Source organism: Scomber japonicus, chromosome 8 (genome assembly GCF_027409825.1).
Source record: "Scomber japonicus isolate fScoJap1 chromosome 8, fScoJap1.pri, whole genome shotgun sequence".
Classification (NCBI taxonomy): domain Eukaryota; kingdom Metazoa; phylum Chordata; class Actinopteri; order Scombriformes; family Scombridae; genus Scomber; species Scomber japonicus.
The window spans coordinates 21,505,444-21,649,622 of NC_070585.1; the positions used below are offsets into that span (position 1 = coordinate 21,505,444).

The following is a 144,179-nucleotide window of genomic DNA, read 5'->3' on the forward strand; positions in this document are numbered from 1 at the left end:
CAGTTGTGGACACCAGAATGAAGAAAATGTTAACTTTGACCAGTATCTGTCTATTCATGCAACATGTTACATGTATCTGTAACAGTATGTGCAGGAAAAGCAGGAGCTTTTTTATTTATATTAGTATACTCCATTTATTTTTTATTATTCTAATCTCATGTAATTTTAGGCAAATGAAAGAGTCTGTCTGTCCACCTCCCTCCTAGAAGAAAACGACGCCCATTAAAAAACAAAAAAGGATGAAAAGAGTCATCCATCAATGCTGGTTTGCCACTGGAGCAGCAGCCTTGTTGACATAATTGCTGCTTTGGGTAAAGCCTTGTAAATGTCTCCCTCATAAAACATGCTAACATATAGGGTTGCAACTGGTGATTATTTCCACTATCTTTTGGAGTATATAAAATGGTGGAAAATGCTCATCACAGCTATCTAAAAGCTCAAGGTCACATCCTCAAACAGCTGTGTTTTCTGTCTTTTTTATAACATTTAGTTCACTGTCAACAGGGAATTCTCACATTTAACACAACCTGAACTTTTTGGGGGAAATTACTTGAACTTTGATTCATTTTCTGAGGATCAACTGGCTTCATTTTCATCAGCCACTTAGTTTATAACCTGTGATAGCCATGATGAAAACAGTATTAAAGTTAGGAGCTACAGCACCGAGATATCTGAATATCCAACTCTCAAACATGCATTAAGTTTATGACATTTAGTGTGACAGCATTCCTATAAAAATGCAGCTTGAGTCTCATTTTTAACGCTTAAAAGTGAACATGCCAAGACGAAAGACGGCAGCTTTTTTAATGCTCAGAGTAGATAGTCATCTCCCAGTCACACAACTCTTAAAAAAACAGGTGTTTTCTGGGTAAAATAACCACCTTTTGGAGCAGAAATCTCTAACTAGTCATCATAAAAAACAACGCAGGTTGTCATCTTTGATTTTTACAGTTTTTTTGAGCTGAGATATTTTGTTAGTAGGCAGCATTTTCTCCAGTTGTCTCAGCAGGTGATGCTTTCCTCCCAGACTTAATGGGGAGTTTCCATTTGAAGTCTGCTCTTTATGGCTTTGCTGCTGAAGTCCGGGGGCTTTTTTTATTCCTAATTGGCGCCAAAGGCCCCATATTAAACGGTATTAAGAGGGGGGTTAAGAAACAAGAATGGGTCTCAAAGTTGCAGAGCTCCTATTGGACAGGAGATCATGTTTCGGGGTGACTGACACACACATCTGTATTTAACCCACTTGGCCCTGTCAGTGCAGTGAAGACAGCGTCCAGAGACAGGTGAGTAAAATGTGGTGTGAGGATTTCTGTGATGAGGTGTTCACAACAGATCATCTGAACTGCAGTTTATACAGTTAACTGGTGTAAACTCGTCTCTTGAGTTTTATAGTGATCAAAGTGGATTTAAACTGTAGTAGGTCTCCAGGTGTAAATTCAGAGATAAGTTTACTCTACTACCTTTGACACATTTGTTTGTAAATCTGTTACATGTTAATATCCTTAAGAAAAGTCAAATCAAACATATGACAAGAAAGTTACCTGAATACGTTTAAATATATTGATATGATATATGATTGTATTATTTTATGATAATTGACTTTCTTTCTTTTCTTTCTTCTCAAAACACTACCTCTCTGGTCTGCAGAGGTTCAAGATGACTTCTACATTATGGTTGGCGGGGACGCTGTGCTGTTTGACGTGGCTCCCAGGTCAGCTTTGATTCTTTGATGTACAACTTCTCAAGTGTATGCTAGATTAACATTCAACAAATAATCTGTATCCTCTTTCAGGCTTTCTGGATGCCAAATCATTATTGAACACCATCAAGCAGGAAGGTAAGAGCAGATATTAAATCACTTTTCAGAACAAAATTCAGTTCATCTTTTTTAAGGGACTGATCATCTTCTTCCTCACTGGTTTAACAGAGATGGTCCCTGTCAGTGAGGTGAATATTGACTCTGAGAGGGCAAATGACTTTCTGACTCACTCCAGACCAAAGCGAAATGCTGACCCCAGATGGTACAGAGGCAACCCAGACTTCCAGTCTTATTACCGATACTACAGCAGCATTGGACACACTGAGGGGGTGAGACGCAGACTCTGGTCTCCTGTAATAATCTGTTTCCTGCCAAGACAACATGCTTAGTGCAAGTACAAATATTCTTATTCTGGATGATCCCAGCGAGACTAAACTTCTTACTCTGGTTGCATAACTTCCATAATTAATGTATAAGGATAATTTTATTCAAAAACAGGATTTACACATGAATTCAGTGATATTAGATTGTAAAGCCAACATATAGTACAAACAAACTGTCTTTATTCATATTCATATATACCCTAAAGGGTTTTTGAAATGTCACAGATTATGGGATTATGGGATTTTACTCTGTCTGGTGGAGACCCCACTGTCTAAAACAAGGAGTCATGAGATTACTCCGTGCTGCCACAAAACAATTACCTCTACAGGGGAACTAAAACTAAATGACGTGTAGTTTAATACATTTTAGTTTAATCTCTGTTTCCTCTCCCATTTTGAATAACTGGATAGTTGTATTTTTAAAATGAATTCAAAGAAAAAGATCACTGATTAAATTGGTCTGAAAACATTGCAACCAGATGCAAGTAAACATAGCTTCATTTTAAACAGTCACAAGTCCAAAAGGTTGGGAACACTGATGTCGAGCTAAATGATCAAACTGGGAATACAGTTTGTCTTTAAGCCATGTAGCGTGCTTCTGGTTTTATGGATTCTGATCTGTAAAATATAGAAATAACATATAATTCTTCACTTATTTCTCTTTATTAAAGTTTTTTTTTGATTGATATTCATTGTGTTTTTGTAAGTCGGTGAATTCAGTGTCTCAAGCTGTTCTTCGTATTTTCCTCCTCTCAGCTGTACGAGATCGACAAGCTGCGGATGCTCTACCAGCAGATGAGGTACCTGGAGCAAACCTATGGCCCCGATGCTGGTTATTTCCAGAGCAAACTGGGAGTGCCGATGATCATGTGCGACCCGCTCACCGACAAGAAATGCAAAGTGGCTCCTCCTCCTCCTCCACCTCCTATGAAAGGTGTCCCAAAGCCCAAAGAGCCTGAAGGCACCCCTGCTCCTCTCCCTCTTCTCCCTCTGGGTCCAGGTATCTCCCAGGCTGATGTGCTCTACCTGTGCAACAAGAAGGACCCCCTCTGCAAGCCCCACATCGTCTACCTGCCCAGCGGTGCCGTGCCCGTCCTCTGCGATCCCCGCTACCACCCCCACTGCACCCCCCAGAAGATGCCCCCAGCCCCAGTTGCAGTGCCCCAACCTCCTCCACCGCCACCAAAGAAGTCAGCTCCACCTCCACCTCCAATTATCCTCGTCAAGAAGTCTCCCCCAGCGCCCATCCGCACCTTCAAGGCCATGGAGTACGACTGTGACCCTTACTGGGACCCCGACTGCCTGATTGACCACCCACCCAGGGCCATCAAGGGGAAGGTTGTGGCTGCACCACCTCCTCCTGCTCCTGTGGAGGAAGAGGAAGAACCTGTGGAGGAGCCAGCACCCCCTGCTCCTATCGCGAAGAAAGTCTCCCTCCCCTACCCTTACTTCTACCCTGCCCCTTACAACCCCAGGGATGATCTGTACGACCCCATCCGCTTCCAGTACCCTCAGCCTGATGCTGCTGCTGATGAGCCTGCAGAGGACGGTCAGTAAGACATCGAGGACGTGAGGGAGGAAAAGAGTTTCTCTTTAAACGAAACAGACTTTGATTGAAAACATCTAAGTTGCACAATTGCATATTTTGGGGAGTCATTGATCAATTGTACCGCCTGTACTAAAGCATGAACAAGCTGCAGAGTTTGTTTAAACCTTAATAAATTGAGTGTAAATGTATTTTACTCACTGTGCAGTTTCCTTTCAGCATGTAAAAAAGCAGTTTTCAGTTAACACAAGCATGTAATGCAAATGATTTTGAATAATGAAATAATAAAATGTCACAAAACAATTTTCCACTAGTGAATTGTTGGTTGTAATTTGGCTTTGAATATGCTGTTTAAAAAGGTGCAAGAAGACAGAAAAGAACAGTGCCACATGGCAGGTAAAGGCAGACTAGTAAAGCAGAAGTGCCAGCATGCAGGCTGGGGGTCATTATGTCTGAGTTCTGCTATATATTTAATACTCATATAAATGCTGACTCCTGTTAGACCTCCACCTTGAGACCTGTGAGCCGTCATCCTTCCCTCGTATCTCCTGCTGTGTGCGCCTGTCTGTCCAAACCTCCAGAGGCTCTCAAACAGCAGGAACACAACTTCAAAAGACAAGTTAACCGCAAACACTCACAGCTCCAAACAATAAAGCTGTAACTACACCAGCTCCACATAGCTGACTTTCATGGGCTCATTTAAAAGTACAGGCCTGAGATTTTTATGAGCTGTGTGTTGTGTAAAGTACCATAATGTCTATCCTGTTATAATTTACACTATAATCATTCAGGCTTAGAAAAGAGACTCAAAGTCCCAATATTCATGTGCAGTGGATTTGCTGTTCTGCACACCCAAGAAAGAATGTACATTTATATTAGATTTATTGTTATTACTTTGTGCAGATTTTCATGGGTAATGCATGTGATTGCTTTATGCTGACTTTGCTCCACATATCCCAGGATTGCCCAATCAGTATCCTCAAGTTTAATGTTGGTATCATTTTGATTTGTGCTCTATTGTAGGTTTATATTTTCTTAAAATTCAATCACATGTAATGTGTAAGGCTGGGTTGTTTAGTTGGCGATGTTTTCATCTCAGGCTTTTTCTGATGGACTTGATCAAACATTTGTCAGCGTTTTTGCCTTTTAACATGCTTCCGTTTCTGTTTTATGAGGTCAGCTTTAATAGCTGCCTTTATTTTGAACATACTTAAAATACATGCATGTAAATAAACCACAATTTCACACCTTCATCCAGCTGTTTTAACTGTCTGAACCTACCTGATTTCTGAACATTTTGAGGATGTAACACCTCTTAGATCTCAAATGTGCCTCAAAGCATATTTGACAAAGCGTTTTATTAGTTTATAAACATATTTTCAAGGAAATGGGGTTCCCTGATGGCATACACTTTTGTTAGTAGAAAAATGCTTCTATTATTGTAGAAAATGGCAGAGGTCCTGCTTTGAGCCCTCAATTTGTTCAATTATTGTTCTAAATAGGCAAAACACAAAATCCCAGTTTTGTTCAGTTAAACAGCAATCATACAATATTATTCAGAAACATCAGACAAACAAACTGGTGATAAATCAACTGATATACACCATCATCATAGTGTTTTTCTACCTGGTTGTGGTGTAATTAATCAGGAAGTAGAATATATGGTGAAATGCACAATTTGTGTTTCAACTGCAAACTTTCTAGGTTCAGGAATATGTGTGTGTTGATTTTTTGCCTGGATAGCAGTATTGATGGTGTTAGCATAAAGTAACACGACCAACTTTAGGGCATATTTTCCCTTTCTAGTCTTTTAGGTTAAATGGCAACAACAGCTGTTATCCAACCATAATGTTTGCAGCAACAGCAACACAATCTTAAATATAATCACATTTCATGAAAGACCACTGAACACGAGTACAGCTTGCTTCGCAGGTTAGGGTTGTGAAGTATTGGTCTTGCGAGAGGGACAAACAAAAGGCATGTGGTAGCGTTGCAGTTTAGCAGATTCTTGCAGATACATCTTTATTTTCTTCAGATTTCTTCAAGCTGGTTTGGAACATCCTTTAGTCAACAGAAGAAAGGGGATTTCCCCACAATTTATCATCATTATCTGCATTTTAGCGCCTGTGAATGTGTCAAATAAACTGTGAAGATGCATTACATTGTTGGGACTTTTTATCTTCTCATCCTTCTCTTTGTATAATTCATGTTCAGTCATTTATAGAACTATTACTCCTTACTTTAGATTCAAATACAATGTAGTTATATATAAAAAGTTTAATTTCAAAACGCCATGTCACAAAAAAAAACAGTTACACCACATCCTCCATGACATACTATTAGAAAATTGAAGACTAACTCATGTTTCAATATATTAAACCATGCTAGCGACTCTATGGAAAGCAGTTTGTCAGTCAAAGTGCTCACATATTCAGTGAAATAGCTCGATAACTACTTGTGACATTTGAGGGTCCTCAGTGTGTGTTATGCTAATTGCAAAAATTTGTAGGAGTTTGTTGACCAATTTAAAAGTGATCAAATGCCTGAAAGTAAGAGTCAGACTAATCTGTCTACACGTGTTGCCTATGGTAGTTTTACATATTGTTTCTATGCACTCATAAATGTTCAAGTCAAATCAGTTTCATTTATATAGCACTAAATCACAGTGGACACACACTTTGACATACTTTTTATGACTAGTAAGTTCTTAGACTTAGAAGGATCGCCATGAAACTTGGTCCAGGTGTTCACTGTCCCTATGGGATGAATCCAGCTACCTTTAGTGACCCCACTGCTTTTCATCTATAGCACTCCTCCACTAAATAACCAAAACTAAAACAGTTATTACAGAGTACACTCATTGTGTTTCAGCCTTTATGAACTTCTGTTATCAGAGATAATTTCAGATTCATTATGTTATCATGGTCTGTCAGTCAGGCCTGCTGCAATGCTACAGGTCACTGCGTAAAAGATAAATGTACAACTGAAGGCTGAGATTGTTTCACTGATCCAGTCCCGGTCCCCACCTACAGTCCCCCTAGTTCACTTTACATATCTCCCATATCTCTGCACCATTTGCAGAGATACTAGTGACACATTCATCCTTGTACTGTAAGGAAGTCAGTTATACTTCCCCTCTTCCCTGTGTTTTCTTCTCGTTGTTTCCCCTTCCTAGTGTTTTATGTTTGTCCCGTGCGTGTGGCTTCCTGGTTTTCCTCTCCCACCATTCAACCTGAGCACCTGCAGCTGGTGTACTTATCAACTCTACAAACCACAGCAGTATAAAATCCAGGTTAATCTCTTCACACTCCGCAAGTCACTACCACCAAGTTACTTATAACCCATTAATTTGTTTCTCTGATCTTTGCTAATCCTATTCTCTGTCTGTGTCTTAGGTTCACTACCCCAGCTTCCAATATACCCACCATGTGAGCCTTGTCCTCGTCTGCCAGTTTGGATCGTGGATCTCCTGTTTGCTCTGCCCTGTATGAAGCCCCTAAACCCTGCCTGCTCCCAGCTCCTTTTTGCCATGTCCAAATCCAAGAACTCAGCTAAGCCATCTTTCCACAATTCAAGCTACAATAAACTGCCCTTTTAATCATTCCTTTATCTCCTGGTCTGTGTTTGCATTTGGATCCTAAATTGAACAACTACAACATAAGGCTCCAGTGTAAGAATGTACTATTCATAAAGAGTATGTCAAAGTGTGTGTCTGCTGTGATTTAGTGCTATATAAATAAAACTGACTTGACTCGAACATTGCATAGTGCATAGAAACAATATGTAAAACTACCATAGGCAACACGTGTAGGCAGATTAGTTTGACTCTTACTTTCAGGCATTTGATCACTTTTAAATTGGTCAACAAACTCCTACAAATTTTTTCAATTAGCATAATACACACTGAGGACCCTCATATGTCACTTTTGGAGAATTAGAAAAGAAGTAGAGGGGATTTGACTCAAGCTATACATACAGAGTCTGATCATCAGTACTTACTGGCAGATAACTTGGATATCATGAGTTGCGGTATTGAAATCGAAAAGAATTTAGCTCATGCGTCCCCAGAAATGTCACACTTGTCAGTTCAGCACAAGCACAGAGCATTCACCATTTTAACAGGTGGTTAAATGTACTATGGGTGGTGTTTTCGTGGAGGCTCAACGACCAGAAACCAGATAACCATGACAGCTGATCACCAGGGCTTGAAATTAACACCCACTAACCAGCCAAATGTGGTAAAAAATTAACTGTGGCGGGTAGCTTTGTAAAGTTACTGATGAATTTGGCTGCTGATGAATGAGCTCTAAATATCACTGCATCTTTAAGAAGCAGGCTGCAGTCCTGTATTCACATGAACACTATGTTGTGACGTCTTACCGGGAAGCTGGTGGAAGATGGACACACATAATCAGCTTTTACCTGCATCTCAAATTCTGAGTTAATTTTTACTTTTATCACTTTACAGCTGTTAGTGGTTCAGACTGACTTCATACTGCATGTTCTGTATGCTAGCAACTGCTTTAAATCTGTAGGGAACAAAGTTAGTTGAGCTCCTCCTAGTGGCAAAACTATGAGTGTTCCAAACCCAGCAAAAATAGTTAAGCTTCCTTAAAGGACTCCATGCTGTAGTCTTCTGGGACTGGATAGTAATCCACCATGCACCATTTGAACTGTCTTTGAAATAATAACCTACCCATTTAACACACTAAACCCAATTATTTCATTTTCATCAGTAGTAAAGACAGATCAACAGTGTCAAATGCCTTTTGAGGGTCTAACATCAGCATCCATAATTTCCCTACATTGTTTCTTTTTCCTTTAATGTAATCAGTCAGATAGAGCAAACAGGAATCAGTAAAGATTTCCTAAATCCAGACTGAAACTCATAGTGAAGGAGATGTAGATCAGTTTTCCCAAATATAAAAATTGAAATGGGTTTATAATCATTTATTGTGTTTCTTGACCCCAGCAGTCTTCATTTCATTTGGAAATGTACCAGATAGGTTGATGATGTTTGTGAGATATGGTGTTACAATTTCAGCAGCATCCTACAAAATTATTGATGCAACATTTTCCAAACTTGTTGCTTTGGAATAACCAAGCCCACATATCGTGTATTGGACTTTCCTAAATTAGAAGGGATTTGGTTTGACCCCCTTGTGGAAATAAAACTGCTGCACAAGTGGACAGGAAGTTTATAAACCAGAGTCCTGACAATAATAAAACTAATTATTCAGACTGTCAGCAACCTCTTTTCTGTCTGAGACTTGACAATTAATGTTGAGGCTTAAATTGTCAAATTAGATTTTTAATCTGGTAGTACTTCCCAACCACTTTACTGACTTCCACAGTTTCTGTCATATAGTTCTTGTATTGAGTTAAAGTGTCAAATGTAATATTTAATCTGAATTTGTAAAAAAGAATATTTCTTGTAGATATTGCTTTCAAGATATTGTTTATTGAGTGCTCCATTGTTTCATTCAAACTCTTTTTACTGGGGCTAGTTCATCAACTGTCTACAACTGAAGGTAATCCAAACAACACGTATATACCTATAAGTCACTCTGCGCCCCCTTTTCTTCTGCTGTGTGCGCCTGTCTGTCCAAACCTCCAGAGGCTCTCAAACAGCGGGAACACGACTTCAAAAGACGACACTCTGAGCTCCAAACAATAAACCTGCAGCTACACCAGCGTCACATAGCTGACTTTCATGGGCTCATTTAAAAAGTGCAGGTCTGAGATTTTTATGAGTTTTAAGTTGTGGGAAAAAAAACAAACTGATGATGTCTATCCTGTTATAATTTACGCTTATAATCGTTCAGGCTTAGAAAGAAGACGATTCAAAGTCCCATGAAAAAAATCAGCAGATCATTTATTACATACAGAAACATCAAACAATAAAACAAACTGGTAAAATAATATAATGTTCATGTACAGTGGATTCGTTGCTCTGCATACGCAAGAAAGAGCCTAAATTTGTACACCTCTCTTTTTTTCTGTTTATATAACCAATCGGTGTAAATTAAGTGCTTCTGGACACACTTGTGGTTGAAACTGAAACTGGTTTGAAAAGCTACTGTTGGTTTAAAGGATGTGTCTCAGCTGACCAAAATACAAACAAAACAAAACAAAAAGACAGAAGAGAGAAGAAACTGCAGTGCTCGTTTGTCTCTCTACTTCAGCTAATAATAACAATAATAATAACTACCAGCTCAAAAGAAGAGTCCTCTCATCCTCCGGCCAATGCCCTGTCTGTCGTACAGGACGTTGAACTTGTTGATGAACTGGTTCATACTGTTGCAGGTCTTGGTGATGGTGCCTAAGTAGGCCATGAGGCCCACGTCATTACATTGCTGCAGGGAAACAGACGCAGGTTCAGAAAGCTTGGAAGTGCAACATTGAATCTAAACATCCTGGGGTGAAAAACTGCAGACTAAGTTTATTTACTTCCTATTTAAAGGCCTATTTAACAGACACTTGTACTTCCTTGATTTGATGTATTTCCCATTTGAAACAGGATGTTGGGGCGGGACATAGTTCAGGGAGGGATCATTCACAAGTGTAAACCAATCAATAAGGTATCAGTTTTGGAGAGAAACACAATTTTACTTTAAAGGATAGGTGGACGGGAGAGGACGTTCAAAGATTTATGAAGGTTTCACTGGTTGAATTGGTTTAATTCACTTTAACTAGATTTATTAGGCTAGTCAGTAAACCAACAAAAGGCAGCATAGTGAACAAAGGAAAATGGAAAATCAGACTTAAAAGAGACATCATATATTTTTCTTAATGTCAACAAATCCCATGAAAAGGACCAGGAATGACAATGAATTGATCCGTATAGCTTCTTTATACAAAGCCTGATGCAACTTTTTACTCTGTGAGCTCTTCTGTTAAAATGATTAAAGACACATCAAGGAGCCCCACTGTTTCACTTGGTGACACGTTCCTTTGTTAGGGTGAACGTAGGCAATGGAGTCAGTCCTGCTGCTGTAAAGATTCACAAAAGCACCAAATGTGTATTAATCTGGCACTGAAACTATTTACTCCTGTTAAAGAAATATTACCTAAAAACTACAGTGCCAAACTGTTTTAGTAAATTACACATAAATGATCTTGAGGCTGAGTCCCACATTCAGATTAGGGGACTATTTTGAGAGGCAGATTTCATGTTCTTCATTGGCTTTGTCATGGGATTGTTGATAATAAAGAAAATGTACAACAATGCCAGCCTTGATCCTTTCCATAACTGACATGATAGAGAGAGAACTGCATTGTGTATTAGGGACATGAACCATTTTGGGGGTGAAACTAAATAAAGCTTGCTTACATCATAGAAGTCGGTTTTGAATTTTGTGGTGCTGAGGACAGGCAATCTGTGGCAGAGGGCGTTCGCTTCTCGAAGGATCTCGTGGTTAAACGGCACCTCTCCTGCGGTGCACGAAGTCAGATGAGAAAGAGAAAAACAAAAAAGTAAATCACAGTATATTAAAATGGTGAAGTGAAAGAAAGAATCCTGCCCAGAAACCATAAAACAAGGCTTGTAATCATGGAGGTGTGTCTGAGGGGCCTCTCTTAATGTTGTAGAAGTGAGGAAAGGAAACATCTAATTTATGAACAGCTGTTTTCCAGACATATTTTCACATTCTTTGCACTCACTGCCCTGTTAATGGCCCACTGGTCCACTCACCTGTTTCCACGGCTTTGACGTACTCTAAAATGATCTTCACCCGGCTGTGGAGCATCTTTATCGCACTGTGCTGGGCTATAAGGTGTTCAGCAACTGTCCAAAACACAGAGTATGAGAATTTAAACTTCATTCATTTTTGATGACAGTCTTATATTAGTCCGGTTAAAAGTTTCAAAATCGTGCACTAAAGCATTCAGTAAACATCTAAAGCATGGGACAACCTGCCTGCTGATTTGGGTGTAGGTCTACCAAGTAAATTTACAATGTAAAAAAAAAAAAATCACAGCATGCTGGCAACATTTTCAGATAACCACATATAAAAGACACCAGAATCTCCTGTATGACTGCTACAGACAGAAATGCATTAACATCTGTATCTTGAATACTCTGCAGAGATTAATCCCTTCTGTGTGAGGAAAAACTCTTTGAAAACCAGATCCATTACAGTCCAAAGCTGCTGTTTTAGGACTGATCTGTTGCTGCTCCACCCACTTTGTCTTTTTAAAGGTTTAATTTTGAATGAGGGTGCCTTTTCATATTCATACAAAATACTTTTTTTAGTATTTTAAAACTAGAAACAACAGCAGTAACCTGGGCAGTGCTAGCTGGGAAAGGCATTTTATTTGAGGTTATCATAGTAAAAGATAACTCCTGAGATAAGAGTTTTTATAGGTTGCTGTAGAAAAAAAAAAAAAAAAAATGTTGTTTGTAAAAACAACATTTGAGTAGAAATGGTTAATCTTACCTGTTGAGTTTTCTCCAGTTCCAGTGGCGGTCATTCGAGCTACGTGGTCAACGCCGATTCTCTCCGCTTCCTCTGTGGCCAGAGTGTATGTCAGTTCAGCAAACAACATGGTAGCCTGGAACAGACAAAACATTAATAATTAACAACAAATCTGAAATATTAACTGATTAAAAAGCAGCAGACTCTTTGATTGTAAATGTTATGTGTATGTTTCACATTAAGATTACCTCGCCACTGATGATGTCAATCACAGATTCATATACGCTAACAGGAAGCTGAAGGGGAAGAGGACACATTGTTTAGAACAACTGTCTAATCTACTGCTAATATCTAATTCTGGAAATAGAAGAAATAAAATAATAGAATCAGAAGTACTCACATCAGTATGTTTGGTCATTGGGTTCAACTTGAGGAAGAGAGGACTCTCAATGATCTCACACACCTAGCAGGAAAGAGAAATGACAATTATGAACTGACCACAGTCTGAAATAACTATCGACTATGAGCTAATTTTAATTTTACAGCCTACAACAAATGAAAGTCTGATGCGCCAGATGGTTTCTTACACAGAACCATCTAAATGTCGTCCATGGAAACTGTTTAGAAAAAGCCCGGCACCGTCACGGGCCTAATACTCGGCAGGTGACTGGATTGCTTGTAACACAAGTACATAACTTGAAGCCTGACAAGATGGATTCTCCTATGATACTGTGATCTCTCTGTGATCTTGCAAATCCAGCTGCCTCACACGTCTAAACCATTCCCTTGTAATGTCAAAGTTGCCACTGTATGACATTTTTTAAGATGAGATTTGTTTAAAGTCACAAAAAACAATAACAAAGACTGCTGAGTTTTCAACCAGCTGTGCACTGTTACCACTGACCTAAGTGGGCGAGGGATGAAGAAGCCAATGTTGCATCTTCTGCTTTCAATAAAACTTACTTAACATTATGCACCTTTCACTTTGTACCTACCTGCTTGTGAATGTGGATATCTGATTGATCGGGAGGGCCGCCCGTGGTGTACCAACCCAAGAACTCCATTTCTTTGAAGACCTGTTTGACTGAGAGACGACAGGAAATATTAGAGAAGATCTACAGCAAGGACCTGGCTTTGTCCAGCAACCAGCTTTGACACAGAACCTCTAAAATCTAATGCCATTATTCCTTTGTGATACAATCTAAAACAAATGCCGTAGTAAGGAGCTGATCAACCTGATGTTTTTTCTCTTTAATTTAGTGTAAGATATATGATTAACACAGATTGAATGCAGGATAAATGACTGGCATGAGAACACATATGACACAGGACAGTATAACCGGCAGTAACCCCAAGAAAATAACATGAAAGAAAAAGAAAGAAAATTTTAAACAAATAAAGAAAATGTTGGCTTAATACTAGATGCACATGGTGTGTGTGTGTGTGTGTGTGTGTGTGTGTGTTAGTGTGGGTGGGCATCTGGTGTGTGGAAGAGAAGAAAGAAAAGAGTCAGGAACCCCGAGTCCCCACAGCCACCTGGACCCAGCGTGAGATGAACCCAAAATGCAGAACCATCTTTTGGTTAAGAGAATTTTTTGATGATTGATTAATCACTTTTGTCATTTTTTGAAGAAAAAATATCAAAACTTTCTGATTCCACTTTCTCAAATGTGGATATTTTCAGATTTTGCTATGATAGTTGGTCGGGACAAAACAATAATTTGAGGATGTCATCTGGGCCTTTGGGAAAAAGTAATCAACATTTTTCACAATTTTCTGACATTTTATAGAACAAACAACTAATAGATTAATCAATGACAATAATCAGTAGCTGCAGCCCTAATAATGAGTCCTAAAACAATATGGAATTGAATTAGAGGCGTATTCTCGTCCATACACAACACTTACATTGCTCCTCCTTGGTGTAGTAGTACTCCTTGTCAATATGTACTCTGTCATCGATGGTATGAGACATTAGTTCAAAGGAGTTCATCACCTCGATGTTTCGACCCTCCTGCTTCCCGATCAGAGCTCCAATCACTGAGCAGCAGAACAAACATAATGAATTACATCTACTGTAATTAACATCAAACGGGTTGAACATTACTTTAATGCTTACATGCCATCTTTCTGGTATAGGATTATCATACGTACCCTGCATTGGTCTTCCTTCCTGTGAGCGGATGCGTATCCAGTGGTCAGATATGTTAAGGATAACCAAAGGGTGTAAGGCCACAGAAACGCTCCCGGTGACGCCCGAGGCCATGACACTGGGGCTGGCTGCAGTCACAGGGAGACACAAACAAGTCAGGCTTTAACACAACAGAAACTTCTATAATAATAATTAGTTGATAAACAGAACATTGATCAGCAACATTAACGTCTCAGGTGTGAGGATGCACTTTTTTATGCAGTTGTAAATTCAAGAAATTTGGTTTTTGAGAAAGTTAGTTGGGAAAAAAACCTATTTAAAAATGTGACTTTGGGGAAATTGCAAAATAAATAGTTAGTTGCTGCCTCAGTTTGAAAGGGACCCGTTTTAAATTGTAAAGACTTGATTGAACAACATAATAAAAAAGCAGTAAAAACAGATTTCATTCAGGCATACAAGTAATACTAATACTTGTCCAGCAGATGTCACAGTGTCGACTGTATCAAACGTTTCCAAACAGTGAAACATTTTCAACACTTCAAATTAATTCAGGGCTTCAGAAAGCTGAATTTCCCCATCCGTTTACTCTGGTTTGTAGATAATTTAGACAGCAGATAAAGTTTATCTGTCTTTGTTTAAAAATGATCAGTATGATTATATACTTATGATTATTAGCATGATTACTACAACTACAGCTTCTACATTTATTCTTACTGTTACACTTTCATATGTTTGTATTTCTCATGTGCATTAGTCTCAAATAGTATTAATGTTCACACTTGTTCTGTGATATTATCGGCTTGTCAGTCATCTGTGAGGCACTTTTAATTTGCCCTAAGCCGTATGAAAGCTGCTTTACGAATGCAGTTTGATTGATAGGTAGAAAAACTGAGCACAAAGCTCATTTCCAGCATAAGAAAAGAGCAAACAGACAGCTTTAGGCCGGCATGTCTCACATCTCATGGCCAGTGTGCGCCCAGGACAACCCCAGCCCTTATTTGTTATTATAAGTTAGTCCTGTGCATACATGTGCTGACACAGACACGTTTATGTGAAACCTCAGAGGAGAATATGTGCTCATTTGTTGCCGTGTAATGTTACGTTCACTTAAACCCGCTCATGTCAACAAGCTGGCTCTAAAACCCACATATCCACCACCCTGAAGTCTCTACTAACACCAATATAAAACACTTGCTACCGTCTGCACATAGCCCCAACGCTGATATAACACAAATATTAATATATAAAAGAGAAATACTCGCCTGCCCCGTCCACTTCCATTCCTCCACCATTGCTGGTCGCCATCTTCTCCGGTGAACCGCGCATGCGCACTAGGCGTTCACATAGCGGGCTTTAGGTGGCGATGTGGCTGCATTACAAACGCGTTAAAACGTGCTTTTTACTGCTCATTTAAGCTAAGATATTAGCCTAACATTACGATAAAACAAGGATGGGCTTCCTCTGAGACACGATGTATTGTCTATGAAGGAGTATGTGTGATTATTTTAAAGATATTTCTCTGCTGCTAGGTCCTACAGTCACCGGGCTGCTTTTTCCTGCGGATTCCTGATTAGGGCGCAACCGATGTGCGTCTGAATATCAGTCCGTCTACGAGGTTTTAACAGTTTTGTTTACAAAAATGGACTACTTTCCAGAAGACATTTTAATTGACGTGCTGTCATATCTGAGCGTACGAGAGCTAGTGCGAGCCGGAAGGTAAGATACTTTAAACTTTGCTGTCAGTGTTTTTTTGTGTTGTTGTTTTTTGTCACCCGTGTTTTTTTGTTGTCACATGATTTATCTGTTGTGTTTCACGGTTGTGGTTTCAGAGTCTGTAGGAGGTGGAGACGCCTTGTGAACGACCAAAGATTGTGGAGAGTTGTCGACCTGACAGCATGGAAAGGGGTGAGGACGCGTTTAATAACATGGCTTCACCTGTTTTTTTTCTCTTTAAATCAATGTAGTCTTCATTTCATCAAACGACAGCACATAAAAGACACAGTGGTGCTGACTGGTAGTGTAGCTGTACCACATTTAATTTGCATGCAGATCTGATATAAATGCACCAATAACAGTAACTACCATGGCAGAAACCCTGGATTCAAATCAATGCTTAAAAACATGTCAAGAAACAGACAAAAAAGTATCACTTAAAGCAGGTTAGGGCTTTGGTAACTTTTCTGATTCAAATGCTGCTGACTCCTTATTAAAGATGAAGAAAACTGAACACATCATGCCAGCTCACAGGTCTCCTCACTGGACTGAAGAGAGTCCAAGATAAGATAAGATAAGATGTATCTTTATTGATCCCCCTTGAAAGAAATTCAAATTGACACAGCAGGATAGTGGAAAAAATGTAATGGTGTAAGAGTTGATGAAATGACAAAATAAATAAAATAAAATAATCTGCAATAAATAAATGTGCAGAAGTTCCTGAGATTGTAAACATGTGTGCAATGTTCCTGTTAATCTGAATGAACATCTCGTTCCTCTCACACATGCAGATGCAGTGTATACAGTAGTTACGGTGCCCTGTCGAGCTTGAGCAAACCTACGGAAGAAATATGACATGCTCTGACTTGAACTACTGATAAATCCAGTTTAAAAACCATCACATTTCACTGAACCTTAAGCACTCAATATCATCCCCCTCTCACCTATGCTTTTACATCTCTAGTATTTACTTATCTTCTTTTCTAAATGTTTTGTATTGTTTTAAATGTATTTTTAATGTTTGATGCTGTCCTTCTTTTTAAAGTTTTTCATGCTTTATGTAAAACACCTTTAATTGCCTTTGTGCTCTACAAATAAACTTGCCTTGCCTTAAGCCTCCCGTTGACATAAATGCTATTATACATTGGTTGTGTCTTTGCAAATATTGGCAGTCCATTAAATATGGACTGTCCTTTGTGTGTTAGGTGACATCCCGCATACTTTGGGTTCTGCTGCGTCAGTTCCTGGGTTGTGGACTACGGTGCCTACGGTTGCGTGGTTTGCTGCTTTCTGCCCGAGGGGGCACCTTTCTCTCTGAGTCTTGGCTCAAAGCTTTGTCCAAAAAGTGCCCTCGCCTGAGTAAGCTCTACCTTCTGCATGCAGACCTGAGAAGCCTCCCCAGTTGCCAGCTCCTGCCTACATCTTTGCAGGTGCTAGAGTTGCGTGGCTGTGAGCTGCCTCAGGGCTTTTTTGATCAGAGCCTTCCCAGTTCCCCTGGTCCCCAAGAAAGAGCAAACGCCACATCCAGTGTTGGTGCTCAACAGAAAGGACGAGGTCAGAAAAGAAAAGGGCATAGCTCTCCATCAGGGATTTCTATTGAGAGGTTAGTCCTTAACAACGTTCCCTCTTTCACGGACCAGCACCTGCAAAGTCTGACATCATGGGAGATGCTCAGTCGACTGGAGCTACGTGACACCTTTCGTGTTACAGCTAATGGGCTCAGGAGCTGTGCTGCAAAGGATGGCGTCTGCGGTGTGGAAGGGCTATTCAGGCTAAAGTTTCTGGAAATAGGCATCACTGGGCGGCAGGGCTACCAGTTACAGATGGCCTCCCTGGGGCTAGGGGCAGGATGGCTTGGACTAGAGGAGCTGAGTCTGGGCGGTAAAGAGGTGGGGCCAGGCTTGCTCTGTGCCAACCGTCTGAAGGACCTGAAGTGTCTGTGCCTTTGGTCCTGCACGCTCAGTAAGATGCAGATAGTACGGAGTTGCGGGATGCTCCGTGGGCTCCGCAGACTGGAGTTTCTGGACGTGATCTTCCAGCCTCAGCAGTGTCCACCAGTGGTGGAGGGAGAGGGTGATGGTGAAGAAGAGCAGGACAGTGAGGAAGCTGTAGGTGGAGACAACAGCAATGATGAGAACAAACTAGACACAAACGATCCTATTCCAAGTCTGCGCCGCTCACTGGCTGTCCTGCTGCCACGCTGCTCACTAGTTTTCACCAACTGCTCTGTTCGGATAAATTCAGATTAAATAAAACAAAGTACCCACTGCTGCTGTGAATGAGTGGCCGATATGGATCCTCTATTACAAAGACATGTAATTTTATATAGTGATAGCGTTATAATCAATGAATGAATTATGTTTTTTATCGTGTCATGCTCACAAGACACCATACTTTCATAGAAGCCACAATGCTGCATATACATGTTCAAACTGTACTATGAAAAACCTAAAAGTAAAGAAAACTGATTCTCAATTTCACAATCTTCATAGAAACTTGATTTTTAATGGAGTCATCCAGTATATTGTGATGTGGTGCATTCTCCGGGTAATCAATAAGAAACTTTTTATGGATCAAGTAACCAGACAATAGTCAGTTGTTGGCTAATCCAGCACATGAAATAGCTGACAAATCAAAGTACTTCATTACATTAATGCAAACATCATAAAAATGATTTTAGAAGTTTTTATCATACTCTTTTAACTCTGTTGCAATATAAAATGTATGTCACTGTCACTGACTGTGCGGCAGGAGGTGTCGCCCGCAAAGGCAGAAGAATGAAGCGCACTCTTTGCAATGATGCACCTGTTTCCTGTTTCTTCACCGCTTTTCAACAATGTGTACATTAACAAAATGATCTGTTAGAAGCAGGTGTGTGATTTTTGTTTTTTGTGTTACAGAAGAACAACGCAACACATTTGATTTCATCTTTATCAAGTCCAAATTCTGTGTTCTTTTTCCATATGTGGGTTTTTTTAGAAATTGTGAAATAAGATATGTTACTTGTTATTGTTTGTTTATTGTATACATGAGGGAAAATATAGGAGATACTATCCTTGACATGAAGTGTGTTAAGAAAATTGAGAAGGTGGGATATTAAACAGTTTTGAATACATCCTGATGAATAAATCCTCAAGTATTGTTTTTCTTGTAACTTAATTTGATTGATAGATATTTAAAGACATTAAAGATTTGTGTTTTAACTGAATGAATTGTCATTGAATTCAATGATTGATAATCAAGTGTTCATATAGCATCTCAACAAAAACACTGGAAAACCTTGAAAACAGTAGATGCTGTTTCTGTATGGGGAATACAGATATATGGTATGTTTGATATGATATGTTTTGTTTAATAATCAGGATGTAAGTAATGCTGAAACAATTAATTTACGAATAGATTAGTTGATTAGTAGAAAATCTATTGCTGTCACTTTGGATAATGGATTACATATTTTAGTAATTTTTGCAAGCAGAAACATCAAATATTCTCTTGTTTCAGGCTTTATGATGATTTAAAATGTTTTTTGGTTTACTTTCAGAAATTGAATGTCTAGGAATGTTTGGGTTTTAGACTGTTGGACCAAACAAATTTGAAGATGACACAATAGTTCCTCTACCACTGGAAACATCACACCCCACAAACAAAAACAAAAACACATTAGGCTTGTGGTAACAGCGGGTTTATTCCTCATTTGCATTTATGACAGAGAACAATAGAGAAGCATGGTGGACAACAGTGTATGGACAGAGGGCATCACACACTTAAGAGCTCTTATAATACATTGATGGCTATACTGTACTGATTTTTACTGGCAATAAAACTGGCAATGGTTAACTTAAAACATGGCAATTTTAATCTAAGACAAATAATATCCTACCAGATGAAGCCAGATAAACTTGTATGTGCTTTTCAAGTTAGTTAACATTATTTTGTCCACTGACATTCACACAAGAAGTTACTCAGTGGGAAAACCTCCTTTGCTTTGAGGTTTACCCATAAAAATATTACTAATCAATGTAGATATACAAATTTACAACAGCAGGTGGCATAGTTGTCCTATTTGACTGGACTTTACTTGAACTCTTTCAACTATGTTACACATACCCCCTCAATCCTGCTAAATTGGGCCACAATAAATGAGGAAAGCACAAGAGACACACATTACAAAACTTCAGTTGTGTAGTTATAGGAGCATAAAGTTTAGCTCAGTTAAAGTCGGTTAGAAACGTTCCACTTGGGATTGACCAATGTACAACCCTCATATTATAAACACTGCTCTATAACAAATAATACTGCATGATAACCCTGTTAAGTACTAGAGCAAAAAATATATAAAACATGATACAACAACAGGGTTTAAGAGTGGCATATAGGACATATAGTCAGCAGGAATTGATATTTAAGAAAGATTTGTAAGGGACATTACGGCCATTAATACACTTTCAATTCAATGTGACAAAACTGAGTAATGTAATGAACTAAAACCACAGTTTGAACCATAGGTTTTGAACCGGTTTGGTATGAATACACCTTTTAATGAGAGGGGGAGGAGGGCGGGTCGACGTCTGAGTGGCGTCGTTATCCTCCAATCATGCGCCTCCTCTCGCAACATTTCCAACCAATGAGAGCCCACTATCTGTAGCCTGCGGACCAATCAGGTTCGAGGAGAGGGGCTTTTGAAAACGTTGGCGGCCGAGGAAGTTCAAAATATAGAAAGACTGCTTTACCGACAATACTCGCTACATTACTTCACCACGATGCAGGTAAGGTTTTTATTTTCTTTATGTTTAGATGGCGAGGTAGGACTGGGCAACAGTTGATAACACAGAACAACGTCTGTCTGCTTAAAAAGTGTTGCTAAGGTTGAAATAGACTTGAGCTAGCCGGCTAACGTTGGGTTGGCTATTCTCTTGACATAAATATCATAACGACACCATGTATATATTTACTGTAATAACAATAGGAAATATGTCATGTACCAACACTGCATAGATACACGTTATCATGTTTTACCTAAAGTTAATTATCCCATGAGGCTCTATCGTTAAATGACCCGTAAAATGAGGCCTACTGCTCCTTCATCTTTGTTTAAAATGAGTTATTAGTTCAAACATGCAACAGGCCTTTAGCAGAGTCTGCTTACTGCACGCACAGAAACACATGCAACTTATTGTTTTATTCAAGATATAAATCAACTTTCAGTATCGTATTACAAGGTAATAAAACAAAGTTGTAACGTTAAAGTGTACCCTGTCTGTATAATTAATGCCACACATAGCATATCCTTTTATAGTATGATGTTGAAAATGTACCAGACCAGAAGAAACGCCTTTACTCCCCACAACACAACAGTCAGATAAGGGTTGCAATTAACTCATTATTTTCATTGTTAGGTAATCTGTGTGTTATTTTCTGAATTAATCGATCAGTGGTTTGGTACATATAATTTAGTGCATGTCATATATAGTTTTCTATGCAATGGGTAAAATATATTTAACAAAGTAATATGTGGGGAAAATGCAAAGAAATCCAAAATGGCTTTATTGAAAAACATCATGTCATTACAAGCAGTTACACATTTAGATGAAAGTCACAAGAAGCCAGATGAACCTAAATACCACTGACTATATTTATATCGTCTTAATGGTTTAAAGCGGTTGTGGTTGGAAAAATCCTGACAATATGGATCTGGATCCTTTAACTACCAAGACTATTTTCTCAACATCCTGCTTGCATACTTTAGACAGTTTGTAAAATAAATATGAGTGTGGATGACAAAGAACATGGTAGCTAAAATGTAATATGATCTGTATGTCTGTATTTCTTTACAGAATAAGGAAAACTATGAGCCCAAAAGTTATCAAAGACTGGTAAGATGTAATACTTGTAAAATTATGTGTAACTCTGGCCACTGTGTTCAGTCAGCATTTTATTATCCGCTATTTTACTGTAACTAACAAGCTGCACTAATATAAATGTCCATATGTGAAAATACTGGAAACTAGTGTTGACTAAATAAAACCAATATGTGTATTTCTTGTCTTTTGTAACATTGTATCATGGTGTTATCAATCGATTACCAATAAAGTACTTACTGCTTTTTTGTGTCTGCTTCTGAATTTCAGTTTACAGCCTCCAGCATGGCTGCAGGCCCACAGCGTGTTCAGGTGAAGACAGACAAAAGTGCTGTCACAGGTAATGCCACCCTCCTCACATACAGATGTCATCCAGAGATCACAGGGGATGTGCATTTATTGATTGTTTTATCACTTTTAGGCCCTGGAAGAGAGTGTGTCAGCTCATCCTCCAGCGCAGTTTCAAAGTAAGTATATTCACTACAGTATCACCAGTTGCGTTATAGTTTATAGATTTGTTTTCACAATGCTCATGAGAATGTCCATCCTTCCACTTTTCCTCAGTAAAATCACTATTGATGACTTTGATATTGGTCGACCGCTGGGAAAAGGCAAGTTTGGTAACGTCTACCTTGCGAGGGTGAAGAAGCTGCAGGCCATCGTGGCGCTGAAGGTGCTGTTCAAGTCACAGATGGAGAAGGAGGGTGTGGAGCATCAGCTCAGGAGAGAGATTGAGATTCAGGCCCATCTCAAGTTAGTATACTGCAAAAATGTTTTGTCATCTCTTGTGTATTGATATTGCGCTACAATTGTTACAAATGCTCTACTTTATTTCAGATATGCTCCATGAGCAGTCTTTCCAGTATCCAATGATCAAAGTGACTGACAAAAATTAAACTTATACCCACATTCATTCTGATATGTTGCAGTCTTGGCCATTTCTCGCAATTTTTGTGAAAATCTTTATATTTTAAGAGTGATGGTAAATCTAACCAACCATGATATGGAGTAACTCATTTTCTAACTCAGATCGCCCCTAACCCATCAACAATGTAGAGCTGGCCTGATTGGCTTAATTCAGAGCAAAATGTCCCTCAGTACAAATATTTTCTAGCAGGATGTTTGCTCCCACCCGCTGACTTATACAGGAACATAAATCAACAGTTCTTATGTATCTAACTAATATTAAGGCTGTTAAATAAAAGCTGGTTTAATTTAATTTGTCAGTGGGCAATGCATCGTTATAAAAAATTACTGTTTTCTCCTCAGGCACCCCAACATCTTGCGCTTCTACAATTACTTCCATGACCGAAAGAGAGTGTTCTTGGTGCTTGAGTATGCCCCACGTGGTGAAATGTACAAGGAGCTACAGAGATGTGGGAGATTTGATGACCAACGCACTGCAACAGTACGAGTTCATTATCTTCTCAATTAACTGTTTAGCTAGTAAATTTTTATCACAATTGTCACAGTGACATCTTCAAATACCTTGTTTTATCTGACCAAGAGTCTAAAGCCCAACATTTACTATAATTGAGTGAGAATGAGCAAACTTGAGAAACTTGAATAAATGTTCTGTATTGTTGTCGGAAAAACAACTGAAACAATTGATCAATTATCAAAATAGCTCTGCTTTTACAGTATAGAAACCCTGATGTTGTGATCTAATGCTAACCTATTTAAATTTCCAGTACATGGAGGAGATATCTGACGCACTACTGTATTGCCACGAGAGGAAAGTGATTCATCGTGACATCAAGCCAGAGAATCTGCTTCTCGGCTATCGCGGAGAGCTGAAAATTGCTGATTTCGGTTGGTCTGTCCATGCTCCGTCTCTGAGGTGAGAAGTCCCATTATGGTTCCATAATGTCATTAAGCCATCATGGTCAAAACTGCTCTTCACTGCTATGTCCTGCCACACAAGTCAAACCTCTTGTTTTTAAACCTTTCCAGGCGTCGTACAATGTGCGGGACACTGGATTACCTTCCCCCAGAGATGATTGAGGGTCACACACACAGTGAGAAGGTGGACCTGTGGTGCATCGGGGTCCTCTGCTACGAATGTTTGATCGGCAACCCACCTTTTGAAACTGCCAGCCATTCAGACACATACAAAAGAATTATGAAGGTTGGTTTCTTTTGTCTAGGCCAGTTATTTGGACAAATGTATGTTATCTTAAGTGACTGTACCCACTTTTCAGTCTGCAGTGCGTGAGAGGATCATTTCACGTTGCTTGAATCTTTTACAACAATTGGGATAGTTAAAGATGGGCTTTACCAGCGCTTGAGGTCTGCCTTGAAATATGTACATGCCAATAATCTGTATATAGTGAAATGATTATTAGTCGCTATGATTGTCCCTCCGGTCCATACTGGCAGTAAAGTGATCCAGTGTGAGAGATGTTGGGGAAAATGCCTCCTAAAGTTGAGCTGAAGATGATGTGAGGCTTCTACAGTCTTAGTTAGAATTATGAAGTCAGTTTAATTCTCCAGCATCACACTGAAGAAGTATCAAGGGGGAAATCTGTTTTTGATCTGTTTCCAGATTCCAAATTTAAAGATCTCAAAGTCTAGCAACACTCTAGCAACAGAGATTATTTCTGTTCTGCACCAGTGGTAAAAAACATAACAAATATCTACACTGAGAGCACAAGTACAGACATTTTGCCCCAGTCTGATTAGAAACATCAGGGTTATGTATCAATCGTGAGTTAGGTGTGATAAAACAAGAGTTCTCTCGTACACCTGTTATTCACTGATTTGTGTTGATTCTGAGGATATCTTGGAGCATGCCTACCCTCTGTAGTAACATAACTGTACTTGTGTATGGTTATAACACAGTCAACTAACATGAAATAGGATGTAATAGTTTCTGCTGCAACAAATTCAATTAACTTGCTGTTTTCAGGTGGATTTGAAATTCCCCAAGAACATCTCAGATGGTGCTCGGGACCTGATCTCCAAGCTGCTGCGCCACAACCCCACCGATCGCCTGTCATTACAGAGCGTCATTGATCACCCATGGGTGCGCGCCAACTCCCGTCGAGTCTTACCTCCCATCTGCCCCACCAAGAAATGCTGAGTCCACATGCCCATCTTGCTTATCTCCTTTATAAAGGGTGTTTTATCTGTCCTCCAAGAGACTCCAGGGCCAGCATATTCCGGTTTCACTGCCATTGTTCTGGCACATTTTATGGTGGGTATGATGTGCCCACTTTTTATATTGTACAGTGTGATGTCATTATCCATGTCCAGTATGTTACCTAGATGTCTTTGTGTGTTTTTTTTATTGTAATTTCTTTTCTGAAACCTGTCTTTTTTTAAAAATGTATACAGCTCTTTTTGATTTCTGTACCTGCCGGTGTTGACACCAAAGTACTACTGTTAGAGTGCCTCAGGCTACGTATATTCTGAAATGGCTTAAGATGAGGTTTTTGAGGGTTGGGTTTTATTTTCACTTGAGCTACACTTTAAATTCTAATAAATGCTATAAAAGAATTTTGTTGATTTCAAATTGAATAATAAATTCAACCAAGGATGTTTTTACATAACCGAAAAGTCATCAGGATTTATGATAAAACAAAACCAAGAACATTTTTGAAAATAAGATTAAGCAGCAATGAACAGACCCTCATACCTCATGCAAGTCAGAAGGAGCAGCAGCAGTGGTATCACTACTAGCGGTGGAGTGACACGGGTCTGAATTGTCTGTTGTGTATACATTTTGATGAATTATGTGTCATCTAGGCTTCACTTCCTGTTGCCTGTAGGAAATACTATGGAAGTGAAATATTAATGCAACAACTGACATGGATATACATTTCCATTAATGTTGGATATTTCATGTAGGAGATAACTATGAGATCTACAAGATCATATGAGATATCAAGTTTCGCCACTGCATGTGCAATGTTTCATTGCGTTTCATGCACCTTAGCACCAAAGAAATTTTCAGAATAAGTCAGGGGGCGCTACAGAGCCCATGTGCCATGATCTGAAGCAACATACTTACCAGATCGAACACGGGTGCAAAGTTTTGAGTTTTATGCATCTTGAAGGCCTCAAACGTGTTTGTAAGATGAAAATTGACACAAAAGATCCAAAATGGTCTACTTGACTGATTATGATGTCACTGAATTTCATGAACATGCAAACAACTTTATCCCAACATGGCCCTGTGTTTTAGGAGATCTTTGGAATACAGTCTAAAGATTTAGTTGTTTAATTTGTTGAAATGTACAGCCTATCTGTGTGAGATTTTGCTAATGTGTTATCCACCATGTAATTTATAGATCAATGAGGGTAACTAGACTCAAGGCCGGATTCATAACCCCAGGGGCACTTGATTGATAATCCTTCTCATACACTCAATACAAATGAGTTTATTACAATTGAATAACGCTGTGGAAACCTTGTAACTGAATACAGTATTTTGTTTTGGACATATTAGGTTTCCAAAAGCAACGTTACCTATCAAAACAATCAAAACAAGCCTTGTGTCATATTTCTGTGGAGCACTTATTTTCTCCCACCCTGGAGGGCCCCTTTCTGCACAAGAGCCCTTGGGAATTTGCCCAGATAGCCCGTATGGTAGACCCAACCATGACTGGACTAAATGTGTTGTTTCAACCAGAAGTTTCCATTCCAACATTCATGAAGTACGGATTTATGGCAGAACTGTCACATCAGATTGAAATCTTTTCATGAGGTATGACCAACAATTTACTCAAAGATGAGTTTATATCCAATATAACAGTACAGCCACTAGTATTGTGATAATTGTAGCGTTAACAAGGTAAAGACTAGTCTCATCTTCACAAAGCTATTTGACGATGAAGGGTGAACACGGTAGCGTGGCCGAGCGGTCTAAGGCGCTGGATTAAGGCTCCAGTCTCTTCGGGGGCGTGGGTTCGAATCCCACCGCTGCCATCACTTTTTGTAAAATTCAAAACATTTCCTATTAAAAAGTCAAAGGCGAACTGAAAGTTTCCGTTGCCCGTGAAACTTTCAACATTGAAATATGTCTATGTATTTTTTCCTAGGATTGCGAAGTCATTACCCAGAGTAGGGCGGGTCATGACTTCGCATTCCTAGGAGAAAAAGTGGCATACCACAGTCATTGCAAGGAAATCATAAGTAATGTTGTATTTTAACCATTTACAACTATGTAAATGTATCCAAGCATTCTAGTTAATAAAAAACACGAATGACACCGAATAACATACTGAAAAGTCAATGAAATGTGGATGTTTCTCCTTGCTGCATATGCGCCGCTAGATGTCGCCAAATTAACGCCTAACCTGGTTGCCTGTTCGATATTTTACACCACTACAGCCTGCATGAAAAATACTTATAGCTAGATGTAACCTAGTGTTGAAAGAAGTATTCAGAGCCTTTACATTAATATTAAGTTCCAATACAGCAATGTAAAAATACTCTATTACAAGTAAAAGTCCTACATTAAAATCCTTCTTCATACATAATAATAATAATAATAATGATAATAAGTATGAGCATCAAACTGTAGTTAAAGTATTACAGTAAAAGTAGTGGTTTGGGCCCTCTGACTGATATATTATTATATATGACATCATTAGATTATTAATAGTGAAGCATCAGTGTAAGAGCAGCATGTTACTGTTGTAGCCTAGCTGCTGGAGGTGGAGCTAGCTTACAATATGTTATATAGTACAGTTAGCTAGTTTAGTTCCCAACCTAGGGGTCAGGCTCCTCCAAAGGGTCACCAAATAAATCTGAGGTGCTGTGAGATGATTAACAGGAGAGGAAAGAAGGAAAAACAAAGTTCTGATACATTAATATGTTCACAGTTTTTGGACTTTTTCTCTAATCTTTGATTTTTGCTGAAATATCACATTTGAGAAGTTTAGAGGGAAAAATCACTATTTGGTCGAGCTGTTAACAACTCAAACATCTGAAATGTGATCCTGACTACACACTGCTTTTTGTAGTACGTCAAAAGACAAAGAGGTTGGAAATCACTGGTTTCATTTTTAACAATATGATGCATTTTGAATGCTTATTATATTATGCATTATGTCAAATCTTCATTAACTAACACTGTTAAATAAATGTAGTGGAGCAGAAAGTACACTATTTCCATCTGAAATGTAGTGAGTGGCGGTATAAAGTAGCATCACATGGAAATACGCCATTAAAGTACAAGTGCCCCAAAATTGCACCTAAGTGCCGTACTAAATGTATTTAATTACCTTCCACCACTTCTTACTTACTTGCTTAAAGTAAAATAGCTGTATTCTTGGGCCTGTTAAAGATCTTATTTATATGTGAATATTTCTTGCTCCCATTGTCTTTCTGTGACAGTGTTATGTTGTGTCAGTCAGTGTTTTTTTTTATTTTTATTTCTGTACTCTGCAAAACGTTTATCCCATATGTGATTAAAAGACCACTATTTTACAAAGCACATACATTCTGGTAATACATATACAAAGCATAGAGAAGCATGTGGTGGAAAATAAGAAACAAAACAAAATCCCAAATGAAAAGAAATTTAACATAGCCTACTGTATCTCCTGATAACCTTTTTCCCCCCTCTTCTCTCCAGCTTTCTCCAAATAACTGTCTGATTTACATGTTTCATATATGGAAAGCCAACTCAATCTTTGAGTGTCATTAATATTTACAACCCTTAACAGCACCTTTGATCAAAATCAGTTTATTTGCCAAGTTTGACTGATTTATAAAGCACTAAGTACAAATGATCACCCAGTTCAATAAAAGTAGTGATGATTATAATTGCAAATAATGTAATTTGGAATGAATCCATATGATCCATCTGATATGAAAACATTTTTAAAACGGGTCAAATTTGACCAGAGGACAACAGGAGGGTTGATCCTGCGGTGCACAAACACTGAGACCTTTCAATGAAGGAGGAGATGTCATGTGTCCAGAAACTTTAGAGATTAACTATATTTGCACATCTTCCTGGATTTTTTAATGAGAGAGAAGAAGCAGGTGTAATTTTTAACGGGATAATTTAATTAAAACAGTGGTTCTCAAACTTTTTCATGTCAACTAAGGACCATTAACTGACCACAGACCCCCATCTGATAAAATTTTTGCTTTTAGATGTTTTATTACAGAAAGTATATGAAACTCATGTGCAAAACAGTCATAAAGTCTGTCATTGTGTCAAGACTGCATCAAGTTTTAGTAAAAATGAATATTTCCAGGAGGTCCCCAGCAGAAGGGGAACCACTGTCTTTGAGTTAGAGCGCTTCCGGTTCAGCGGAGGACTTTTTTTGGTGTACTTCCGGCTCAAACCCGCCTCCAACTTCACCAAACACAACAGAAAGGGAGCTACACTGAGTCGGATATATTCTGATGTCTCTTCTTTGTTAACCTCATTGAATCCAGGTGTACTAGGTGCAGACATGGCCGGGTTACCTCCGGGAGACCCTCAGCTGGTGTCCATGATCGTCAACCATTTAAAGACTCAGGGTCTCTTCGACCAGTTCAGGAGGGATTGTCTGGCAGACGTCGACACGAAGGTAACTAAAGGCTGAGGTTTCATGGTTGTTCACACAGCTGCTAATTTAACATTTATAGAATAACTAAGAGTCCACATTAGATGTATATTATATTGTTTAAAGTATTAGGCTGCCAAAGTTAGCGATAACAACTGGAAACACATCCAACAGCCTAAGTTAATGTAGTTATTATCATTATTTTATCATTTGTCTTGAAACTGAGCTCCATTTGTGAGGAGGAAATATGTAATATTTGTATTTTTTTTAATGAAAGAGTCTGTATTATCCTCCCTTACTTATACAACCAGTGGTTCTTATTCCTTTCCATTCATTTGAACCCTCCTGTTGTCTTCCTGTCAACTGTGCAACCTGCAGGTCAGAAATGACCCGGTCTGGTTTGACTATAAAGCATAAGGTATAAATTATCGCCCAGTTCTGTGTTAGACCTTTTTAGCCAACTTCATTACAACTTGTTACCATAGGTTTTACACATATTTTTTGTGTGGAAATTATGGTCAATAAAATAAGATATTCCTTTATTAGTCCCACAATGGGGAAATTTGCATTATTACAGCAGCAGGAAAGAAGAGCAACAATAAGACAAAAATAAAGAACAATAAATAATATGTACGGAAAGAAATAAGAACAATAATAGTGAAAACTATATAATAAAAATAATCGTCACATTATTTACATTATTTACAAGAGTAATATTGATATTGAGGGGTAATATACCATATTGCACAGATTAAAGTGAAATAAATATATATACGTATATGTGTATTGCACACAATTGAAATGAGTAGTATAATGTATAATTTGTAGTATACATGAAATACTAATGTTGCAGAGTGTGGGACATTAAAAGTGCAATGTGTCAAATTGCCCAGGTTGAAGGTTTGAGGTTTACTGGGACGGGAGCAGTGTTACATTGTAAAGTCTAACAGCTGCAGGGAAGAAGGACCTGTGATATCACTCCTTCACACACTATGGATGAATATATAAGCCTAATTTATATTATATTCTGCCTTATTTTTGAGTTCACGCCTGTTAAAAGTGTTAAACAGTGTGGCTAAGGAAGGGCATGTCAGGATAATCCATCACACTGAACATTTATTAACCTTTATTTTACCTCGAAAGACCATTGAGGAGGGATCCTCATTTACAATGGTGATGAGAAACAACAGCAACACAACACAAAATGCAAAACAATATTAGGTAAAATAAATAAAAATAAAATAAAGAAATAAAATAAAATATTACGAAAAATAAAATAAAATAAAACAATGAATAAATAAAGTAAACAGATAAGATGGTTTTAATGGTGTGGCCCATATGTGATCAAATTGGACTGTATGTGGCCCTTGAACTAAAATGAGTTTGACACCCCTGTACTAATATTGGCCTATCACAGATATACAGGTATCGATCTACATGTTATCTGATATGTGCTGATAAAAAAAAATTAAAGTTATATTAACATCATTCTATGTATATTTGATCCTTTTTCTTAAATCGAGTGCAATATATACATACATATGTATTTGTTCTCTTTTTCTTATTTATAGTTATAGTTATAGTATGTTTCCATTACATATCTTTGTAGCAAGTGTAATAACTCTTTAGCAAATAGTTATCTAACCCCAAAAAATGTTGGGTGTTTGTGATTGTTAGTTGATGCCCTTACACAGTCCTTTTAACATGTTGTTTTTAGCACTGAGCGAAGGTTACGTCACATGTGTAGGATTGTTTTGTTGTGTTTGGTTATTCATAATTTACTTTAACTGTTAATCGTTCAACATCTCTTGCAGCCAGCTTACTTGAACCTGAAACAAAGAGTGGACAACTTTGTCTCTAATCACCTTTCTAACCACACATGGAGCCCTCATCTGAACAAAAACCAGCTAAGAAACAACATCAGACAGCTTGTGCTGCAGTAAGTCAAAAGGAGCACCATGTCTATTTTTATACTTAATTTTATGTGCAAGTTCTGCAAAGTTAAAGCAAACTGTCCTTCATAGATCTGGGATGCTGGAGCAGGGAGTGGACAGGATCGTGGCCCAGACGGTGGATCCCAAAATCAACCACATCTTCAGGCCACAGGTGGAGAGGGTGGTCCGTGAATTTCTGTCACCTGGCAGCTGTGCTGAAGAGCCACCGGCCCCGCAGCCTTCAATAGAGACCAAACCAGACAGCAGCATTCCCGAGCAAGGTACACAGCATGATTATGTGTGGTTGTTTGCTTTAGAGGAGAATTCTTTCCCTTTTTGGAATCTTTCATGGGGTGATCAGCACAGAGGTGTCCACTGATGGCTGGTATCGTCCATTTTGGATTTCCTGTTTCTTTTTTGCAAATTAAAGAAAAAAGTTAAAGATGAATTTTGGAAACGCATATTTACGGTCTCTTCTAACTAAAAGAGAGTGTTGAATTACTCCTTTTACGATAGAGAACTGCTTAAAATCAAGTTGACGTGCATCATAGAGCTCACTCCTATTTTCCCTTGTTATGATGTACATAACGTATCACATGGAGTCTGCCTCTCAAAGGGCAATAAGGTTTCATATTCATACACTGCTGAAATCATAACTTAGCAGTAAACATGTAGCAGCTGTATTTAATGAAGTAAGTCTCATTTAGATCAGAATCTCTATCATTCACAGACAAATAACCACAGAACGAGCAATAGAGATAAAACTAAAGTGGCAAGTCAAACATCAAATAATAAAAATGTAAACTCTCCAAGCACAACAAGAGAATCTAGGGCAGCTTGCAGCTCCTGCAGTTTATAAAGTACCTGAAACTTGTTCTGCCTTGCTGAACTAACCATGAGCAAAATGTTGAAAGCTGCTCTGTATCTGTATCCTTCCACCATGGGTTTTTTGTGAAGGAGGTACAAACAGAATGCTACATTTCTCCAAAATGTTAATATTAACAGAATGGCTTTCATATGTTAATTACATATTCATATTTTCACAGCCTCGTCATCTGCTCCAGCGACCACTTCAGCCAACGACGCCATGTCCATCCTTGACACCATAACCTCTCTCAACCAGGAGGCTAGCGTCAGAGCCAGCTCAGGCACAGAGAAAGGACGCAGAGGCCAAGCTTTAGACGAGCCCATGCAGCTAGTTGAGGACAGCGAGCAGGACATGAGTCTTGTTGAGGAAGGAGACAACCACCATGACGGGAGGTCAATGGAAGAGGCAGAGGAAGCAAGGCTGGCATCAGAGGTCCAGGCATTAGATGTGAAGACCGAAGACACTCAGGATCAGATAGAAGTGGGAAAAGAGAGCTTCACAGAGGATGTAAAGATGGAAGAGGAAGAGTCAGGAGCTCAAGAACGCACAGAGGAGGAGAAAGACAAAGCTGCTAACAAAACAACTGGAAAACTGTCAGAGGAGAAACAGGATGATGATTTACTCAAATCCACCACTCAGGCCAAGCAGAAAGCCAGAGAGAGGATAAAGGAAGGTGAGCTGCTGTACTTGTGTCTGTGTTTTCAGGTTTAGAGCAGGTAATATACATGTAAAACAATTTTTTGACAAAAACTGTGCTAGATTAATTGTGCTTGAAATGATGATTGTCATGTGATCACCAGCAAGTTGCTGTAACCTGCAATTTAAGCCATTTATAAAGCAAAAGCGCTAAATTGTAGCTTGTGTTTTGGACTAAACAAGTGATATCAAGATGTACCCTCAGGCTCAGGGAGTTGGGTGGCATTTTTCAGGACATTTTATTGATTGTATAATTAAGTGATTAATAAGAAAATAAATGTAATGCATGTCCAGGTTTTCCTCAGTCCTCCTCTCAGCTAATTATGACATGAACATTTTTCTGAGAATATGTAACCTTTTTGCCGTTTTTCTATATTACAATTTAACTTGGTTAATGCATCCTCAGAAAGAGGATTTTTACAAAAGCCCATAAATGTTTGAAAAGCTGTCTTCAGATGTTTGTTCCTTTTTTTTAATAACAGTGAATTTTGAATAGAGAAAAGTCATTTTCATCATCGAGGTGTCATTTCTCTGCAGAATACTCTTTGGAGGACTCCGACCTGGACGGCCTGAGTGACATTACAGTGAGTTCTGTCCACACCAGTGACCTGTCGTCATTTGAGGAGGAAAGTGAAGATGACGAGCTGCTGTCTGATTCGTCTGAAGAGGGAGAGCTTCCACCAGACGGTCTCACCTTTTAATTCCTGCACAATTTTTAAGCAAATGTTTTGCAATAAAATGTTAAACAAGGTAACTACAACAGAATTGGATTCTGATGGTTTTTTTGTGTCTATGTTTTCTTTCTCTACATCAAGGTGAGGGATCAGAACAGAGAGAAGCCAGCGGAGACCAAGGAGAAGAAGACAAAGAGCGTAAACCCCGCCGCAAGGCCTACGTTCACAAGCCCTTCCTCTACTCACGTTACTATAGTGACTCAGATGATGAAGTCACTGTGGAGGAGCGTCGTAGATCTGCTGTGAGTTTTATACACTGAACAAAAATATAAATGCAACACTTTTGTTTTTGCTCCCATTGTTCATGAGCTGAATTCAAAGATCTAAAACATTTAAACAATATTTGCGAGAAATAGGTCTTTTGTGTATATAGAAAATGTTTTAGATCTTTGAGTTCAGCTCATGAAAAATGGGAGCAAAAACAAAAGTGTTGCGTTTATATTTTTGTTCAGTGTAGATGCATACTTTAAATCTGATTGTGAGTAAAGCAGATTGTGAACACATATGTTGATTCATGATGTCACTCACCTCATTTGTGTTTTTTAGGCAAAGGACAAAGAGGAAAGGCTGCACAAGAGACAGCAGAACAGAGAACGAATGGAAGAGAAGCGCAAGCAGAAAGCAGCACAGGCTGAAGAACAAGGTATTCCTCTCTGTCTTGTGTTTATCTATCAATCTTTATTTATATAGCGCCAAATCACAACAAAAGTAATCTCAAGGCACTTTACACATAGAGCAGGTCTAAACCATACTCTTCAAGTATGAACCAGGCTCAAAGTGGGCGGCCATCTGCCTCGACTGGTTGGGGTAGAGAGGCGAGAGAGGAAGGATAGGAGAGAGAAGCACAACTTTGTGTCCTCTGCTTTTCCTTCTCTTATATTTGAAAATAAACTAGTGGTCATCCTGATGACTCAGCAGACATACACAGGAACCAGGCACCAATACTGTTGCAGGTTTGAATTTGACTTGAGGCCTCTGGTTCTTGTTATTTTGACATGCTGTGTGTGAACAGAAATAACAATTTAAAAAATAGGCTGCAAGTTGTTCCACCCTTTTATGTTTGATTGTATGTAATGTAGTGAGATCTGGAGTTTCCACAACATTTCATTGTTACATTGTAGACATAAAGCATTATGTTATAGCTATTTATGTAATTGTGTCTAAAACTTCTCTGTTCATAAAAAATGTTTGAGTTAGTGTTTGATGTCCAGTTAGTTTTGTCATGCTGCATAAAAATGGATTGTGTCCTGAAAATATCTTTTTGTACACTTCGTTACATAAGTTAAAGGTCATAATTTCCCACACAGATCAGAAAAAACAAAGGAGTGGAGACTCCACTGGGCTGGAAGGTCCCAGGGCCAAAGAGGCTCGCAAGGAAAAGAAAGTTCTGGAGAAGAAAATGGCTCTCAACAGGAAGAGGAAGCTTAACTCAAGGTATGTCAACAAAAGTTAAGATGCATGTAGATGCAGCAGAATAATAATGTGATATTTTGGCACTTTTGCGATGTATGCTGTGTAAATGCATGAATCATTTTCATCCTTCAGGAAAGAGGGAGATTATTCAAGCAAGAAGAAAGGAGATACAGGAGAAGGGTCTAGAAAGGCAGTAAGTACAATTCATTATGAAGGAAACTGATTTTGTAAAAGGTCACTGATTTACAATTGAAGTGGTGAGTTGTAACAGGTGATATTGTTTTGCTTTTTCAACACTAGGAAGTGAAATCTGCAGCATGGAAGAACCCCCAACAGAAGCTGATGAGAAATCTGTCAGAATCAGTATCGTCTGACGAAAGGCATCGAAGGATGAGCGGCGGCGTCTCGGAGGATTCCAGTGACACCAAAAAGCTGTCTGACAAAGGCCGGACACACTCCTTCATCTTGGAGTTGGAGCAAGGTTCCCAAGAAGCTCTCAGGCAACGTTCGGTTGGAAAATTCGACCGGTCGTCCCGCAAAGAACTTCATTCTAAAGAACGCAAAGAGAAAGAGCGCAGTTTGTCAGATGAACGTGCCAAACTCAAACTAAAGCAGGAGAAAAAATCCGAACATCAGGCAGACGAAACTCAGCAGAAGGAAAGTGCTACCGGTAAAGTGTCCTCTGAAGAGAAAGGTGAGAAGAAGCCTAAGGTCAAAAGTGAGAAGAAAATGACAGGAAGTTTAAGGGAAGGAAAACCATCTGTGTCTGAAGGTGTTGTTGAAGAGGGTCCTAAAGATGTTACAGCCAAGAAGATGAAAGCTCCGTCTGTGGAGGCTGCCAAAGCAGAGAAGGACAAGGAGAAGGAAAAAGACAAAATTAGAGAGAAGGACAAAGAGAAAGATAAGGTCAAAGAAAAGGAAAAGGCCAAGGGAGAGAAAACTTCAGCCAAAAGTGATTTCAAGCAGCTGCTCCGCCCTGACTCAGCTGGCTCCTCTGAGGACCGTTCTGACATGGAGCCCGGCTCAGACGGCAGCAAGAAGAAAGATAAACACGCCAAGGAAGTCCTGAAGAGGTCAAAGAGCCACACTGAAGACAGGCAAGGAGACAAACCCAAATCCAAACAAGAAAGTAAAGACATTGAGAAAGAGAAGACTAAAGCTGACCAGGATAGCCAGAAAACAAGTAAATCCAGCTCTGAAACTGACAAAGATCCAAAGAGAGTCAAGCCAACAGAAAAAGGAAAAATCGTGGACAAATCCAAATCGAAATCTAAAGAAGAGACAAAGACTCCACTATTATCAAAGACAGATAAGAAAGTTCAGAGTTTAGAAGTCAAAAGTACAGGAGGAGCACCTGTCAGCAAACCCGAGACAGCGAAGGAGAAGAAAAAAGAGGGAACTGTGAAGGAACAGCAGAAAGTCTCTGAAGAAGCTCTCCAAGAGAAATCTGAGAGTAAGAGTGCAAAGAAAAAACTGGACAAGAAGGATAAAGTCCCAGAAAAGAAAGATGACACCCAAGAGGAGAAGAAAGCACCCAGAGAAGACAAAGTGGAAAAGTCTGATAAGTCTTCCAAGTCTTCGGTTTCCTCTCCGAGTCTCGAAACTGAGGAGCAGCCAAAGAAACCATCTCTAATCCAAGACACCAGCACAGACTCTGAACCTGTCACCACCACTGTCACCACCTCTTTCTCTGACGACACCTGCGACGCACTGAGCGATATCACGCCTGAACCATCTGAAGGCGAGACAGAATCACGAGAGCTGCCAGCTGTGCCGGTCGAAGCTGATGCTCTGCTGACTTTAATGGACGTCTGCACCTCGGCGGACGCTAGACTTCCACCGGACGCACCTCCTGAGATGACGCTTCAGGATGCCGATATGAAGATGAAAGAAGCGGCTCTGACTCTGCTCTCCATGGACCCTGACAGCGCGGTGTCGTCCAGCTTTATCGGGCAAGACGCAAAGGAAGAACCAGAGGAGACTCCGCCTGCTCCACAACCGATGGAAACCTCTACAGCTGAAGAGAAGGAGCGGAATCCTCCCACGAATGTGCTGATGGCCGCTCAGCCATCGCCCACTGTGCCTCAAGAAACTGTTGAGCTTGCTGATGAAAAACAAAACACTGCAGGTAAATGGAAAAACAAATGTGTTTTATTTGCTACATAAAGTGTCATAATGTTTCCATAAATTAAATAATAACTTGGGATTTCTTTATAGACGATTCTGAAACCATGGAGAGAGGAATGGATGAGTCAAAGGTGGAGACTTCTGGTTCGCTTGCTCCACAGGTAAAATTAATAATGCCTTTTGTCCTGTTCTTGTAGAGAAAACATTCAAAATCATCAATCACATTTACAGCAAATACCGTCTTCTAACCTGACATTCTGCAGTGGAAAATCATTGTTCTATGTTCCTCACAGGAGGCTGACACTACCTCAACTGAACAACAATCTCCTTCAAATGAGGAAGAAGCTAAAGAAGCAGAGATCACTCCTGAAACACAGCCAGATGAGGCGTTGGCACCACCTGCTGACAAAGATGGTAAACTGATCTTATTTCGTGTGTTGAGATTTTTTTTGTGTATGTATGTATGTATTTCCAGAGTGTAATTCAGCAATAAACATCAACCTCATAACGCTCATTTTCTGTTTTTCTTGCTACAATGTTTCAGTCGCTGACGTTGTCGGAGGAAACACAGAAGAAAGCACAGAGATTGTTGCTTCTAACACACATGCTGCTGAACATATTCCAGAATCATCCAGTACACAAGGTCAGGATTTGAAAACACTCTTGTTGAATAGCTATTATAATAACTTTTTTTTTCTGGTTCACTATTAACACAACATCTTATTATTTTAGAGCAAACTGAGCCAGATGTTTCAGATGCAAAGGCGCATCCCGAGGTGAGATACCAGTCAAAACGTTGCAAATTTAAATTGTTTTATTAGATTTTCATGTATGACTAAAATGAAAAGTCTCTTCAACAACAGGCAGAGGAGGCATCAGCTGAGGACAACCAGGCCAAGACAGACATAGACAACAGTAAGTATTTTTCTGAGTACTATTTTGAACATTAAAAATAATTATTTTTCTGTGTAACATTTGTAAATGATTGTATGAGTTGGATATTTTAGGTATATTTGAACCCTACTTTCTTTTCACCACCAGGTGAAGTTGAGATTAAAGCTCAGGACGTAGAAAATGTTGCAGAGGAGAAGAGTGATCCACAAACTGTAAGTGTTCACATTTAGGTATATGCTCATACTTTGTTCACATGTAAGCGACATGTGGCATTGACACCTGCTGTCCTTTAACCTGTCTGCTGTGTAAGTTTTTTTTAATCTTCTTTTGTTGATCTGTGTATCCTTTATCAATGATGTTTAGATGGAAACCAGCACTCCAGAGAAGACAGAGGAGGTCAGAGAAAAAGAGCCACAGACTGAGTCCAATGAGTCCAAACTGGTTAAACAAATCAGTGAGTCATTTTATTTGTCCCTCTGCTGCTATGTGGATCATTCCTTTCTGAAAGTCTAAAGAGTGAAAGGTTTGAAAAGTGTGATTGTGCGTTGGGAGGACATAAGTGTGTGCATGTATTGTATTTGTATTCATGTGTCTCCACCTTTAGGAAACGGATACAGGAACTGAACAATTGATATTTATGTCATGTTTTTTCTTATTCTTCCACTATAAGAATGAATCATTTTTCAAATCAATCTCTGCTGTTTGTTTGTATTTTTCAGGTAACGTGTCCAGCGCAGACAGCCAGGAAGAAGAGATGGGATCGGATGTGTCAGAAAAGGTAACTGTTGTTACTTTGTGTCAAATGGCCTGTTTTGAAATTCAATTACATAAGTAGTGTATTAGGTGCTGATGGGTTACCGTCTCTATTAAACCTTTTGCAGGAAGAAAAGACGGAGGGAAGAGGAGGACGTAAACGAAGAATGTCCAGTCAGAAAGTTGCAGCAGTGAAAGAATCTGGTATTACAGCTGAGATTTATTTTCACTACCAGTACAAAGATTCAGGGATCATAAAAATTAGATTTGTCCAGGTTTGACGCCTAGACTTATAAAATTTTAAATTGTGATTGAATTAAAAGTCATTAGTGGTCATTTACCTGTTCAGCAACTTAAGAGTTACTGTATTAATCTGTGTTTTGACAGATGTTTGTAGCAATTCTATTAAATAATACAATCATTTACTTTATCAGGTGAAGATAAAGATGAAAAGGAAAGTCAAGATCAACCATCTACTGAGGTAAATAAGGCATTTTCATGTTGTTTCTGTGTGAACCATGAACCATGTATGTTTTCTTGGTGTTTTTTGAAACCTGTTTAACATATATAGTAGAACCATCCATACTAGAAACATATATTACTGTATGTTTTATTTGACATATCTTGGCTTCACATTGTTTTGATAATTTGTTTTCAGGAAACCGATCAAGAGAATGTTGCAGAAGTCAAAACGCCGCGCAGGGGACGATCATCCAGATGCACAGAAGAGGTGGAGAAGGACCAACCTCAACAACCTGAGAAGCTGGAGGAGACTCTGAGCCGCAGAGGAAGACGTTCAGGAGCAACAGCCAAAGAAAACCCTGCTGGTAAAAGACGGTCACTTTAGATTGGAAACACAGCTCGCAGCCTGTAATAGTAATCATCTAAAGATCTAGCAATCCTAAATGTTTGTGACTTAGCATCTAATGTAGAAATGGTGCATCTTTTCTAATAAACTCAGCTTTATATTACATTATATTGAACACAGAGTTGAACCTGTTGCCAGTGCTGTAGAGTGTAAACTTCCTACAAGAATCTTGAGTGTGTAATTTAATGTGCTAATTTATTTTTACCTCAGATAATCAGAAGAAAGATGAGAATAAAGAGGAGGAGAAAGCCAAAACATTGTCTGGGAAATCATCAGAGAAAGAAGAGGTATGTTAAGAAAGCAGCATTGTGTACACAAATATTAGACATTTAACATTATCAGTTTATTTTTCTAAGCACAGTCCATGTTACTGTTCATGTGACATTGTTGGCTAATTGTCAAGTTTTTAACTTCAGCCACACGTTGATTGAAACATTTCGGCAGACAATAATATTTTGTGTAGCACTTGCATCGAGTTCATTTTACTGTGACTGTATTTTGCTTTTTATCATTTTATTTTTCCAAAATCTGCAGGGAACTGAAGAGGAAGGTGGGCCAAAGAAAAGTGGTCGGCGAGGAAGTCAGACCAGTCTGCCGTCTCCAGCTGCAGAGGACAGAGAAGGTGCTGGAAGCTCCGACTGCAAAGAGAAAGCTCGTGCACATACACAAATTAAACACAAATTTGGTCAGGCAGGGACACGTGTCAGTTAGAGCACCTTTTTAGTGAAAGAAAAAATGAGTGAATCTTAGCAGCTCATTTGTGCATTTCATTGTATAAAATTGTTTTATTTTGCTGTCTTTACTGAATTATAGTATTAAGGACTTATTAAGAAATTATAAGAAGGCTGTCAGCTTTGCTTTGAGTTAAAACTTTACTAAACATTTTCTGGTTGTTCATTATTATATAAAATAAATGATGTTGCATATTTTCCATCAGTTTTGACCTATAATGTTTTACTTTCAGGTGAACCAGTGATGAAGAAGAAGAAGTCAGAGGAAATGGAGGAATCTGTGGAGGTGAGATTTGTCATCTTGTGTTCTCTGTATCTCTCTTGACTGTCTCCATTTTTCTTCATCCCTCTGTGGAAGATTACCACATTTCTTGTATCTAAAGCGTTATTAATATGTCTTGATGTCTGGTCCAAATGTATTCTTTAGGAAACCCAGTCTGAAGAGGAGGTGAAGAAAGACACCAGTGAGCAAGAACAAAGCGAGCAACAACCTGACAAAGACAGCGGTGAGGAAAACCACACACTAGAAACACTTAAATTCAAAATAAATGATTATGTATGAAAAGTTCTTGTATATGTCAAATACTTAACCTTGGATAATCTGTATACTTATTATTGTGGAGACAAGCCTTCTGTAGTCTGACAGGTATCTTTTCCCAGGTTGTTCCCCGTCAGTGAGCCAGTCAGATGGACAAGAGGAGGTAAAAGAGGAGAGTTCCAGTGAGAAGAAACTGAATGATGTATGTTAATAGTAAAATTAACAATTTTCATATTTTTATGTACAAATGTGGTTCTGTAAGGTATAAATTTTGTGCACTCATCCCTTTTCTTTGTCATCTTTACTCTGTGTGAAGAACTTCAAACACTTTTAACCAGTCTCCTTTTTAAATCTTTACTTCCTTCTTTTACTCACTGCTATGTTATTTGCATTCCTCACCTTTTTTTAAATCTCTAGTTTGACTTGAGTGGAATAAACACAGTTATTGTTATTTCTCCAGGATGAGGAGGAGCAACAGCAAGAGGACCAAGAGACAACTCCAAAGAGACCTGCTCGGAGGGGACGGCCCTCAAAGGCAGCAGCACCCGCAGATGATTTAGGTAAGGAAATTTAAAAGTTGTTCTAAATGTTGGCAAAATGATAGATAGATAGATGGATAGATAGATAGATAGATAGATGGATAGATTCTGATACATTCCAATAATTAAATGTATCTTATTGGTTGTTTCGTCTTTCACACAGATAAAAATGACAAAAAGCCAGAAGAAAAAGAAGGCGAGCAGAATGAGGAAGAGGAAGAAGATGACGGTGAGGAAGGAAAAGGACCTTTGCCCCGAGCTACCACGCGGTCAGCTTCTCGTCTGGAGGCTGAAAGGTAATTTAGCAGCTCACGGTGGACAAAAATGAATCAACAACAGTAATAAGCTGCTGGTGTCATGGCTGCAGTTTCAGGCTTGTTCATTTAAAACTTTATTTGAACTTAATTGTTTGATTAAAGGATTTAAATGTAAAAATCTGCCATAAAAGTATGCTCATAACACAAATGAAATTTCAAAAACATGATGGGAAATACAACAAACTGCTGAAACATCTTTAGATAAGCCAGCAGTTTCATATTTTATATTGAGCAGTCAAATCTAACTCATTCACAGCACAATAAACAGTTTTGAGACTCTGCTTCACCCTCATTGAAACGCAGCGATGACCAATAAGCCCCTGATGGTTTTAGTACTGAATGTTTACGCTCTAAAGTACCCAGCAGGCATCATCGCTGTCATATCCTATTAACCTGAGGCAGGGCAGATTCAGCACTAAAGCAACAACTGTTGTTTCATATTTGTTTTTATTGGTCCTCAGAAACAAGCCAAGCAAACCCTCCACCCGGGCAAGTCGACAGAACGGTAAAGAGGAGACCGCAGCTGGCACGCGGTGAGTTCAACAGAACCAACGAGCTTAAAGGGGAATTCAACCAAAACTGACTTCTAGGTCCCTGTTCTGTGAAAGAGAACATTTTACCAAAGTTTTCCCGGAATTTCAAAATGTTTTTGAGTTATTAATTAAAAAAAAAAAAAAAAATCTTAACGGGTCTAAATGGTTTGAAATGAAAGTATATTAAACTTGTGGAATAACACTACAGGTACAGGACTACTATCAGTAAATATTAGTTGAGTCTTATGAATGATTTGATTTTATGATACAATAATTGTTATTTATCTTGGGAGGTCTGGAAAGAATCATTATGTACAAAAATACATATTATTGACAGAAGCTAAACATCGCAATTTCCATGCAAATTCAGGGTAGACATTGGGTCATTTTTAATGGTCTGAAAGAGTCAAATACATCAAATTAAAGTAAATAATCTTGATTTACCACATTAATAAGAGCAGTCTTATTTTTCTGCCTTATTTATCCCATATTTGTGCTTATTAGTAATTTCAGCATGTTTTGGCCACCATGAACTGGTCTCAAATTAAATTATAGTTACTAAAGTCCTAAATCAGTTTCACTTTCTGTTTTTAAGTCGTGATTATCGCACATCATTTTTGTGACTAATTCTCACATTAACAAAGACAAATGCATGCAGCATGTAAACATGACACTCTTACAAATGGACTGACACTTGCTCCCTGTTTGCCTCCTGCAGCGGGACGAGGGGCCAGGCAGCGGCGGCGAAGGGGGGCCGTAAACGGGAGGCCAGCCCTCCTGCGGTGCGAACGCGGGGAGGACAGAAATCAGAGGAGCTCCCTTCCAAGAGAGCCAAACGCTAAATTCTCTGAGAGTTCGCCCCAACAGTGTTTTTTTTATTCACTCCATATTCAAGTGAGAACACCGCCGTTTTGTTGTCGAGGGTCAGAGAGTCTCTGCAGTCAAGTTAGCACATAGATCTGTTTCTGCTTCATAGGCTGGAGATATTGAAAAGCTCTGGATAGTATTATACACTTTCCTCTCGTGGTTGAGTCTAAACCTGAGGATCTGTGCAGGAATCCCTCAGAATACCTTCTACTGCACTACGCCCATATGGTTTGGATCAGACTTCATCATTCCTTCGTTTATTTAGTAATGCCCACTGAACCAGAGTGTTTCAGGCCAATCAAAGGCCTAATGTTGTAGTCGAGTCGTGCTTTGAGATAAAGAGGGTGAATTGAAATGAGCTGTCAGTCAGTCAAGAAGCCTGATTGTGTCTCGGTGTGTGCTGAGACTGTTGCACCTCCGCAGACGTCACTGTAACACATCAAATGTTATCTGACTGGATGTAAATCTACACACTTGTACATAGAAATCCCAGTGAAGTGCCTTTCACTGTGAATTTTTATTATTGAATATTCATTCTGTGAATGACAGGAGGAGTTTTCCTCCCCACTTTTTAAAGGTTTTTTTAACAAAATACTTAAAAGTTAAGGGAAGTTTTGTAATGCCTCTGTTAACACAGCAGAGTAGTATTAGTCACTGACAGGGAAAACATGATAGTTTGTCTCTATAAACTGAATCTTCCTCATGATGTATTTGCAACAATGCCTGCTGCTGTTTACTGTAGTAATGTTTTATTAAAATTGAGGTAATGTAGTTATTTGTATTGCTTTACAGTATATCAGTTTAATGGTGTTAGATATCTTCCATCCTTCTCAATGTAAAGATGTTTGTTTCATAAATGTAAAATTACTGAATATTGCTTCTGTTTTTCATTGTTTTTCATTGTCAGGCAAGTATAAATCATAAGATTTCACTTATTTCTCTCATTTCTACGACTGCTCAATATGTTTGAACTTCAGAACATAAAATCTTTTATGACCAGAAATGACTAGTTTAAAAGATTTTTACCAGCTGTGCAACTGCTGAAGGAAACCCAGCTCATGTTGATTGTTTTTCAAAACTTTGAAAAGCTGAACTGTTTATGATGAAAAATTTTAATTCAGCCTCATTATGTCTCAAACGTTATCTCCACTTTCTGAATGGATGTGCTGTCTGTAATGTGTAAATAGCCAAAGACATTAACCAATCACCTCGGAGCGGAGAAGAGGAGAGGACATTCCTGTCTGCTAATGGAGGATAAAACTGACAAACTCAGAATGAAATATTCCTCCATCATTAACACGTTAGGAGGCCTTAATCGCTGCACCTGAACTTATGGGATCCAAAAAAGCATGGAGAGCTTACAGAGAGCCCGAGTTTTCTAAAAGGGGCTAGTTGAAGTTTTCCAACCATTCCTGTGGATTTCTAAATTTGAATCCTTTAAAGGTGTAACTCTCAGGTATTTCCTGGTGCTGGAATCCAAGTCTTAAAATATTAGCCCAACAACTCTAATTTAAAGGTTTGAAGCGGCCCTCATTTAGGCACCAGGCCTGGCAGACTAACAGCACTCCTTTCAGTCCCTGATGCCATTGGAGGGACTTGAATCGTCATTTTATTATAGTCGTTTGCATTGTAGTCCTAAAATGATTTGAATTTTGCCAAGCAGGTTTCTACTGCTGAGCATCAGCAGTCTGAGGCACATTAGACTGATTTATAGGCAGCAGGTTTTATGTATGAGGTGGAGGAGGGCCCACTTGGTGAACTGCACTCAACTCAGCAGGGACTTCACATCAGGAACAAGACTTTGAAAAGGTAGAGAAAGCAGATGATCTAAAAATGACTTATACTGCAAAAATGTGGGAAAATACTGACCTGCTTTAGGTGCTTTCGGATCTACTTTATTCCTATTGTAAGAAAAGGAATCAAGATTTCATACTGTTCCCTAATTTTTTACTTATTTGACGTAATCTCAAATGTAACAGAGACACTTCATGCCTCGAGAAGACAAACAGCGACATGCAGACCAGACTGAGTCCATCAGAAATCAAATGTACGTAACTCTTCTCCTGTTCACCAGGTTTCACTCCAGATGGTTCCAGCTGTCTCGCCTCAGACTCAGAACTTTACAAAACTATAATATCACCATCTTCTTCAATAGTTTTTACTTGATACAAACGTTTATAAGAGAAATAGCAACTAACTTACAACTTTTCTATTCTCTATTCTATTTTTTTTTTTACCAAATACAATCTTAATCTTAATCATTTTAATCCTTGGTTGAAATATCTCTGCAGCTATTGGATGGACTGCCATTAAATTTTGTGCAGACACTCATGATCTTCAGAGGATGAATCCTAATGTTTGCAGATCCCCGATTTCTCCTCTTGCGCCACCGCAAGGTCGACATCGGTGGTTCTGAGTTAAAACATCTTCACAACTATTGGATGGATTGCTATGAAATCTGATACAGATGTGCAGGAAGCTTAACTTTGCTGATCCAGTAATGTTTCAACTGAATTTGCTACTCTGTATTAAGAGGTGGAGATTTAACCTTTTTACCAAATGATATGTTAAGATTCAACATTTTGGTTAAGAATATTTCTTAAAGTTGATCTTAAAGAAGATCATTTATATTTGTCTTGACTTCATTCTTGATGAAGTACAAAGTTGATACACCAAGTTGATAATCTTGCATTATTGGTCTTGAACTGCAGTTTGGTGCTCTATATTCACTTCAGCTTTGACAGTGATACAAGAGACCAACAATGTAAACTGCCTCAGATCTGCCTCCTGTCCCTTTTAAAGTCTCCCTCCACTCAAAAATATCTTTTTCTTCTTGTTCCCACAGTTGGATGTTTGAGCTTCACTGTGCAGATTGAGGTATGTGCAGAGTTTGACACTTGTGGACACTGAAAATCCAATTTTAAGGGGTCGGTCAACGAGCTGGTTTTGTGACATCACAATTGGTTTGGAAGCCCATCGTGGTCCGATATTGAAATTAAGAGAGTGTGATGTGGAAACTTGAAGCCTCCAGTTCGCAAATACTGATAATTGGCTTTACAGTGAAGTAAGAGACATCTTGTGTCCAGCAGTTAAAAGTATGAGATGAAAAATATTTGTATATTTACAGATTCAGGAGTTTTTAATGAGGGAGGAGGAGTAGATGTCATTTTAGGGATTTAAACAAGATAATTTAACCATTTTTGTGGCAAAGTATTTTACACACATCTTTTAGCACGTCTGCTGGTGAGTAGTTGTGTAAGTTTATCCCACAGAGAGCTGTGGAAAGATGGTGGTTTCACACAGCTGTCAGCTGGAATAGAGTTAACTGTTGTCTTTGAGCGGAGGGGATCCTTGCAGGCTGCAGGGATAAGGGGGCTCACTCCCCCCCCTGCTGCTGCCTCTCTGCACTGGGAGTGGTCTTTCCTCTTCTGGGGATTTGGCAGGGCCGAATGGCACTGAATATAATGCTCTCCCATTCAGCCACTCCTCTCACAAGACATAAAAGTTAACAGGTGTTTAACGTCAGAAGTGTTTCATATAAGAGTCATAGAAATAGCCAGCGACAGGCAGCAGGGAGGGGTGATGGCTTACAGTCTTTAAGCTGTTTTTTTTTTAGACTTTTGCAGTATTGAAATACTTCAGCAGTTCAGTCGAGATCTGGATCAACTTCTGGCATCTGAAGCTGCAACAAATACACCAGAGTGCAGCTATACTATGTGTGCTGACCAACAAAACTGATTGGTTGGTTGTATTTCAACATTCAATGAAATGAAAAAAATAGTGCTTGCGAAATACAAAATTTTAAATAATCTTTTCAACCTTGATTTTCAGCTTCAGAGTATGTAAGGTTCTTTCATTTTGTACTTACTGTATGATTGTAATTCCATACAAAGCTTTCAATCATCTATATAACCAGTGTTGGGGAGCAGTTAATTACATGTAGTTTAGTTTAACTACAATTTACAGTAGGTGAGTGGTAGTTTAATTACATCAAAATCTCAGTAGCTTTTTCAATACACTTGAGTGATGTAGTGTATGTGGTTAATTACAAACTACATATTCATAGTATTCTTGTGATGTTTTTTGCCGTACAGTATGGCACAATGGCACAGCTCATTAACCACAGTTGTCATTTAATAACAATCACCTGCGATTGGATTAAAATCACCTGTGGTTTGTGAGCAAGATGTCTGAGATCGAATACTATGAACTTTCTTAGAAATGTAGGTTCCACCTCCTCTCCTTACAACACATCCTCCCGCTGGCCTGCCCTGATCCCTAAATCAAACACACCTACACTTTCCTCAGTGTCAGCTCTGTGTAACAATATGAGATCCAGACTCAGACTGTGATAATATGTTGTGGTGTAGTTTGGATATAGTTTTGAGAGTAGTTAAGATGTAGTTTAACAATTTTTCATTGTGAAGTAGCTATTAGTTTAGTTTAGTAACCCTAACCCTTTCCTCAACATTGCCTTTTACCATTATTAACTAGTTAGCTTTTAAAATGCCACATTACACCAGCATTACTCAGCATAACAAACAGGCTTATAACAAATACTGCAGCTCTGTCAGCAAATGTTTTGACACTGGACATTATTTTCAGGGGCAGATGCTACTTTGTCACACTGTGTAAGTTAAAGGATAAATCTGCTCATTTTCTATATTCATTTAAAAAAAAACAAGAATGAAGTGACCCAGCTAACAGGTATTGTCTCTGTGTCTAAAACTTTATATAGTTTATTATTCTGTGCTGTAGACGTCCATCGTTGTTCCATCATTACCATGAACACTAACACACACTATTGTGTTGCTATAAACTTTCACAAGTGCATTACATGTGTATTAATCCACAGTTGAAAATAGACCCCAACAAATAGACACGTTTCTCCAATTTCTGTAACATTTAGAGCCGGCAAGGCCCCAATATATCTGTTGATATTAGCTCATTCAAGATAAATCATCATATCGTATCTGTGTTTGTGTCAGCTGATAAACTACATTAAATCAAAGTATAGAAATGCCAACAATTTGTTTGACGCTGTGTCACCATCCTATTCTTTCTGCAGTAGAGAGCAGAAATCTAAATCAAAAATATTTAATTATATTTATTTAATTTCAGTCACTGAATTCAAACATACATGTACAAACAAAGCAAACAATCATATGTCCCTGTTCCTTGTTCTTCATATATTAATTTTATGGGATGTAGGAAGGAAGGAAGGAAGAAGGAAAAATTAATAATAGCTCAAATATCAATATTAGCTTCCAAATTCCTATATCTGTCTGACTATAGTAACTTTTTACTAAAAACTACAGTGCCCAGCAATTTGAGAAAATCACTTTTATAACATGTTTTTAAGGTTTTATGTCTTTACTAGATACAAATAGGCTCAAGTGCTACAGACAAGGCAGAGAACTCAGGTGTTCAGGGACGGACTAACACATTGTTGTTTTTTCATGATTTCATAGCATTCGTTGATAAGACAAATATAGAATAATGCCAGGCTCATCCTTTAAGTCTTCTGCACTCTAAGATGATAGGCTGCACCTGTCGGACAGGTAAATTATGTGCAGCTGCAGACAGTCCAGACGTCCACTTCACTGTCTGAAAAGAATTGGCCCATATGTCAAGAATTTCTAAATGGTCCTTGAAGTTTTTATAACTACATCAACTCCCATGCTCAAAAGTGGTATTTTACATTTGACATGAGACCAGTGAAAGGACGTCTGCTACTTTTGAAGGACGTCTTTATTTAGGCGTGAGCAAAGGAGAAAGAGTCGGTCACAGCCAGGCCCTTCAGACTCGAGAAGCCTTTCATGATGTGCTTGAGCTGAATGCATTATCTGTAGCGTGCCAGAGGCGGATGGAAGCTCGTTTGTCAGCACAGCAGACCTGAAAATAAACTATAAATCACGCCTGCACTATCTACACACATTAATTGGACTGTAACAGTGGGCTATCCCCCCACTGAAAGTGCTCTTGCTCCTGTGTCTCCAGTAATGTAGCCATTGCCGAGATGTTTTGAATAGCTTCCAAGAGAAGGAGGAACTCAGGATGACTGCTCTCTGCTTGTCTCTTGGTTCCATTTACTGTATTAAGTGTTCAGTCCCAAGGGCTCTTACATTTAGTGCTCCATCGCATGCAAGGCTTTGGGAAAGAAAAAAAAAAAAAGATAAAAAAAAGATCTGGAGGGTTCAATTGTAACTTGGGCCACTAAAAGCACACTTAAAGCTGGCAGTACTACCCCCCCCCCCAAACCCCCTCCCAACCCCACCTTCCCCTTCCTTCCACTTTCCAATGTTGAGGTTGATTAAGGGTGCTATCACTGTGGAGCCGATATTTGGTGAGAAATTTGGAGGACGTTTTTAGGAGCATTTATTGCAAATGACTCTTGGCAGTGCCCTCTTACGTATTGCTCCATCTGAACACAATTTGGCAGCTATTCTCACATAAGAAGTGTGTGTGTGTGTGTGTGTGTGTGTGTGTGTGTGTGGTGATGGGGTGGGTGGGTTAAGAGGGGAGGGTATGGCATGCTGTGAGCCTCCTTCTTCATACCAGCACGCAAGAGAAAAAATTCAAGACCTGTCATAAACACACCCTGGAGAGGAGGGGAAACAGAGACGCAGGTTACCATGGCAACCGGCATGTTGCTGCATCAGGCGAGATTTCTGTTTAAAATGCGAGATTAAAGTTACAAGAAGAGGCAAGGGAGGGAAAAAAAGGTGGTGGTGGGGGGGCTGTGCCATTAAAGTTTATTTCTTTACTGGAAAGGTGGTGGTGGGGATTTCACCCTCGTGTTACACTGAGGGGAGTGTGCAAGCAGGAGAGCAGACAAAGAGTCTGGAGATATTAGGGAATCGTGTTGTTGTAGAAGAAGACCAAATACACCTTTTCCCGGCACAGACATTATGTAGTGAACGTCTCATCTTTCAATATCACTCCTTTTTTTTCTGTACCAGCAGGTTTTCTTTCACACCAGCAGATGGAGCCCTCCTGTCCAGAAGAACCAGACTCAGATTCAGAGCACAAAGGTTTTAAATTAACAGCCAAGTTTATTTGTTCATGTTGATTGAAACAATTCATCTGATTTTTGGTATTAATTAAGTCATTTAGCAAACGAAAATGCCAAATATTTTCTCATTCAAGTTTATTAAAATGTGACTTTGTGCCTCTCTTCTCTGTATTGTATCACTAATTGAATATATTAGGGTTTTAAATTGTTGATCAGGCAAAACAAGCCAGAAGAAATAGAAATAGAAATATATATATATTTGTTGGTGTTTTGAAAGACAAATTAGATTTAAAAAAAAGTTTAATCACAAAAATGTTCAACAGATTAATTAATAATGAAAATAATCAGTACTCGCAGCCCTAGACTTTATGTATTTTCCATTGATGTGTTTATATATAGATATAAATCTACAGTATATTGTTTAATTTTAGCTAAATGTGATTTCACAGAGACACCCAGAAATCATAGATCACAGGACTAAAAATAGGAGTTTTGCAGCAATAAAATAATCATTTCCTACTTTTAAAATACTACCACTACTATGACTAACAACAACAATAATACTACTTCTAATTATAATAATAAATGTGCTATATCCAGACTGCTACAGCTATTGTTATATTTCTCCAATTCACCAAAGTCAGCAGTGACTCCTTGAATAGATTTGACTTTTCAGGCTCATGTGTTATGAGCTCATCACATCTGAATTGGCTTTATTACAGAAGTTAAACGTGACGCTAATCTTTAAGTTTTAAAATGTTTCCCATCAGTGAAAATGATGTCTGTGAAACTGCCTGAATGACTGAACAAAATGCCACAAAATATGTAAAATATTAGGTACAAAGATATTCTAGATTTTCTTAATTTAGAGTTGTTTACATATGATCAGAATTTGTTTCCTTGACAAATATTTTTCAGATGACTTTCACAGCCATATTTAATGTTCTGAATGCATCTTCAGCTGCCCAGATGATCATCTTGACTGTAAATATGAATCACAACAAAGCAGCTGTGTATTTATACTTTTTTTCTTAATGCTCCTGCAGTTGTCTGAATGAAAACCAAGCTGCTGTTGCTGCTGCTGTTTACATTTCCTGCCACTTACAGCTACTTACTGCTTATTACTCTTCCTCCCAGTGTGGTTACCAAAACACAGAGTAACCCCTGGAGCTCTGCTTGACATCACATTGATAGGCGCACACTGACTCACTTTGTTGGAGAATTGGCAGACAGTATTTATTTTCCATTTTTCCAGGGTAAAACCCTGCGTAGGGGTCAGTTAGGCTGGTTTTAGGACAAAAGACAACAGTTTAAAGAATGCATGAAGGACGCAGTGAAGAAAAATAGGTCTTCTTACAATAGAAGAGAGTAAAAAAAAGATGTGATGTACCACTCGTGTATTGGCCTTGTGTGAAATGAGCAGTTTCTAAAAGAACAAGGGCAGGGTGTGTGAAAATATCCAGACGGTGTCAGTGGTTTTTTTGCTTTTCCCCTATTCCAGTTGTGTTTTCTTTGCTTGCGGTGATGCAGACTTTCATCCTCAAGGTCACAACCAAGCCTGAGACAATGCCACATAATTTTACTCACCAACACTCACGTGACTTTCCCAGAACAGGACATAAATCGTGCTTTTATGAACACTGTTAGTTGATTGACAGAGCATCAGTCTTGCAGCCTGAAACGTGAAAGTTAGTCTTTGAGATCTGAAAAAGGGAATTTAAAGATATTTAGAAGAAGAAAAATCCCCTCATATGTAATTAACCCCCAAAAGGGACAAGATGCCAAAAAGTCAAGGTGAGGACTTATTTCCAGTGGCCACTAGATGGTATAATATATGCATGCAACTGGTCTGCACAAGGTGACTGCAGCCCTGACCAATCCATGCTGTGAAGTCAGCTCCATTTATGAATATCATAACTCTATTTGCAGCCACATTTTTCTTCATTAATCTCATTATTATGACGGAATCTAATGCAGAGATTAAAGTTTAATGCAGCTGTTTCTGTTGCTTTAATGCGCATCCAAAGACACGCAGGAGAAAAAGTGTCATTTATCCAAAACGCACAATGATAAACTTCGCCTCTCCACACGCTTTTACCAGCAGACGCACTTTTAATGAGACCTCTGGGAACAAAGATTAATGACAAAGCTTCAGAGCTTTGTTTCCAAACGAATTTCAGGTCAGCGGAGATTTTCTCATCAGACTCTGGAAATAATCTGTTTCTGCGCGCATCAGCCTGAAGCTTTGATATCAGAAAATACACAAAAACCAAAACAGCAAATGAACCAAATAACCAAATAAAAACCCGTTTCATTCTTTCCTAACAAAAGCTAGTCGTTCATTTTTTTTTTTTACTTTTTGATGTAGGCTACATAAAAATAAGAACAGATGTTATCCCCACACAACATACTTTAATCTTTTTAAGATTTAAACAAAAAATAATAGCAACAAATTAATTAATTATTAATAATGTTAATTATATATAGTTTTTACAATATTTACAGTGTATTAATGCAGAACTGGAGTCATCAGGCCATTGATTACAGGCTGGTTAATTACAGGTTTAATATGTCAGTTTTTTATTAAGGCTGGCTGAATTAATAAAGTTAAATAAATCAGCTATAACGTCAAATAAATCTAAATTTAAAGAATAAAATATTAAAGTTAATGAGCCTTTATTGAGCTTATTGCTTTAAGGGTACATGTACAGTATCATCCTTGAACTCTGCGTGTTTCAGTTGTGGCTTTGTATCTTTTTTATTTTCTTTGTTTTATATATAAAGGCTTATTATGAGTTCATTGTACCGCTTCATAAGACATATCTTTAAAAAAAATAACTATTCACGCCTTTGAGCAAAATATTATTTTGTGAGACATGATGTGAATTTTTACTGGCTGGTAAATGAAAGCAGCAGCAGGCGACCTGAAGAACGGCAGAGGTCAGAATCCAGATCTGCAGCGACAGATGTTTGTCGACTTACAGTCACAAGACTGCAGCTGAGAGCCACATTCATGTATCTTTATTCTGCTCACACTTAATAATCCTCCAGTCAGTCATTTCTACGAGTTTCGCTGATGTACGGTATTGAAGGAATCCGCCGCAAGTAGAAGAAAATAAACATTTCCTTTTTACGCTGCAAAAACTGGCAGTCTGAGAATCCACAAATAAAAATCTGCTTTTGTAACGAGTGAAATATTCAGGCAATCATTTCAGTTGTTTTGGGTGTCACTTAAGTATTTATAGAAGTATACATCACTGTCACAAAAGACACCACATTTATAAAAAGCTAAAAAAACAAAACAAGAGCACCATCGTATAAAAGCATCATAATTGTCCTGTTATCAAATATGTTGTCTCTTTTTAAGGATACAGTTTTAAAGCCAACAGTGGGTCAACTACTAATTTTTGACTTTTGTTTCTGAATGCAAAATTTTTGGTTCGAGGCCTACCTGGTCATGGCGATTCATGATGCAGGCCTGCCAAGGAAGTGACAAAAACGAGAATCCCTGAGGCTTTAAGGTGTAATAAAAAGAAGACAGTGTGCGTCGGCAACATCCTGACACACAGTGGTCAGTGCCCAAAATATTACCCAAGAAAAAAAGAGTCCCTTTACGCACCGGACTTCCAAAAAGACCTGGATGATGAAGGGTTAAGCTTTAAAAATGATGTCCTATACTACAAATTTATTGTCCTAATGCTGCATTCAGGTCATGTGTAGAAAATGGGACACGGGAGGCTTCAGTTCTATTTTCTAGTGTTATTATTGTTACAGCTTTCTTGTCATATCAGAGTTTTACGCACGGGAACCTCGTGATTTTGACTACTCAAATTCCGATCACCACGAGTTCAGAGACATCTACACTTTAATAATAATAATAATAAATCCCCTCTAAATTAATTAAACAAAATAAACCAGCAATTTTGATTTCACAAAAAAAAGAAAGGCACAAAAATGGATCTGGAGTTGCTGCTGGAGTCAATTTGTGTGGTTGCAACGTGAATGTCAGTTTCACCTCCTGTGAAAAGCTTCCACCAAACTTTTCTTTCACCCTTAAACTTTTTCCCACCCGGTTGAAAGCAGCATGACGTCGTTTACAGTTGCCAATCCGGAGACGGGTTCCCTTCTCTCTCGACCAATAGGAGGCGACTAGGAGTGCCTGTCAGTCACAGGTGAGGGTGGATGGTTAAAAAAAACTTAGTGAAAAGGGCCGGAGACTGGAGCGAGCCCGGGCTGATGGCAGAGCTAAGCAGAGGAGCAGCATCGTGCCTGTGGATGTAGGAGAAACTTTCCACGGCTTCTCCCGCTGGGATGCGACCAGAAACCAACTGCTGGAGGGAAAAGTTAAGCGACAGCATTGCTCCACGGAGGGAGTAGCCTAAAATGTGGATGAACTGACATATGCTCCACTACTTGGGCCGGTTAATTACACAGCTTGAAGACCGAGCAAACTTCGCTTTTCTGAAAATGGCCGTTCGTGGCAACTCGCTGATGCCTTTCTCAATCCAAGCCATCCTGAACAAAAAGGACGACAGCCGACACTTGCCAGATTTGGACATGTGCTTCTCCAAGACTGCGTGCTGGAAAATATTTGGGGAGATGAACGGCGGGTCTGGGAGAGATGATGGGGAGTCTTGTGAGCCGACGGACCAGAAAAGCTACGACTCGGACTCGGGACTCAGCGATGACAACGACAGCAAGACTCCGGCCGTGTGCAAGTCGGAGAAGGACGGAGACCCTGTGTCGGATGTGCCGGAGGAAAGTCTGCAAGAGGAAACGGACCACGAATCTGCAGCTGTGGAAAACGCGAAGAGTGACAGTGAGCCGAATAACGCTACAGGTAAGTGCCACAGAAAGACTACTGCAAGACTACAAAGCAAAAAAACAAGTGTGGCTCTCTGATTTGATTAATAGTCCAGAAACCACAATGCTCCAATGAAACTTTAAAAGTGGCAAGTCTTCAATAAAAAGCCCAGTCCTCTCTTAATACCGTACTGATAAAATGACCAGACTGTGTTACTTTAGGATAATCAGGCCTGTTTGCTTATTTGCAAAACCTCTCCACATCCTGTTGACTATTACGCACGAATTAGCCTGTTTTTACGCACGAATATGAATGGTTGCATTGGCCCATCGTGAAACGTTGTCACTATAACACCAATGTTTATAAGCAGTAATTGCAGTTCTCATGGTTGTAAGCTAAGATATGCTGCATTGGCACAATTTAACTTCGGACTAAAGTCATAAACAACCAGAAACACACGATGTTGTATTTCAAGAAGCGATCTCGTCTTAATAAATAATGGTCTGCACTGTCGTTGTGGCGTCTAGGCCTGTGTGAAAACTTTCAGACATTTTTCACTTTAATTAAAAAAGTTACAGCATCCAGTGAACTTAGATAAATTCATAGAAGTGGATTTCTTACGGCGTGATTAAACAGGGAAATTAAAACCCTCGGTAATGTTCACTCTCCTTTCATTTAGTATCTCTCCCTTTTTTGTTACATCCAAAAACACACCAAGCTCACCTGAAATCAACAAATGCAAACAAATGCAGGAATTCACTTGCATGGCCCATCTGCGTGTCTCCCCTCTCTCAGACTCCAGCACCCTGGACGATAAGAACCTGGACCAGCCCAAACAGAGGAAGAAGCGCTCCAGAGCGGCCTTCTCCCATGCTCAGGTCTTCGAATTGGAGCGCCGCTTCAACCACCAGCGGTACCTGTCCGGACCGGAGCGGGCGGATCTGGCGGCCTCCCTGAAGCTCACAGAGACTCAGGTCAAGATCTGGTTCCAGAACCGCAGGTACAAGACGAAACGTCGCCAGATGGCCGCCGATCTGATGGCGTCGACCCCGGCGGCCAAGAAGGTGGCGGTGAAAGTTTTGGTGCGGGACGACCAGAGACAGTACAGCCCGGGAGAGATCCTGCGGCCCCCGCTGCTCTCCCTGCAGCCATCCTACTATTATCCCTACGCCTACTGCCTCCCTGCGTGGACACTCTCTGCGTGTGCGGGGAATCAGTGAGAACACGGTGACTGTATTTATTCATTTTTGTTTTATCATATTCGCTCCCAGGAAATCAAAGTGAGGAGACCAGAGGAGACTCATGCTCAGCGGCTCTGCCTCATCGGGTTGTCCAGGCCAGACCAGGGGTTCCCACACTTTTTTGTGTTTTTTCAACATCCTCAAAAACTGACTCCCTCGTTTAGTAAAACTCTGTCTCGAGGAAAGAAGTTGTAAAACTCTCTGAACTGTATATGAATGGAGAGACCGGACCTCCTTATAAAAATCAGTATGTTAACCTCTGAGGAGAGACACAGCAGTAACATTAAAGTGTTCCTCGCTCTGCTGGGGAGCCCCTTCAGGACCTCTGAATCCCCCAGGACCCCACTGTGGGAACCAGCGGCCTAAAACAGACTGAAAATGTCACCTTATGTTGGTTTTTATTTTAAATGCGCCTTCCTACCTCTGCAGTGATTGGAAATAGGCATATTCCATTGACTTTCAAATAACTGTCTCTGTTACAGGTTGTGTTTTTTTCTTGCTGTGTTTGTAAAGGTAAGATATTTCAGCACTTTTGAGCATATACATGACATTATTTCAATGTAAAACACATTATAGTGTGGGCATGTACAGTGTCAGACTGAAAACAGGCGTTTTGTTGTGTTATTGGCCTGAAAGTGACCGTGTGGCCAAAACAGGGCAACTCCTATTGAAATGTACATGTGTTCTTTGTGTTAAATGACTGTTTAGACCGAAAAACATTAAAACATATCAGGCATTACTATCATTTGGATGCAATTTTATTTTGAGACTTTTACAAAGTGCAATATAGACATTTCCTATTTGAATAATAATAATAGCAGTCAGAATTTACCAATAATTATAACAATCACTACAAAATAAAAACAGTTTTAGGAAGTGCTGTAATAGAAATTGACTTTTTATTTGACAAATCAGTAACTGACAGTCAGATAAAAGCATAAAAACACATTTATTAAAACACAGTTATAATCTGAGAGGTTATCTCATAGGTCCTACTTTCTTGCACAAACTGCTACAAAAATCTTCCCAAAGTTTGAACAAAGTGAAATTGGCCTTTATAAAATGTTAACCTGGTTTATAAATCACTTAATTGTCATTTCATCATTGGTTTGGGACTATTTGTTTCTGTCTGAGAGCACACAAAAAGTACTGACTAATAAACAGGAGCAATTTTCCACTAAAGCCACATATGCATTAAATAGAAGTGTGTATCATGTCCATTGTTCCAAGTCAAATAAGTTTATTTTAATGAAACTTCCTTATTAATTCTCCTCATCATCATCTCACCATGATGTTAGTGCTGTGATCTGATGCCCTGTAGGTATCATCTGGACCACTATAGATTTTTCCCCTAGACACACCTGTCAAACAATGATGAATAGCTGTGTGATTCCAGGACAGGGTAAACTGACAGCTACCTTTAGGGCTGCATGTCAACACAAGGAGAGGGGTATTGCAGGGTTAAGGAGGCCCATGTCACTGCGCCTAAATTTAAGTCAAGCAGGGTTAAAAACAAAAAAAAAAATAGATCCTCATTCTAGGTTGTTGGAGGATACAAAACATTGTAAATGTTTTCCCACAGGAACATTCTTGGAGGTTGTCTTTCACTGGATCTGAAGTATTGCTGGAGTTGTACTGGCCATTATTCTGTTTCTAGTAAAAGTTTGAGTGTTAAGCTGGGGTCTGTAGGGAGCTGCCGTACATCAGCAATCCTTCTTTGGCCTCATAAAACACCTCCATCCCTCTCAGACCTACACACACTCTGTGGGATGCTGTAAATCAGGATTAAAAAAGGAATTGAGTTTACTTTCTGACAGTTGGAAATGAGGCAGAAATAATAGTAACAGAACATAATATAATAATTCGAAACATGAACAATGACAGCACCAAAGATCCGCATTCATGGTGACACAGCTGGAAACATCTCTATTTTAGCACTGGCAGCACTGGTAGCACTGGCAGCACTGCAATACCACTGCGCTTTTACGCATGCATACGCCCTCACAGCAGGGTGTATACGCTTTTGGTACATCAGTGTCCCATCTTTTTTTTTAACCCTATATGGTAAAAACAGTCCCCCCTGTTCAAACACGGCGCCTATTTGTCCTAAAATCTGATCTCCTTGATGCAGGTATGAGCCACCCGAGGCCCTCTGTAGCGGCAGTGATGCTCCTCATTGGCTGCCCTAGAGCTTAAAGGACTGAGAGGGATACTGAAGAGTGGACCGTCCCACATAACTTCCTTTCATACCTGCATGTGGAGATATCTGATATAGAGGGACATGTCGCTGATTTTTGTTTTATCCTTTCAGCCTGCGATCGTTGAAATGCAAACACCCCCATCAGTGAACATTAGCCCCATTCCAGCGTCTCCCCGTTATTTTTTTTTTTCATAGTTTACGTTTAATGCGTGGGAAAAATATTCAATTTATAGATTAATATGTTGTGACTGTCATTGCTGACAGAATAAGACAGAAATTCATTTGGATTTTATTAAAAACAGGAGCTCCTTTACGCACGCATTTATGGATCATTAAGCACAAGTAACCTATTTTTTCATATTATTTCTCAAAGAATCAATCTATTTTTAATCTTTAAAAACTACTCTCTCTATCTCAGGAGAAAACGCACACCTTGGGAATTTGGAAAATTGTTAGTGAATAAAAAGAAATCAGATTTTACCAAACAGAAATCTGACACATCCGCACTGCCACACTCCATTTTATTCTATGTAATTTATTTGTCAAATGATTTCTCTTCTTATTCCCGTGTAAATTATAGCATAGGAACTTTTTTCTGAAACGAGATCTGGCCTTCGATCTCCATGGTGTTGTGGGTCAAGGAAAAATTAGCCGTCTATTCTTGACTTTTGTTCAGAGCAGTAATTATATTAATTTACAGAGAGACTCCGCAGGTGTTGTTTCATATCAAGTAACAGTACTATCATAGAAAATTGGCATTTAATAGACATTATCTGACACGTAATACACAGCCGGGAGTAAACTACAGGCTATATTATACTCGATTTAAGTGAGATGAAGGCAAATTAGAGTTCTGTGTTCACATCTAAAGGTGATCATGAATCCCGTACTGTCGGGTAATTCTGCGGCAGAGCATGCAAAGAGGAGCAACTGTGGGAAATAAGACAGTTTACCCCAAATTATAAAATATATTTCTCCCAAATTATCCTTCAAAAATGGTCACGTGAGAAATCCAGTGTTAATGAGTCTTTAAATAATTCCTTTTAACATAGGATTTGGTTGGTAGGTTGTCTTAAACTCACAATCTCTTCATTTACTTTAAAATAGAAACTAAGAAAGAAACACAATAAAACGTTTTTTTTTAAAATGAGATTAACTTCCCAATTTCAAGATTCACATTTAAAAGAAAATCTTTGGCAGATTGACAATCTATGAAACAGGTGACACGATCTCGTCAATGCAAACCGGACAGAAATTCAGTATTTTAAGATCTGATGACAGGTGAATGTAATTTATTTTCAGAATTTATAATCGAGAATAAATCATGTTAGAGCTCCCTGAATTTTCAGATCATATACAGATGCCAACTTTTAATGAATGTAACAAAAGAAATTTAACATAACACACGATTTTAGGATTATAAATAGCGTGTTATATAAACGAGCACAAATCCATAAAGACTGGCTGGTTTCATCTATTTAAGCATTTAAACATTTTCATCTCTATTAATTGGCTTAACTAATGTGGGCCTATATTTATTAAGGTATCGTCATGTTGGGCGTCAAAAAGTGTAAAACTCTAACAAATCAATTGAAAACTACTTGATCTTTTTACCAAACACTTTTAATTGTGGACTGTAAAATTAAGAACAAAACAAAAAACCAAAAGAAATTAATTCAATTTTTGTTAGATATATATAATTATTAAGGAGAGGAGGAGTATGCAGATTGCTTCATTAATCGGGAAGTCATCAATTTGCTGCAACAGCTTTCAAATATCTCATTAATAAATGGATGTTATAGCCTAAACTTTACCGTATAAAGGGTTAATTTGCACAAACTGATCACAGCAGCAGAATACACCATTGAAACTAACTAAATTGAATTAATAAATGATTGTAAACTGCTGCTACAGCACATACGACTGACCGTCTCGTCTTTGCTCTGAAGCGTCCTTTAAAAAATAAAATAAAATAAAAAAATAATTAAGTTTCATTTTCCTCCAGACCTTTTTGTGTCCGGTTGGGAAGCTGCCAATCTCACCCTCATAGTGAACTGACCTGACAGTCACTTCCACCTGCTTCAAAGTGCTCCAGGTGCAAATTCCTCCTCATCCCCCATGAGAGCGACATCCTTCCCCCTGCAGAGAAAAGCAAGAGTGAAAGACGAGGCTGGCTTGTAAAACACCACAGTCAATATTCTTCTCTGATATGACAAAACATATAACATAAAGACGCACAATATTCAGTCGTAATAAACACCATCATCAAACATAAGCCTGTGATATGTGCAGTGGAATTTGTGCATTTGAAGTGTTTTGTTTTTTAGGATTAAAAAGATTTGTTTTGAAAATTTCCAACAACAGAGTAAATATAAAGGAAATTTGGTATACTTTATAAAAAGTAAACATAGACATGTTTTGTGTATGATCCCAGGCTGCAGATTGCAGGTCTCAAAACTTCCTCCGAGAAATCCTTTTTGTGTCCTAATACTCCTTTTTGACAGATTAGTGTTTAATAAGACTATAATAGGCTGGAGCACAAGGTCACTGACACAGAATATTATATTCCAATGAATTTTGGTGTGATGTTTTCCTTCAAGGACAAATTTACTGCAAACATATAAAAACATACACAATTTAAACAGCTGGAAAACACACCAGGGCCATTAATTCAACATATAGCATAAAAATTCTACATTTTGCTTGTTTGTATTAAGCAGCGAGTCTTGAACTAATTTGGAATAATTTATAAATACAGCAAAGAGTAATGGCACAAAAGAATTGGATTTAAATGATCTGTTTTGTCAATTTAGTCAAGACTGCAGCTACAATTTGCCAATGATGGTCATATTTCATTTGGTAAATACATCAGTGTGACATCTCGAGCAATCACATTACACAGCTGCTAAGATATTCCTTCGAGCTGTGGCAAACTGGGAGACTGTTCAGCTGTTGAGTAGTGGAAAAATGAATGCGTCTCTCTACGAACAGAAAGCTTCAAGACTAATGTTAACTTTTGAAAAGTCGATTAACACCGCAAAACCTCCCATTTTTTTTCAAGTAAAACCCTTAAAGGTGGCTGCAAGTGTTTATTGACCCCTGTCAGATTTAAAACTGTTTGACAGCTGGGAACTGTAATTTCATTCAGGTGAAGCTAAATCATCATATAGTCCTCATAATCAGCACCTAAAGCTTGTATGTGCACATGTATGGGATGATAGGCAGCTCATAAGATTACTGCACGGAGGCAAGTAAAACACCATGGCCATGAGAAGTATAATATAAATTTGTTTTATTATCAATATCAATGGAAATATCTCGTGCAGTAGTTTTCAGCTGCAGGCACTATTTTATATAGTTAATTGAGGAATATACAATATAATAGTAACATTTTATTGTAAATATGAAATATTACATTGATTGATGCCTATAGTCTATTCATGAACGATTATTAGTCCTATTCTTAAATCAATGGGATTACAGTATATGTACCCTGCGCAAGAGAGTGTGAGTGTGAGTGTGTGTGTGTGTGTGAGAGAGAGAGAGGGAGAGAGGGAGAGAGAGGGAGAGAGAGAGAGAGCAAATGGGAGAGAGAAAGACAGACAGATGAAGAGGCAAGATGACATTAAACTCTGCACACTACATTAGAATGATATTATTAACAAAATGTGCTTAAAGTAGCCTATCAAAACTAAAATGGGTCATTATGCAAAGGGTCACTTTAAGAGTGTTACCGGCTATCTTATATTATTGAATTATTACAATTTATCACTATTACTTATAATTAAAGTGTGAGCAGCATTTTGCTTGAGCATCATGATGAAAAAAGGTACGAGGAGCTTTTAGCCTGACTACTTTTACTTATAATATACAACAATGCACCATATTTTATAAACTGATCATATTGTTTCCATTACAAGAGAACTGCATTATAATGATATTATTGACAAAAATGTGCCTAAAGTATCAAAACTATTAAATTAGTCATATGCAGAATGGACCATTTAAGAATTATTATTATTATTATTATTATGACTGTTACTAAACTTATTATTAATGTATAGGCAGCATTTAAAGTAGGCTAATGGTGCAATAAATTGGTCAAGGAGCTTTTAGCCTTGCTACTTTACATACAGTTGAGAAGTTCAAGGCTAGATTAGTTATCCCCAAGGGGGCCTGGGCACTGAAGCTCTGCCCCCCCCCCCCCCCCCAAAACAACTGAATAAAATCACTGCTTTTTGACAGTGATTATCAACATCAAGAGAGTGGGTAAAGCCTAGTGTCATATTTCTGTGGAGCCCGTCAAAATAAATAAATAAATAAATATAAAGCACACACATTTTTTTCCCCCATAATTGAGGGCCCCTTTCTGCTCAAGGCCCCCTTGGGCACTTGCTCATGTTGTAGATCCGGCCATGGAGAAAGTTTAGTGTGTGGTAGGGCATCATATTTTATGAGCGGATCATGTTTTGTGTGTAGGCATTTTGCAAAGTAACTCGTAACAATAGAATTAGCTGTCAAAAAACGCAAAAGTATTACCCTAAAAAATAATAGAAGAAAACTATGAAACATATGAAACCTCAAAAAGCTGTACTTAGTTACTTTCCACCGCGTAAACAAGATGTTATGCTTTCTTCAGCTAATGTTAGGCCTGTTTTTAATGTTTTTTAATGTGATTTTTAGTGTTTTTATACTCATACTGTAACTCTTGTTACCATGGCAACGGCAACGCGTCACACATGGGACGGAACCATACTGCCGACTGCGGGGTTTCCGGTTATGATATTTTCCTCTGACATAAACACAGCTTCTGCGCGATAACGTTAATATCTGCCTAGCAAAATCGTGTCATGGGGTTTGTTTTTTTGTTTTAGAGTGGATGTTGGATCGTTGAATCAGAAACACCTTGTACACTGAGGCAGCACTGTATGAGTGGATCACTCCGAGCACAGCGTCTGTGTTGTAGAGTCAAAATGGCGTCTGCTTGCCCACTCAACGGTCGTTTAATCCATCTGTGATTAGCACTGGCAGCTACATTCAACAAGCAGTCACCAGCTGCTACTGTTTCGGGTTATCCCCCCCACAAACACACAGATAGCTACTTGTCCGGGCACATTTCAGCATCATGTCGGACTCGGAGGAGGACAGCCAAGACCGACAGCTGAAGATTGTAGTGATTGGAGACGGTGCTTGCGGGAAGGTGAGACCAACGCCGACGCACATAACTTTCACATAAACGTTACTGAAGTCAACCTTTCATGTCTAATATGTTTTCATAATAACTGTCATTGTGTGTTACACGACGGTTTAATCCGTATGCTGCTCTTTACAACGCTCGCCGTGACGCTGCGGTGTCTTCCAGTCACCATGGTGACCGACGCTAATGTTGCTAAGTTGCTAGCAATCATAGCAACGTGATCGAATGTTATAACGTCGAGTGGTGGAAGAAGCATTCAGATCTGTTACATAAGTAAAAGTGCCAACACAGCAATGTAAAAACACTCCATTACAAGTAAAAGTCCTGCGTGAGAAGTCCTACTTAAGTACATAAGTAGCATCAGTTTGATGTACTTAAAGTATTACAGTAAAAGTAGTCATTTAGTCCCTCTGACTGTACACCATTATAAATGACATTAATTATTGATACTGAAGCATCAGTGTGTAAGCAGCATGTTACTGTTGTAGCTGCTGGAGTTGGAGATGGTTTGAACTACTTTATATATGGTTAGCTAGTTTAGTTCTGTGCTTCTCAACTTAGGGGTGGAGACCCTTCAAAGGGTCACCAGATAAATCTGAGGGGTCATGAGATGATAAATGGGAGAGGAAAGAAGAAAAAAACTAAGTTCTGATACACAAATGTGTTTTTGATGCGTTTGGATTGTTAATCTAATCTTTGAACATTTATTGAAATTAAATCACGTGAGAAGTTTAGAGGGAAAAATTAGTATTGATTGATATCATAAAAAATGTGACAAAAAGGTCACATGTCTTATTCACATGCTCACGTGTCCAGTTTAGGAAACTGTCCAAATGGAAGGATTTTTTTAATAGAACATCTGAACTTAATTTTGTCTGCCTCAGTGATCACTTATTGTTTAAAGAGTTACTCATCAGCTGTTAAAGGCAGCAGGGAGATATCGACTGCACCATTTATAACCACCATACTGAAAATAATTGGTGGTGATAGAGACATATTGTTGTCACAGTTACCAACCTGTAATAGGAGATAGTTTTGTCAGATAGTTGTTTGCATTCATACGCAGTTTACAGTTCAGTGTAAAGAACTTTCCTCTTATAATCAGATTTTTACTGTTGTTGTGGACATTTTACAAGGTACAGTGCTGCTGACTGTGCCTAAACTAACAATTTAATTTAATAACTATTGTGTACAGAGATGTTTTTATCTTACTGGGATGAATTTGTGTGTCTTACAAGGAGGAGGAGAAACTGAAACTCCAAAAATCTGTGAGGAAAAAAATAGTCTAAGTGATGACCAGTGGTTGATAATATTTCAGATGCAGCTCTGTTGTCAGTGAGAGATATGTAGAAAGCTGCTACAATCTGCGAAAAGTTGGCAGCAGACGTAGCATTTTATTGCTTCACTGCTTGACTGTAATTTTCCTACATAGAAATGAGCGATTGTTAGAAAATTAGTTGGCTGCTATTTCATTAACATATCTTTGTAAATTAGTGTTGCTACTAACAACATCATACTCAAATCTGACCACAACCTTGAGCCGCCTGTAAGTCTCCCAAAACCGACAATATGTAGGTTTAGAAATGACGCAGTAGTAGTAGTAGTAGTAGTTAGGAGGCCCATTCACACTAACTGAAAGTGAAGGAATTTATGTCAGTTAGAGCTTCAGATGGTTTAAATGAGTGATTGCACAGAGAAAGTACGGCGTTAGAAAAACTATAAAAAATCCTAAACGTGATGGTAGATTATGGACGTGTAGTAGTAATAACATGTTTAAAATTCCCTGAATACGGCACCTTAAGTAACTCAGTATTAATATTATTACTGCATGGTAAAGCTAAAGACAAATGATGATAAATGGATCAGTATGCAAAAAAAGTAATGTCGCTGTGTGAGAACTGCTCATACTCGATATGAAGATCTAAACATTTTTCGTTCTTAAGTAATCAGCGATGTGATCGGTGGGAAAGAGATGCAACCTTGAAAAAAAAGCATTTCCTCACAGTTGAGTCTGATCTTGTAATTCAAGTTTTGAAGCCAGTTTTACGGAGTCAACTTATGTCTGTGGTTATTCTGATAGCATAACGGATTTAAATCTGGCACAAATCTGTCGTTTTAAACCTATTAAGTTTACCCTGCCTTTAATCCATGCTGGGTGTGCTAATGAATTTATCGAGGTGTAAGCTTGTAGTGACACGCCCACACCTCCTCTGAACCCCCGCATGGTCGCACTGCATCCCCACATATGGTCTGAACGCAGCCCAAGACGTACGCCGTGAAGAAATTATATGTTGTTGTTTTTGTCTGCTAATCTAATATTGGTTACTCATCTAAAGGGTCTCATTTAAATTATAGGTAGGTTTATAGACAAAATTGAACACTGTTGTTTGGCCTAATTATCAAAAAAAAAGACATTTATGCCTAAATTAAATAGATAATAAATAAAGCATTTTGAGGAAATCATATAACTTTCCTTTAAAAAAAAAAAAAGGCAGGAGTGGAAAATAATTCTTCTTGTTATTCACTTTTATTAACTTTGATGTTACTAGGCATCTCATTTGCACTTCAGTACACATTTCCACAAATAATTTAAAAAATATTTAGTATATTTTGGTTTTTATTAGGTGTATTTCCACCAGGATACGTTGCTCCTATTAAGGTATAAAAATGTATGTATGTATCTCCTGGTGCACTTTGCCTGTTTAAGAGTTGAGTACAACAAAATTATGAGTACACAGTACGACACAGTCTCACACGACCACACAAGTCTAAACTAAACTAAAAAAACAAATAAATAAATATGAGAGCAAACAGCAGCCAGCTTGTGATGTTATACTTTATTTATTTTATGTAGATAGTACATCAACGTTTGTCACACAGTTCAGGACGGTTTAGGCTGTTCTCTGTTATCCAGCACATCACAGCTGATAAAGGAAGCTACGGTTGGCTCAGCCTGGCTCCTGCATGCAACTGGTGATTGCTTACGTTGGGTGTATCTCTCTTGTTCTGGCCAAGGACCCCCTTCTGCATTTGGCTCCAGAATGGGGCCCCATTTGACAAAAAAAAAAAAAAAAAATCTGGATAGTCGATGTGAGAAATGTTGCTACTGTCTCATTTGATAGATTAAAACAACAACGCGGAGAAACTCACACACATGAAGACTTATTTTCTCAGTGCAGTTGTCTCTCCTTTTCCTAAATCTACTCAACGCCCTAGGGTGCTGTCGGGATCTGCCGGTGCTGCCCCTTCCCTTTTCAAAACCACTGGACTGAAGCATTCAGTATATTCACTAAAATCATGTAAAGGATGTAGATTAAACAGGCCTAACGTAAATCCACAGCGTTGGAATTTTTTCTTAGTCACACCAAACAATCATTAGCAGCAAACCACGGAGGTTGTCATGACAATTCAGCTATGTTTCTTCTTCACTGCATCTCGAATCCCCCGAATGAATGAGTGTGAATGTAAGTCTGGGACGTCAAGTGCTTTTCAGCTACACATCCCCTTTCCTTTCCTAACTAATCTCTCCTTCCTCTGGGAGAAAGAAAATGAATGTAGCAGTAATGGTGAGACCCGATGAGAAAAATGAATGTTCTCATTCTGGAAAGTCGACATTTTCTTTTGGGGAAGGGGGGGAGCGCAGAACACACACAACTCAGTCAGTTCCCAGTAGATACGCTACATTAATAACCCTCCTCACACCGCTGCCAGGTGTCAGCTCGTCACTGTCTGAATGACTTACCTGCTTGTCTGTTTTGGGCAAAAAACAGGAGCCCTGCCCCCCATTTTGAGTAGGCACCACTGACTGACATCTTGAATGCCGTTTCCCCCCTTATTAATGTCAATTTGCTCAGCAAATTGCAATCGGATCAGTTTTTCTTGGACAGCATTTTCGGTGGTATTTTTGCTTGTGGTTGGTTGTCCATTCAGAAATATAGCGAGATGTGGGAAGGCTTGTCCACCTGAGCAAGATGTTTTTAAAATATGGAGTCTCACATTTAGCCAGGCTCTTAAGGCTCTGGGCCTGACTTACACACAAGTCTATTTTTCAACCTGAGTTTTAAGTCACTCAGTATTTCTGAGTATTTGCTGTTTTCTTTCCCCATAGGGTGAAGAGAGCGTTAGATACAGGTCTTACTGTGTCAACGTTGCTCTTCACAGTTAGATTGATTCATTTTAACGCTGCAGAACAGCCACATTTTAATCTGTTTTATTGTTGGAGGAGAATAACGACCCAGTCTTGATGCCATGCTGCAAAAATGCACTGCATCGCTCATATGAGTTGCATCACATGTGAACGTAGACGGCTTGCCATATTTTTTTTCCTCTCTCTCTCAGTTTCTTGTTTCAGTCGAACTTCCCCCATTTCCCGGCATTGGTATCACTTGTGACCCTGTGCTGTTCTCTGTTGGAGTGTCAGGATTACGCCAGCTTTTACATTCGCTGGTTAGTTCCAATTGTATGGTGGAAAAAAAGGACTACGTCGAGGGAGGAGAGCCAAGCTACTGGAATGCCAAGACAAATGGCCGACTAGGCCAACGCGAGCATGTGGAATAAATTTTTGCTGTCCAAGCTTGTTATTCCTGTGTTGTCAGTGATTGTTTGGGCTACTTAAATGGCCGATTTTCTCCTTGTTGCGTCAGTCACCTCTAGTAATTTTTCAGTCACTCTTGCGTCTATGACATGCTCTGCAGGCTGAGATTTAAAAAGTCTGTTAGGTTTAGTGAACTTTTAGGTGGGTGGATAAAACATTTTTCTGCTCCTCTGAGAACACGTTAACCAAGAAAATCATGGTGCAAAAATCAGGATAAAACATTCAGTGTGTTTAATTAAAAGTTTAAAAATTAAAAGCTTGGATACACATAAAGGTTTGATATGAAATTTGGCTTCGACTGTGACAAATCAGTGCCTCAGGAATGCCAAACAGAGACCCATGTTCGCTTGACAAATCTGTGGTTAAATTACATAAAGGTTATCCTAATTATATTTTACCGCGTCTTCCCTGGAGTAACTTAAATAAAATCTAGTCTAATTTGAAACATTATTTGGTTAAACTTAACACCATCATTAATAGGAGGGAGATAACAGCGCCGGTTGGATTGAAAGAAAGAATTTGGTTTTTAAACCCTCTAACTCTCACTGATTGTCAAGAACCATATTAAAATGCATTTGCTGCCACATGAACACTCAGGGAATCCCATTGCTTCACTTCTCTGTTGTGTTTATGTAAGCACACTGCTCTAAAGATAGCTAATAGACGTTCAGCACTTCATTTTTTTCCCTATCCTCATCCATCAAAATGAATTAAACTTGGCATGTCAAGCCTGAGCTATGAATTCCCATGGATTTCAGGAGAGCCCCTAACATGCTATTTTTTTTTCTACCCCCCCCTCCTCCTCACCCCTTTTACTCCTCAAACACAACAGTGACAGTGATGGAGGTTTTATAATTTGTGGCAATTATTAGGTCTGCAGTCTGGAGACATGACACATACTCCCGACACCTGTTTTTGCAATTTCTCGTTGATTTTCACTGTCACAGCCTCGCCGGAGCGGCAAGACGGCAGAGGAGGCAGACAATTACATCAGCGTAACCTTCCAGTCAATCACAAAGTTTTTTGAAGGTGCTTTAAATGGATTTTTGTAATGATGAAGTTAATGTCCTGTCTCGGTTACATCACCTAAGAATTATGGCTGTGCACTATTTGGAGGGGGGAAAAAAAGAGTTGTGTTGTGATATGATAAATTATACCGTTGTATTTTTGTAACTGCTTTGAAGATAAATATTAGAAAATGAAATATTGTAAAAAAGCTTAGTTTGGCATTTGCTTCAGTGTGAATGAAATCAAAGTTTTTCTAGTTCTGCTTACCTCTGAAATATTACTTTTTCAGGAAGTGCATTAATATTCTGTATATTTTCCCTGGATGGAGTTTTGCAGCATGTAGCATTTTGCACCAGGGCTAGTGACCCATGGCCTGAACTGTATGTGTGAATATTGTTTATAAGCTGAGGCTGCTCTGTAAGCTACACTAAAAGCATTTTTCTTTTCTTAAATATTTAAATGCTTAACGTCTTAAAATTATGCCTTTTCTTCATTGGTTCTCCTGATTGCTGGAGAACTGCTTTGGCACTCATTCACTACGTCTCTCCCCTTTTGTCTCTCTGTTTCAGACATCACTCGCCACCAGGTTTGCACAGGAGGCCTTTGGGAAGCAGTACAAACAAACCATCGGCCTGGATTTCTTTCTGAAGAGAATAAGCCTTCCAGGTGAGACACCTTTATAATCTTTTGGGAGCGCTCGCTTGTTCAGAGACTCGGCATGGACACGCGTGGTGCACAAGCACGTAATAGCAGCTTGCAGACTTGTTATTGCAGTAAAATACTTTGGATGTGTGTATTTGAAGGTTGTACACAGACAGTCTGACTTAACCGTTAATTGTTTTTAATGCCATAATATCGACCTTAAGCCCGTGTTTGTGTGTGAACATTATCAGTGCTGAAAAGATCCCGAATATTACTTGAGGGTGTAACAAAGAGGCCGTTTCTTCCACCGTCTCTTCTCTTTCTGTCGTATTTCTATCTCTCATATTTTCTTGTGCGATTTGTATTTTCTCGGTCTGACATTTCCAGGCAGAGCTTAAGTTTATTCTTCAGGTTAAGTTGGGAGCTGAATGTGTCTTTTCTGGTAGCTCCTCATTGTAGAGTGTCTGCCACTTCTCAGGCTTATTCACTCTGAAAGCTCTTCTCTCCAGAGCAAACAGCACACTTTTTTTTTTTCCTTTTTCTTTTTTTTTTGACTCCACAAGGCCAATGGACAGCTTATGTCCAAACGGGCGAGCCTTGCTCATAATTCTGTGGGCACAGTACAGAGTAAATACATTAACATTTTATATTCATATCGCTGATCCCCAAGTTCAACTGATCTTTGTCCTGCACCACATAAAACATTCATGCTCTTATTTGTTTATGTTGAACCCACAGAAATAAAGCCATACTCTGTATCCCCCTTAGATCTGTAAAATAAATGTTTATTGACTAATGCTATATTTAGATGAAAGTACTCCATTTTTACTTCCTAGCATGTGAAATGGGGATTTTCAGCATTTTAAATGGCATTGCTTAAAACTCTGCCAAAGCCTAAGCTCCAGAAATCTGCAAAGTGCCTCCATTCTTTCATTACTAATAAAACAACATTAAGCAAGGGCAAATTAAGTGCTAAAAGTAAAAGTTATGCTGATTTGTGAGTTGGCTGAAGGATTCTATTTTGATTCTGTGTCAGTTTCAGCTTATGAGACTTAGGAGAACTAAACCCCCAAAAATGTTGTGGTGGAGTCAGAATGAAAGGAGCCAACCATAAGCACAGGCTGGGCTCAACTCCTTAATACGAACTCGAACAAATGCTGTTAATCGCGTGACTTCTCTTTCCAGTAAGTTCTTTCCTGAAATAATTACTGTACATTTGAGTGCTAAACTGTAAACCTTTGTTTAAATATAGTGTACATACGTCTGTATCAATGGAGCAGCAACAACACGGGTTCAACACTAGAGTTGTTAAATGGCCCATTTTCTGGGGAATTGGGTGTTGATGAGCTGATGAAGAGGAGGGTGGCTCTGCAAGCTGGGTGGTCCCCCCCCCCCAAACTTTGTTAGGACCCCCACCCTGCCTTGTATTGGAGAGGTTGTGTGGCTCTCCGGGTCTCTGTGGGGCTGTAAGGGTCTTTTGCAGCGGGGGGGAGAGTAGCCTATAGCCAGTGCTGGCCCCTCTCACCATGAAGGCCCAGCTTGTCAAACTTAATGTACATTTTCCAACGCAGGGAGAGGTGAGGCGAGGCCGACTGGCACACAACAGCCTCCTCTGTGTGTGCTTTTTATAACAATACCTCTTCCAGATGTCTCGGCCAAACCAGCGAGGTACAGGCAGCGAAGGGGATCGACCAGAGATGGATTTAACTTGATAAATTCTTTCGAACCCTGACTGTCGGAAGCTGCTGTGCCTGTGTCGGCTTCACATAGAGATCAAGCTGAGAGGAAGATCTCTTAATCAACTTTAACCATCTAATTGTCCGACTTTATCAGTTTTAATGTTTGTCTGCCAGTCTGGGAGGTGCAGTTTCTACTTCTTACAAAAGCACGAGCAGAAAAAACGTCGGCGGTGTCGAGTCAGCGTGAATCTTTGAAACACAAATAAAGCCAGTGTCCGAGCACAGTGGATGGGCGGTGGATGGCTCTTTATAACACCAAGGAACCGTTATTCATTGCACTCCTCAATGTAGCTTTACATTGACACTGTATAGTCTGGATGTAGTGACTGTGAACCTCAGCATTTCCTCCCCTCGTTTTAAAAAGGGGACTTATGAAGGGGTTGAGTCGTCCAGCCGTGTCCACAGTGTACGCTCTGCTCCCCATCGCCGCTCCAGCCCAGCGCAGGGCCTTCATCACACCAACATAAACTCCTCGCTGTCTGGTCCTACCTCCTCCTCTCTTTTTGACTTTTTTTTTTTACCACCCCTTTCATTTTCCAGAGGAAGAAAATATTTATTTGGATTTGGTTTTTGTGCCCTTCTTTCTCTCTCTCATTCAGTCCTTCTTTCTCTTTCCACTGGCATGAGGACAAGAGTCTTCTTTTCCTCTTGTTTTTTGTTTAATTATTGCTATTTTCCTTAACAGTACATAATTCTCCTCACTTTCCTTACTTGGCAGGATATGGCACAATGCAAACAGCTCTTCCCAGGCTAATAAGAAAGTCTTTTTTTTTTTTACTGCCAGGGTATTGAGAATGTTTAAATTAGAGGGTAAGCGTACCTATTCATCCCCCTTAATCTCTGAGCTGGATATTCTTGGATGTGAGGTGTGGGTGACCTGCCAGGCAAGAGTGCTTAGCTTGAAAGATTAATCCCTGATTTATTGTTTCCATTATGTACATCAACAACGTTGACTTTTATTATAGAGATCACTCACCCAAAATGCAGGCTCCAGTTACAGCTGACTTGTTATTTCCCCATGATTATAAACTTTGTTAAAACAAACAATGATCAAAAAGGGCAAAAAACATCCAAGGCGGAAACCTGAAAATTACAGCGTCATTATGTTACTGCTCATTTTGTCAAACATTTGATTTAATTGAATAACAGACAAAAGCCTTTCTAAGAAAGAAAGGCGAACATGGACTCAAGCTGATTTTTTAAAACATATTTTTTTGTCATTCAAATGTCAATCGTTATTTTATATCACAGGTTATCCTTTTTCCTTTTTCCCCTTTAGGCAATTTGAACGTGACCCTGCAGGTGTGGGATATTGGAGGACAAACGTTAGGAGGGAAAATGCTGGATAAATATGTGTACGGAGCTCATGTAAGGTCACACACACACACACACACACACACACACACACACACACACACTTACTGCACTTGAGTCTTTTTATCCCTCCAACATGAAGCTAAAAGTCGAACTGTCATGAACTCAGTGTCAGGAAGAAGGAAGGAAATGCACAAATCTACTGTGATAACTGTCGTGACAATGGTGAAAGAGTCAAAGGAAGCACAGGAAGAATTAGTTTCCAGTTCCCTGAGTGGAGCTGTATTGGTGACTCTGGTCAGGCTTATTATTGCAGCTTCGGCAGCTTCATTCAGAACCTGCCACTCCCTCCCTCTGCAGACATATCATAATAAACTGACATTTGAATTCACGGTGAGTGTAAGCAGGTCAACAGAGCTTTAAAACTCTGCCAAATCTCTACCATTTAAAGAGCTGTAATATTTTGCTGTTTCATGTAAAATTTTACATGTTGTTATTATTGCATATTGTAGTTAGCAGGAAAAATATTAAAAAACAATGTATATTTATTATCCAAACTTACTCCAACGGTAAAGTAATTTAAACTGAAACTATTTAAGGGAGTATTTGATTATATTCTTCTCAAAATGAAGGAGCCTTGGGGAATAATAGGTTACCAAATTATGTATTTTACTCATTTAATGCTTTTCCAAGGGAAAAGTGAACAAACTGAACAATGTCCTGATTAAAACGACAGCTGTTCCCTGTAATTTGTGTCAGTTTGTACATGTGCTAGCAACATCAAGCGTCCTCAGGTTGCCGTGCTGCTACAGACGAGCGCTTTCTGTCACCCCCAGTATGTTGATTTTTTGAAGAGGACTGCTTCAAGACGACACGCCTGGGTCTAATATAACCACACAAGAACACAAGACCTAGCGTTTGGGTGCAGGGAGGGAAATCGTCACCATTCACCAGTGATACACAAGTACACCTCAGTCATATTTGATTATAGAAGCGAGGCAAACATCTGTATGAGTTTTTTTTTCCCTTTCCATGAATCTACTAGGCTTTAAAAATAGCGAAAGTGACACATTTATTGGCATTTTTCTGTGTGCTGCTCTAAATCGTGCACTTATTGTTTGTACATTAACCATATCTGCCGCTCTTCCTTTTGCAGTCACTCTCCTTCACCAGCGAGATGTCGTACATCACTGCCACATTACGACACTTTGCTTAGGGAGTTTCTCGTCGGCGCTGTATGAAAACTTTAACACCTATTGTTCGGCACTATGCGTCATGTAATCAATCATTGCTGTTTCGGAGAGACGCGCAGTAATTGTCAGAGACGTAAGCTGTCGTCACCGACCTTGCGTGTTGTGACAGCGCGTCTGCTGAACAAAAAGGAGCAGACACCCCTTCAGTCGTGTTGCATCATGCAGCAAAAGTAGAAACATTTACCTTGGCTCACATTAATTTCCAGCACAAGCTGAAGTAATGATAGCAGATAGTTGAGCGATGTGATAATTTGTTTTGAATTATGCCATCAGCTCTTCTATCTGTGTTTACTTTTTGATTAATTTATGCGTTCATGTAAGCATCTCTGTCTGGAGTATTTGCTCAAACATGGGTCTGGTGTTGTTGCGTGACTGTTTGTGTAGAGCACACGGGGTTGAGGATTACACAGGGAGGGAAGAAAATGTCTCGAGGCAGACATCCTTCATTCATCAGCTCAGATAGTAGATAACTAGCCCTGACTTCTACTTCTCACTGAATTTCAAGTGTTTATAAAAAGCGAGAAGTGCTGATGTACAATTTTCATTTTAAAATAGACCCACATGAGTTTGAACAGCCTTACGTGCAGTGAATTATATAATAGCACTAAACATATCTTAGATTATGTGTAAGTGTGTCCCTTAATAGGCGAGTCTGTCCCCTACTCTAAGAAGAGGAGCAGTGCCACCTGCTGTTCCCTTGCTCACTCAATATTACTATAATATCTTAACATGAATGAATATCAGGTAAAAACCGAGCTGTGCACTCACAACCAGTCCCTCCTGCTGAGTGACTGTTAATGAAAGGCGGTCCAGCGAGCATCAGAGTCAACATTGTTTCTCCATTTTTTTTTCTCCAATGCAGGGCGTCCTCCTGGTGTACGACATCACCAACTACCAGAGCTTTGAGAACCTGGAGGATTGGTTCAGTATGGTGAAGAAGGCCAACGAGGAGTGTGATATTCAGCCTGTTATCTCCCTGATAGGGAACAAAGGTGAGTATTATAGATATATTTTAAAAAAACACCCAAACACACACATGTTGCTTGTTTTTCATCATCTCATGAGAACATTAAGTTTAGGAGTATTACAGTACTTTAAAAATATTTGCAAAAAGTTTTGCAGTTTAAAATTGTAAATAGTTTATACGAATGTTTGTGTTATTTATTTTAATTTCTACCAAATGGCTGTAAATGAAATTAGGTTATCTTACATGTGTTGGACTGATTATTTCTGTATCTATTCATTTCACCCTGAGACATTTTTCATGTTACATGTCTGTGTTTGTGTGTGGAGGAGTGAGTGTTTGATGGTAGCAGACGTGTTTGTTAGAGCACCAGATAACTGATCTGCGTGATAAGCCGGTTGATAAGAGAGTGAGGTTTTGGAGCGATGGGAATGCTGATGTTTGTGAACTCTGGGGAGTAAGTGACGATGATTTAAGATCCCCGGGCAGACCGACCTAGGGCACCGCTTATCTGTGCCCTCCTTCCCCTCCCAGTCAGTACACCTCTAGCCCCCACCTCAGCCCGAGCCTGTGCTCCTGTCCCGAGTCGTTGGTTAAGGAGAGGAGACAAACTCGACGTTAACCAGAAGGCTCTCCTCCTATCAGCCTGCGCCCATCCACCCATCTCCAAAATAAAGAGTAATAATGATGACTCTTTTTAAACATCCCCTTGACAGATGTGGAGTCATGGCTGCCGTTGTGTTATTGTAAAGTGAGGCGGCACTGTGTGTGTGTAGGTGAGTGTGAGTGTGAGTGTGAGTGTGTGTGTGTGTGTGTGTGTGTGTGTGTGTGTGTATAATGGTGACTGTCCACCTTCCCGGGCGATGATGAACGGTCAACAGAGTGGTGCCTGCACACAGGAAGCTCTCGCTAATGTTACTCAGCGGGGACCATAGGTCACGGTTTAATTCGCCTGTCTAGAGCAGATTCTCTTGTCTTCGCATCCGTTGCATCTCCTAATGCCCTGGCTTTAACGGTGGGCGCCTCTGTATTTAGGCTAGGTTCTGGGTGTGTGGGTGAGTGTGTGTACTGTAATATTTAAGTAGTGTACATCCCCCTGTCAGACTCCTCACCCCCACACTCACACAGTCATGCTCCCCCTAATGGCTCTATTGCTGAGAATGGCCCATGTGTGTTTTTCCTGTTCCTGCAGGCTGAAAAAAGGAAAACAAAATCCCACACAGATTGCCCCGCTAGGAGCAATCAATTACCTTGTGAGACTTTATGAATCCCTGAACCCTCCCATGGACTCCTTTTTTCAGAGCTTGCCGAGTTAGTCTAGCCTAGTTGGAAATGTCCACACCTACATTTCTGTTTTAGTTTCTCTCTCTCCACCCTCTCTTAGTTATAACCTTTTTAAGTATTATAGCTTTTTTTTTGTTTTGTTTTGTTTTTTCTAACTTAAATGCTTGGCTCACGTTAACAATGAGCCGAACGTATGAATACACAGCATTCTTTTGGCAGCAGAGTTTAGATTTCTTTGAAATAGTTCCCAGGATGTCGGACTGAGTGAGGCAACATGTTTGTGACAACCGAAATAGAAACACAGACATAACAAGGCGCTTATAAAAACTCTGCTGATTTATGTCTCTGTGAGGATTTGCCGGAGAGGAGATTTTGGTGTTTTACCACTCAGTGTTTATACATAGATAAACTAAGGTGAACAGTGACTGTAGAAGTCGCAGCATGGCATACAGCCGAAAGTTTGTTTTCTTTATGCACTAAAGAACCTGTTACAGTGTTTTACATTTTTTTGTGATCTTTTCAGATAGAGTCAACATTGAAGCTACAGTCTGAAGTCATCTTATTTGGCTTACCAGCAGTACATGTGCTGCAGTATACATTGAGCTTAAATTTCCTGAATTAGTCTGTGCCTGCCTTCTAGTTTAATTTGAACAGGGTTCTTTACCCGGTGTACCGTAATTGAGCCCATGGACCAGACTGGTTCATTAATGATACTGTCTCCTCCTCTCCTTACCCTGGCCTGACTGCCCTCCTGTGCCATGTCACTGCGAGGGAACAACCTTTCCTTTCTTCGGCTTAGCATGGACGGCTGGGGTTAAGTGTGCTTGTTAAGCACCAGTATGCTGCACCCCCTTGCCCTCTACATGCTGCCCAGAGCCTTGTGTTAAATAATGGCACCACTTGTAACAATTCGGAGAGGAAGCCAATGAAATGTTTTATTGAGGACACACATATGTGCACACAATTATTTATGCAAGTGCATGCGCGTGCACACACAGACACTCACTTCACCTAAGTGCACAGAAACATGCACTTAGGTAAAGCGACACACTTGTGGAGTTTCTGGGAACACACGGGTAATGGAAGAATGCTAAGCTCTTGGTCTGTCTAAACATACTATAACTGTTTATTACAGTGCAGCCCAGTGTAACACTGTATGGTACACAGGAACCTCTCAAGAGAAATGTTGGCTAGTTGCGCAGACATCTCTTCCACCACTCCAGTGTTTCATTTTTAGTAGACTTATTAAGTGCTGTGTGTTTCCAAACGATACATTCTGTTGCTCTTTGCTTAACAACAGCTGCATTTGGCCTGTTCATGACTGTTTGCCTTTTAGATCAGAGATTGTCTGAAGTCACTGATATAAAAAATATGGCGTGCTGTTGGCAGCTCTAATTGCATCTTCCTTGTGTGTTGCCACATACACATAAACATCACTGAGTGGGATCATCTCCATTTTAAAAAGCCTTACGTTACCGTTTAAAGTTAATACTTTAAATTAGTGCACATATTTCTCTGTGGACATTAAGCTTGTGTCGTTTATCAAACCAATTTGTTTTTATTGAGTGGGGATCGCAGGACCCCTGCTCGCTCCCCACACATCACCCTTCCCATTGCTAGCGCTCTCTCCCTCAGGAACTCCAGGAGCATCCATCATGGGCTTGTACAGCCCTTATTTGGGTGACTTAAATGGGTTCAGTTCTCTTAACCCCTCCTCATCACTCATGGCTTTTTGCTCAGAGGTTCTAACGCTGTTCACTGCCGATCCACTCAGGCCTGCCATGGGAAATGTTCCCTTCTACAGGGAGATAAGATCCTACATGAGAAGAATTTGTACACTCAATTATGTCTTACCTGCCTTTCTCTTTTCTGTTTTCGCTCTGTTTCCTTTTCCCCTCACTTTATTCTCTAAGTCCCTATCTTGCACCATCTCGCAAACACACTTGCACATTCATTTTCATTCCTGGGCAAACTCTAACTCTTTCAATCACATACTTAGACTGACTCTTAAGGCTTATCTCTCACATGTGTAGACTAACACTTCTGCTGTAGCTGCCTTTACTTACAGTAATGTCTTTTCATTGGCTCTGTGTCCCTGTTGTGTTAAACAACATACGTGTGTTTGCCTTCTGCACACTATGGCAGATCTCACCGCATACCGTTACCCGTCGCACTTCTCTCTCCCCAGTTTTCCATCCAGCCATGTGAAAGTCAAAGCGAAACATGGATCTTCTTGTGAAGCATGTCCTTGCCACCAACATTGTTAGTCTTGAGTTGTTTGCCCTCTTGGCAAGGCCTCTGGTGAAGTTGAAGACCCCCCCCCCCCCCTCCACCCCCCGCACCTCCCTCCCAACCTCTCTCACCCCCGTCACCTCCCTGCCCCTGTAAAGCTGCCACAGTTCCTGTCTGTTCAGTGTAGGCCTGCACATTTCTTAATAGAGAGATGCTCAGAAGTCCAGGAGCGCAGAGGAGCTCAATGCGCTTCTGTTTTTGGTTTAGCTCAAAAATGTTTTTCCTGGCTCAACCCACTCGTACTTAGGTCCTCTTACAACAAACTAAAAGGTCCTAATTGCCCCCAAGGGAAAGGTTTAGCCACAATAGACATTAGGTGGGACAAAAGCCCAGTACTCTTACCCCAGCACCCTCACCCCTCCCCAGATAGAAGGGATGAACACGTCAGCAGTGTCTCTGTTGCACTGTGGGTAGTGAGACCACAGGTTCGACACCGTAAAACATTTATATATACAGTATATAGACACGGTGTACGGTTGGATAAAGATCTGGAATGTTTACAATTTACAGCAAATCCAGTGTTTCCTGTTTCTCTTTTCTATTTTATTAAAGGCAAAGGGCCAGGGTAGACGTGTGTATCAAATTGTCTCAGTAACTGTGCTGACTATAGTCGGCCGTCGTCCTGTGAGTCTGGAAAAGATGGGAAATAAAGATTCAGGTTACAAGAGGGTTACTGAGGGATGACTGAAGAATTACAGCTGTATTACACTGCGGCCGATAAGTCAGTGTAAAATCACTGCTGCCAATACTGTCCAGCAGTGATGAAGACATTCTTACAAGGGTTTGTTTACAGCTGCACAGATGGCTGATAGGTGGTCTTTCCCACATAGGACAATGCTACGACTGGTATTCTATGCAAACAAACTAAATGCTACGATTTAATTGTAACAACTCTTTGACCCAGCTCCAGTCCCTGCACTCATCTCTCTTGACTCTCATGCCTGTCGAAACATGGAAAGTCCTCATTCATTTTAGCCATCCATAAAGCAAATATTGTTGCACATGCAGTAGATGATCAGTCTTCGAATACCTTCTTGTGTGGTAAGTCATGGGCCATTTGAGTTGCACAGCGCAGCTTAGCCACCTGACCTGAGTGCAGCCTGGAACCCTCATCATGCTCAAGCTGTACTTTATTTCTTCACTTCTCCACAACATTGATATGGAGGAATTCCTGGAAGGGGCCTTGCTGACACAGGGCTGGGTAAATAACCGATTGATCTGGATCCACAGGCATATATTATAAATGTATGTGAAAAATCAACACAGTTTTTCCGCCTTCTTTTTTTTTCTGCTAAATCTACTTTTTTGAGGTGTGAAATATTACATCACTGACTTTGCCCCCTGTTTCCCGCATCAGGTTTTTAACTTGGACGATGTTTGCTCAGGCAGTTGTGAGCAGAACTCACTTTCCATGTTGCACTTCACTGCTTTGGCTTTAAGTTGAATATGTAGGTCAGTTCAACGCATCCCTGCTACAAGCAAAGATGATACTTCACATACTTTTATAATATCTGCCCGTGGACTTAATAATTATGAATAGACTCGTGATGTGACGCATAGAGTTACGAAGGCTCCCCTGTGCTCCGTATAATTATTACAGCTCAGTTATGCTGCCGGCTCACAGAGGCATGTATTACTGCTTGCTCATAAAAGTCCACTTAGTTTAACAGCGACAGGAGAGCTTGGACGACATGGCCAGTGAAAACTCGGGCAGCATCTTGTGCGGTCGGCTCAGAACTGGGCCTTTTGTTCACTTTTCACGAGTCCTGGGAGCCCGTTAACCCAGCCTGCAAGGCCCTCGGCCCCATGTTTTACTGTGGCAGTGACAGCCCAGCACTCCAGCTCTCTCCCTGCCTCTACAGCTACTGCTGGACACTCTGTTTCACATTCCCTGACCGGGGAGGAAGACCACATTGTTTTACTAGCCGCTGTGGAGTATCTGATTATGTTTTAAAGTGCGATTGCTTGTGTGTGTGTTTGCACGTGTGTGTGTCCGCACATCTTTTCACGAAGAACGATCAAATGACAAGATGAGCTGTGATCAATGAGCTGTCGACAGAACACTTCTGACCTAGTGGAAAGTGAGTCCCCTAACGGCCCCGGCCCGTTTCAGGCCACCGGGGCAGGGGTGCTGAAGCACAAAGAGCGCTCTGTCTCTGTCAGGATTCCCCCAAGGACTCCTGCACAGGCCCCGCTCACCTCGACAACACCGGGCTACTAACAGCACTTCATCTGTCTGTACTCACTTGAAAAAGTCATGATAACATTATTAACGTAGCTTCAAACTTTAATATGCTGATGATTATTTCTAATTATTTTGCCTCCAGTTCTATTCATATAGATTAAATTATACGATCAAAGTCGTTAAAAGCAGTATATAACTATATATTGCTATAGATTACTGAGATATTACTGCATTGATCTATGAATTACATTTTCCTCAATTGTAAAGGGCTGTAAGTCCAAAAGTAATATTAAAATGATTTTCAGGTTCTGACACTTTTGAATTAAATTTAGATGTTCCAGTCTTGAGAAAATAAACAGAGCCTACTGTAAACAATACCTACACTGTTGGTCTAATAAAATGTGCAAGTGTACCATTTGCATAGTTACTTGACTTCTGAATGACTGCATAGTGCACTTACTTCAGCGTAAAGAAAGCACAACTTCTATCACACGTTTTGTATTTTTGATCGAAAAAAAGATATTAATCATTTTTATAAGGGGAATTAAGTTATTTGCTTTTACATTATGCTGACCTATATTTTGAATACAGGTAGAGTTATCATGCCTTTCACATTTCAAAACACACAGTTTTATGAGCTCTCCAAGTCAGGTAAACCAGTTGGACCCAATAGTTTAAATGTTTCACATAAATTTCTCCAGTCATTTTGCTTTATTAGTCACTAATGCTGTGAAAGTTAAATCAATGTCTTATTCAATCAAGCAGCGCACTGAATGATTCATTATACTTTTACAGACTTTTTGAAGTTGTAAAAGTTCCCCCGCATCTTGTACAAGAAAATTTAGGGGTAAATAAAGTGTCACTTGCAATTAACCTCCTGTATTCTCAATCATGCTTGAAGAAGAAACTATTGCTATTCCATACTCCTCTATTTTCAAAATTAACTTTGATTTTGAAGTGTCTTAAGTGTCCTTTAAATTATTAGAAATAATAAACTAACTTGTACTTTTAAGTTTCTCTTTTAGTTCAGTTTGCTGGTAGAATAATATGGCATTTATACATATAATATAACAACATATTAATCCCACAGAGAACACACAGTAGACTGACCTTGTGAGTTTGTGACTACTTGTGGTGCCATAGAGCAATATTCTTCTTTATACTTAATACATCGTACTTTCTATGGGAATTTTAAAGTAACATTCAACTTTTAAAAATGTTAATTGAAAACAGCTTTTTTTCCAACCCCAATCTACCATTTCACATTGATTAAACCAAAGTCCAAGTCCCATTGAGATTGGCAAGGAAGACCTGGTCAAGTTGCACACAAAATTGTGCAAAACCAGGCAATAAATAAAACAAGTATTGAAATCTGATCATGTTAATGAAAACAGCCTTTTCTCCTCAACCCAAATCTGCCATTTGACATCAATGCACAGATTTTCATTTTCATTTAAAGTTTATTAAACCAAAGTCCAAGTCTCATTGAGACTGGGGACCTATTTGGCAATGGAGACCCAGTCAAGTTGCGGCCAAAATAGTGCAAAAACAGGCAATAAATAAAAAAAAAAAAGATATTTAAAATTCCTTTTCCTAACTATCCCAAGTGAAAGTGAAGCAGAAAACATGTAAAGGTCTTTTCTAAATCTCTGTCTGAACTTTAGGGACAGACAACAGACGTGTGATCTGAGACCATGACTGCAAGATGAACTTAACTCAGCAAAGGTCTGACAGAAGTTTGCCCAGAATGGCTTCATAGATAAAAATATACCAATGACTCAGCACAATGATGGCAACAAGTGGCGACACTGTGCTGCTGCATTGATGTAAAAAGTTACTGTGAGTAGCCAGGATGCTTTTGAGACATGCAAGCACATCTTCCGCCTCAGAAAAGATGACGGTGTTCTTCTTATATAATTGAATGTGGTGAAGCAGTTAGAGTACAAAACCCTATTGAATGTTGGAGCTGCAGAATAGTTGTGGGATGTTTTTATTAACTGAACAGTGCACAGTGAACATTTTTGCTCAGACAGTTGTAAATCATTTCGTTAGCAGCCGGAGTTGGAGTATACAGTCTGAATTGGTTCACGGTTGTCATTGAGGGGAAACTGAGACGAACCCTCTTAACAGGATCTTAAAGGCATAGTGTGAGGTAATGTTGGAAGTGATAGGTTCTCCCCAGGGGTTGATTAGGCTCAACCCTGTAACTTTCACTTAATGGGATATGACCCCTTAGAGCCCCAAGTCTCTGGCAACACACGCCCCACCATTACTACCACACACAGACACATAGACACACACACAGTTCACACATTCCTCCCTCAGCCCTCGTACTCCCCACTGCACCAACTGCTGTTTAGTTTAAAATGAGGCTGTCGGCAATTAACTGTGTTAAGTCGAGCTTATTCTCTGGCTGTTGCTCGCTGGGTAAACTGTTACAATTGGTCCCCAGCAGCCGGCTTGGTAGAACAGTAAGTAGGTGTCTCTGTTATCACAGCATGGTTTTAAAAGGCCCACTGAGGATCTTAGCGGAGTGTAGGATTTCAGGCTGGTTAGCCAACATAGCCCTATTACTTTATTGTTTTACCTTGGCAACATCGCCTGGTAAAAAATCCTTCCTCAGAGTCTCACCTTGTTCACATTTGGCTAATTATCAATGAGAATATCAATAAAATGTGTCTGAAATTGGAAGCTACATTAACTTTAACATTTTAGTTTTTGTGTGGATTTTCCACTTTAATGCACGACTTTTGTAATTTTTGAAAAGGATAAGCAACACAAAGCTGAATTCACCAATAAGACAAGTGTTAGCCACTGTTCAGTAATCAACATTTCTTTCCACTTTAGCTACACTAACTTTGTTTTTGCATTAGCATTATCCTGTAATGATAACTTTGGCCACACTTACTTAGTTGTCAGTTAGGAAACGGGGACAACATGAGATAATTTTCTCTTATTTTAACACATTTAAATGAACAAAATAAACACAGTACATGGCACCATATCATTGCATGCAAAAGGACTGTAGGAGCTGCACATTTATCTGCAAGTTGAGTGACACTGTTCGTCATCATTTATGATCTGCGTGTTAGCAGTGCTCCTGAATCACTTTCATGAAACAGGCCGATGGAAGCTGAACAACAATTACAGGATAATAGAGTAATAAAATCAATTGCCTCACTCTGTAATGTGAGTTAAAAAGCATAAAGTATGAAGGTTCACCAACATTATCTTATATTAGCCATCATAAGCTGGTGGTTGTACCAGGCCAAGTCAGCAAAACCACTTAGTGTGTCGACCTGGACAGGGATGTGACTTACTGCTTATGAATTCAACTTTCCATTTTCAAGAAATGGAATGTCTTATTTCCTCTTTCAAAAGTTATAAAGCCTTACTTTAAGTCTTAGCCCAATAACGATGAGGGTAATTTATTTTTTCACTTATTTAATTTCTATAATAAGGACACATACACATGGTATTAGTTTAAAAGCTTCCTCCAGGCAGATTACATCCAACCTCCTCACAGATTCAGTTTTCAAGTTTTCATTGACATAAAAGAAAACCTGTCCAAATCTGTCTGGATTCAGGATAATCTGGTCTGAGTGAGCGGATTCTTTCCATGAAGTAGCTAAGCTGACATCCTCACAGACATCAATTTATGGAGAGGAGCATCCATATTGTCTTCTCATTTGGTTGTGTTCCCATTTATGGCAGACATCACTGCTATAACGAACCAGTTATTTATGGTAAAAGCCTCATTTATCCATTAGATATTAATCTCTAACTGTTGTCTTGTAATTCACAGCATTGGCATGCAGACCTTTTAAATAAACACCGATGGTGACCAGAGCGAGGGAGGGCCATTGCTCTTGACGAGTGATGATCCCCTCCACTATCTCTATGCACTCGGAGGCCTAAACAGTTTATTTCGTGTTTGCAGTCACTTCCTAGGGGTTGTTAAGCTGATGTACAGTTTGACAGAAACGGAGGGAAACCAGATCATCGGAGGAAGATTGTTTTGACCTGATAAGTAGAAATGGGTACATTAGGGAGAAAAATGGAGCAAAACACTAAAACTGTGGGATTAGTCCTGTATTCAGTTTACACGGACACATGCCACATGCTTCTAAGTTCTTCTGTGTGAGAATGTGGGCCCACCTTTTACTTTGTGGGGGACCTATTAGTAAGTAGCCGCTCACAAATCACGTAATGTACTGAGAGCACAAAGAAAAATGAGAGTGAGGAATGTGTTTTTATACTTAGAGGTCCGTTATATGTAGAAGAAAATATGTTGACAAAATAATCTCACCACAAGGTTCATTTAACTGCTATTTTTGAGTTGTCGGTCGTATCACATGGATACTTTGCCCACTTGTCAGAGAATAGTAGATGAAAAAAGACATATTGATGCTATTGACACAATTTAAGTGCTAAGAAATCTACATCTACAATTCCTTGACAACTGGGCTAATGAAGCTCATGTGATATAATCAAAAGCCACAGAGAAGTTATTAAATTGACCATAGTGTGCTGTTTTTCAGGTCAGGAATGAATTTTGAAATCCAGTAGTACAGTTAGGGCTGCAGCAAACGATTATTTTAACTGTTTTATAGTCTGCTGAGATAATGAAATGTCAAAAAAATAAAATAGCCAGAGTTTCTCTGAGCCCAAAGTGACATTTTTGAATTTCTTGTTTTGTTTCATCAACAGTAAAAAAACCTAAAGATATTTGATTTAAATGATATATATGACAGAAAAGAAAATCAGCCAATCACAACATCTTAGAGGCTGTTTCAAAAAAGAGACTAAATCAATAAATTGATAGTAACTCTGAGTAGAATTGAATGGTAAATGTCTGAAAGATTTCTTAACATTTTAACAGTTTTTTTGCTGTCTTTTTGTATTTGTATGTATATTTTTGAAATGTTCCGTGCAGCTTAGCTCTGAAATTCCCCTCTGCTTGATGCTCACACCCACAGGCAGGAATCAGATACCTCACTCAGTCGTACCCCTTTTTTACCTACAGTGACAGTGCCAGTCTTCCTCTGCTCCTGAGCCACTATGTTAATATTGGCTAATCTAACTGTGACACATGATTGATAACCTCTCCCAAGTGTGCAGGATCCAAAGGATTAGCAATGTTTACTTGTAGTAGCATGCTGGGTACCTCCGCTGTTAATGACTGGAATTAATAACCTGCTGACGCCCATGAGACAGCTATGTTTATGTACAGGCAGAGACACGACAGTCTGCCCTGGACATAGAGTAGATGTAAAAGTGTCTGACCTCGCCCAGAAAGGTTTGTGTTTATATGTCACTTATGATGACGGTAATATACATTTTAGTCTAAAATGACTCAAACCAAATGTATTTTTTTGTCTGTATGGATTGGCCTTTAACATTTTTAAGTCATATGACTTACTGAGATATTAATAATACTGAAATAGGGCAGTATTTACATTTTCACCTCACTTTGTATCTGTCTCTCTCTATCTCAGTTTCTGGCTTTATGCTCCCTCCCTCACACACACACACACACACACACACACACACACACACACTAAGGGGCATGAGAACGAGGTAAATCCTTGACAACTTCAATGAAACCTCACACAAAGAGTAAAACTCGGGGGGACGAGAGAAACGCAACACCGTACAGTAGCCTGACCTCCTCCAGCTACCATAGACGTGTATGCACCAGATACCGGGCGTGGCCGCCTTTCCGTAACAAAGCCAGAAATAAAGAGCGATGCTATTGCTTTCAGCAGCAAGACCCTCAGGTGACCTTCCTCATCGACCCCTGCATGACCCTGCAGTGAGGAAGGAGAGAAGCAAAGCGCCCCCGTATCACTGTACAGGAGTCGAATGCACGGGGACACCATCACAATAGCTAAAAAGGAAGGTGCTGTCATTGTGTGCTCATAGTAAATCAGAGCGAAGATGACAGTCCCAATTCTTGAGCCTGTGCGCGCACACCTTAAAGACCGGTACACTCATAAGTCAAACTGTTTTCTCCATCGAAGCTCTCGCTGTGAGTTTAGCCTGAAGTCTTCGGTCGTCCTCGTATTGTTTCTTAACCATTTCTCCGCAGCTGGGCTGGTTTGTCTGTTTCAGGTCAAATAGAGGTTCATGGCTGCAGGGTGCAACTGTACTAGGCTTACACTGAGGAATGTGTCACATCAAGCTTTAACACCAGCTGGGAATGGAAGCTTGGGGCTACCGAATTGATCATTTCCAATCTCAAAACTTCTTGAAACGAATCCCTCATAAATTAAAAATACAACAATCAGTGGCTGTGGCTGCTGAAAGCAACATGGTTTAATTATGCTTTGTTTAGCATGGGTTTATGTGCACCGTCCTGATACAACAGGCACAAACTGTTATCTTTTCTGATTATGATCAGATATGTGACAGTTAACCATGACAGAGTGATGTATAGCCACCATATAAATCTATCTATCTGTGTAGAAGTTTCCTCACGTCACGCTGTGTTTGGTCCACAGTCGACCTGGAGCACATGAGGACAGTGAAGGCTGACAAACATCAGCGCTTCTGCCAAGAGAACAGCCTCGTCAGTCAGTTTGTATCGGCCAAAACGGGGGACTCCGTAAGTATTGGCCGACTTGATAAGTTACAATAAAAGTGTAAGAGTGACTCGAATGAGACTTAACCTGTCCCATTTTTAATTTGTGTTATTTCTTTCTTTAGGTGTACCTTTGTTTTCAGAGAGTTGCTGCTGAGATTCTTGGTGTAAAGCTCAACAAAGCAGAGATAGAGCAGTCCCAGGTGAGCCCTTTTTTCAAATTTCACAAACATTTCTATGCAGCTGCCTTCAAAGCTTATTTGCTCCTTACTAAGTACACATTTTTCTCTGCTTTGCTTTGAACATGCTCTTAAATGTATAAATGATTGGTAAAAGAGTGAAAGTAGAAGATCCTTCTCTCCTAGCATGATGTGCGATGTTACGCCTGGGTCAGAGAGAGTGTGTTAGTTCAGCAGAGGTCACCACACACTGTAAAGGACCTTTTGTTGTGTAAACATGAGTTTGTTACGTCTGCCTCCAGTGACCGTCTACCTGCCACTGACACTGCCCATCTGTAAATAGACCCACATTGACCACATTAACGCGTGAAGTCAGAGGTTAAAGGTAGGCAGTTGTAGGGGTGATGAGGTTAGGCCTGCTGTCTGATTTATTTGGTTTATCTCCCCCCCTGTTTTGGGCCAAAACATGGTCTCATTTTGCCAGCCAGACCAAGGTGCCCAATGGTGGCAGCTGTAGGATTTACAGGGTCACCTCCCCCAGAAGCATTAATCCTGGTTCTGATATGACCAGTTGGAGCCACACTGGCTGGGTAGTAGTTGAAGAGGCTGGGGGGGCTACAGAGAGGTCAAGACCCCCAGAGAAGGGAGAGCATGTAAGAAAAGGACTGACCAAATTCTCAAGCCGCTCTCCCATCACCAACACCGCTGCTCACTGAAAATGACCGACGGCTAATGGAGTCGTCCATCTAGTTTGCTCTTCTTCCCCTCCCGTGATAGCTCTGTCAATAAAGCAAAGTGGTTTAATCCAGGCTAATCAAGCAGGGTGAGAGGCGAGGGCCCAGTACGCTCTTTAAGGAGAGAGGGGGAACACCAGCTGACAGAAAGACGATGTGGCAGTGTGAAGTGATTTTTGCATTTATATTGCTATATATATATACAATACAGACAAAGCTCTGATTCAATTTTGTGTAAAGAAAAGTGAAGTAACCTCATAGTGGTAGCTTTGTTGCCATTGCTCAGTGACTTTACATGTGCACTGATTAAAGTGCCTACTCTAAAATACAAAGTGAGTAAATGTAGTAAAATATGATTAACTGACTGAATATGATTTTTCTTTTATATTATTGTTTGAGAGACTGAGTGGCTTTCTCAGCATTATCAATAAATCCGAGTTAACAGTAGATCTTTTGAAAAAAGTTGACAGAAACTTTGAAAACATAAGGAGACCAGTCATGATATGAGATCATCTTCTGAGCATGATGTGCACATTGAATAATTATTAAACATTATTCATATTTCTAATATGTGTTACGAATTATGCGCACAAAAACAGCAGTCAAACTTTCTCAGTATGAATCATGAAAGGGTTAATCCATATATGAATCATGAAAGGGTTAATCCACTGGTTTGAACTACAGAAATGAATTTATTTACAATCTAATTTCCCATCCAGAGCAAAACCAACAGTATACAAATCCTCAAGATGATGATATATTTTTATAATGTTTGTGTTGAAGCACAACATATAAAGGAATGACTCCTGAGTTTTGTCATGGATACAGAGATGAAGCTTTGAGCAGGTCATGGCTCAGGGTCTATCCTCAGGGCCAGTAAAGCCTCATTATCAGCTGTCAGGTTTAGAGAGCCGAACACGAGGGTCACAACCCCTGACAGTATTATATCTGCCTGGCAGCTCTCTCCGTCATGGTCCTCTGTCTGTTAGATCAGATGGCCAAGCCACGGATCACTCACTGACTCCGACACCGGGCTTCAGCAGCTCGTTAATCAGACAGCCAACCAGGTGCTGGTATACAGCCATGTGCTCTGCTCTTCGAGACCAGCAGTCTGTCATAACATTAAATGAACTTGTCTTCCTGCTAAGTCCAAACTCACTGTATGTCCAAACTTGTTCCATCAATAGATATAAATATGTACGCGATAAAGGAAGGAACAAATACTGCCTTTTCTTATATTGGCAACATAAAATTAGATTCTATAATCTACAGATTTATTGAGTTTGAAAATAATTGTTGTCCTAATTTAGTGCTAGTTTTTTTCCTTTTTCCCCTCAGGATTAAGACTGTTTCTTTTTTTTGTGATGATTTATGTTTCCATTAGAAATTTGAAGTCAGGGATTCTGGTTTCATGATGAATTTTTGTAAAGTCATGTTTCTGGCTTGGCTGTGCCCGCTGATGTCATACTTCACATGTTTTTTTGTCTGTTTCCCACATTTCTTGTTCATTTCTCTCACTCTTTAACCATCTCCTCATCCTCTGCTCTCCACCATCCCTCTTGTATTCAACCTATCTAGCTTTGGTCTCCATTGTTTTCACTCCTATCATCCTCTCTCATGTCTTGGGTCATTGTCATTTGCCTTTTCTTTTCTCTTTTTTTTTTTTGGTCCTCCTTGCTTTCCTCCATTTCTGCACCGCTGTGATGTGTTGAATCTGCTCAGAGGATCGTGAAGGCCGAGCTGGTCGACTACCCTCAGGACGAAGGCCCGATTAGACAAGACAACAACCAGAAAAGCAAAATATGTTCGGTTCAATAGTTGGAAGTACGTCTCCAGTTACATAGATATATTTCACTATATCTGTTGAATGCAAACGCAGTAGCTCTATAGTTGTGGTTGAGATTAGAGCTCTAGAAAAAGTAGAGAACCCCATCAGACCTCGTCACATCTCTTCAGTTGTATCTTCAGTGTTATCATAGAGTTGACAGTATTATGCTAAACTGTCTAAAGAATCCAAGCTATGTGGGGTTTTGGTGAGTTGTTTGAGAGTGATGTAGTGAGAAAAACCTTTATGACAGTAACAGACTTGACTCCAGTATGACCTCTATCTGTGTGATGACCGGTGTGGGCAGGAGTGCACAAACAATTTGACCAATGACTTAAATCATAGCACTGACTTTTTTTTTTTTTTTTCTTTTTAAGGCCGTGTGCCAAGAAATGTTTGGCAGGCTGTGGACAGCAGTGTGTTTATTTCACTGTAATCAACAAGTGATCTTAAAGAGAATAAGAGAAGATTTCCTCACTGTTGAACACTGTATGGAGCTGTAAAGTGAGGTGGATCTACCGGTTGATATAATGGTTGATTCAAAACAGATATAAAATTATTAATGTATATAAGGGGTGAACCAAAAATGTATATAAAAATAAAAAAGCAAAACAATCATTATACATCTTTTGATCATACCTCTCTAGTCCCCTTAAAAAGTATCCTGTAGTCATCTTTTGTCACTGTGTCCAGATCAACCTGCGATTATTCCCAGATTTCTTCTATGGTGGCAAATCGTCTCTCTTTCAGCCCCTATTTCAGTAAATCCGATAACTTGACCCTTCTCCCATCCCATATTGACGGCCCCTGGAATTTTTTGGCTGATAAGGAATTCCAGTTGAGAAATGACAAATATGTTAGAAATGGTGTTGCCGTTGCATAGTTTGTCCACATGAAAACGCTGAGAGGTATGAACTGTAAGCTGTTCTGCTCAATACATATCTTAGTCGCAATTTATAAAATCTAAATGAATGGATCCTAATAATAATCATAATAGTAATATATTTTATTAGTATAGCACCTTTCACAGAAATAAAATTCACAAAGTGCTTTACAAGAATAAAACTTGAAAAGTAAAAGCATGGAAACATTAAAAACAAAGGCAATAAAACATACAGTAATCATTTTGATTACTTTACCTAACAAAATGACATCTGAAGTGTCAGATATTTAAATATTTAAACATTAATGCCAACCTCAAAAACCAGCAGTGGTCAGAGATAACTGACCTGGTCTTTTTTGAAAATATAAATAATTGAATTCCTCAGTATTTAAGACTTTTACTTCTTAGTGCTGTGGCAGCCTTTTAATTACATGTGTGTGTGTGTTTGTGTTTTTGTGTATTTGTCTGTCTGTCTGTTTGCATCTTTTCAGCGCGTGGTGAAGGCGGACATTGTAAACTACAGTCAGGACACCGTGGCCAGGACAGTCAACCCCCCTCGAAGCTCCATGTGTGTGGTGCAGTGACCCCAATCTCACACCCACACACACACACACACACACACACACACACACACACACACACACACACACAAAGAGAAAGATGTACAGTTGTCTTCAGTCAGTATTCCTTTATATATATTTCTTTTCTTTGGGTAACTGGATGAAACGTGTTCAGATGGTGTTCTCTGTATTCCTGTGTGTCAGCGAGGGCGAGATGAAGAACAGACTGTGTGGTTTCAAGGCCTTGGCCTGTAGTTGAGATATTGAGCAGGGATGATTTCCTGGGTGGTTTACCAAAAAGGAAAAAGGAACCTCAATTCTTTTCAAGTTTTCACGCAGCTATTCTTTTTATTTCTATGATTCATCTTATATATAATAGACTCTTTCAGTGTTTACTTGATTTCTGAAGCTGGTTGTTAAAAAGAAAAATGACAACTAATCAGGCGATTGAAAATATTTTTATATTTAAATATATTTTCCTCTGCCATTACTGTTAGATATTCTCTTCAATGATCGTATATGCTCTAGTTTATTCATAAAGATAACAGCATCAACACCTTCAAAGTCTGTCTCTATAGCTACAGCAGCAGAGTGCATTCTGGGTAAGTGTTAAAGGGAAACAAACAGAGAGCTGAAACCAAAAGCTGCATTTTAACATGCTTCGGGATGTTCGTTTATGTCTGTGGTGCTCCTCAGTTGAACAGAGAGGAAATAGGTGTTTAATTTAGTGGACCAAAAGGAATTTGTTTTCTATTTGCCAACTAGCGGCTTGCTTGCAGTAGCAGTGCTGTGATACTGTGTACCTTTTATTTCACACTAGAAATATTTCAATTTTACAATCTTAAAGTCTAGATTTACATTTTTTATTCTGTATTCTTCAGTTTATATCCAAGTTACCTGCAGAAAGTATCTCTCCTTCTATTAAAGATTTACATTTCTACACTGTGTGACAGTGCTGGGGTCCTCCTCCTGATAGGGGACGATACAGATGCTGTGTTAAGTGTTGATAAAGCTCGATGAATATGACACAGGAAGAGCTGATTTCAAGCTGAGCACGAGCTGAGCTGAAATGTACCATGGTTTAGTAGAAGTCTTCACATAGCCTTATTCAACTGTCCGTTATAGAACAGAGGTTTCCATTGAAGGACGACTACGACGCATTAAATGCTTCGTAGGATCTTCATTTTGACCACATGTTAATAGTCTGTTTTACAGTTTGTGTGTTGTTAGAGAAGACTGACACGTTGTAAGTTTAGCCAGTTCTGTCTTAATGGGTTTTACATGATAATACATGTTGGCATGATGGGATTCATTATGGTATCCACCTATCAAAACATCCACCATGTGTGTACAATAAAAGCAACCTGTGCTCCATTTCAAAACTCACTGAAACTGATTAGAAATCCTCTGAATGCATCCAATAAATTCTGATCATGTAAATAAAATATTTGAATTATAAGAATGTACAGTTTAAAGTGAATGTTTAGTTGACGTCATATAGAGGTATGTATTTGTGTTTCTGAATAAAAATGCTACATGGAAAATAAGAAATGATTTGTGCTGTGTATGTATGTATCATTTGTTTGTGATGTTCTTTGTGGGAAAATTAAACTCAATTAATTAGTGAATGAATTTAGTTTAAGTTGTCTAGTTTTACTACAATACAAGCTTTTTCAATGTGTGCACACCTTCTCATTCTTCAGACTTTGTCAGCTGCATTGCTGCCTGAAGTACGCCACATCTGGATCTCAATGTCTTTGCAATTTTTCACTCCATGAGGGCACAAAAGACCACACTAACACTAGGAACAGGCTCATATGAGCTGCAGGTGATGGGAACTGGACTATAGCTGATGAGGGCATTACAGATTAAGCATCCATGTATTGAAATTTAAGCATAAGGACTGAAACTTGACCACCTCAGAGATCCCCCTCTATACAGACTAAGTCCCTGGTTAGCTAATGAGCCACCTGGTCTTTGTTCAGTAAATCTTCACTGAAACAGCCCCTAAATCCACTCTGGACAGATGATACAAACAGCTTTATAAATGGATGTAAGCTGTATTAATTAATCACTTAAATAGTCCAGTCTTTTGTTGCTGTCACACAACCGTAAGAGGGTTCTGGTTTTAGGTTTAGCCTATTTTTTCGCAGAGTCAATGTCACTGAAACCACCAGTGGATTAAGAGCATTTGAAACCACAGAGACAAACAAAACAAAGACAATATCTTTACGGGAATCTCTTGAATATTATCTTCATCCAGGTGTTGTTCAATGTCAGTACCTGTCTGTCGCAGAGCTACTCCAAACAACACTGAAACTTAATGGAGAGTCAGGCAGCCCAGCTGGGGTCATTCCAGCACACGTGCATTGTTTCGCTTCACTGGACGTCTTAGGAATTGTCTCTGCTGAATTTTTGTCAAGAGCTGTCACCAGCGCTGACAGGCGAGACTTGCCCTTGGCTTTGCTGCTGTTTAGACAGGTGTTTTTGCAAAGAAAACAACTGCAGCTCGTTTCCAGCTTAGACACCCACAACATCGACGTTCCCCTAAAGACGGAAGGAAAGAATATCACAGCGTGGATAATGCCTGGGAAGGGGTGAGGCTTTTGACAGATTGGCAAAAGTCAAGGGTGATTTACGTCAAAATGAATTTGACTGTCTCTTCAGAAGCTGCATGTGACTCATTTTGTGTTAGTTGGTTTTGGTGTTTGCTTACTCTCCATTTGGGTACACATACCAGTGGAGATGCAAAGGTAAATAGTCAAACTGTACGATGTATTTGTTAATATTTAGTCAACCACTGTGACACATTAAATTTGCTCACTACTTTGTAGTCTCAGAATAAGTTTTGGTCCACCATGAAACCAAAACACTTCTTACCTCTGAAGGTCTTTGCCTCTACTCTGAGCTTTCAGACTCTATTTACTTGAATTTAATGGGCACACGTCCTGCTTTTTTGTATTTCTCTTTCCTCTTCCTGCCCGTCTGTGTTTCTCATTGCTGAAACTCTGCGATGACAGTCTCAAAAAACCACACACGACAAGCTGGTAAGAGGGCCATAGTTGTGGGCTGTGCTTTTTTTTGTGTGGGCAGAACAGGGCCAACACCCTCGTGATTACCCACTCACCCTCTTCCGTTTTCCACCTGTGCAGAGTGCCAGACCCGCAGCGTTGAGGGAGTAGGCAGGACTGAGTCAACCCCTCTGATGAGCTCCAGTCCCCCTGGTCACCACACTGGCTCCTATTCTCTGTTAGAGTGCAGCGGGCCAGCCAGCAGCAAGAGGAGTGACAGGCAAAGCAAGGCAGGGCCTGCACTGGGCCAGAGCTGGCATCCAGTTATTCAGAGCCCCGAGGTGAGCCAGCAGTGCTTAGTTCCCAGGGTACTTCAGAGGATTGCTCTCGTCTGTTGTCTGTGGGTGTCCCTAAGTGTGTGTGTGTGTGTGTGTGTGCACTGCTAGATCGTGATCTAAGAACTCTGCTTGTCTCGTTTACAGACTGCAGCTTGTGTAGACAGACAGGACCGTCCTGGTAGGTGCTGGGTGTCTGCTACAACTGAGAGGCACATGATTTATTTTAGGGGCAAGGATGTGGGCATTCAGAGGGGTCATATTTATAGTCGTTGGTCTGGTGAGGAGACCTGCCAGTAAAAGCACAGATTCTGAAAAAGAGGCACGGGGACAGAAAACTGAAAGTCTCTTTAGAGGACATGGATGAATGCTATTTTCAGTGGGCTGTAATGAATAGCACTTAAAAACTGAATAGCTCTTGTATCAGATTTTAGATGCAGAGGGGAGGGGAGCAATAACAAAGCAAAAGCCTCTTTACTGGGCATGCGATATTCTTTCTATCTAACAAAAAAAACTGGTGGGGTCATAGCATTACTAAGACAAGCATTAATGGTCTGACATTAAAAAGGGTCTGTGTTATGATAGATTTCCACCTTTGGTACTCTTAAAAGAAAAGTTAAGTGAAAATGTTTTGAGTATCAAATACTCATCTGTCTTCAAAGTCAGGCTCAAAGGATTCATCTGTCAATCAACTAGATGAGAAAGAGAAAAATAATTAGTGTCACCTTCCAAACTTCCAAAAATCTCCTGGTCCCAGCTTCTCAAATGTGAAAATGAGCTGGCTGTTGTCATCCTCTATGATAGTACACTGAATATGTTTGAGGTTTTTGTTGTTGGTCAGACATAACAAACAATTTGAAGACGTCAACTTGGACATTTTATCAGCTCAACTGTTACAGAAAAGAATGAGCTGATTAATTAATAATGCAAATAGAATTAGTTGCAGCCCTGTCTAAAAGAAAGCTCACTAAATGTTTGTAGCCAAGCCTTTTGTGGAGGACGGCAGCCACAGTCATTTTGGATTCTCTGTAGTTAAAATGTATCCCAACGGTGCCCAGACTCACGTCCATGTCAATATATGGATAGAAACTTCTCCAACCACTTCTGAAGTTTCTCCACCATTTATTCACATGCTCGATATGTTTTGATGAATTGTAAATTCAACAATAAATGTCTAAATACACTATTTATGGTGGGTCTGTGCAGCTATGAGAAGACAGCAGTGTAATGTAGTGAAAAAACTATGAGAACATTGTGAATGTCAGATCATCTGTGAATAAGTAGAGAGTAACTGTCTGCCGATGTTTTGATACATGAAGACATTCCTTATAATAATTATAATAATTTGTAGTAATAACTCAAATTAAATACAATAATTTGTAGTTAATTATTGTTTGTCTTCATGATCTGAGAAAACATCATCTATCATCAACATTTCTCCTTTTGTGTGATAGAGCATCCTTAAAAGTAAGGGTGGGGGTTATTACATTTATAAATAAATGCCAGTTTGTTTATTTAGTTTTGGTTATTCATACCAAAAAGTACTTTTGGCAATGAGAAATATAAAAATGTTTTCCCATAAAACTTGTTTTGAGTTCCCAAATGTTATATATAATATCTAAACACAAGCAGCCATACAAGGAATTTGCCTTAAATAAAAGTAAAGGTAAACAAGATTACAAATCTAATCAGATAATCAGTGCAACCTGTCACTACTTACTCTTCAACATTTACAATACTGCAATACAGTGTTATGGACAGTGACACTAATGCTGGCACCAATAACTGAGGTTCAATACCAACACTATTTAACATCTGTCACAGTTTAAAATCTGAGCCCAGTCTAACTGAGAGACAGTGACACTGGCAGACATGTTACATGTGAGCACATCATTACGAAAGGTCAGAGGGTGTTTCACTCCTACAAAGCAGACGATGAATGAATTTGGGCTTTTCAGAGCTAATAATTGAGACTTTTTGCAGGTCTGTACAGCTCCTGCGTTTGATAAAGGATCTCCTCTGTTAGAATGAAATGTAATTATATCAGCATGTAAAAATGACAGTAATGATCCCGCACCTGAGCACTTACCCTCATCTCACCTCATCTGTGCCAACCTTCAACAAAGAGACGGTTACTGGGTGGGACCAGAGTTGGGTATCACTACTAACAGCATCTGTTAGAAGAGAAATATACATAAAAGAGTTAATGGGCACAGTGAAAATATAAGCAGGCAGGCAGATTACAAGGTCATTACTCAACTCGACTCCTCTTTTTCTCTTTTGCTTTGTGATTCTTTCCTCATTGTTCCCCAAAATACTTTGGATACAAAACCTGATACGATAGCCATTCAGTTTTTAAGTGCTATTCATTACGGTCCACTGAAAATAGCATTTATCCAAAGATGACACTTTGAGGCTTTTCAAAAGACTACTTAGGAGATGCTGCAGTGCTTTGAGACACTGAGAAGTGTGAATATAGATGTAGACGTTCCACTGTGGCATTTTTTGAAGTGGGAAAGTACGGCTCTGGGATTAAATAAGTGCTTCTGTGGAGAAAAAATGGTCATAGCCAAAATGAATTGAACATTATTGCTAATTACAGAGGTCATATCCCTTCTGGATTTGCGGAAGTATGCTAATTCCATGTTGATCTCTACCTCAAATTATGTCCCATTTCACTTGCGACAGAGTGGAACTTTCACTCCATATTTGACTGGAAAATTCATTCAGTATGGAGCCGCAAAAATGAGTCTCTTGTTCAGGCCTCAGTGGAGAAACAATAGTGTGTGAAGATGGCATGTTATACAGTACGAGTCCATGTTTATTGACATCCATGAGTGACTGCTTCAGGTGTGCGTTTCTCTCCAGGGAAGTCCTTTCAAACCAGGAAAATCTGTTGAAATGTGTTGAAACTATGTGGTCTGTCTACCCAAAGAACAAAAGGTACGGGGAATATGGATTTTTCCACCAGGTGTCTTTGTAAATGGCGTGCTTCATGATGTGTACAGAGGGTACATATCATCAGTGAACCTCCACAATGTCAACTCTTCAGGAATCAAGAAAAACGGCTTATATTTTTAACTCGACGGCAAAGCGTTTTTGATGATTTCCAAAGGGAGTAGTAAGGGTTTCACTAAGTCTAGAGATTGGACAATATTCTCCGCCCAAACTAGAACAATAAATAGAACGCTACATTTAGATGAAGTGAACATACAAATCGCCAAAACTTGAAGGTGATGAGATTTTGTCCAAAAGTTGATAGATGAAGCAAATATTTTCAGCAACCAAAGAAAGAATCTGTTTTTTTCTGTGGTTATTCTTGGCTGATGTAGACTCCCTGACCAGCAGGTTTCTGTCTCTCATGATTGACTTGATGAACAAAGGTGATCGTGAGGTGCCAGGGACCAACTTTACTCTTCCACCTGATGGCACCAATAACAAATGTATGCAGTCACGGTTTTATCAATGAACATGAACCTAGAACCACTCATTGACACTGAGCACTGAAGATGGGCCCTGTATTTTTACCTTCCCAGTTTGGAAAAAGAGGCTGAATGTGTGGATATGAAGCTTATTTTGCTTTGCTGTGTTTGTAGTTGTGAGTTCTCTGGTCAAAACTCAAGCAATGTCACAGAAATTATGTTAGAAGTTGGCAAAGTATGCAAGACAAATCTAAACTTTTCAGGTGGAAAATGAGCAACCAAGGCTCTTTTTTCTCCCCAACACCAACAAATCTGTAAGGTCAGGAAATTATCTGTCTGATATGATGTAGTGTGATCTGAGTGTAGTTTGACTTTCAGACCAAAAAAACATCCCTTGTATGATTTGGAAGACAAGTTTATGTAACAGATTAATGTGTGTGAAGGCTGGTCAGGGGGATTGTGCTGCAAACACAAGACAGGATGTGACTACTTTGTAAAGTTATCACAACAGCACCAATTACGAAATTAAACAGCAGAAATACAGCAATCACGTTACACACTTGACCAGGAATGTGCTCATACACGTGTTTGATTGGCCAATGTAGCGCCTTCCCGGATGACATTGCACTGAACTCCAACAGAAGTCGTGCCAGGTTCAATGTCAGTCTGAACATAGCCTAAGTCTGCATCCCTGCAGCTGCTAGGAATTCCATATCTTGCTGAAGGGCACCTCAGCAGGGTGGATTTGGGCTGTCAGGGGGAATTGAGCCCAGGCCCTCTGGCTGAAGGGCCGTGACAACAATCGCAATACCACCCTGCTGGTCCAGCCAACAACAATATATAGTCAAATGGGGGACTGGCACGATACGGAGCGGCACCGAAATGTTTAAATCAAGGGAATTTTCTCAAAATGTTTGAAAGAAATGTGCTGAGACAGTGCTTGAGTCATTTCTTGGTAGTAACAGACAATGTTCTCTCACTGGATTGCCAGTAACAAAAATTGTATGTTGGAAAAAGTAGCGGCCTCTTATTGAACAGCACGAAAGCAGTGATATAATGCGAGGTGACGTTAGAATTCCTTTCTCTGTCCAACACAATGTGGGCAGTGTGGAAAACCTGGATGGTGTGATTTTTTTCAGAGTATCCATCACAGCGTCACAAACCCTGCAGGTACTGTTAATCAAAGCCAGACTGTTCTGGGGCTCTAAGGTCATCAGTTGAAGAGAGGAAATTATTGATGGAAATAAAGGTGCTGGACTGCCCCAAAGGTTCACCCTTACAAACATGCTAGATGTGGCATTTCTTGACAGTCTGCATTATGAACAAGGCAGAGTTGTTCACATGTGATTTAAGGGCTGTTTTTGTCATGACTTGCGCCAAAGACGGGCTCATGCTTTCATTGGCTGTTTAGTCTCTTTCCATTTCTTGACCTGCATTGAAAGTCCACTAAAAGTTAATAAGTCTTTAATGTTTTCTTACTTTGTAAATTGTCTACGGACAGAGTGGAGCCTGTGATTTACTGACTTCAGCCGCTTGAGTTGCACATCAAGAGCATTTTTTCCTCCATCCCATATTATAACATATGAAATCACTTATAAGTAGCTACTAATTCACAGTGATCTGTCAGACCATTTTAATGGAGACATGGAGTCATTAAAGAATGTGATGACATTTTGTGTGTGCGAGGTATGGCGGGACGCCATAACTTGGGAAGAGAAGTGCTGCAGAGAAAAGTGTCACAAAAGAAGAAAGGGACCCATGAGAGTCAGGTTCCCGTGAGCAGGCTGTTGTGTGAAGTGTCTTGTGATTGCCAGGCTGTTCTGTGGATGCTGCTGGACAGGGAGGTGAGAGGCAGGTTAATTACTATACTGAGAGGGCAGGGTGAGATGCTTTACATAGCCCTTTGTGGCCTGCGGTCTTGGGTTTCCAGAACAGAGGTGTGAGCAAAGGGTGCTGGTGAAGATGGCAAAGGGTGACGCCGCACGGGCCAAGTCCATCCTAAAGCCGCCACATCGATCATAGATGACAGGAGCTGTAAGTCCTGTGTGAAAAACATGCCATCATTTACTCTGTCATACTTTTACACTGCATCTGCAGATCTAGATACTCAGAGCAGGTCACAGCGAGTAGCTTGATAATCAGTCTAGACTGCTATTTTTTTCTATGTCAGATATTGTGTTCGCAGTGGCTATTTCTTTGTGTTGGGTGTCTTTATGCCCCAACCAAACAGTAGCGACTAATGAATCAGTCCTGTCAATGTCATTTTCAGTCAATACATAAGCTGTGGTTCAACATTAATTCAAACTGATTGACAGTCAACTTACAACAACCTGCATAACTGTGATGATCTCACCCATGCTTGTTGCCCCAGACACATGACATCCCCATTCTTAATCCTGCCTAGAAAGCTGTGATTGGCTTTCTAGTTTTTCAAACAACGAGGAAATAGCTGCCAGTTATCTCCTCTTTGAACCCCTGACAAAAATCTGAGAGGTCAAGAGGCAGGCTGCAATGAAAGGATCCTTGATTGGTGGACTGGTGTCCACATGGTCTGTGTTTCAGTTGTGGAATGTGTGGTTGAACATAGACACAGCAACATTATTTTTATTATTTATATTCATCTATTATGTACAGTAGTGAGCAAAAAAAGTATAAAGAATAGAATAGAATATTTATTTATTTGTCACATACAAACTGTACATGTACAATTGCAGTGAAAGGAATTGTATATAAAAAATAATATAAAAATATGCATAAATATGTAGTAAATATGTAAAAATAATAAGTAAATATGTATCAAAATAGAAAAAGAACATAGATGATAAAATATAAAAATATAATACAATAATAATACAAAAATATAGATGAATAAATACGATGTGTGGGGTGAGTGTTATGCGGGGGATTGGGAATTCAGTGTTCTGATGGCCTGGGGGAAGAAGCTCTTCCTCAGCTTCTCTGTTCTGGCCATGTGGTATGGCATAGTTCCCTGGACTATAACCAAGTTGTTAAATCTTTATTTCTTTTATGTGTTAAAGGGAACAGATTTGTACATAGAATAATGTTTGCTGCTTGTTCAGACTGCTGGCTCAATCCCATTTTTTGGCATCCATATGATTTTAGAAAGTCTGGACAGCAAAAAACAACACATTTTGAGATGGTTTGAAATGTGACACCAATGGGATTTCTACAGATGTGTCTTTGTCTGGACTCTTTTATCGCTCCAATTGGATTTCACAGTGTCTTGCTTCACTCGCAAAGTCGCAGCGACAACGTCCAATCCAGAGTGACGGAAGTGCATCAGAGCGGCTGAGCAGAAGCCATGCTGCTACTAGCAGAGCGGTGTGGACGACAACACAGAGAAAAACAGTATGTGGACAGACATTGAAATAGCCAATGTGTTTAGCTCCAAATACCTGCAAAACTATACTTTGTATAAATGTTACTGGGCAAATATTAGCGATCAGACGCCCAAAAATCAACTTCTTAAAGTGTACTGTGTGGAATTGGTGCTTTATAAAAAAAATGTAATTAATATCCAAATCTTGGCTTGAAATACTGTAAAACAAATGACAGGGAGAGAGAAGTGGTGCTACAGATGAAGTAATTCAGTGAGGCCACGTGACTACTGGGTGATTAAAAATCAACTGGCACCAAATGGGATCATGGTAGGCAGGAACTCCTTCAGAGACTTCACATGCATTTGTCGTCTCTGATGAAGCACGGAGCACCTGCCCACTCTGCACTCATGGCAACACTCGTTCCCTTTCACTGTTTCCATTTTTTTCACCACTTTGCTCAGCAAGCTTCGTGTCTCACTCGTGTGCACACACGGAAATAGCATTAATACAATCCAAATGGTTTCTTTTGGATATTTACTTCATTCCTCATTCAAAACTTCAGCCTTGCCCCGGGTCTCATGAATCCCTTCATTATTTTTCCAGTGGAAGGCCAAAGAGAGGAAACACTTGATTTACAGTCCCAGAAAGCAGCTCCAGCCTGTCTCTAAAGGTAGATTAACAAAAGCATAGATGCTTATATTTACGTTTTAGTTTTGGGAGTTCCATTAAAGGTTTGTATGCCTTGAGACCACTATGTTATGTCTCGGTTTATTTTCTTGCCCCTGAACACTGTGCAGTGTTTTTCGGAGTTCATTAAGTAAATGAACAGGTGTTTCCCCCCTTAAGTCTTCATACACAGCTAATGAGCCAACTTAAGTGTGTTTAAATTATTAAGGCAATTAGGGACGGGAAATGTAGAAAACGCTGAACACAGGAAGACATTAGGTGTGTGTACACGCACCACTAACTCATACAATGTGGAGTTTTCATGTGTGATTCAGAGTAAAATCAGCAAGCTCTTTTCTGTGTATGTTTTCAATGCTAAATGTATCATTAGTGATTATACACTTACGAAAAATGGCAAAGTTGAAAATGATGTTTGTTCTGCTCAAAATTGACCACAGCCTCATTGATGTTAATTAGCCCGTTTATTAATGGAGAGCTAATGAATAAAAATAAGCTGCTGGGTGATCTCTGTGAATATTTTGGTCATCTGTAGGGGAAAAGTCGATGAAAAGTAAATACATTTGTGGTTAAGTTCATTTTAGTTGTGTCTTTAGGTAAAATGCTACTATTTGTCTCTGGAGTTTGGAGCCACAGAGGATTATTGATGCAAGGATTTAAAACCTTTTATAGCTGGTCAAATGTAAACTTACTGTGGATGATTATTTTAGTAGAGTACATCTTATATGAGGCTCTGTATAATAAAACTAATTGGGAATAACCTCATTTTAGTTGTGCTCTATACAGATGCAAGCTGTTCAATATTACATATATAAACAGTACGTTAGGGTATACATTATCACATACTGTAAATACATACAGACCAAATGTGTTATATAATCATGAAGTTGTAAAATAAATCAATACATTTTTTGTGACTTATGTGTGACTGATATATCACAACAATTATTTGATTGATTGGTGTGAATTCATGGTCCCCAGAAGACGAAACCTGTGATTGTGGTAACTTTTCCTCTAGTGTCACCAACAGGTTGACATTTGTAGTTTTGAGGGAAATATCTCAACAAATCCCATGAGGATGACCTTTCATATAGTGTCATCATCAGGCGTATATTTGAATTCATCCAATATTTTACATTCAGGCTGGGTGATATGGAGAAAATCAAATATCACAGTATTTTTGACCAAATACCTCGTCATCGTCAACAATACATCGATATTGTGACAATATTGTAAGGATGACTGTTGGTGCTGTCACAAAATATTTTAACAATGGGATTTTTGATAAATAATCATCAGTTATACATCAGTATATAATGACTAAGTTGGTAAAAAGCAGATAATAAAACAGATCATGCTTGAATCTGGTAAGTTCAGAAAATTATAAAACACAACACTTTGGCCATATGACATTACGATATCAAAAATCTAAGACAATATCTAGTCTCATAACACGATATTAATTGCCCAGCCACGCTTTGCATGTTAACATTTAGTTCAGCCTCACAGAGCAGCTAGAACGGCTGCGGACTCTCAGTGTGTGTCTGAAATAATTCTTTCTTCACTATTTAGTTCATTTTATTTACCCTCCGCAATTTTATTTGAGTGCTCAAAATCAGAGTGTACAATCCCACAAACCAATGCCTCACATTTTATAGATGCAAAAATGATTGTCGAGCCGTCAGACAAGAAGCAAAATCATGTTCAGTAAGTGTCCAGAATCTGAGTTTTCTTTTCACTACTGAGCCTCTGTTATCAAGGGAGTAATGAATAAGTGAACAAGGGAGAGATTTCAGATGCAGCCTTGTGAAAACTCAGCTCATAAACAAAACAGCTTGGAGTTACCTCTGAGGGATTAAAGTTTTACTAGCTGATATCCTTCATGAAGTTTGAGTGCATGATGCTTGTTTTGTGATTGTGATGTGAATGACCCGTCTTATTGTGATCCTGTGTAAATGTAAGCTGAATAAATAAAGCTTGATACTATGAACTCTTATGTCATCTTACTGCTTTTCACATTAACAGCGCAGAACCAGTGATTGGCTGTTGCTTTGGTTTGAATGTGCGGACAGCCATTCCCATAACTGACTCGGCTCAGTTTGCCTTGATTGACAGATAAAGAGTCCAAAAGTGTCATTATGAAATGATACAGTGGTCAGTGAGGCAAAAACAGACGTTGGGATGAGGACATTTTGAAATAGAAACTACAGGAAATAAATAAAAATTGTCCTGCATTTTTATTTCATATGAGCTGCGTTTCAAAGATTTATTGGATTATTTCAGTTTCATGGTTTTATTATATATTTTGTCTGTATTTATTCATATGATCATTTATTTCAGAATATCTTTTACTACTACAGTTTCTACTCAGTAACTGTCACCGTTTTACAGTTATATTTTGATAAAATAAGATTCAACCGCTTTTCCCCTCATAAGCAAACCCAAGATGATAAAATCTTGTATAATCTAGGATTTTGCTGTAAAAATGTTCCACTCAGTTCAGCCTGTAACAGGACACATTTTCCGTGAAGTACTTCATTAAGCTGATTTAGCTCAAAGGAAACACAAACGAAACATTTGACATGCTCGCTGACAGAGGACCCCTGGTTGGCACGTCATCAGCTTGCGGCGTCTCAATAATTCACCGCAGTCACAGTTGGCGGATGAAAAAGAGAAACTGTGTAGCGCTCTGAGAAGGAAAAACCTGATCTGTCTCCTAACAAGGGGGAAGTGTGAATATGACAAAGCCTTCCCATCTGACACCCAACCCAACAAACAGCCATCTGTCATCATTATAAGTGGCGCCTGATGTGCTGCACTTAAGGGGCACCCTGAATCTTTTATGCTCCACCACCAATTAAGCTGGGCCAATTATCTTTTCAATTATTGACTCAAATTTGGAAACCCAATCACTTATTCATAAACGGGCCAATAGCAGTGTTTCATAGTCAGAGGTGGCTCCGATGAAGAGTGTCATCCAAAGTGTCTCTGCTGTGTTACTAATTCATATATTTTGATGAGCTAATCTTGTCTTCGTGTCAGCTCACTGCCAACGTCTTCCCCCTTTAGCGACGCCAGCTCTTTGGTTATTCATATTCCTGGCCTCGGACAATGGGAACCTCTTCAAACTCCATAACAGATAATCCTCTCGCTGCAAAAGTCACCTGTCTCAGGTGTATCGAGGGAGAATGTCAGCTGAAACATAATCGCCGCTATGGTCCCTGCGAAAAAATATTTTCTTCCTTTTTGTTTGTTTGACAGGACTTAACACCACTTAGAGTCTTTCTGACAGGTCCAGGAGTTCTATTTTCCACCATTGTGTTTGGGGGTGTGGAAATTAAATCATGCAACAGGGGATTTGATGACACATAATATTCATTTTAACAGGAGTCATTAATATCTGCAGTATCTGATGACTAATCCCAAAACTGGCACAAAGAAGTGGAGGTGGAGGGGAGTTTTAAAGAGGGGTTTCTGTATCCATCTCCTCATCCGCCTTCCTTCTTTCTCTTCAACACCACTAATTCACAGGAGAGCCCTCAGAAAGGAATTAATCCCGACCGGAAGGAATGTGAACTAAATCCAGTAATACGTTTTTCATTTTCATTGGTTTAAAAATCCAAAAAATGTCTCTTTAAGAGTTTCTATACTGCCTTGCAGGTGTGACGCTGATTTATCATCATGGTCAGCTGTGCATCACTGAGCGCCATGTCTTCCACCACTGCTGAAAATCCATGGTAGAGGAAATATATTTATATTCTTTACTTAAAGATGTAGTATGTAGGATTTAGCGGCATCTAGGGGTGAGGTTGCAGTATGCAACCAACTGGATAACCCTTCACCTCTGCCTCCAAGTATATAGGAGAACCCACAGTAGCTGTGAAACTTTCAAAAAATACAAAAGGCACTCTCTAGGGTCAGAGTTTGGTTTGGCTACTGTGAAACAAGGCGGTGCAACATAGTGGAAGAGGACATACTCCCGACGTAGATATAAAGGGCTCATTGTAAGGGAACAAAAGTACAAAAAATCTTATTTTCAGGTGATTGTACACTAATTAAAACATACTTATGAATATTATATTCCATTTCTTATGTCTGTTCTGCTACATGCTATTCAATTCTACAGACTGCACCTTTAAGTGAAAGCTGCAATATGAGACTTTTTACAAGTAAAGGCCCTGCACTGAAAGTCTTTTGTATTAGAAATATTGGTGAAGTAAGTAACTACAGTTGTCCAATAAGATAGATAATAGAAGTACAGTTCAAATACCTCAAATGTATACTTGATTACAGCATGAATACATGTACAGAGTACTGCTATGACTAATATGACACCACTACTGCTGCTAAAAATTATCTTTATGTATAAAACATTTTACAGTGAGGTTAAGAAAAGAAATCTTAAAAAATTAAGAAATGAAAATAACAGGATGGTTGGTTGTTCGTTGTACATTACATAATAAAAGACCTATAAAAATAATCTGAAATGTTTTGAAAAGATTATAATGATACATATAAGAGGAAAGAAAGTTTTTGCTAACAGCTAGAGCAAAATTGCATAATCTGTTTTTGCAAGGAAAACGTATAAAGTATAAACTAAAATCAACCAGCAACAAAGAACGTGAGGATAGAAAACACACAAAACATTATTACAAACACAACTATTATTAGTTATATGCAGATGCAAAGAGCCTGAATACAGACATACAAACATGTTTTAAAAATATGTTTCAATATTGAGGTATTCAGAGAAATCAAGGGAGAAAAACATGAGAATTAAAGTTACTATTTTAATAAATTCAATTACATTTGGATCATTTACAGTATCTCCTGCCACAAAAATAAAATGGAGCATTCTTATTTCTGCTGTTTAACCTGAACATAACTTTTTTGTGATGCACAATGTTTTTTTGGGATGCACAGTGTTTTTTTGGGATGCACAATGGCTCCATCTGGAAAACCTCATGAAACAGGCACAAAACCTTTTCTCACATTATGTATTTACAGTTGCAGCAGCATCTTTTGAGACAACAGCACAGAGTTTTGCGGCTGATCCAATAGCAGCAACCCAGCAGCTGTGAAAAGTGTTGCCCGTCCAAGTCTTGGCTGTGCTGCCATCGCTGACTGACAGCGGTGTTAATATTTGATGAGGGACTCGGGGGATGAACCAAAGGTTGGTCTCTCAGAGTGTGTGATGCAGGGAACACCCAAGCCCTCCGCTATTGTTATCCCCCCCCAACCTGCCCTGCTATTCATAGCTCAGAGGATAGGGTTCTGCAATCCCACTCAAGAGTTTCACCGACGAGAGAAACACAATGAAGTCAGAATAACAAAGGTTCCTGTGGCCTTCTCATCACTATCATGTGAGCTCCTCAATAACGGGATTGCCTGAATGATGGACAGTTTAAATGGAGAAGAGGGCCTGTCTAAGTTTTCTGAGAATATTACACAGCTGCAAATTACATTGATGTAATGCACACTGCTCTCCAAAAGCAATCTTAAAATTATCTGCAAGTTTTTTTAACACGTATATTCAGTTAATTTGCACAGTTTGAAGGATTTTAACTGTAATTTATGTTTATGCAACTGGGCACATTTTACTGTTTAATAATTGGAGATGATTTAATGTCACGTCACTATATTACACAGAAAAAAAACTTTACTGCATGAAGTGCCAATGACCATCCATTCAGTTGTAAAAGACAGTCACATTTTCTTGTAAATGTAATGTTTAAACTGAAATGAGCAAAGCAGCTGTTTCGTCCAGAGGTCTACAGTTTTTCATGACATTTTAATTTCTCCTCTGATCTGAATGTTAGACTGATCTTTCTCATACTTACCTATTAAAAGATTCACTAGTTACTTATAAGACAAGTGAGAGAATTTAAAAGTGACTGTTTTTCTTATAGAATGTGAGCCTTAAGGTTGATAAAAGGTCCTAACCAGCAAGACTGCAGAAATAACAACAGCCTCACACAAAAATAAATCTTGAGAAAATATTTGTTTTTGGTTTTTTTCTGTGTCTTGTCTTGTCTTGAACAGAAGCAATTACAAACAGCCTTCTGATATAATCCAAAAAAAATACAGTATCAGTCTTTGCCTGCATGTAAAACTCACTGCTGAATATAAAAAAAGTTTATGACTTTCTCTGCAAGCTGTTGAAAAGCATTTTGAAACCTCTAACAAAAAATACATTAATCAACTCCAGTTGTCATTGAGGATAGAGCTGGGATTTTTCCTGTAATTAAACTGTTTTGTTAGTTGTAACATGCTGAGAAAACACAGTTAGTTTCGGTTCCAGATGAGTTGTGCTTGATAATGTGCTAATGCAAAAAATGACTGTTTATTTTTCTAGCTTTTAAAGACAGGCAGGAGTGCTATTGCTTGATTTCTCTGTTTTTAAGTACACTACAAGACGTGGCTAGAAATGTGAAAATGGAGAAAAAAGAAAATATCTGATATACTACTTTGTTTGTTTGTTATTTTAATTATCAAAACAAGTTATATTTAATTCTCTATAATTTTACATGTGAGTGTTTTATTTACATGCTCTCACAAAGACAAATGATTTTATAGAGGAGTACCAACACATAAGAGAGTGATGATAAAGGCTTTTGTCGGGTTAAAGCTGAGCTAATGCGTCGTGATAGTGATGTACCTGACCTCAAAGGCTGAGATGAAATATACAGTATCATATATCCTGCAGGTGTCTCTCTCCGGCTCAGCGGGAATCCGTGGGATTTACTGCAGGACTTAGAGGGGCACTCTCTTCATACCACCTCTGGCAGCGTGCCTGAAGGAATCAACAGCTCCAGCTTTTTTAATGACTGTCAGGACATCCATGAGGGAACTTTGGCAGCTCGGAAAGAAACATTGAAACCGATCCTGCTTTTTTTTTTGTGCCCTTTTCTGCTCAGCTCTTAATCCATAAACCATCCCTGAACAGGCCCATCTGGCATCTGGTCGCCTCCTCACAGACTCCCTCTCCCTTCGACTCAGAGGACAGACTGCGTGGAGACTCAGGGGGTTTTCCTCTTTGCCTGCATTTTCGCTTTGCCCGTCCATCTTTTAGCGTTTCACGGTCTCTCTTTCTCTTCATCTCCACATCCTTCCCACCTTTGCAACACTGTCAGTTAAGCATGGTCGCTACATAATGATTTGATTGATCTACAGTTTACTCCATGTTTGTACAAACAGAAATCCTTTAATTTCTCTAAGTTGTTACAGTGAGATGTGTACAGAAAACTTTAACTTTCTTTCTGTGTGATGTGTTTGCAGATATACAGCTGCTATATGTTGGCCAATTAGCAACAAGAAACTGCAGTACAGAAATATCTGTTTGAGGTAGGCTATAATATTGTTTGGTTTCTTCTGTCAAGACTTTTTAACCCTATAAATATGATTATCTAATGTGCAAGAACTTGGTTGTATATAAATTAAAGAAAACTGTGTACAGCAAATACTAGGAGCTGATAGAAGTGTGCCCATCAGAGCTACACTGAGTGTGATAACGCTGCCACAGACACCATCAGGATTCATGAGCTGCCCACACAGGCAGCAGCTCACAGCATGTCTTCAGGGGACACTTATTTTCCTCATGAGGTTATTTTTATTTTTTATTTTTATCTTCTTCTCCCAGGAAACATGCTAGAGTCCTGCTGCTTTCTCCTCAGCTCCCTCGCAAAGCCACAACACAAACAGCGGCAGCCATATCGGGCCCCAGCTGCCGACATGTCTGCTCAGCAGCATATTTATTTAAACCTGCCGCTGGCCCTGGCGGTCCTGCGCAGGCCTCGCCGGGGGCCTCCCCGGCTTGTTTGAGAATCCATTCACACCTGCGCATTAAATTACTGACACTAATGTTACTAGTAATGCTTGGACCAGCTCCCATTTTTGAACCCATAAACCTGCTGGAGCTAGGAAATATTGGACATGTTGGTGAGAAAGAAAAGTGCCATGAAGGACATATTCAGACATGATACGGGGGGTGTTTTGTCAGATAAGCACAAATCTGTCTGTCCTCTGTTTTAATTTTCAAGCTTCACAAATGTTTGTGTCTGGCCATGTTTTTGTCCCTTTGGGTGTGATTGAATAATATTAGATGATGTCATCCATGCATGGGTGTTGGCAGTTAGGTTAATATGTATATTTTCATTGTCAGGGGGGTGAGGATGACGTGAATACGAGGCGTTTGGATTAGGCAGATTAAAGCCCAGAGCTCTGTGTTTCCTTGCTGGACTGACAGTAAAACAGAAAACACTGTCGCCTTGGGGTGGGGGTGGGTGACACATTGTTTGGCTGTTACCTGGTTGCTAAGGACTCAATGGCTTTTGAACTTGAGAGGTGTGGAGGCATGAACACCTGTGCGCCCCCCCCCCTCTCCCAGAAAATGCCTGGATACCTTTCACCTTGTCTCACTCTGTGGCACTCAGCGAGAGGCTGAGAAGAAAAGAGGAGAGGAGCGGAGAAAGGAAAGTATCCGAGAGATGTCTCCCGAGTTGTCAGTCTGGGGTCAGGGGTCAAAGGTCAGCACGGAGGGGGTATGTCAGGTGTTAAGTGGAGCAGACAAGCCAATGGAGGGCTTGTTAAATGCTTACCTGGCGACCTGCTAACCTGCAGCCAGGTGGGAACACAAAGCAAAAGATTACACAAACAGGATGGAGATCAGAGGAGGCAGATCCGACATGCTGAAAGGTGTTACTAAGAACTAATAGTGGAGAGCTACAGCTGAAAATGATAAGCTGATCAATAGAAAATAAGTTTTTCATAACTGAGTATTTGTTTGTTTTTAGGAATAAAATGATATAATTTGTAGATTTGAGTTTCTATAAAAGTCATGATTTTCTTTTTAATGGTAACTCTTCACTTCAAATCCCTCTTTTTAGCATTCATAAGCAGTATACTAACAATGAATAAATGGTTATAACACATATATTTTAGTTTTAAGCTGATATACGGATATTTGTACGTGTATTAGCGTAATGCACAGTATTTGTGAATAATTGTAACTTTCCTTATGAAGATGTATTTTATATTATTAGAGCTGTGTTTTACTGCATTGCCATTTAGTATGTGTTTATACACCAGCCTCCTGAAGCTGCTAACAACTGCAATATACTGTAGGGTTTTATAAAACATTTATCAAAAGTTGACATACTGCTGATGAATAATAAATGTGAGAGACGAAAAGTTAACTACAGACTAAACAGAGACTAAACAATTAATAAAGGAAAAATAATCACCTGATGGTTGGTTGTGGCCACATCAAGAACACTAATAATAATCAGGGATATTATGGTGAGAGATTTAAATTGCAGTCAAACCATCTTAAATATCACTTTGTGAGGGAATTCATTATGAAAATATCTGATCAAAACAGTTAATAAGTAATCAGAATTAATATGGATGAGTCATGAGCTATGAGTTTGTACTTGTTTGGTTTAAACTTGATTTATCTGCCTATTCATGACTTTATTATATTCATGTAATTTACAGTAGGTGAGATTGAAGATGAAGTCCAATATGTTTTATTGATCATTATATAATGATTTAAGGGTTACAGCATTTAGCAACATCTCATTCATTTCTGGATGAATGATTATAAGAAACCAGAGCTGTGTGTCAGGAAGGAAACCTTTTGTGTGGCTCATTTTATCTGTAGAGCTTCATATAGCAGATAAAGATCTTTGTTTGTAATGTAATGAAAGACATTTTGTTCTTGTTTGTGTTTGACAAATGTTTCACCACTTCAGTACTATATTTGTAACTAACTAATTTAAATATTCTGTTGGATTACTTGTAAGGAAAGCACTTTTTACAAAAATTTGTGGTGGTCAAGATCCCCAAACTGTATCTTCTCAGATACAATTTTTTTTCTAGTCTCAAATTCACAACAATGTAATAAAATAAGTCAATTAAATAATAGGGTGTCCTACAGAGTTTAGGAAACTGACCTGGTTCAAAGCAAAGTGGGAACCTTTGATGCATCTCTTTACTTCATTTTCTGTCCATCTCCAAACTAAAAAAAGGCAGAAAATCCATGTGGCAATACTTCTAATACTAGTATAATATATACTAATAAATATATAGACTCACACATCTGTAAAACCTATGTCACAAAGTTTTTCATTCTTGTGATACATGATATAAGTCACTGTGCAGTTTCCCTGTGCATGACGCACTGTGAGCAGCGTGTGCGTCTAAATCACAAAAGAATTACATTTAAAGGTTAAACGTGGCAGCGTTGCACTAATCCGCAGCGTCAGTGACATGCGATCATCTGGGCAAACAGTCTGGGTCCAATTTAATTAGAACACAGATTACCACAGCGTGATACTGGTCATACAATGTCCCACACTGGGAACGTTGATAGCCGAGAATCTGGCTTTAGTTGATGAAAAGGCTTATTTGCTTGTGTGTTGTGTGTGTCTCTCTAAGCCGAGGGACAAGGCGAGACAATGTTAATGATGATCTATGACAGGCAACGGGGGGGAGGAGGGGGTCTTCTCCAGTGAGGTGAGCATTGTGTGGAGTTGGCAGTGAGCTCTGTCCAGCTGTATATTATTTATTGATGCCTGTTCATGATGTCTATTGTGCTGCGGGTACAGCATGGAAACACACTGTCGAGGTGAGAAGGCAAAAATTCAGTCCAAGATGGTAAACCACCAAGATTTAGTGTCAACCTGGAACAAAACTCACACTCAAGAGGAGAGAAATTGTAGATTTGTTTTAAATCAAAACAACAATATACCAAATGAATCCAGATAAAATCGGTATACACTGTGAATATAGATTTGTTTTGCAGTGCAGCAACTCAACAAACCAGCTGGTTCAGTCTCTTCAGCACATATTAAACACTTTGACAATAACGCCTACTTCAAATAATATGTGCAAATAATTGTACGTGGTTTATTTTGACTGGCAGGTTTTCAACATGAGACAATACAGTCTGCACCTGAACACTGTGGAAAATCCCAAGAAAGCCATTGTTCATTCAATTTCATATTCATATTCTCTAGCAAACAAATACTGTGACGCACTGCTTTTCCTAATGCGTCTACATCTAATTATGGATGCAGGCTGCAGCAACTTTTTGTGGTTTGTTTTTAGGAACTCAATACAAGAAGTGTCATATTCTGATATAACACAATTACCCTGCTATAAAAGCGAGTGTGCTGATTTATTAATGATGCAACAGTTTGTAGTGAGTGTAGTATGTCATATGGTAATTGTACGTATTTCTTCCTAACGTATACAATATGTGTAGTTGCAAAATAATACTGTTGGCACACATTTCAATACAGTAATAGAACATATATATATATATATATATATACATATACATACATACACATATACATAAAATATAAGATGAAAAAAGGCTGTATAGTTAAAATTAACACCTCGTATCTCTCTGACATTAAACATTAAAAGGTTAACAGATGATTTGAAGTCATGTCAAAGCCATCACAAAAAATATTTTATCCAATTTTAGGAATATTGGAGCTCTCTCATAATGTATCAATGATCAAAATTGTTGACTTGAATAAAGATGAAATAATTCATTTGTGCAGCTCATTATCAGAATAAATGGATTAAATTCTGATAGTGAAACGGGTCAGTTCATGGAAGTTGTGTCACTCAAAAAAAAAAAAAAAAAAAAAAAAATTATCCATTATTTTCCAGCGGCTACTTTTCCCATGACTGTGTGTGAGAAAAATGCTTTTTAGGGCTCACTAGCATCATGTGACGGACCTGGAAGCTGTAATTATATAGTTTGGCCACTATATTAAATTGGCTTCCACACCATCCACCTCTCCCAAAGAAGGAAGCTGTCACCTTATAAACACCATCGGTCTCATGATGTCTAATAATCACGTAGATGAGTTTAAATTTGAGTCCAGTGAGTCTACACATGCTAAAAGGTTCCATGTGTATTGGTATCAGATGCTGAGGGACGTGATAAATCAACGTCCTGCTGTCATATGCAGCTCGTATCTGGCTAATTCCACACAAGCCACAAAGATGAACACACAGTGAAAAACATAGAATTAAATGCATAAATGCAGCAATAGTTACATAAATTAAAAAGAAAATAAAAGTTGTGATATATTCATAATGCACAACTGACTCTCAAAATCTCTGAAAAGTAGAGCTTCATACTGCAATAATGGTGTGTGGTGTTTACCATGGAGCTGAAACAACTGTTGTATATTACAGCTATTTTGATAATCAATACTCATTTAAGGCATGTTTCAAGCACATATTCTCATTTTGCTGCTTATGTGACAATAACCTGAATATCTTTACATTTTGGGGTGTTGGTCTGACAAAACGACATTGATCTGAGAATATATACTGCTTTTAAAGCATTTATTGAAAAAATGATTAATCAAGAAAATAATCAATAATTCCAATAACTGTTATTAGCAGCCATATTGCAGAACTGTTTGTCTGCTTTGTATTGTGCAGGTACTTATAGTCACCTCATATATTTGTCTAAACTCCACAAAAAATATTAAAATATTCACCATGCAAACACTTTTTTTTCCTCATTCATATGACTTGTAATCCCTCCTGTTGCAGTGAGCTGCAGGTGAGTTGCAGGTCATCTGGTTCAGATTTGATACGCTGGTGTGTCCCGTTTCCCTATATGTTACCAACCGTTTGATCAAGACTCAGGGGGGGTTTTGCTAAGTGAGCGACTATTGTTCCTGTGATTGTGGCCCCACTCTTTAAGTTCTTCAAACCAGGAAATGTTTAAACGGGGCTAATTAGTCGATATTCCCTGCAGTGCGTGGCTCTGGCAGTTCTTCTCTGTGGCTGATCTGACAGGAGTCGTGCCCTCTGGGGTCCCACGTATCAATTATGGGGCCTTTCACAGTTTGCCGCTTTGGAAACATTAGACAAGCTCAATCCAAGGTTTGCCCTTCAGTGCTTTGTGCATGACTTTGGCTTTGAAATCAAACAGTTGTGATCTCTTTAGGAGGGTGTTAGACTTCAAGATTGTGGAGTTTTGAGTTTTTCTTCTTTTTTTTGTACGAAAGACAGTGCTAATGCAGGTTTGTGTTTAGCAGAGAAGCTGCACAGACATGGTACCAGCTACACACACACACACGCACACACGCACACACACACACACATAGAGACACACACAGAGACACACACACACACACACACACAGAGAGACATAGTGCTACACTCTGCTGCATGTCCTCTGTAAACACAGCTCCCCCTGGCTGTTTTTCACTTCACTGTAGATGCAGAAGTCTGTGGTTGGTTTTAAATCAATCCTCTGTCAAACGTGTAATTAAATAAACTCTTCACTGAACACATTTAATGTTCAGTAACATTCTGACTTTTATAATAACGTCTACGTGATCAGGTGAGTTACAAGTAGAAATTAAGACTAATAACTGATGTTAGTGATCACTTTGGGAAAATGATGGACAGTAAATTCAAAATGCATAATCTTTCCTTCCCAAAATAAAAATAAATGAATGTATTTATCAATAACTACTTCAGTAGTTTTTGAGTTCTTTCATTGATCAAAGAATACATTACACAAACATACTAAAAATATAAATTCATCCTTAAATTTAAATCACATTTTTCTCTAAAAGAGGCGATTCTGCATCATTTTAAGCTTTGCTGATATCATTTTGATACTTTTACTTCGGTACAATTTTAATTGCAGGACTTTTCTTGGAATTAAATATTATCTTTGTGTGATATTGTTAATATTACTTATTTTTGGTGAGGAATCAAAATATTTCTTCTACCAAACAACTGAAGTTTTGTGAACTGTTTGAAATGTATTCTTGATAATGGCATCATATCTGTTGATAGCTGCATGCAGCTTGATGATGTGAGCAACATGTGGAAGGATTTTAGGATTTTGATTTACTACTTATAAGTGTGGTTTTGCAGAAATACTGTCTAAAACAATCAATTAGTTCCACATTGTAAGTGCATTCATTCTTATTGCATGTAATTCCAGGTCTCTCTCACCTCAGTTCTCAGTTTATATTAGCTCTCTGATAAGGCAAAAATACTTTAATATATATATGTTGTTTTCCAGTTTTGAAGTATAAGACTTGAGAAACTTTTGGAGTGAAATGAAAGCAGCACTGGAGTGAACATGACAAAGCACTGGTTATGTTTTTGCATGGATGAAAAAAGACTTTGTGTTGGAGTTTTTCCAATTTTAATTTGTCCTTGTGAAAAAAAGTGTGCCTCAAATTATCCAAAATGTAAGATAAACAAGAGTCAGACATGTGTCACCTTTTTACCAATTATCATTAATAAGAGTCGTATTTTGAGGGAAAGGCTCGAACAAAAACACTCGGCGCTGTTCCTCGGTGATGAAATTAAGTTGTCATTGGAGCGTCTGCCTAAATCCTACACGCTTACAGGAAAAAAAAGACCATTCTGAGTTCAGAGTGCCATGTAACATTCAATTACAATTTAACAGACGGGTCTCTATTAGTCGGTGTCCATTTCAGGGTTGGAGGCAAGAGGTCGTGACCTGCTCCTCTGTAAATCTCGGGCAGGTGCTTATGTTAGACGCGATTTTAAAAAAGTACAACCAAACAGAAAGATTAGGTCCGATACAAAACACACCTGGCCGACACGATCTCCTCATCATCCTTTACTGCAGTTTGTCTGTCACACAAACACACACGCGCACATTCACACACACACACACACACACACACACACACACACACACACACACACACACACACACACACACACACACACACACACATAAACACACACTAGAGTGGAAATTCAAGCTGACAGTCAACATCTCAAATAAATATATTTCTCCGTCTTTTTGTTTTAAGATATTAAAGTAATTTCTATAATTGTTTGAAACAAGTCCACTTTTCCTAATTCCCATCTGTGTCCTTGACAACGGGGTCAACGCCGAGCCCTCTCCTGGCAGCTGTGCCAGATGGTGAAGAGAGAAAGGAGAGGTGAAAGAAAGAAATAGAGTGGAGGGGAAAAAAAGAGATGAGAGAAGACCTGTGTCAATGTCAAATAGAGAATTAGAGTTATTTCCCTGCCTTTTGAGTTGGCTTTACCTGTCCACTGCCCCAAAATGACAAGCTGATACCCCCAAGCAATAAAAGTCAGCAGCGGTGGGGGTGAAGGGCTAGAAAAATCCCTACCTGTTCAAAAAATTGTTTGAACTCCTAATTGTGCAGAGCCCTTGGCAAATCAGGGGGTGTTAGGGAGGAGGCCTTGTCCAAACAGAGAAGAATAAGACAACTATCTTTGCCAGCTTTGCAAGAACAGGAGTGAAGACAAATACAGGCGATAAAGAGATTGATGAAAGATCAACAAAGTGAGATGTAGCTTTTGGACGAGGGCAGTTCCAGTTTGTCCTGCTAAACAATATAAGCGCTAGGTTGACGAGAGAGTATGTGGCACTCACACAGATGTGTATTTGTATGTAAAGAAAATACTTTCAAACAAGTGGGAAGCTTTTGTCTGAACAGCTGCATTTACAAAGTGGATTTTCACTTTAAACACGTGCATCACTACAGGTAAAATAACAGAGTTCTTGTACATTAGGTTTAAAGTAACTAAGTGCATTCACTCTTCTGTAGTTAAGAGTCATTTTTAAGTGATTTTACTTGTAATTTGCTTGAATATTTCCATTTAATGCAACTTCTTTCTACTCAGACAGAAATGTACTTTTTTCTCCCCTCCAAACTATCTATTTCATCCTTTTCTCCTACAAATTCAGGTTAAATACTACTAAATAACTGTTGTAGTCACTCTATGCAGGGCTTTTAAACGTACATGTTGTTGAAGTTGTTGCAGTAGAATTTTAAATACAGGACCATAACTTCTAATGGAGTATTTACTGTGTAATATTGCTAGTTTGTTACCTAATTACTTTGATTATTGCCATGCCATAGCACACCTTTGCTTTGCATTAGTACAAGCAAACGTTTATTGGATTGTGTATTATATTATTATGTATAATTATTTACAAAATACATAAAAAATGCATACGTATTAATTGTATTATATCTGCAATTTTACGAATATACATGCAGACTTGACATAAATCATTGCACCAATAGAAAGAATATTAATGGCCTTGAATTGTTATTGTGATTTGCACAAGAAAGGAATATATGAGACAACTACTTGATTCAAGTTAGTATATAATAATATAATAGTAATATACGTTTCTAGCGTTTTCACAGGACTACACTACTGAGCAAAACTTTATAGTATATTACATTTTTCGATCTACCAATGAGGCAGCGTGCCTTGGATTTTTTATGTCCCTGTATGGACACAACTTTGTGTCAAGACACAAAATGTTTTGACCTTTGATTGAGTTTAATCTGTATATTTGGGTATGAAGCTAATAACACGTGAGACGCTGTTCTCTAACATTTATTAACTGTGAATTGAATTGAAAAAAGGTTTGTGAAGACAGAGCAGACATGAGCCAAACCCAGTTCTCCTACACTGACCGCTGCAGTGACGACAGTGGAAATATTCTCAGCACAAATCCCCCTCTGTCATATGTTAAATGTGCACAATATTGAACTAATCATTATATTCGGAATATATTCTGCTAGATATTACAGTAAATAGTGTTCAGATTGTCAAATGGTGCATTGCTGTGGTCAGGCTGAATGCAATTTTGAATAATTACTGCTGATTATTTTTGCTGTTGTAAAGTCTGACCTAGAAATGTTTCCAAAAAGAGACATCATTATAACCCCTAAATGTGTAAATAACTCTGAATAAATACAATAAATATACAAAAATGTGGCTTAACAAGATAATACAGGACAGGACACAGCAGCCACCTGACAATGCCGAGGTACTCAGTCATGTCTTAAAAAGAAAACAGATGTTTGAGCTCTGATTTAAAAGCAGTCAAAGGAAAATATAGTTTTGTTTTAGGAAACTAATCTTCATTTTGTTCTTGTCTGTTTGTAACTGACCTGGCTGAATGCGGTGTGGACGTCATAAAGCAGGCACCTTCAGAGGCAGCACTTGGGGACTTTACAAGAAAAGGGGATGATAATGGTGTAAGTAGGTGTCAGAAAATATTCCATAAATAAACAGTGTGTGACTAACTCGAAACATTCCCTGCACACACTCACCCTCGTTAAAATAAGGCTCTTAAAACAACACTGAGGCTGCTTGAGTAGGCCCACAGGCGGAGCAAACCAGAATAGCTGGCCCTCTCTCCTGTGACAAAGCACTTGAAAGGTAACATAATAGGGGCGAGCTCACAGAGATAGAGCAGACTACACAGTCGTTGCCCCTGTAAGACGTTTTCTCAGTCACTCTCTCTGTCAGCGTCCTCTCACCCAATTGCTGTTCAGCGCTACAAGAGTTAAATCTGGTTCTTATCTTGCAGAAAGTCAAATGTAACCAAACAAGTGCAGGGGAAAAAGTGGGCACCGGTCTGCACGTGTTCAATCCCAATAGAAGCATGAAAAATAAGCAGGCGGTGGACTGACGACATCCTGAGCTCCGCTGGGGATCCCTGAAAGGTCTAACCACTCCTGCTGGGGCTTTGGTGTCAAACTTAGGAAGAGGAGTTTCAAGGAATGGTTTAGCTTTCTTTTAGCTGGTCTGAATTTAACCAGGCCGATGAAAAGAAACTGCACATTAAGATTTGACTTTACAGTATATAAGAGCAGTAGCACGTTTTTAGCCCACATCTTTATTTTAACACATTCAATTTAAGGATTTTGCACACTATACATTAATATAATGTATTATTTACTTGCATGTCTTTCTCGGTTTGAAACTAAAAAACCTATGTTGAGATTAGCTGCTGTTACTGTAAAAAGAAATGCATGAAAATGAAACTATTTCCTGGTGTTTTCACATTTTTAATTGGCAAACTGATGCTGAATTAATAAATGTGACGCAGCACAATTAAACTGCAAAAGACACTTTGAAAACAAATGAAGGCTTCAAATGTTCCTGATGAAACTGGAGTTATTTTATGTTTTGTTATTGTCAACAAATCCCATTCAAAGCTCAAAACTAACAAAGAATTGACCCTCTTCTGTGTTATTCCTCTATGCCTTAGAGCTCTGGTTTTATCCAAAAACTAATAAAAAACACATCAATGAGTCAGACTGTTTCACTGTGTAATATGTTCCCTCATTAATGGGAACATGGGTAGAGTCAATCCCACGTATACATGCCTGCTGCTGTAAATACTTATTAGTGCATCATATGTGTATGAACCCCCAGCTTTTTAAAAATTACTGAGCCTGTTTTAAAATGGAAAGTAAATATTTGTGACCTGTTTTTTAAAGATTAAAGTCTTCCGTATAGGAACTTATGGGTGAGGGGCTGACTGCTACAGACATATCAGGGAAGTCAGAGTATTGAGAGACAGACTAACACATTGTTGGTTTTGGTCTTTTCACAAAATGTATTGACAATAAGAAAAATGTATATGACACATTTTTGCACAAAGAAAATGATCTCTGATATTTGAAACTACAGTTGCACTTGTGTGAAGACAAAACAAGGAGAACAACCTAAAGAATTGCCACAAACTTGAAAACTACATCTATAATATACATGTATTAATACATTCAGGGCTGAGATTAATTACTATTTTCATTATCAATCAATCTGTCCAATACTTTCTTGAATAATTAATTGTTTGGTCAATGAAATACCTGGAAGTAGTGAGAAAAACTCAAAGTGAGGTCTTCAAATTGCTACTTTTGCCCCCAAATGAACATTATTTAAACCCAAAGATATTAGACGCAGTATGAGGATTTTAGTTTCCCTTTTCCTCTCCTTTTGTCTCTCATTCTCTCTCTTTCTCACACACACACACACACACAGGCATCAATACTGTGCCTGGTCATACTCCATTACCAACACATCCTCATAATTAACTTACCAAATTGTCGACTGTACCATGAACTCTAGAACAACCCAGAGAGTATTTTTGTATATGCCGCCTCTATCTACTGTTACAAATCACTGTTAAACAATATTTATATTTTATGATGTGACAACGTTGTGGTTAAGGTTTGGTTAGGTTTAGGGACAAAAACCACTTGTTTAGTGTTAGGGAAAGATTATGGTTTGGATTAAAACGATCACTTGATACGTGGTGTGGGTTAAAGTTACTACTTCCTTGAAATTAGGCAACCTTCATCGTCATGGCAACAGCAAACAGCATGACAATCGTGGTTATGTTTTTTTAAAAACTGACCCGTCTCGTGGTTGGAAAGAGGAAGCGGTCTTCTGAAGCTAAGTCCACGTTTCACCATCAATCTATCCACCCAAACCGCCACCTCCAAATACAGAAATGTGTCACCTAATATAGATGTCATCTGAACAGCATCACTTCTCCAGGTCATCATTACTACGGCTGCTAGATGGCGTCTGTCATTCAAATGTATTTATAGGTTGTTTTTGACTCCTGAAGTTATGACCTATACTGTCGTTTTTCTTGGGAGGATGGACTGTCCATTACAGATGCAATCAGCAAATGTCTCCTCCTCAGCAGCTGGCAAGAGTCCTCCATTCATCACTACATCTCTTTTACTTGTAGCCCTACCCCTATTATTAGTGTTAATACAAGGCCAGAGGACATGGAGGGAAACAGGCCTGGCAGCGCTTAAAAAGCCCAAATGTCAGACTATGACATGCTGCCAGCTGCCGGCGGCTTTGATATGCCGGGGCTGGATGATGCTTATTTGATCGTTTCATTAGAAAATTTGGTCTAGGTGTCAAAGAGGTTCCCTATGTCTGTGCTGCAGCTATTAGACTCAATTATAGCTGCCAGAAGGAGGGAGAACTGAGCTGGCTCTGTGCACCACATTCAGAGTGGCCTTAAAGAGCCACTGAGAGAGTCACAGAAATTGCTATTCATAACACTTAATGGCTTATGAATTAAGTTTTCCTTCTAATTATTCATAATCACACGAGCGTACTCTCCAAAAAAAAAAAAAAAAGTAATTACATATTTGGATTTGGGAACTTCAGCTGTGGACTTTGGTGGAACATTGTAACTTTGATAGCATCCACAAATAATCACAGACATCATTTCATGTTCACCATTCGAGCGGTAACAATGGGTCCATTAATCAATTAGTTTGGTGACTGAAGAGAGTTGGAAGAAAAATGTTCATGGTCACGAGATGAACAGGACAGAATCTCTTCTACTATTTTTACTTTTGAATTACTTACCACTAAAAATTATTTAAAAAGAAAAAGATCTGAGAAGGAAAATGACTCTTATGATACATCTATGTCATGACGTTACATATGTATATCTACAAACTGTGACCAGTTCAACCAATGATGTCTCCCAAGTAGCTCCAGTTTGTGCCTTTGATTTATTACCATTATAGCATCTGATTTTCCCTCCCAAACATATATATACCTTGCAAACAACACTTATCACTGCTCTGAAGGTATGTCCAGAATCCTTAAAGAGTCTCACAGTCATCTGTATAAAAAAATATTTCATCTACTGAACAGGAACAAGGATTTTCAACCTGTTTATCAAGTTGTGACTATATTATATTTTATATCCAGGTGGCAATAAATGACAAATGTCTTTGCTCTATTTGTAGAACACAAACAAAATATTTAAAATATATAAAATACTGGAAAGTCTATTTTTGTGTTGTTGATTGTTAGAAAGAGTCTGAGGATTCTGTTTTGAGTTGTGAAATTATTTTCAGTTTTTTTCAAAAATCATTGATTGTTTAATTTTGAGAGAATCTGTGAGCTGAACATGATGGTAATACATGAGTGGCACAACCTAGTGTTGGGTCACAAGAAGACATTACTTTGTGTGTGATCTCAAGAAGACAAATCAGCAACTTTTCTGACACTCCATTAAAAGCCTGAAATCTTCACATTCTAACATCTCAAACATTGTGATGCTTTTCTTTGTCACATATGATCATAAACTGAATATCTGACTTGCAGGTCAGATAAAACAAACAATGTGAATATGTCCTCTTGGGCTCTGGAACATTATAATGGCCATTATTCACAATTTTCTGATTCTTTGCACAAGGAAATGACTTGAGAAAATATGTTGCAATCCTACTTATGATTCATTACAAATAAACATCAATAATACAGGCAATATATTGCATCGCATGTAGTACAAAGAAATGCTGGGTAATTTCTCTGCTGAGTTTACACTATTTATGATCTGTGGACCCCTGAGGAATAACAGTCAGGGCCATATTACCATTTCAGATGTCGATTTTCAAAATTGCCTGCATGACGTATGCGCTCATACATGCAGTCCTTTTTTTATTTTTTTGGAACCACTTACAGATTAGACATAATAGACGTGCCGGGAAATGTGCAGCTGAAGGAATGTCAACCATATGTTCAAAAATAAATAGACCTGAGAGAATTGAAACAAGCACTCATAAGGTTAATCAAACCTAATTTCTTCATGGTTTCTTTGCTTTGGTCCGCCAGCATTTTCCCTGTCATTTTATTATTTGAGATTTCTTTCTGGGCAACAGTAATCCAGGCATAACTAGGCGCTGCCACACTAAATTAGCTGCAAACAGATGCAGAACAGAGTGAGAGTGTGCATTTCTCACCTTTGGCATAACACTTAAAAAAAAAGGCTGCATACCAGCAACACGTGGGGAAATTAACTAATTAAAAAGTGGAGGGGTGGTGGTGGTTTCAGACTGGCTTTGAATTACACAAAATACTTTTCTCCTTATGCTGTGTTTCTGTGGTCGGTGGGGTGCCGGCGGAAAGACTCTGATGTGATTAACTGAGTGGTCAGAACAAAAGAAATGAGGAAAGGTTAAGAGGAGAAGAAGAAGTGAGGTCTGAACCTTTTCCTCTCACTTTCTGCTGCACTTGGGGTGGCGTCTCAGGCATGGCACCATTCCAGACTGAAGGAGTGTTAAACCTCTCAGGCTGCGGGGGGAAGAAATGACAGGACTCCCTCAAGCTCCCCTCTGTTCTTCTAATGGACTCCTCCGTCGACATGGCGGGGTTAGAAACATCATAAGTTCATATTCCCCACATGAGACTTTTTTTTTTTTTTTTTTTGCCTTCCTCCCATTTAGCGGTGTTGCCTTTCAGATTCCTCAATGGCTCCATCTCTTTTACCCAAAGAATCAGAGTCCTATCAGTGAAATCAAAGGCGATTACACAGCTCACTAGTCATTTAGGATCTCTGTGGCTGTGGTAAGTATGTAATGCAGGCCGCAGCCCCAAAGTCTCTGTTTATTCAGTGAAAGTGCTCTGTAATTTATTTAAAATAATCTATTTTAACAAATAAAGAGGTCATTGAGTGAGTGCATTGCTGCAGGCGCACATTTAAATACCTCTTTAAGAGTCTGACTGGCTGACAGACTGCCGAGCTGGCTGGACCCAGTGGACGCAGAGGCAGGCCTCCTGCTCTGAACAAAGTGATTCACCAAAACCTGAGGAGCAACATCACATGGATAGTGAGGGAGCACTTGCCCTCTGTTGATCTTCAAGCACTGATCAGCACCATGAGCCTCTTTTTCCTCTTCTTATTGAGATGTTTGATTCGGATCCAGAGGGCTTGTTTGAAGAGGGGGTGGGCTCGGGCCCTCGTGGATGTTTGGGGGGCTGGAGTAAATATGACGGATGGGATTACAAGGAAACCCTCTCAGCGATTTTAAAGGGCTTGAAATAGAGATGGTTTTTCCTGCATACCAGTATATCTCCCCACTTGCTCTCTGTGGTGGCTTCAGTAGCTCAGGTGCACTGTATCTACGTTATGTCTGCCTGTCTGATGGGATCTGACTGCACCACAGAGTTGGACGCATCAAAGGAAGTCAAAGAGAGGGGGCCAGTCCAACTGTAAGAGGCCCAGTTATATAAATGGAGCCAAAGTACTTTGCTTTATTTGGACTTGTTTGGGCTTATTTGTTTGTACACCACACAGCTTCATACTTGGCAAGATGCAGGGCACAGTTTTTCCCCCCACTTTAAATACCTACAGTATGCAAGTTGTTGATGCCGGGTTATAAAACAACTTATTTCCATCATTAAATCTTATACATTATGGTTTTCTGTTATCTTAGCCAACAATAGTTTCATCAAAGACACCATTAAACTTCTTTCAATTTAGAAAAGTTTTTCCATGCCATATTTTGGCAAATACATCCTGGACTGTAAATGTAGCATACTGGCTGACTTACCCACCAATGAATCACATGCATTCAGAGGACGTGTGAGGTTCAAGGGCTAACAAAGTGGCTAATTTTTGAGCATATATATACACTGAGGGGGGAACGAAGAAGACTGACATTTCACCAAACGTCTCTACAAAAACATCAGCGGACCATGACTGGCATCTGGTGCAATAAGTGGTTGGTGTGTAGCGAGCCTCTTCTGTTCTGGCCAAAGAAAACCCGGTTTAGTGTAACCACTGTTTCCTAGAGCAGCCCGAAGTTGAGAGGAGAAGCACAGGAAGGGGTTCGACGTTTCGCAAGATGTTGTCATTCCAGTGTATAGCTATGTCCCGATGTACCTCATCTCTTTGCGAAAAGTAAGGATTATCAGCGCTTGCATAAACACAACTTTATTTTCCCGAAGCTCCATTCATTGTCACTCATTTTCTGCTATCGGCGAGTTCATCCTCTCCCGATCTTGACAGATAAGGTCTGTCTTACCTTCTGAACGGTGAATAGCTCCGTCTGTATTGGCTGACATTGTGGTTTGGGTCAGTGAGTCAGGGTTAGGCTGATGGATTACTTTACTAATGATTTTGGCTTGAGAGTAAGCTTGTTTTAAAAGGCAGACATTCGGCGAGTCAGTTTGAGTTTCATACGATGTTATGGATTGGTGGAGTTGTGTGTAGAGCTCTTCTTCAACGGCCAAAATCGACGCTTGATTATTTAATGTTCTTGTTTTACAAACCGGGCTTAATCTGCAGAGCAAAGAAACAAGAAATTCAATCGGCACGGCTAATTTTAAGGACTTAGAGCAGGTTAGATTTTCTTTTCACAAACAAAACCTGCAGGCTGAATGGAAGGTGTTTTCACCGTAACATAATATACTGATTCACATTTGAGATGTTTGCATGTACTGTACCACCAGCGGAAGATGTCCTCCATGATTGAGCCCACCCAGACTGCAGTGTTGTGAGGGAGCGTGCCCCTTACCTCCCATTGGGGGCAACAAGGTCCTGTGTCCACATTTCAAGCAGGCCTGTCACTCACAGTAGGGGAGAAAGGGTTCTGTCTTGGGGTCAACACTTATGTTCTCCAGCTAAGAAAGCAAGGCTGGCTCTCAGAGGACAGGCAGCAGTTCAACACAGCATGCTTTGTGTTGCATCCATACAGACGAAGAGCGGAGGAGCTCAGAGATGAGCAGAGGAGACGTGGAAACTGACAGTGAGGAGAGTGAAAAGGATTCTGTAACTCTGCGGTAAAAGCATTGTGAGATCCAGGAAAGTGGTTGTGCGCAGATCCCATCCTATATTTATACACTAACTATAACACATTCAGTAAGAGAGAAACTATTTGCACATTGGATTATTATTCCCAAAGCTTTATTAGATTGTAAAAGGAAACAGTTTGACCTACCAGATGTCAGTAAGGTCAAAATGTTGCCTTTTTCAGTCCAATAAAGTCCAATAAAGTTTGGAAAATTGTAGCAATATTTTCTAGTTTCTTGGCAATTTTTGTGCAAGCTAATACTGTACTGTTTGTTACTATGATACTATGAACATTTATTTTATTTTTTAACAACAGACACTTCTCTTTCAATACTTATCTTTTGACAGGTGACTTTGGATCCACTTTATAAAGTTGCAAATAATGATTTGATCAATTTAATGAAACATTTATTACAACTTTTTATTATAAGGTTGTGAAAATTCTCTTCAACTGTTTCTATACCCTCCTTCAACATCACTTGCTTTGTCTTCTTATTTATCAGATAGTCAGACTACATGACTTCTGGAAAAGACTGAAATCCATTTATTAATAACTAATTCACTCTTAATTGACAAACTTCATGGGTAAGTTGAATAACACTTAAACTTGCATTAACTGACTTTTCTTGCTACTTTAGGGAAGCACAACTTAATACATGTATTAGAAAGCAGTTGTTGAATACTTAAATACATTATTTATGTGTTTATCTCTATTAAATCTCGCTCTTCAGTAGCTCAAAGCTCCACTATCTTCATCAGCTAGTCACTCACTTTGTCTCTTGGTAACTGGACAGTTAGTGTATCAGTGATTTTCCATTGAAAACAGCTTCCAAATGGTACTGGAAATGGGGACGATGAGAGCAGTGAAAATGATCCAAAACAGTTCAAGTGTAAAACCATCGGCCATAAAACCTGAAAGTCACTTTAAAACTGTGTAAAAATGAGAGGAATTGCAGATGTGGTTTAATAATGAACTATAAGGCATTCATAAATGACTTATTTATCATTTACCAAACCATTAGAGCCAACACATGAACCTGTTAAATAAATAATAAAGTTTGCCTCATTAGAAAGTGTTTGCATTGATTATTGCAGGCAGGTCTTCTCTGCACTTGTGTTCATGATGTCATGTCTGTTTTAACAAAGGGCAACCAAAGTGTCTGGTGCCAATTTGTTCATCTTTGAACCTATAATTGAGTTAACCAGGATTAGCATGCATAACAGTCCCTATATGAGTCTCATAGAGATAAAAGAAGAGTGGAAAAGTGAAAGACGGAGAGCAGCAGATCGACATGTTTAGGCCGGTGTCACCTCTTAATGTAATTTGGCACATGGCGCTATGTGCTTCTTCTGGTGTAGAGTTTCTTTTAAGTGGCTAATGCCTGCGGTGGGTGAGCACCCACGGGGGACAAGAGAGGTCAGTGTTTTGGGTGGAACGTGTGGAGAAGGTGTGGGGGATCTTCCTGTCATTCACCGCTCATTCCTCTGAGCCCTGGTGACCTTTGATCTCACGCAGACGAGCCAATAACTTCAACCTCGTCATCTGAGCAGAAGAGCATGCTCTGTAACAAAAATGCTGATATTTAATATGTCTTCGGATTTTCATTTTCTGTCTTCCAAAGGAAAGAAATGGAGGGAGATAGTTTCACTTGTTAGCAAAAACACACAATAAATAACTGAACTATAAGCTGTTAAACTGGATATCTGTTGCTTTTTGTACGTCCAGAAATATTTGTCTCTGCTTTTGAAGTGAAGGCTCCACATCACTCTGACAGACGGTTCACATTAGTCATCCGAGGTACGCAGGAAAGGTTAAGATAATGTCCAAAGTGGAAAAAATTGAGCAATTAACTTCAGACTGATCTTAAACAGGACGGCCAGTTATTGGTCACCTGGGGCGTCCAGTGGCTGCCACTCAGAGCCTCTCTGCTCCAAACTTTCCATCTCATTTATTCCTGCTCTCCCTCTTCTTGTGCACAGCTAAGTACAGATGTAGTGGGAGCCTTCAATCAGCTTCATGATGACACAACCTCTCCATTTTCATGCTCCTCATTCTCTATCCAACGTGCTGCCACCACGCCCCCACACCCCCCCCCCCCACCCGCACGCGCAAACACACACACCCACACACACACACACACTTAAATGCACTTTGCCCAACTGGCAGACATCTGTTGATAATTATTGCCCAGTCTCAGCAGAGAACTTGTGATATTTAATATTTCCTCACCACTTGAACAAATAAGCTGTAATAACTGCAAGGTACTTGACCACAGGAGTAGAGGAGATGTGCAGCATGAAAGGAACTGTGTGCACGTTGGTTGAATCTGCGTTGTTAAACTTTCCATAGTATTTTACTCTCCGTATATATATTGAAAAAAACAACCTGAAAACCAACCACCCACCAACCTCCCCTTACACCCCCAAACCACAAAAACTTAAACAGTGAACAAACATTATAAATCACTGCTTAAAAGAAGATATAAATAGTCATAAATACTCACAAACAGCACTCACACATACTGTACACACACACACACGCACTTGCATACACACTCTTAAAGTTGATGCGCTGCAGAGGTGTTGCAGAGCTGCAGAGCATCAAGAGACATTCACAAAACACTCATTAACTTCCTTTACAAAGCCGCCTTTGTGACCTGCCAGACCCTTGGCTACTCTCCCCTACTCTCTCTCTCTCACTCTCTCTCTCTCTCTCACACACACACACACACACACACACACACACACACACACACGGATAGTTTTAGCCCAATGAGAAACACTAAATGCGATTAAAGTTTAAAGTGTTGCAGCTACTTGGATATTTTTTTCACGTAGACTCTCTTGAAATATGAAGGGCTCCATGCAGCCTTTTAAGAAAAGAAATAAACTACTTTTATAGCAAATATACCAACTAATGTTATGTTTGACCTGTGCCCAGGCCCACCACACAGACACATGAAGGACTTCAGCGTATTATTTCTAAGGCATTTCTATATTATTAAATTGGTTTCTGTGGAAGCAGTTAATGGAAAATAACAAAGACTTGGATTCACACCTCAGTCCTCAGAGATAGCTTTGTTCCCTGAAGCAACTGAACGTGTTACTTTTTTATTCCCTCATAAATTACATATTACACTAATCTAATAAACTGTACTCTCAGTGCGATGTTCGTTTTGCACAGAGCGACAATGGAAACATTACAGTCCAGACTGAGTTTAAATAAAGCAATAAAAAGAAAAAGAACAATTAGCACCCTGAGGTGATTGAAATATATTACAGTCAGTAAAGATTCATTGTCTGAGCTCTGTGTCTTCAGAGGTCCGAGCCAAGCTTCAACACTCGGCCTATTGTAATGTGACAAAAGATTAATAAATCAGAGCCAGTGGATTGGTGAATGAGGCAGTGCATTAAGAATATATATATAAATCTATATTTTTATAACATGGGTCTAATATTTTTAGTTTTGGCTCTTGTTTCTATCAGTTATGACATTACTGTACTTGCAGTATTAAAGTAAAAGCTACAACAGAGTCAAACAGGGCAAGAAACACAAGCAGTCAGACGATTGGTGAATGAGGCAGTGCATTAAGAATATATATATATAAATCTATATTTTTATAACATGGGTCTAATATTTTTAGTTTTGGCCCTTGTTTCTATCAGTTATGACATTACTGTACTTGCAGTATTAAAGTAAAAGCTACAACAGAGTCAAACAGGGCAAGAAACACAAGCAGTCAGACGACCATTGTAAACAAGCCATCTGATGAGTCAACCATTCAAAACCAGTAAGTCACTCTGTAGACTTCCGTCTTTATTACTGTTACAGTAATGTTAGTGATCTCCATCATTTTCTCTTCCGGCTGCCCTGTGAGTTTATTGAAAATCTGTCTGATCATGTGACAGCTAGTGTTTCTGTCCCCGTGTAACATATTTTAAGTAATGATTTTTTGAATCTTACATGATAGTAAATACTTAGAATAACTTGGTAAATTTTGGACTGATTGAGAAAAAACAAGAAATTTGAAGACACCACTTTGGGCTGACTGACCAAACAATCAGTTATTAGTAAATATTCAGCAGAGAAATCTATAATCAAAAAACCATCGATTACAGCCTTCATACAATGTTATTATTATTGATAGGAATGATGGAAAAAACTACAAAAATAGTATATATATTGTAACAAAACCATCCTTTAAAAGATGAAATTGTTTTGTTTAACTACATCTGAATCTGCAAATTCTCAAGCAGCAGCGTGACAAAACTGCTTCTTCACAGTAAAGAATTTACCACCAGGCGCTCCTTCCTGCCTGCCCTCACATCAAAGTGAGCAACCTGCTCAGGTTTCATCAGCCAGGAGGACCAGCAGAGGCAGCATGGCTTGTTTCGCTTCCAGCAGATGAGTGGAGAGGAGGCTCAGGGAAGAGGTCAGCCATACACGGGGGACTCCCTGACAGCAGCTTTGCCAAAGACCACCAAGGTGATCAGCAGATGAAATGACAAGCCGCATTCTTATCCTCACTCCCCGAGGACAGCATAGAAACAGAGAGGGTGAAAGAGGATGGAGGTGGCATGTTTCACTTTAGTTAGTTCTGTATTTCTGTGTGAAGGTGTGCAGCGATGTCTTCATGCTCGCCGCCATTTACATTCAATACGCCCACTGTACTGAATCGAGCAGAGGAGAGCTCGACATCGGAGTGCTAAATATTCTATAAAGACGTACTTGTCAGGAAAACTGCAGCAGTCTCAAGATGTAGGGAAACAACCTCCATGATGGATGATAGAGAAATAAGTATCTGGGCTAAGGGGGAAACTTCTAATTACGAGAAGGGAGGCACATGCTCATTCATCCCAAGGGGGGCACTCAGAGCCTCGGCCTCATGAATTGAATAGTGTGGTGAGGGGTTTAGGATGGACCAGAAGTGGCACCTCTGCCAACCACAGTGCATGGGCCACCTCGACTCCTTTTACCACATGCAATTGCTCCCTCCTCGCGCTGCGACCCATCACATAATCAAACCCTTCTCGCTGCCTCGCACCAAAAAAGACACACATCTGACTATACCCCCCTTCTCCTCATTTATTGCCTTATAAAAAGACTTCTGGTCAGTTTTTGCATCTCTAAAATGAGCACGCTGGTTTTCCCCCCACATAGTGCTCCATTCATCATAGGCCGGTGCAGGGAGACCTACTGCTCTTACATTTCCTGTAATTGGAGTGGCACAAGTCCAAAGGTTGGCATTAATATTAAAAGAAAGTAGCAAAAATGAATTATTTCCTGACAGTTTCTCACTTTTGCCAACTGGTATTTTTGTAATCAGTTATGTTCCAGCATGAGAGTGTCTGCATATGTCTTTGTTTGGTTACAAACCAATTTGTCACCTTTTATACTCCCAACTTCCTCTTAGGTCAAGAGGCCCCTGTGGCGCCCTAAATGCTCTCCACAAGCTTATGGGTCTTGATGGTGAATCTGGTGCCTGTGAGGCATAACTCTCCCTGTCATAACAGAGGGGGAAACCATGATTCTTCACCATGGAGTCCCACGCTGCTCAACTCTAATAAGCCAGCAGACATGAGGTCATTTTTTTAGTGTTGCCTTGTAAGCATTTATTAAATGTAACTGTATTGTAAGTTTGAATAACCTCACGAGTTATTAAACAGGATATCTTAAACATCAGAATCATTCAGTTTGTGTACATTATTAGTTTACAGTTTACATGAAATGTAGGTGCTAAATCCTGAGAAGAAATTGATCTCATTATCACCACAGGGTAACTTGGTTTTGAAGGAATCTGATGTTGAACTTAAAAATGAAAACTTGGAAATGCTCCTTCACCCGCTTGACCACTTTCTCAAAGTGGGCTGTTGTCCAGCAGCTACATGTAGTCACTTCACGGTTTGTGTTACAGTACATATTGACATTTGAAGTTAATGTTTTGAAATATTGGCCAATCATATATTTTGACAAGACAAATGTGAACCTCATCGAGTGTTTCTGTTTTGGGTGTAATGAAAACACGATCTGATGGTCATTTACAGTAACGTTTTCTTCCAGCGTGCATTGCTGAGTGGACACACTGTGGACGTGAAAATGAACTTCAGGCTTTAGAAAAAAGAGCAAAAAAAATACCAAAAAAGGAGCTTTTGATAGAATGAAATGCACCCAGCTGTGAGCTGGACCCAACACATGTGATATATAAATAAACTTGTATCTCATGCCAGGTTTTCAACAAACCACCGGCTAAATGGGGGATTTTATTTCAGATTAGAATTTGCACGTAGATCTCGAGATATCGGACTTAATGATAATAAGAAGTGATGGGTCTTAAGTTATTTTAGGTTTGATTTGGTTTAGGTGTTGAATTGATTTGCTGTGAACAGGGTTCTGCTTTATTGAGTGACCTGCACCTGCTGAGTAGGAGTCAACTGGTGACGATAAACATTTAATTTAATTATATGTCAGATTACATATGAGTCATTTATCTCATGTTCAAAACTGCATTGAAATTTTAGTCGGAGTGAGCATCTTGCTCTTTGGCTTCATTCATGTTTTTATTTCAGATTTAAATTAGAGGAAAGCTTGCTACTCACTACTTATTTCTTCTTCTGTAGCAAATACACTTTTGATTAATGTAGCTGTAGCAGCAGAAATCGCTTAAATAATTGAAGATGTTTATATTTCTCTTACACTCTAATTTTGCACTTACGCATTTACATATTTGCACGAAATGTTCAGCAGGCAAGATAAAAGTCACATTCAAAGGCCTTTTTTTATTGGCAAATTGGAATAAATACCTTAAGTCTTGACCATCACAAGCATTAAGATGTTTTCTTTTTCTGCGCAGTCAATCATGTACTTTGACATATAAAAATAGAGCGGGACACTTAGCAAAGAAAACCTCATTTATAACAAGCTTCTGTGCATATATTACACATATTTAAGAAACACTCGTGAATGTTGTGGGACCGCTTCAAGAGGCACTTGAGGCAATGTTTGCTTTAATTAATGAAATGGAAATAGCGATTAAAATTAACACTTCAATTATCTTTGGAAACACTGAACGCCTCGTGGGTGAAGCTCAACCTCTTAACCGAGGGGCTGTGTCCAGGCTAAAAGAAAAAGAAAGAAAGAGAAAAAGTGGACAGCCTGGTAAAGAAATACTGCACCAACATGAAAGGGTGTTGAGAGCATTACCCTTCGTGGTGGGGTGCGTCAAGAGACTTTTTCTGGTTTACTTTGAGCTGGCTGCCTTTTAAGAGTGATAGAACGCAGGTTTCCTCTTTCATTCATACTTTGTGAGTCTTGGATGCTGCGTTCAACATGAAATGTTTGTGTGGGAACATCATCATGGTTCGAATATATTGGCAATGGCAACAGGGCATAAGGGCTTCCCTATTTGTGCCACAAGATGAGAGGATGTTTCTTTCGCTGGCGCCAGAGGCCTCATGAACCATGAGTTGATTAAATGGTCGATCTCGTGCTCTTGCTGACAGAGTTTGAATAACGCTCTCTGTGTCCGAGACAATGAGAGGTGCTTGGATTTAGCGAGAGGAAAGGATGAGACGTTTGTTTGGGGCATGTGGTGAGAGTGATCATTTGTCAGTCCACAGACCTCAGCACTGGTTTGGTGCCTTTAAAACTGTTTTAAGCCCTGTGAGCATGTGACTGGCACACAATGAGGAATATTCAATGGGTTAGTTCTACTACTTTACAGAAAGCATTTCCACTGGTTGTACTGGTATTACTGGTTTTCAGCCGTACAGATAATTTTGATTTTGTTTGCATAGGTCTCTAAAGATTCTATCTCCACACCAATATGATGGAGGTAAATGAGATTTTGATAACACTTTACTTCAAATCACCACATGTAGCATTTATAAGCAGAATATGAGCATTTAATACATTGTTAATAAAACACTATAATGTAGGTATAAGGAGATATGAGGACATTTTTAAGTGTTTATTGATGTAAAGTATTTGTCAGCAATTATAACTTCTCCCATGAAGAAGTATTTGATATTACTATACTGCTTCTTAAAGTTAAATATGGGAACTTAAAGTGTTACTGCAGTGCTTAAAGCAATACAATATTAAAATTTTATAGTAATAATGGATCACATGTTTAAGTGTATATTCAAGGAGTCGCCCATAGTGACAAACCCACAGAGAGCCATCACCTGACTCTGCAGTTCCCGTCAGCTCTTTGAAGCATTTTAGCCTTTTTCAACTCAATGTTTTGGATCTGCGACCTGTAACTTTTAATGTGTGATCTCATGTTCCTTATGGGGATCTCAGTCTCACCAGTCTCACCCACTGTACACTACCTGCCAGGCACTAAATGACAAACAGACACGGTTTGCGTCTAGCTGTTGAACATAGCGGAGCATTTAGCAGCTAAAGGGCCAGATATTTCCTTCGGGGGTTGGTAGAGACAAAAAACAGAGCTAAAAAGGAGAGTGACTCAACAGGCTGCCAGAAACATGACTTCAAATGAATGTTAACTCTGTATGTGTTGGATGTGAAAAATTAGCAACTGTGTGCTAGCAAGTTTGCTGCCATCAAATGCCCCTGCACCAAAAAGATCAATAAATACAGGTAACCGCACACTAACCTTTCCTCAAGTTCAAGCCCTTGAAAAACTTTCACTCTCTGCCCAATCAGCAAAATGTGACTTACTCATTGTCCAAATCAAACACTGCTGAACTCCATACTTTTATACCATATTTCAATATAAACCTCTCTTGAAATGATTCAGTCCTCACCAGCACACAGACATCATTTGCTGTTTATTAAAATGCATTAAATGACTTATTTTTTGCACTAATCACATCACAAAATCTGCTTGGTAGCCATTGTGGAACTTTAGATCGTATCACATGGTCTTCATCAGCAGATGGCGTCTGCCCAGTTGTAATGTAATTGTAGATTATTCAAATTTCCATATTTTTCTAGGGACTTAGGAGACATCTTGTTCATGTTGGCTTAAAACTTGAGATTGAAAATTCATTCTTGACCTTGGAAACGACAGCCGACAAAATAATCTCACCACAAGCTGGTCTGTGTTTTCTAGTTGTGTAAATAATGATGACTGTCCTCTTTCAGTAGCAGAGAGGGAAAGAAGTGTGACGTTATTATAGTGACACAAGACGTCCCAGGAGACGAGGTTGGGGTTGCTGGTTGGGCGTACAAAGGGTTTGACGATGACACTGGAAACTGTGGTCTTCATGTCTTTTACCACCAGTCAACTTTTGGTTTAACCATGAGTGTGATCGTCCTTTAGCCTTAACCAAGTAGTTTTAATTGCTTAAACTTGACCAAACTGTAACCGTAGGATTGGCAGATCAGAAAATCTTCATATGGGTCCTTTTGGAATAGTTATGTTGTTTTAAATACATTTTGTTTGACATATTTTGGGGGAAACACATTTAGACGCCCACTGCCCAGCGTTCATGATTTCAATCAACACAAATGTAGGACACATTTTGAATATCTTAAAACATTCAGACATTGTGCAGAGTAGTCTGAACGGATACTGATGAGTCATTGCACATGACAATGAATATCATGTCCTAAAACCTCGCCAGAGACCGCAGTCGTCTTCAGTCTGAAGACAGCGTATGACATTTATTAACCAACATCATGTTTTCCATATGCAGTTTTCCACTCCGTGCGAGGAGAGACAGGACATCCAGAATCCTCACCATGTTGTATTTGTTCTGGGCATGTTGCTCTGATTCCACATCAAGTGAGCCTGCTTTTTCAGCGCGAGTCATTACATTAACAACGTACTCGTCATGATTTACATCTGAGCAACAGTCATGGTAGATATAACAAAGCAGAACTGACAAAACATTCCAATTGTTCTCCAAAAGGGGCGATTATCTCCTACATTAACCCTCCGTGTAACACTGAAACGTTTACGATGTAGAGCATGCAAAAAAAAGGCGTTCCTCTTTTTGGGTGTGCATCAGAATGGGAATTCAGCTTTTCCCCACTCCATTCTGCGATTATTTATCACCCCTGACGGTCGGGCCCAGGCCCACAGGAAGTGAAGCGTAAGTGCAACAGGAAGAGGAGAAGGCGGACGATCTGATCCCCAGCATGTAAATCAAGCTTTTTTTATGAGGCCGGCCACCCTGGAAGATGAAGTGCTCTTGTTGTGAGAGAAAACAGTGGAGCGGTACACATGTCATAACATTGACACCTAGGAGGGGGTCGGCTGGGATCCATCCTCAGGCCATGGCTCCCATGTGCCCTTTTGGCCTGAAACACAACCAACCCCCCAACATCTGAAACCCCCTTAAAAGTCATTCCTCGCTTCTCCTCACAAACACACACACCGCATCCTCTTTAGTTTTCACTGTCCCCTTCCTCCCTCACTCCGGATCTGCCTCAATCAGTTACTTGCGACATCTTTAAGAGCAGTGCCCGGCTTCTGTCCACCAAAACACTTTCTTAAACAATAAACAGAGGGCCTAGGTGGTCCTGTCAGAGCTGCTGTCTTCATAGAATAACCAGCTACCACAAGAATCTCCTCCTCTGCTCTGCACACTCATGCATGCTCTCACACTGTGTACTCGATTGTCAAAACCTCCTTAGGTTGTTTTGCCGCCAATGTCACAACGCAAATGAGGGCTAATTGGATTATGTCCACACATTTGAGGGCAATACACTTAGAAAATGTTACCCGGTAATAACTGTCGGGCACATTGCCAGAGGTCAACCCTTTCTCACAGAGATTATGCTAATTTGTGATACTAATGTGTTTTGCTCTAATAGAAATGTTACTGCTGGCTCTTTTTTCCACAGGATTAAGTTCTATATTCTTGTAGTGTACAAAAGGTGTATGGAGGTGGTCGAAGTGGATCATTTGCATTCATGACTCAGCATCCTCAAATCTGCTGTTAGGTTTAGAAAAAGGAAGGACTCCGGTTGAGGTGAGATGAAGATTGTGGGTTTGGTTAAATATTAACACAGTAAACTTGTTGTGTATCATGTTGTCAGTATCTATACATAAAGAAGTTCGTCATGCTTTTGTTTAAAACTGTAACTAGTACTCCATTAGCAATTGGTTGCCAACTACTAAATGAACTGCTGACTATTTCAATAATCGTTTAAGTCCATTTTCTCTACATCAAACTTCTCAAATGTGAATATTTCCTGTTTTCTTTAGTCTTCTATGACAGTGAGCTGAAAATCTTTGGGTTGTGGACATTTGAAGTTGTCAGCTTAGTGTTGCTACAGTATGAGTGGATAATGTACTAAAGGAGCAGATACTGTAGGGGAAATGTAACAACATTTTGCGACCTACACATTAATTAATCCATTTTCCTTCTTATGTTGATAAAAAATATAATCTGTACCTATTTTCTGTTTGATATTATATAAACACCATTTCTAGGAGACAAGGGTTGCAGAGATAAGCACTACTTTGTTAAGATGTTTATAGGCATATTTTTTGGTATTTTTGCGTGTAAAGATTGTTTTTTTTTTCTCACAGAAATCTCCTCAGCTCCATACTGGAATTCCTCTGGTGTGTTGAATGACCTAATGGACACGTCAATAGCACGCATGTGTTTCGGTGGGAACACCTTGGTGTTTGTGTGGAAACAGTTTGTCAAATTTCATTAGGTCATGTTGACCACTTGCAAGGTTCTGAGCCCGGTTATGTCCACTCTTTTGGTATTTCGACAAATATTACAGATACACTTTATTAATTGACCTTTTCACTGCAGCGTGTGATCGGACATCTTTGTTTTCATCGCCATTTGCAACTGAGCCTGTAAGATTTAGTGCTGTTGTGGCAGATCTAATTGCAAAAGCACCAGAAGTATTTTGCAGGAAGCTCTGTGTTTACCTCGAGTGTGTGACAGGAGCCGAGGAGATGGCTAGTATAATGGGGTTTATTTACGTTCACACTCACTTACACTGCCCAGTGTCTGGCACTCTAACTAGGGGGACACGTTCTTGTTGGGGGACGTCATTGGTGCCTCTGCACATAGAAACTGTGTTCACAAGCCGTGAGGTCAATCAGAGGGATTACTCAAATTGAATGACCAGGTCCTGTGAGATCATAAGTTGAAGGTTTAGATACTGTATGGGCATCACAAACTTAACAAAATTGCTTTAAAACTATTTACCTACTTTATTTGCAGGAGCAGCTAGCTTGGATTTGTATGCAGTCATTCAGGTTGTCACTTTACATTTACCCCCAGTCATTAGCTCTTTTATGTACAGTTTATTAATATTTTCAGGATCAAAGCAGCAAGAAATTGGGACTGAAAATGGAATGAAAACAAAATCTGAAAGTTACACCTTCATACATGAAGAAAGAAATTAAATGTCAGAGTAAATTTATTAGTTTAGCCAAAATTTATGGAGGCTTGAAAAATGATTCTGCTGCTTGCAGCAACTTTGTAAATATTCATTATTCCTGTTAACTGTTTAAAATGCTTATTTTTTCTCATATTACTGTTTATACACATTATAATGTTATTCATTAGTATTTTTTATTGATCTCAACAACACTTTTCATAATTTTAAAATGAAAATTCAATAGGGTAATTTTAAGGGCGACAGCTAATGATTATTTTCACTCTGTTAATCTCAATTAACTGACAGTGTTGAAAAATGAAAAATGCAGATAACAGTTACCCAGATACCAAAGTGACCTAATCAGATTACTCGACTGGTCTGATCAACTGTATAAAACTCAAATATATTCAGTAACTATCATGCAAACTGAAATAAGAATCAAATCTTCACACTTCAGAAGCTGGAAGCATCACATGCATGAAAAGTGGCTGTGATTGATTGATTATGAATTTAAATTTAATTGAAAAATAGTTGATTTTACAATGATCAACTAATCAGTTTATTCATTTAAATACGGTGGAAAAAATAAATTAAATGTCATAATGTGCAGTAGGTGTTATACTGTAAATATAAGACACAGAATGACTGAAATATATTAATATGAAACAATAATGTAAATATTAACCATCCCACTGAAACAAAGTCTAAAAGGGCACAGCTACAAAAGATTAATACATTAAAACAATTTTGAAATTACATTTGAATAATTCTAATTATATTATTGTTTGCAGTATTTAAAGGAGGAAAAACTGCTACCCTAAACAGTGATATTAAAATTAATTAAGTGATATCAAATGACAAATCAACATGCTATTAGTATCTGTCCAAGTCGTTCTAAGTATATTCAGAGACGTCACAGGAGTTTGAAATAGACTCGCACAGACGAGTATTTGAATTTGAAGCGACCAGTGTATTTGGAGCCACTGTATATTTATGCTGGACTGTTTAGCTTGGCATCTCTCTACTGATAATTTATGACACATCTGGTGTCAATCTGCCATCACCTTCCTCATAAAAGGTCCCCAAATCATGAATATATTCTTTAGATGGCAAGAAATGCTCGTTATGAGCAGGGCTTGATTTGTGGAGTCTATCTTTTTCACAGTTGACTGGATATTTGGGTACGAATCAATGTGTCTCACAGCGAGTAAGTGAATTTATATACTTGGGAGTGTCTCCACGGCCGGCGCTGTGGCCAAGTGTGGGACATATGCAGCACCACAACGGAAACCAGGGAAACGGCATTAATTGAGGAGGGGTGGGGGTGGGGGGGTGGTGGGAGTAAAAAAAAGGAAAAACATCACATGTGAACTTCTTCTCCTGCAGTAATTCAGCATCATGAAATTCTATACTTCCCCTTTCCATGCAAAAATATGTTGTGGCAAGTGCTAACCAAGTCAGAGGCCACAAAACAGAAAAAGCAGCACTCATTCTACTTTGTTTTTAATCAATTTTAATCAACGCAAATGATCCTTCTCTGTGTTGTCAAAAACAGATGTGCCCTTTACTTTGTGAAATCACTTTTAGCTTTCTGGTTTTCTAAATCTTTTGCAGGGGTCCACGGGGCATTTAAAAGTCTCAACACCTCATGAATTACTGTTATCCACTGTGTGAGTGACAAAGATGAATTATGCAGAAAGAGCAGTTTTCTCACTACCATAGCATACATGGTTAAGTGTCATGTTAATGTAACAACAGCTAAATTTCTTCACTTTTCTAACACTTTTACTGTCATTTTTAAGCTTTTCCTCTTCTTAGAGGACCAAAACAAAGAAAAGGAGTGATAAAGTCAAGTGTTTTTCTTCTCTAATCAGTCCATGTTGCTCTGGCCTGGTCTGAGCTGAGCTGGACATTATAAAAACTTGTAGAAAGGATTCAGTCAGAATATCCTCTATGGAAGCGAATGAGAGAGGAGGCTGGAAAGAGGGCTGGTCAGTGAATGTTTCATTATATCTAATGTTGCCTTCCCTGAAGCGCTCTCCAAAGTAAGCGAGCTGCGTGAGCCGGGGCTCGAAATGCTCAACCCCCTTGTGACCACTTGGAGCAAAGCAACTCTCCACTTTCTTATTTTCGCCCTCAAACGAGAGCCTCTGCATGGATTATGTGCTTGAACACAGTGGTGCTTTTTATTTAACTTGATTTTCACTCGCATGTTTGAAAGCGTACGGTTTCTCCCTGAGAAGGGGGTTTGACATGATTAGAACAGGGGCGATATTTTAAGGACGATAAACAGGCAAAGTGTAACAAATATTTTCATAAGGGACACTGCCATCTCAAACATATTTAAGGTGAATGTTTTGGAGATGATTTGATAAGACGTAGGGCTCAGGAGTGTATCATTTGCATGAAAGTAGTCACTCAAGCTTCAACTAGAAAGTCATCTGCTCCTCACATGGAGCAACATCTCAATAAATGTTCAAACAGAAGCAAAACTGACATTATTGGCTATTAAACACATTCAACCTAAGTGAATAAATTTCAGCCCCAAAAAGCAGAATGCAGAGATGACACAAATCTCAAAAGTTGTGTTTTGTAAAAGTCTAACCCTAACTGATCCTCCCTCCAACAATCAAGAATGATCTTAATTGCCTTGATCATTTCACTAAATGGTTAATGACGGTGATTTAATACACACAGTGCTGTCTGAGTGTGTGCACCCTCAGCTGTGTGTGTGTAAGTGGTGGTGCTCAGCCGGCTGCTGGGTCTTTGCTTTGATTTCCCTGCTCCGGCATGTGCGAGGACTTAGCGGGCCGAGCTCCCAGACATCTGTTGAATATTAGGGGCAATAACAGCTGGGCGGACCTCAAACATGGTCACCCACTTCACCTCACCGTGTCTCTGAGGATAACCCCAGCTGCCTCACACTCCAGATGACAAGTGCCCGTTCACCGGCCCGCTGAGTTTCGGGGGCCTGCCGATGAGCCAAGCGCCCTCGCTTCCAAACAAACCATCAGAAAGCATCTCCTCCTCCTCCTCCTCCTCCTCCCTCTGTCTCTTTCACTCTCCTGCTGTGCATGTGAACAAAGTGGGTGGTATACAGTGACTTCACCGTGATAATATCCCACCATGTTTGATTTCCCATAATGTGTCCGCTTGTTGTTGAAATAAATTTTGGCTCTGTGGTGGTTGTCCATCATCTGGTCTCCTGTAGCTTTCTCCTTTTGAAAGATTGAGAAAAAGAGAGGAGGAGATCAGCCATATAGGCAGATGTTGAGGCCACGCTTTTAGAAATTTCCAAGAAATGTTTTTTCAAACTCCAATAGTGCTTGTTTCACAAACTGTATTGTTAAAGCTGTGCCAGTCTAAATTCAATTCTGGTGTTGAGTATGAACTTGACTGAAACACAGCTGCTACTTTGAATAAAATTACAACAAATGACTTCCCTGATTACCAGCTGTTCAAAGTTCAAAACTCGTTATACCATAAAAGTGTTTCCTGAACGAAGACTTACACATAATGAAGTTATAACTGCTTATTTTATAGCGATTAGCTCTTACTAAATATATACCATCACTATCTCCCAGGTGTAACTGTTGCTTAGCTAAATGAACCAACAGACAAAGCTAACATCAACATTATATTATCTGTTAGGAGTGAAGAGTTAAAGAGTCAAGTATGGTCAACACTTCATCAAGCCTATTAATTAATGACACAAACTGAGAAAGTTTCTAACAAAACCCCTGATTATGTGAATAACTAAATGAGCAGATAATGTAAGCCAGGTTGGTATAATTATACATCTCTCTCTCATTATAAACTGCTAACTCCAAAACATTGTATGCAGAAACACAAAGTCATATCTACATTTACATTAAATATGTTTTTATTTTATAAGGACTGGCAGTTAATATACAGTGTATTGTTTGGACTCTTAAATGTTCATTTTAGAAGTCTGTGACGCTAAAGTAACACTTTTAAGTGCTTTTGATTGGACGTTGCTACAGATGTTTCCCAGCTGCTGATAAACATATTACTAAAGTCTTAATTAGCCAATCCATTTATTAAGGTTGATTGGCATAAACTGATTTAGTAAATCACTTATTTGAAACTAGCTTGTTGCTACTAAGAGGTTAAGAGAAACCTAATACTCAAAATTATCAGTGGATTTACAAACAGCTGGTGAAACATAATCCTGTCAAACAGGTATTCAGCTTCTTGTTGCAGAAGTTACATCTCACTACCACCTTGCAAAGCTGCCTGAAGTAGCTTTAAAACTGATTTATAATTGATATTAATAACTAAATCAATAACCACATTCATGCACAGCTACAGTTACTGGCTGGACCTCACTGCAGCCTCCCCTCACTGCATTCTGGGTGTCGTTATGGAGTCACATTTTATGACCTTGTGATTAGTGTTTTTATGGCGGTAGGGAGGTCTGCAGATGGTCTATGTAAACTTGTCACACTGAGGGTCTCTTGTCGGGCGTGAAGGAGAGCTCTGTTAAAGCTGAGGGAGTATAAACAGAGGCAGAGTGCCCTCTTCTGGAGGCGCTTACATTTTACACTGCGGATGATAAACAGTACAGTAGCTGATGATCTTGTCCAGGAAGGATCTGAACGTGAGTGAGTCTAAAATGTGGGTCAGGGTTAAAGATGTGAAGAAAAAGTAAGAAAAAGTTGAATTTCAAAAGCTCAGTTCACCCAAACTACAAAAACAAATAGATTTACTTAGTCAGTAGTGTTAGTAGCATCAAGTCCTCCACATTTCACAGGGAAACAAGATTTGATATAAAAAGCATGTGATGATGTTTTAAAACATAGTTCACTGACACAGATCAAATTAACAAAACTGTATATACAGTAAGGTAGTAAAAAGTATCCTAAACAATAACATGCTATTTATGCATTGTTGCATCAGTATTAGCAATCTAATAGTGTAATATATAACAATGAGAACGTTAGTACTTTTGTACTTTGAG

General features: G+C 39.2%; 8 protein-coding genes and 1 non-coding gene across 11 annotated transcripts; 8 read left to right on the forward strand and 1 right to left on the reverse strand.

Moving 5' to 3' along the window:
* Positions 1–1,656: 1,656 nt before the first annotated feature.
* On the forward strand, positions 1,657–7,286 carry LOC128362812 (uncharacterized). Its single transcript, XM_053323664.1, has 5 exons — positions 1,657–1,711; positions 1,793–1,837; positions 1,928–2,088; positions 2,899–3,691; positions 7,084–7,286. Exons 1-5 carry the CDS (start codon positions 1,657–1,659, stop codon positions 7,284–7,286), a joined length of 1,257 nt encoding a protein of 418 aa, XP_053179639.1.
* A 2,258-nt stretch (positions 7,287–9,544) lies between these two features.
* cops6 (COP9 signalosome subunit 6) lies at positions 9,545–15,815 on the reverse strand. 2 transcript variants are annotated; one of them, XM_053324287.1, is made up of 10 exons: positions 15,520–15,815; positions 14,260–14,385; positions 14,014–14,145; positions 13,101–13,189; positions 12,506–12,568; positions 12,354–12,401; positions 12,127–12,241; positions 11,382–11,474; positions 11,022–11,122; positions 9,545–10,044 (listed from the first exon to the last, which is right to left on the reverse strand). In XM_053324287.1, the coding sequence occupies exons 1-10, from the start codon at positions 15,581–15,583 to the stop codon at positions 9,904–9,906; spliced, it is 972 nt and encodes a 323-aa protein (XP_053180262.1). In that variant the 5' UTR covers positions 15,584–15,815; the 3' UTR covers positions 9,545–9,903. The 2 variants fall into 2 exon arrangements, with proteins under 2 accessions (XP_053180262.1, XP_053180263.1); XM_053324288.1 differs by having other exon boundaries at positions 14,260–14,381; positions 15,516–15,815.
* Positions 15,816–15,892: 77 nt separating this feature from the next.
* On the forward strand, positions 15,893–19,013 carry LOC128363322 (F-box/LRR-repeat protein 12-like). The gene is made up of 3 exons (XM_053324284.1): positions 15,893–15,973; positions 16,087–16,162; positions 17,176–19,013. The coding sequence occupies exons 1-3, from the start codon at positions 15,897–15,899 to the stop codon at positions 18,217–18,219; spliced, it is 1,197 nt and encodes a 398-aa protein (XP_053180259.1). The 5' UTR covers positions 15,893–15,896; the 3' UTR covers positions 18,220–19,013.
* A 1,685-nt stretch (positions 19,014–20,698) lies between these two features.
* aurkb (aurora kinase B) lies at positions 20,699–25,286 on the forward strand. Its single transcript, XM_053324286.1, has 9 exons — positions 20,699–20,736; positions 21,805–21,843; positions 22,099–22,168; positions 22,250–22,295; positions 22,393–22,581; positions 23,098–23,236; positions 23,520–23,668; positions 23,782–23,956; positions 24,737–25,286. Exons 1-9 carry the CDS (start codon positions 20,731–20,733, stop codon positions 24,908–24,910), a joined length of 987 nt encoding a protein of 328 aa, XP_053180261.1. The 5' UTR covers positions 20,699–20,730; the 3' UTR covers positions 24,911–25,286.
* A 1,389-nt stretch (positions 25,287–26,675) lies between these two features.
* Positions 26,676–26,757, forward strand: trnal-aag (transfer RNA leucine (anticodon AAG)). Its single transcript has one exon. It is a non-coding gene; the product is annotated as a tRNA-Leu (tRNA).
* A 2,392-nt stretch (positions 26,758–29,149) lies between these two features.
* Positions 29,150–39,919, forward strand: bod1l1 (biorientation of chromosomes in cell division 1-like 1). Its single transcript, XM_053323665.1, has 22 exons — positions 29,150–29,360; positions 31,151–31,275; positions 31,361–31,551; positions 32,317–32,811; positions 33,372–33,521; positions 33,650–33,810; positions 34,115–34,211; positions 34,876–35,002; positions 35,114–35,174; positions 35,282–37,109; positions 37,199–37,269; positions 37,402–37,522; positions 37,653–37,751; positions 37,841–37,884; positions 37,972–38,023; positions 38,150–38,214; positions 38,366–38,456; positions 38,722–38,780; positions 38,884–38,959; positions 39,190–39,236; positions 39,414–39,582; positions 39,834–39,919. Exons 1-22 carry the CDS (start codon positions 29,244–29,246, stop codon positions 39,917–39,919), a joined length of 4,332 nt encoding a protein of 1,443 aa, XP_053179640.1. The 5' UTR covers positions 29,150–29,243.
* Positions 39,920–40,161: 242 nt separating this feature from the next.
* Positions 40,162–43,975, forward strand: LOC128363332 (glutamic acid-rich protein-like). Its single transcript, XM_053324297.1, has 8 exons — positions 40,162–40,245; positions 40,588–40,640; positions 40,782–40,860; positions 41,015–41,094; positions 41,353–41,452; positions 41,595–41,727; positions 42,210–42,281; positions 43,000–43,975. The coding sequence occupies exons 2-8, from the start codon at positions 40,599–40,601 to the stop codon at positions 43,121–43,123; spliced, it is 630 nt and encodes a 209-aa protein (XP_053180272.1). The 5' UTR covers positions 40,162–40,245; positions 40,588–40,598; the 3' UTR covers positions 43,124–43,975.
* Positions 43,976–54,630: 10,655 nt separating this feature from the next.
* Positions 54,631–56,187, forward strand: nkx3-2 (NK3 homeobox 2). Its single transcript, XM_053324293.1, has 2 exons — positions 54,631–55,003; positions 55,763–56,187. Exons 1-2 carry the CDS (start codon positions 54,631–54,633, stop codon positions 56,185–56,187), a joined length of 798 nt encoding a protein of 265 aa, XP_053180268.1.
* A 7,023-nt stretch (positions 56,188–63,210) lies between these two features.
* On the forward strand, positions 63,211–93,169 carry rab28 (RAB28, member RAS oncogene family). 2 transcript variants are annotated; one of them, XM_053324295.1, is made up of 8 exons: positions 63,211–63,608; positions 69,777–69,873; positions 72,868–72,956; positions 75,018–75,147; positions 87,384–87,487; positions 87,589–87,666; positions 90,099–90,200; positions 91,576–91,680. In XM_053324295.1, the coding sequence occupies exons 1-7, from the start codon at positions 63,534–63,536 to the stop codon at positions 90,192–90,194; spliced, it is 669 nt and encodes a 222-aa protein (XP_053180270.1). In that variant the 5' UTR covers positions 63,211–63,533; the 3' UTR covers positions 90,195–90,200; positions 91,576–91,680. The 2 variants fall into 2 exon arrangements, with proteins under 2 accessions (XP_053180270.1, XP_053180271.1); XM_053324296.1 differs by lacking the exon at positions 90,099–90,200 and having other exon boundaries at positions 91,576–93,169.
* The last annotated feature ends 51,010 nt before the right edge of the window (positions 93,170–144,179 follow it).

Excerpts from the sequence above, each read along its gene's own strand:
- LOC128362812 (XM_053323664.1), top strand. The coding sequence starts at position 1,657 with ATGACTTCTACATTATGGTTGGCGGGGACGCTGTGCTGTTTGACGTGG. Across the intron at positions 1,838-1,927 it reads GAACACCATCAAGCAGGAAG|AGATGGTCCCTGTCAGTGAG; the intron begins GTAAGAGCAGAT and ends CTGGTTTAACAG. Across the intron at positions 3,692-7,083 it reads TGATGAGCCTGCAGAGGACG|GTTCACTACCCCAGCTTCCA; the intron begins GTCAGTAAGACA and ends TCTGTGTCTTAG.
- cops6 (XM_053324287.1), bottom strand. The coding sequence starts at position 15,583 with ATGCGCGGTTCACCGGAGAAGATGGCGACCAGCAATGGTGGAGGAATG. Across the intron at positions 14,146-14,259 it reads GGAAGGAAGACCAATGCAGG|TGATTGGAGCTCTGATCGGG; the intron begins GTACGTATGATA and ends TCTGCTGCTCAG. Across the intron at positions 11,475-12,126 it reads AACTGGAGAAAACTCAACAG|TTGCTGAACACCTTATAGCC; the intron begins GTAAGATTAACC and ends TGTTTTGGACAG.
- LOC128363322 (XM_053324284.1), top strand. The coding sequence starts at position 15,897 with ATGGACTACTTTCCAGAAGACATTTTAATTGACGTGCTGTCATATCTG. Across the intron at positions 15,974-16,086 it reads GAGCTAGTGCGAGCCGGAAG|AGTCTGTAGGAGGTGGAGAC; the intron begins GTAAGATACTTT and ends TTGTGGTTTCAG. Across the intron at positions 16,163-17,175 it reads ACCTGACAGCATGGAAAGGG|GTGACATCCCGCATACTTTG; the intron begins GTGAGGACGCGT and ends TTTGTGTGTTAG.
- aurkb (XM_053324286.1), top strand. Across the intron at positions 22,582-23,097 it reads GAGATTCAGGCCCATCTCAA|GCACCCCAACATCTTGCGCT; the intron begins GTTAGTATACTG and ends TTTTCTCCTCAG. Across the intron at positions 23,237-23,519 it reads ATGACCAACGCACTGCAACA|TACATGGAGGAGATATCTGA; the intron begins GTACGAGTTCAT and ends TTAAATTTCCAG.
- bod1l1 (XM_053323665.1), top strand. The coding sequence starts at position 29,244 with ATGGCCGGGTTACCTCCGGGAGACCCTCAGCTGGTGTCCATGATCGTC. Across the intron at positions 31,552-32,316 it reads CAGCAGCATTCCCGAGCAAG|CCTCGTCATCTGCTCCAGCG; the intron begins GTACACAGCATG and ends ATATTTTCACAG. Across the intron at positions 37,523-37,652 it reads ACCACCTGCTGACAAAGATG|TCGCTGACGTTGTCGGAGGA; the intron begins GTAAACTGATCT and ends ACAATGTTTCAG.
- LOC128363332 (XM_053324297.1), top strand. The coding sequence starts at position 40,599 with ATGAAGAAGAAGAAGTCAGAGGAAATGGAGGAATCTGTGGAG. Across the intron at positions 40,861-41,014 it reads ACAACCTGACAAAGACAGCG|GTTGTTCCCCGTCAGTGAGC; the intron begins GTGAGGAAAACC and ends ATCTTTTCCCAG. Across the intron at positions 41,728-42,209 it reads TCTCGTCTGGAGGCTGAAAG|AAACAAGCCAAGCAAACCCT; the intron begins GTAATTTAGCAG and ends ATTGGTCCTCAG.
- nkx3-2 (XM_053324293.1), top strand. The coding sequence starts at position 54,631 with ATGGCCGTTCGTGGCAACTCGCTGATGCCTTTCTCAATCCAAGCCATC. Across the intron at positions 55,004-55,762 it reads TGAGCCGAATAACGCTACAG|ACTCCAGCACCCTGGACGAT; the intron begins GTAAGTGCCACA and ends CCCCTCTCTCAG.
- rab28 (XM_053324295.1), top strand. The coding sequence starts at position 63,534 with ATGTCGGACTCGGAGGAGGACAGCCAAGACCGACAGCTGAAGATTGTA. Across the intron at positions 63,609-69,776 it reads GAGACGGTGCTTGCGGGAAG|ACATCACTCGCCACCAGGTT; the intron begins GTGAGACCAACG and ends TCTCTGTTTCAG. Across the intron at positions 87,488-87,588 it reads CGGCCAAAACGGGGGACTCC|GTGTACCTTTGTTTTCAGAG; the intron begins GTAAGTATTGGC and ends TTCTTTCTTTAG.